Source organism: Bufo bufo, chromosome 1 (assembly GCF_905171765.1).
Source record: "Bufo bufo chromosome 1, aBufBuf1.1, whole genome shotgun sequence".
NCBI lineage: Eukaryota > Metazoa > Chordata > Amphibia > Anura > Bufonidae > Bufo > Bufo bufo.
The window spans coordinates 677,746,904-677,868,799 of record NC_053389.1 but is presented as its reverse complement, the minus strand read 5'-3'; the positions used below and the strand labels follow the sequence as shown (position 1 = coordinate 677,868,799).

Here is a 121,896-nt window from a genome sequence, read left to right as displayed (position 1 = left end):
GGACCGCACACGGCCGCCCTGTGATAGAAATGCCTGTTCTTGTCCGTGGGTGCGGACAATAATAGGACATGCTCTATCTATTTTTGCTGGGCCGCAGAAGGGAACTACGGATGCGGACAGCACACGGTGTGCTGTCCGCATCTTTTGTGTCCCGATTGAAATGAATTGGTCCACACCGGTTCCGCAAAATTGTGGAACGGATGCAGACCCTGAATTACGGACATCTGAATGGACCCTTAGGGTAAGGCCACACTTTCAGCTTTCTTGATGCAGTTTTGAAAGCCAAAATCAGAAGTAGATCATAAAAGGAGAGAACGTATAAAGGGCAGATATGACTTCTCCTCTTTTCTAAATTTACTTTTGGGCTTCCAAAACTGCCTTAAGAAACCTGAGCATGTGGCTGCGCAGTAGTTGAGATGCGAATGCCTTGCAGCTGAGGACTGCACAGCCATACAGGCTGCATCGTTATCAAATTAATTAATTAGGTTTTCTTGTTTATTCAGTCTTCACTTTTAACCACTTAAGGACCACAGGTTTATACCCCCCTAAAGACCAGGCCCTTTTTTACAAATCGGCACTCCACAACTTTAGCGGTTTATTGCTCGGTCATGCAACTTACCACCCAAATGAATTTTACCTCCTTTTCTTCTCACTAATAGAGCTTTCATTTGGTGGTATTTCATTGCTGCTGACATTTTTACTTTTTTTGTTATTAATCAAAATTTAACGATTTTTTTGCAAAAAAATGACATTTTTCACTTTCAGTTGTAAAATTTTGCAAAAAAAACGACATCCATATATAAATTTTGCTCTAAATTTATTGTTCTACATGTCTTTGATAAAAAAAATGTTTGGGTAAAAAAAAAAATGGTTTGGGTAAAAGTTATAGCGTTTACAAACTATGGTACAAAAATGTGAATTTCCGCTTTTTGAAGCAGCTCTGACTTTCTGAGCACCTGTCATGTTTCCTGAGGTTCTACAATGCCCAGACAGTACAAACACCCCACAAATGACCCCATTTCGGAAAGTAGACACCCTAAGGTATTCACTGATGGGCATAGTGAGTTCATAGAACTTTTTATTTTTTGTCACAAGTTAGCAGAAAATGATGATTATTTTTTTTTATTTTTTTTTCTTACAAAGTCTCATATTCCACTAACTTGTGACAAAAAATAAAAGCTTCCATGAACTCACTATGCACATCAGCGAATACCTTGGGATGTCTTCTTTCCAAAATGGGGTCACTTGTGGGGTAGTTATACTGCCCTGGCATTCTAGGGGCCCAAATGTGTGGTAAGGAGTTTGAAATCAAATTCTGTAAAAAATGACCAGTGAAATCCGAAAGGTGCTCTTTGGAATATGGGCCCCTTTGCCCACCTAGGCTGCAAAAAAGTGTCACACATGTGGTATCTCCGTATTCAGGAGAAGTTGGGGAATGTGTTTTGGGGTGTCATTCTACATATACCCATGCTGGGTGAGAGAAATATCTGGACAAAAGACAACTTTGTATAAAAAAAATGGTAAAAGTTGTCTTTTGCCAAGATATTTCTCTCACCCAGCATGGGAATATGTAAAATGACACTCCAAAACACATTCCCCAACTTCTCCTGAACACGGAGATACCACATGTGTGACACTTTTTTGCAGCCTAGGTGGGCAAAGGGGCCCATATTCCAAAGAGCACCTTTCGGATTTCACTGGTCATTTTTTACAGAATTTGATTTCAAACTCCTTACCACACATTTGGGCCCCTAGAATGCCAGGGCAGTATAACTACCCCACAAGTGACCCCATTTTGGAAAGAAGACACCCCAAGGTATTCGCTGATGGGCATAGTGAGTTCATGGAAGTTTTTATTTTTTGTCACAAGTTAGTGGAATATGATACTTTGTAAGAAAAAAAAATAAATCATCATTTTCCACTAACTTGTGACAAAAAATAAAAACTTCCATGAACTCACTATGCCCATCAGCGAATACCTTGGGATGTCTTCTTTCCAAAATGGGGTCACTTGTGGGGTAGTTATACTGCCCTGGCATTCTAGGGGCCCAAATGTGTGGTAAGGAGTTTGAAATCAAATTCTGTAAAAAATGGCCAGTGAAATCCGAAAGGTGCTCTTTGGAATATGGGCCCCTTTGCCCACCTAGGCTGCAAAAAAGTGTCACACATCTGGTATCTCCGTACTCAGGAGAAGTTGGGGAATGTGTTTTGGGGTGTCATTTTACATATACCCATGCTGGGTGAGAGAAATATCTTGGTCAAATGCCAACTTTGTATAAAAAAATGGGAAAAGTTGTCTTTTGCCAAGATATTTCTCTCACCCAGCATGGGTATATGCAAAATGACACCCCAAAACACATTCCCCAACTTCTCCTGAATACGGAGATACCACATGTGTGACACTTTTTTGCAGCCTAGGTGGGCAAAGGGGCCCATATTCCAAAGAGCACCTTTCGGATTTCACTGGTCATTTTTTACAGAATTTGATTTCAAACTCCTTACCACACATTTGGGCCCCTAGAATGCCAGGGCAGTATAACTACCCCACAAGTGACCCCATTTTGGAAAGAAGACACCCCAAGGTATTCGCTGATGGGCATAGTGAGTTCATGGAAGTTTTTATTTTTTGTCACAAGTTAGTGGAATATAAGACTTTGTAAGAAAAAAAAATAAAATAAAATCATCATTTTCCACTAACTTGTGACAAAAAATATAAAATTCTAGGAACTCGCCATGCCCCTCATGGAATACCTTGGGGTGTCTCCTTTCCAAAATGGGGTCACTTGTGGGGTAGTTATACTCCCCTGGCATTTTCCAGGGGCCCTAATGTGTGGTAAGTAGGTAAATGACCTGTGAAATCCGAAAGGTGCTCTTTGGAATATGGGCCCCTTTGCCCACCTAGGCTGCAAAAAAGTGTCACACATGTGGTATCGCCGTATTCAGGAGAAGTTGGGGAATGTGTTTTGGGGTGTCATTTTACATATACCCATGCTGGGTGAGAGAAATATCTTGGCAAAAGACAACTTTTCCCATTTTTTTATACAAAGTTGGCATTTGACCAAGATATTTCTCTCACCCAGCATGGGTATATGTAAAATGACACCCCAAAACACATTCCCCAACTTCTCCTGAGTACAGCGATACCAGATGTGTGACACTTTTTTTGCAGCCTAGATGCGCAAAGGTGCCCAAATTCCTTTTAGGAGGGCATTTTTAGACATTTGGATACCAGACTTCTTCTCACGCTTTGGGGCCCCTAGAATGCCAGGGCAGTATAAATACCCCACATGTGACCCCATTTTGGAAAGAAGACACCCCAAGGTATTCAATGAGGGGCATGGCGAGTTCATAGAATTTTTTTTTTTTGGCACAAGTTAGCGGAAATTGATATTTTTTATTTTTTTCTCACAAAGTCTCCCTTTCCGCTAACTTGGGACAAAAATTTCAATCTTTCATGGACTCAATATGCCCCTCACGGAATACCTGGGGGTGCCTTCTTTCCGAAATGGGGTCACATGTGGGGTATTTATACTGCCCTGGCATTCTAGGGGCCCTAAAGCGTGAGAAGAAGTCTAAAAAATTTTACGCATTTGGATTCCGTGAGGGGTATGGTGAGTTCATGTGAGATTTAATTTTTTGACACAAGTTAGTGGAATATGAGACTTTGTAAGAAAAAAATAATAATTTCCGCTAACTTGGGCCAAAAAAATGTCTGAATGGAGCCTTACAGAGGGGTGATCAATGACAGGGGGGTGATCAATGACAGGGGGGTGATCAATGACAGGGGGGTGATCAGGGAGTCTATATGGGGTGATCACCCCCCTGTCATTGATCCCCCCCTATAAGGCTCCATTCAGATGTCCGTATGTGTTTTGCGGATCCGATCCATGTATCCGTGGATCCGTAAAAATCATACGGACATCTGAATGCAGTCTGACAGGGGGGGGGTGATCAATGACAGGGGCGGTGATCAATGACAGGGGGGTGATCAGAGAGTCTATATGGGGTGATCACCCCCCCTGGAAGGCTCCAGGGAGACGCCTGTATGTGTTTTGCGGATCCGATCCATCTATCAGTGGATCCGTAAAAATCATGCGGACGTCTGAATGGAGCTTTACAGGGGTGTGATCAATGACAGGGGGGTGATGAGGGAGTCTATATGGGGTGATCACCACAGTCATTGATCACGCCCCTGTAAGGCTCCATTCAGACGTCCGTATGCGTTTTGCGGATCCGATCCATCTATCAGTGGATCCGTAAAAATCATGCGGACGTCTGAATGGAGCTTTACAGGGGGGTGATCAATGACAGGGGGGTGATCAATGACAGGGGGGTAATCAATGACAGGGGGGTGATCAGGGAGTCTATATGGGGTGATCACCACAGTCATTGATCACGCCCCTGTAAGGCTCCATTCAGACGTCCGTGTGCGTTTTGCGGATCCGATCCATCTATCAGTGGATCCGTAAAAATCATGCGGACGTCTGAATGGAGCTTTACAGGGGTGTGATCAATGACAGGGGGGTGATGAGGGAGTCTATATGGGGTGATCAACACAGTCATTGATCACGCCCCTGTAAGGCTCCATTCAGACGTCCGTGTGCGTTTTGCGGATCCGATCCATCTATCAGTGGATCCGTAAAAATCATGCGGACGTCTGAATGGAGCTTTACAGGGGTGTGATCAATGACAGGGGGGTGATGAGGGAGTCTATATGGGGTGATCAACACAGTCATTGATCACGCCCCTGTAAGGCTCCATTCAGACGTCCGTGTGCGTTTTGCGGATCCGATCCATCTATCAGTGGATCCGTAAAAATCATGCGGACATCTGAATGGAGCTTTACAGGGGTGTGATCAATGACAGGGGGGTGATGAGGGAGTCTATATGGGGTGATCAACACAGTCATTGATCACGCCCCTGTAAGGCTCCATTCAGACGTCCGTGTGCGTTTTGCGGATCCGATCCATCTATCAGTGGATCCGTAAAAATCATGCGGACATCTGAATGGAGCTTTACAGGGGTGTGATCAATGACAGGGGGGTAATCAATGACAGGGGGGTGATCAGGGAGTCTATATGGGGTGATCAGGGGTGATCAGGGGCTAATAAGGGGTTAATAAGTGACGGGGGGGGGGTGTAGTGTAGTGTAGTGGTGCTTGGTGCTACTTTACTGAGCTACCTGTGTCCTCTGGTGGTCGATCCAAACAAAGGGGACCACCAGAGGACCAGGTAGCAGGTATATTAGACGCTGTTATCATAACAGCGTCTAATATACCTGTTAGGGGTTAAAAAAATCACATCTCCAGCCTGCCAGCGAACGATCGCCGCTGGCAGGCTGGAGATCAACTCTCTTACCTTCCGTTCCTGTGAGCGCGCGTTCACAGGAAATCTCGGCCATCGCGAGATGACGCCAATCGGCGTTAGTGTGACCTGGGAGCGCCGCAGAAATGACGCCTTTCGGCGTTAGTGTGACGGTAAGTGGTTAATGGCTTCTCAGTATTTTGGATACTGTGTGGCCATGATCAAAGAAGACCGAATAAGAAATGCAGTCCCATTTAGGCAATTTGATCATGCTGTGGCTCGTACCACCTTGCAGTACTCGGTTACAAGGCTGCTGCATCCTGGGGCTGTACGTTAATACATACAGTTATTATTGTACAAAACCAATTAATTTTCTGCACAAAAAGCTGGCCCCTAACTTATAAAGAAGCAGCAAAACGTGTGTTCAGTTTTTTTTTTTTTATAAATGCGTTGTAAACATACTTCATACATACAGCTTCTTTCATACTTACACTCACTCACCTTATATAAATAGGTATTCTTGCACACAGGTGCATGACTCTTGTAATGGTTCATTTTCCAAAGCATGTGAAAATAAATTATGCATATGGCATATGCATCTCTGTGTTCTCATTCTATAAATATATGGCTGAATATACATTTTAATACAATCCGGTAAAAAAAAAAGATAGGACGTCTAGAACTGGGATCTGGTTTCTAAACCTTAATAGACGTAAAGAAATGTGAATATTTGGCAAGTTCTGTGGTGAATATAGCGTCCATGGCCATGTACAGCAGAATACTAGATTACAAATTTGTACACACATCTGTGTAGCTGCATATTCTGCGTTGTAACATACCATAAATACACACACGGTATATATAAAAGCGCTTCTTGTATAATTATTAGTGTGAATTGCTCTTTCATATTTCATTCTGAGATGTTTCCCCGTTTCGGACCTCCACTTTTAGGCAGACTAGCAACGCATTCCTACAATTCCTACATACCATGTTATACCGCCTGGCACCAGGTATGAAATATTACCTAAGGTCCCAGATAGTGATCCGTCCAGCAATACTTTAAATAGTCTATACTATTACACAGTGAATTCTTTACAGTATTTTTGCAGGAGGGTTATTGGTTGAGTTTTGGCTGTGTTTGGTACCCATACTTGGCACATTCTTGATCAAGATCTCGAAGCATTTTGTCCTCCTTTGGTTTGTATGCACGCACAAAACTGTCCGTTTCAAGCAATATCCTGTTGAGAGTCTTCTCATAGTTAACATGCCTCCTGGCCATCAGAATGTATTCCCGTTTCTCTAGTAAGCTGGGGCAATCACAGGTGTTTGGGACCCACATGTATTCACGCCTCAGGATGGGGAAATTGTTCTTGTAGGTAATTACCACCTGAACATCATAACAGGTTTCCTTACCCACAATCTTTTTGCTTACAATTCTTCCTCGGAAAACTGCAAAAATCCAAGTAAAAAATCATTGAAGCTTATTAAGACTGCAGCCAGACAGAATTGGCTCTTCTGTTGGTGGAGGAATAAAAGAAAATCATTGTGACTTACCAAAGTCCTTCTGACAGTATTGCTTGATTTTGTTTTGCCGCCCCTTGACTTTTCTGCACTTTCCACATTTATCTGTAATTAGAAAATTAATCTGCTGATTTCTCTGAAGAGGCAAAAAGTAGTCTTATCAGATTCTCTTTAAATTTTTCCGATCCGCTATTTAAGAGATTTATGTTGCTCTAAGATTTTGATGTTACACAACAGGCAGCCCTCGTGTATCTCCAGCAGTATGTGTGACCCAGTGATGCAGCCACCTCTCCCAAGATAATTATCAGACAGGAGCTCTTCTATACCCAGCCAACCTCTCCCACTGCTAGAATGCAGCAGAGGCTCAGTGATTGTCACTTATGAGAGCAATGTCAAAAAAAATCTGCAAAAATACAACAGATCTTGACAACACAGAAATAAGGGATTTCTTTATTCATCTGCTGAGATTCAATAAAAAAGATATATAAAGGCAACACAAACGACAATTATCAAGTAAAAATGTGCCCCATATGTGTCTATGCCAATCCATGATTCTAGTCTTAGCTAAATGTAAAGAGCTACATTTGAGGTCACTGTTTCATAAATCAGTGACACCCAAGCAGCAGTCCTAGGGCATTAAAGGGGTATGTCACATGGATACAGAGATCTCCCCATTCATTGTTTTAATTGCTTTGTAAGATTTACAGTATGTCACAAAAGTTAGTACACCCCTCCCATTTTTGTAAATATTTTATATCTTTTCATGGGACAACACTGAAGATATGACACCTTGATACAATGTAAAGTAGTCAGTGCACAGCTTGTATAACAGTTTTGGTGTGCCCTTTCCCTCCCCAGTGTCATGTGACGTGTTAGTGTTACAAGGTCATGGGTGTGAATGGGGAGCAGGTCTGTTAAATTTGGTGTTACCGCTCTCACACTCTCTCATACTGGTCACTGGAAGTTCACCATGGCACCCCATGGCGAAGAACTCTCTGAGGATCTGAAAAAATAATTGTTGCTCTACATAAAGAAGGCCTTGACTACAAGAAGATTGCCAACACCCTGAAACTGATCTGCAGCACGGTGGCCAAGACCAGACAGCAGTTTAATAAGACAGGTTCCACTCAGAACAGGCCTCGCCATGGTCGACCAAAGAAGTTAAGTACACGTGCTCAGCGTCATATCCAGAGGTTGTCTTTTCAAAATAGACGTCTGAGTGCTGCCAGCATTGCTGCAGAGGTTACAGGGGTGGGGGGGACCGCCTGTCAGTGCTCAGACTGTACACCGCACACTGCATCAAATTGGTCTGTATGGCTGTTGTCCCAGAAGGAAGCCTCTTCTAAAGATAATGCACAAGAAAGCCTGCAAACAGTTTGCGGAAAACAAGCAGACTAAGGACATTGATTACTGGAACCATGTCCTGTGTTCTGATAAGACCAAGATAAACTTATTTGGTTAAGATGGTGTCAAACATGTGTGGCGGCAACCAGGTGAGGAGTACAAAGACAAGTGTGTCTTGCCTACAATCAAACATGGTGGTGAGAATGTCATGGTTTGGGGCTGCATGAGTGCTGACGGCTGTGGGGAGCTACAGTTCATTGAGGGAACCATGAATGCAAACATATACTGTGACACTGAAGCAGATCATGATCTCCTCCCCTCGGGAAACTGCGCCGCAGGGCAGTATTCCGACATGATAACGACCCCAAACACACCTCCAAGACGACCACTGCCTTGATAAAGAAACTGAGTGTAAAGGTGCTGGATTGGCCAAGCATGTCTCCAGGCCTAAAATTTATTGAGCAACTGTGGGGCATCCTCAAACGGAAGGTGGAGGAGCGCAAGGTCTCTAAAATCCACCAGCTCTGTGATGTCCTCATGAAGGAGTGGAAGAGGATTCCAGGGGCCATTTGCACTTTTGTTGCCAGCGGTTTAGACATTAATGGCTGTGTGTTGAGTTATTTTGAGGGCACGCCAAATTTATACTGTTATCCAAGCTGTACACTGACTACTTTACATTGTATCAAAGCGTCATATCTTCAGTGTTGTCCCATGAAAGGATATAATAAAAAATTAACAAAAATGTGAGGGGTGTACTCACTTTTGTGAGATACTTGTATTTCAAGCTGGTGCCTCCGAGAAGGGACGCACCCTCTGAACTGTGCCCTATCTGCTGCAGCTGGAGGCAGTTGAAGGATGGAACTGAGTATGTGCATCCACCTTAGTGAGTGGTCTGAGAAATTAAACGAGCAAGTAGCAGGTGGTGCCATACACATCGATTTTTTTTAATTGAACTCAGTGGCTATACTAAATTTTTAATTGCATGTATTCAGATCTAGGTGCTGGTGTGAAAACTGTACAATATTTTTGTGGGACAACCCCTTTAAAGGAGTTTTTTGACATTACTATGGTTTTAACAGATAGGCCATGGTTGCTTACCTCATTTACATCTTCACCATGCTTTTTTCAAATTGGCCACCATGCAAACAAATCACTCTGGTGTGTTACATCCTGTATATAGCACTGCCTGTTGCTGTATTAAACCAAACCCATGACGAACTTCTTCTTTCTCTGTCACAGTTAGTTTATAGCTCCTCCAACCCCGCTAGTTACATAGACACTCTCCTATCACTGCCCACTTGTTTGCATTTAGAGATTTCAAACCTTGTACATAGCTGGTCCTGCAGTTGATACAATTGTATCAGTCTAAGGGCTCATTCACACGACCTTGGTTTGGTTCCGCATCCGAGCCGCATTTTTTGCAGCACGGGTGCGGACCCATTCACTTCAATGGGGCCGCAAAAGATGCAGACAGAACTCTGTGTGCTGTCCGCATCCGTTGCTCCATTCCGTGGCCCCACAAAAATTATAAGTCATGTCCTATTCTTGTCCGTTTTGCAGACAAGAATAAGCATTTCTATAAAGGGCCGTTTGTTCCGTTCCGCAAATTGCGGAAGGCACACGGGCAGCATCCGCAATTTATGGACCGCAAAACACTGTACGTTTGTGTGAACAAGCCATAGGCCAGTGTTCTTCAACCTGTGGCTCTCCAGCTATTACAACTCCTATCATGTCCTGACAGGCTGTGGCTATCAGGGTATGATTAGAGTTGTAGTTTTGAAACAGCTGGAGAGCCATGGATTGGAGATCACTCTGTGAGCTAAATACATCAGCAGAAGTTGCAGAAATCTCACTGATAGTTTTTTACAATGTATCAGTCTGGAGTCCAGGCAGTTTAGCATAGTCTAGACCAGGGATGCCCAACCTGCCGCCCTCCAGCTGCAACTCCCACCACGCCCTGCTGTAGGCTGATAGCTATAGGCTGCCCAGGCATGCTGGGAGTTGTAGTTTTGCAACAGCTGGAGGCAGGGGCGTAACTAGAAGTGCCTGGGCCCCACAGCAAATTTTTGTATAGGCCCCCCCAGCTCCCCGCCCAATTTTTTATATACTATTTTTACCCCCACCTGTCCTTTTTATTTTTGATAAATATCCAAATTACCTTCTTAACGTGCTGTCCCTCCGGCCGTTTGGGCTGTCCCTCCGGAACAGGGCTGTCCCTCCGGCCGTTTGTGCCCAGCGCCGTCCCGCTACTAATTATTCACTGCTGTCCTCGTCTTTTTTTTTTTTCTAAGTGTGCCGTAGTCTCGCACATCCGCCGATGTTACTCTTGTGCGGGCCCGCGCGGTGTCCTGGCAGCAGCCTCAAGTAATGTAATCGTGCATGCGCCAGAAAGCGGAGAAAGATTACACTACTTGAGGCTGCTGCCAGGACACCGCATGGGCCCGGACGTGAGTAACATCAGCGCATGTGCAAGACTACAGTGCACTTAGAAAAAAAAAAAAGACGAGGACAGCAGTGAATAATTAACAGTAGGGTGGTGGTGGGCTTGGCGATAATGGGCGTGGCTGGGCACAAACGGCCGGAGGGACAACCTCTTGGGCACGTTAGGAAGGTAATTTGCATCTAAATAAAAAAAGATTAAACTTGACTGACACGCTGTCGGGCGCCGGGCCCCTTGTCAGCCCGGGCCCCGAAGCAGCTGCTTCCCCTGTAGTTACGCCACTGGCTGGAGGGCCGCAGGTTGGGCATCCCTGGCCTAGATTATTGTGTCTGCTGCTCAGCTGGCAGGAGAACTAGGAGGTTTTCTGTTTCTGAAGGTAAACATGAGTTCTCATTTACTGACAGCAAATATCTTGAAAATGGAGAGGAACTGAAACAAAGTACATTAGAAAGTTGTGGAACTTTATATGGTAATGAAGCTTTAGTTCTATAAAAGCAGGGAACCTTATTAAAAGGGTTTTCCGAGATATTAATACTGATGACCTATCCCGATTCAGTTCAATGGGGATGAGCGCGATACCAAGCACAGCCGCTATACAATGTACAGTGCTCTGCTTGGTAAGCTGCGAGAAGGTCATAGGTCATCACTATTAAAATCTCGGAAGACCCCTTTATTATAAGTCACACACATGTAAGCTTGATGATGTAGACTCGCCATGCCGTTGAGAGCTGGTTCTCTTGATTATGGAGCCTTCAAGCATCTAGTTATTCAGGAGGTCAGGAAAAGTGGCTGTGATTTCTGAGCAAGAACAAATAATCCTTTCTTGTTCCTATCAAATCCTTTCTTAATGAAACACTCCAGTTAAATAAATGACAGGATTAGTGTTGAGCGAACTTGTGTTTTAAGTTCGGCATCTAAAGTTTGGGTTTGGGTTATCGAAGAATCGTGTTATGGATTCTTAATTCCGTTATGGTCCGTGGTAGCGGAATCCATAACGCGATTCTTCGATAACCCGAACTTTAGACGCGGAACTTAAAACACAAGTTCGCTCAACACTAGACAGGATCCTTCTAACCTTCCCCTAGAAGGATCACCTGCAGGGTCCATCTCTCTGTTCTTGAGTATGAAAACATTTTCCAGTAAAGTATACAGGAGAGTACAAACTGACCAAACCTAACGCTGTATATTGCGGCAGCCTGAAAAGGAGACAGTGATCTGCCCCAGCTATTTCCAGATGTCTACCATTTATCATTCTGTTATACTATCATCTGAAAAAACAACAAGGTCCTGAACACACACCCCATTCCTTTCTCCACTGTTGGGAGTTCACCATACAACTGAGTTTGGGAAATGAGCACCTGGCATGGTGCCAGCGTGTTTTTGCCAAATTGCTGACATCCTGACATTATTTTTCCAGATAATTTTCTGCATCTTCGCATTGCCACTCCTGAAATGATATCCTGCTAACAGATCAAAGGTAACATTTACAGGCAGCCAAGCAGAAAGTATGAGGGAAAGCGGACTCCAAAGCTAACTCAGGAGTATAAAAAAGCAACAGAAGTATGTTTATATAGATGCATCTCCCTTAGTGCAGTGACTATTTATGGGCTTCACAAAGCATTGAAGAGGACTGGTCTACAAGTCTTCCCCTATAAACCCTGCACAAATCTTCTGAACAATTCAAGGGGTTACCACTTTTTGCGTATTGTCACATGTGGTGTATACAAGGTGGATTTCCGTGTGGAAATTCTGCACATAATTTGACCTGGATTTTAAATCTGCAACATGTCAATTTATGTTGCAAATTCCAGCTACTTCAACCTTGTAATGCCAAGAATGAAATCTCTGGCACATCTGCTGTATTTACACTATGAATGTGGCACCAAAATCTGCACCATTTCAGTACCCTTACAGTATATCTACGTTGGATATTGGATTTGCAAATCCAAAGTGTATTGCAATACCAGTGAAGTGTATGAGATTTTAACAAATAACATCCCCATGATCCTGAAAAAATACCTGGCTGCCCTGTTGAATGGGCACTTGGCAGCTGAAGACATCTGTGTTGGTTCCATGTTCATATGTGCCTGCATTGCTGAGAAAAATGAAGTTTTAATATATGCAGATGAGCCTCTCAGAGCAATGGGCGAGTTGCCATTACACCTAGAGGCTCTGCTCTCGTTGCAACTGGCACGTCTTCTGCATTTTCATTGACAGGGCCAGGCAAAGAAAAGCCATCACACCTGGCCCTGTCAATCAAGGAGCAGAGGGTGCAACAGTTGCACAGAAAGCAGAGCCTCTAGGAGTAATGGCAACACCCCCGTTGCTCCTGAAGGCTCATTTGCATATATTAAAATGTTTTTTTCAGCAATGCAGACACATATGAACATGGGACTAACACTGATGTCTTCAGCTGCCAAGCGCACATGTAACATGTCAGCCAGTGTCATAGGTACAGATTTAAACTTACTGTTCAATCAAAATAATGTTTATTCTTTTTACAATGAAAAGTTATGCAGTTTTCCAAAACATTTTTGCATCCATTCCTTCAAGATCTCTGCAGTCTCTAAAAGTATCTACCATCGTTTTGTGATAAAAAAAGCTGTGGTTATGTGTTATAGTACAGTTAATACAGCGCTGTATTAGGCTGGGCTTATATGCCGTGGATGCTCCATGTGGCCAAAGCATCGTTCACGTGGCCTAGGCCTTCAAGTGACTGAGTGCGATACCAAGCATAGCTGCAATGCTCACAGGAGCACCGCTGCCTTCTCAAAATAGCTGATCGGCGGGGGTCCTGGGCATCAGACCCCCAGCGATCAGATACTGATGACCTATTCAGAGTATAGGTCATCATTAAAAAAAAAATCTCAGAAAATCCTTTTAAACATTACTATGCGTGTCATACACCCCCTTCAACTGGTGAAAGGTTAACAAACTTAACACAGGACCAAAATACAATGACTAATATGTTTTCTATATTCACCTCATGAAAACCTGTCATATAAACTGTTTCCATGAGAGAGAAACTTTCTTTCCTTTACGAGATCATAGCTTGCTGTGACTATAATGCTATGATAAGCAAACTTTTACATACCGTATATGCATTGGCCTAGAGCCATAACCCTGGGTCGATGCCACATACATGGGACATTGCCATCAGTGGCTTTTGCCAAATTTCACTTGAAGCCGGGAAGTTCATTGTCCTTCGTAATTAGCTTAGCAGACTAAAAGATTTAGAGGTTGCAAACCCAACATATTTGTGATGGAAAGAAGTTAGGCAAGCGTTGCAGCTCAATGTCACATTCCCAGAGCTCGATCAAGGAAGCAAGAACACCCTTTAAGCAGGGCATAGTGTTGTACTGGCAGAAGGAAAATTCTCAAAAACATATCAATTTTGTATGAGCAAATGTGTATACTACTACTGATGGCCACATCTCACCAAATGCCCCATCATTTCTGCTGTCTACCTAATAACCACTTCAAGAGGAGACATCACTTTGAAGGTAAATGTAAAGGAGGAGAAAACAGAGTACTATATGGAAGGTGACCTTCTAGTATCATCTTATAAACTGTAACCAAGAACATAAAACTTTACTGTGAGTTCACATGTCATGGTGTAAGTGGTCCTGTCCACTTTTCTTTTAGTAACAGCAGGACACCTCTATCCACCTCTGGCACAAAACAACTGACAACTGACAATCCCACTTTTGGGTGGGATTGGAGAGCAGTTTCATCTCAGCTGGGTGAAACTACAAGAACAGCCTTCAAGGCATCTACACCCAGAGTAATATGAACAGGTTCAGCTACCAGGTGACAAAGCCAATCCCATAATGGAGAGGCAATCTGAGGACTGAGTTCATATAAGGAGAACAGAGCAGAACTTTACTCCTGTTCAGCACAGAACCATGAAATGAGTTGTAAATTAAGGAAAAAAAAGTTTTCATGCTTTGTAAAAAGGTAGGGTAATTTTTTTTTTGTAAATACTTGCATTCCCCATTAAATAAAAATTCTTAGAACACTGCGTTGTGCCATTCCTCTTCTATTATTCCTGGAAATGTATGAACTGACAGCTGAATGTTACCATTCCGCTTATAAAAGGGAAGCGCAACTACACAGCCTAACAATGTCCAATCGGTGGTGACAGGGTCCGACTTTGCAGAGGCACAACCTGTTGACAAAGAAAATGGTAGCCCCCAGCTGTCAAATTATTCATCCATTTTCATGAGGAATAACAGGGGAAAGGCACAATGCAGATTTCTAAGAAAAATGCTCCAGTATTGTTGTTTCATATGAGTACACGCAAATTGACATTTCATGGTTAACTACCGTAATTGATTCTGACTACAAACTCTGTAGTCAGGATCAGTAGAAGCTTCCCCTAGAATGGCCCAGCTTCCTCAGATGTCGCCAAGCAGACTGCATGGGCTGAGAAGAAGCATCACAGGAGCAGCAGGGGAAGAAATTAAGGATTGAGGAGACATGACAAATTTTTGAGTGTCCTCTGTGCTCCACAGGTACCTGTTCTGAAGGCATGAGGAATTTCTTTCATCATATAGTGTGGACATATTGGAGAAGATGTAAAAAATTGTATAAAGGAAAAGCGACATCACCATGATGTGGTGAAGAATGTGTATGTAAATACTGTACTAACGTGTGCACCCACATCACAACAGGTAATACACGGAGAATAACGCTTTAAACATTGATTAGGCTCCTATGGTACGATAAATGCAAATGTGCACAGAGCAAATAAAGGCTGCGCCGTGCTAATGAAGTCAGATATTGAATTAATAACACTACTAAAGAAAAACAAGTGTCCCACCATCTCTTTTAGATTCACTTATCCTGTTCAGCTCTATATTGTCTCTTTCATGCCGGCCCTGGGGTGGCCGCGCCTTCTGTGTTGTCTGCCGCAGTACTGAAATTATGGAAAAAAACAGAAAATGTAAGGTAGTTATTTTTCTATCATCCGTCCTTGACAATACAATATTTTTAAAAACTGCCAGCATAACCTGTAACTAAACCTAGTTATGAAGATTCTGAGCAAAAGCTTTCTTGGCTGTTTTCATAAGAGGTCAGCTATTCACTGACATGTGTTGCATGACATTTCATGTAATGTTTGTCAATGGTGTCGCATCGCGACAGTCACCAAAAATCATGACGGATTTTGTGCTGCTTGTTGCAGGTCGCCCTTGACTTTTGCTCTGTTGTTTTTAATGTAAGTCGTGCGGGACTTGGCTTAGCGGTTCTCTTTTCACAGCAAAATCACAGTTCTAAAATAGTCGCGTGGCAGCAAATTGTTGTGTAGCTGTACCCTTAGTCCCACAGGAATAAACTGAGAGAGCCATCGCTCCCACCATTTATCCCTCATCTTGCTGTGGCACGACTGTGTTCTGAAGACAGGAGCAGGTCCAGACATTTATAGCATATCCCGTAAATATGTCAAATATGTGTATGATGGGAATAACCCTTTAAAGTGGTTTTCTGGGACCCCAAAACATTTTGCTAAAAGTCAGAATGATATAAAATCAAAAAAAGGTCTTACTCCATTCCCCACTGTTCCAGCACCTCTACTCTAAGGATCCCAGCAGTCTCCCAGCACTGGCCTCAGCGGTCACCAGAGATAGTCAGACATGTCATCACTGCTGCACTGGTCTCACTACAGTGATGACATACCTGCCTACCTCACATGACTGAGTTAGGCCTCAGGCAAGTCATCGCTATAGGGCTGGAAACATGGACCACTAGGAGCAGTAACGTTCCTGGTCATCAGCAAACATTTATGGGGTCCTAGAAAATCCCCTTTAAAGGGTTAAAGAAGTGGTCACTCTCAGTTTCCAGAGCCAGAGTTTGAGAAGCTGAAAAAGACATTTGAGGGAAGCACTGGAGAACAGCCCTGCTAGGAAATTGCTCATATAGGTGCAAATGTAGCACTCAGACTTTATACTGCAAAGGCCTTCAAAATGTGGTCCTTGAGAAATTTACTTCGGCCCCACAGCTGAGGTTGTTAAGCAGACTTTTAAAATGGGAAGCTGGCACGGGCAACAGCAACAATGTGTTATGGAGCTCCTGCCCTGCTCTCGCTCTGCTTATAGCCTGTACCAATGTAATGCTTGCTCTTTCTACAGGGGTATGTGGGGGTCTTAATCAGGTGATTGACAGCCTCCCTTGTATGGCAGTGTACACATAGATAGTTGTAGGACTGTTCACTGGACTCCTATAGAAAGGGCGGGGATTTAAAAGTTTACAGAATCTTTTTCCACAAAAGTATATATGAATCTGCTCAGCTCCTCCCGCTCTATAACATGCTGCCCGCTGATTGCACTGCATTTTCATGGAGACAGGTTCTCTTTAAAGACGTGTACAGTCAGATAAGTTGTGTATCAGCAACCTATTTCAATTGTGTTTAATGACAGATGTTTGGGAATGTTGTAAAAATAAGCTGATAGATAAACCCCTTGCGCCAAAAGGCCGTATCAAGATACATCCTATGAGCTTTCATATGTAAGTGAACAGTTACATGAAGCTTGTAGTGTGTATATAGCAGGCAGCATGTGTAGCTGTGATTTCCAGAAAATCCACATCTAATGGTTTTGTGCCTTATCGAAAGTTCAGAAGAAGTAGCACAGTCCAGCAAAATTTTTACAGCTGCTTCCACCTCATTACAGTTATCATCAGACTCCACATGGTGCTCTCTGGGGCATGGACCATTAATCTCCATCATTAACTGTTATTTCAAGCAGCAGTGTCAACGGCATGAAGGGTACACTGGATGTTTATACTGAACACTTTCAGCAGAGGACAAGGTTTACAGTGAAGCCATAATGAAAGCAGCATTAGACTATTCCGGCAGAAGAGTGCCCACTAACGTCCTAATAGGCTGACTGACTCCAGCAGGAGACATAGGAAGACTTGTATGCTCTATGCTACCAAAAATATGCAAATAGCAAATATGAGAGAAGGAAGTGTCATTTCAGAGTCAGTTTCCTTCTTTTTCCAGAGAACTATTTTCTGCAGTACCACTGTGCTTACCGCTGTGAGCTGTCGTTGTTGGACTTGGAGTAGAAGGAGGCAGAGTAGGTGATAGGGCGGTTTCCACAGTTTCTTGTAGAGAGCTGCGGTCTTTCTGGTGGTTAATATAGTAATTTTTAGGAAGCCAATATTCATATTCTATGCCTGTATTCAGCTCTGTGAAGAGGACCTAGAGGTAAAAACACTTTATACACTTAAAAAACAATTACAATGAATGTACATTAATTCCACCCAATGAACATGCATGAATGTAAAATAGATATTTATATATCAGATAGATCTGGTAGCTGTAGCCATCAGAAATTCTCTATTTCTGAAGCTTGGCCGGCTGATTAGAGAGAAAGTATTGATGTAGAATTAGATACATTTGCCAATTGAATCTGGAAATGATTGTTGGCAACTACTTTAGTATATGAGCCGTCTATACACTGAATACAGTTTGACAAAACAAGACATATCCAAGTGTGTATTACTTCTTGAGTCTTCCAGCCAGGCGATCTCCAGGGTTGCTAACCGTCCAGAAATTCCTGGACATTCCATAAAAATAATTTTTTATTTCACAGTTTCCAGTTAATACTAGTAATTATTTTGTATCAGTATATTGATCTATAGACCTGGACTACTTATAATCTTTATTATTCACTATGGTTTTCCAATTTGTGCGTAAAAAATGTTGTCTGTCCATCTTTTTTGATAATGTGACCAGTTGGCAACCCTGGACCTATCCTTAGGCTAGGTCATCAATATCAGATTGGAAGTGGTCCAGCACCCGACACCCCCCCATGATCTAATATGGATGACCTATGACCTACCCTGAGGACATCAATATCACCAGGCTTGGAAAACCGTTTAATACAGTAACATTGTTTCAGATGCTAACCATGCAGTAACTCGTGTAGGTGTGATATATAGACCACCTGGTCAAGTTAAAGAACTAGATGATCTACTAGTTGAAGAAATAGCTAAAATGACAATGAAAGGAGAAGTTATCATTATGGGAGATTTCAATCTTCCAGATATAAACTGGAAAACCAAAATAGCAAGTTCTACCAGGAGTACAGATATTCTAAATTCCCTACTGGGGTTATCTCTACAACAAGTGGTTGAGGAGCCAACCCGGAGGGAGGCCATTTTGGATTTGGTATTCACAAACGGGGATTCGGTATATGATGTCATTGTAGGCGAAACCTTGGGATCTAGTGATCACCAGTCAGTGTGGTTTAATATAAGAACTGTGAAAGAGTCCCACCACACAAAAACAAAAGTTTTAGATTTTAGAAAAACAGACTTTTCAAAAATGAAATTAGTCATAAATGAGTCCTTATCAGACTGGAACAAATTACAAGGAGTCCAGGAGAAATGGGACTACTTAAAAGGTGCATTATTGAAGGCAACAGAAAATTGCATTAGACTCGTCAGTAAAAGCAAAAAAAGGAGGAGACCAATGTGGTACTCAGCAGAAGTGGCCCAAATCATTAAAAATAAAAAGCTAGCATTTTGTAATTATAAAAAAACCCAGAGCAATGAAGATAAGGAAATCTACAAGATTAGGCAGAGAGAGGCCAAGCAAGTTATAAGAACTTCTAAAGCGCAGGCAGAAGAAAAACTAGCTCAGGCCTCTTTCACACTTGCGTTGTCCGGATCCGGCGTGTACTCCACTTGCCGGAATTACACGCCGGATCCGGAAAAACGCAAGTGTACTGAAAGCATTTGAAGACGGAACCGTCTTCCAAATGCGTTCAGTGTTACTATGGCACCCAGGACGCTATTAAAGTCCTGGCTGCCATAGTAGGAGCGGGGAGCGGGGGAGCGGTATACTTACAGTCCGTGCGGCTCCCCGGGCGCTCCAGAATGACGTCAGAGCGCCCCATGCGCATGGATGACGTGATCCATGTGATCACATGATCCATGCGCTTGGGGCGCCCTGACGTCACTCTGGAGCGCCCGGGGAGCCGCACGGACGGTAAGTACACTGCTCCCCCGCTCCCCGCTACACTTTACCATGGCTGTCAGGACTTTAGCGTCCCGGCAGCCATGGTAACCACTCTGAAAAAGCTAAATGTCGGCTCCGGCAATGCGCCGAAACGACGTTTAGCTTAAGGCCGGATCCGGGTCAATGCCTTTCAATGGGCATTAATTCCGGATCCGGCCTTGCGGCAAGTGTTCCGGATTTTTGGCCGGAGCAAAAAGCGCAGCATGCTGCGGTATTTTCTCCGGCCAAAAAACGTTCCGTTCCGGAACTGAAGACATCCTGATGCATCCTGAACGGATTTCTCTCCATTCAGAATGCATTAGGATAATCCTGATCAGGATTCTTCCGGCATAGAGCCCCGACGACGGAACTCTATGCCGGAAGACAAGAACGCAGGTGTGAAAGAGCCCTTAGTCTATGAAAAAAGGGGATAAGACATTCTTCAGATATATAAATGAAAAAAGGAAATTAAAACAAGGAATAACTAAATTAAAAACAAAGGACGGAAGGTATGTAGAAGAGAATAAAGGGCTAGCCGACTGCCTTAATGAATACTTCTGTTCAGTTTTTACAAAAGAAAAAGGAGAAGGACCTCCACTAGAAAGAATGACTATTAAATCGTTTGATGCATGTATCTTTACAGAGGAAGATGTTCTAAGTTTGCTGTCTAAGGTGAAGACAGATAAGTCACAGGGGCCTGATGAGATACACCCAAAATTATTAAAAGAGCTTAGTGGTGAGCTGGCAAAACCGTTAACAGATTTATTTAACCAATCATTAGTAACAGGAGTCGTCCCGGAAGATTGGAAATTGGCAAATGTCGTGCCCATTCACAAGAAAGGTAGTAGGGAGGAATCGAGCAACTATAGACCAGTGAGTCTGACATCAATAGTAGGCAAATTAATGGAAACCCTATTAAAGGATAGGATTGTGGAACATCTAAAATCCCATGGATTGCAAGATGAAAAACAACATGGGTTTACTTCAGGGAGATCATGTCAAACAAATCTTATAGATTTTTTTGACTGGGTGAATAAAATAATAGACGGTGGAGGTGCAGTAGACATCGCATATCTAGATTTTAGTAAGGCTTTTGACACTGTCCCACATAGAAGACTTATCAATAAACTGCAGTCATTGAGCATGGACTCCCATATTGTTGAGTGGATTAGGCAGTGGCTGAGTGACAGACAACAGAGGGTTGTAGTCAATGGAGAACATTCAAAACAAGGTAATGTTACCAGTGGGGTTCCACAGGGATCTGTACTGGGACCGATTTTGTTTAATATCTTCATAAGTGATATTGCAAAAGGCCTCGCTGGTAAGGTTTGTCTTTTTGCTGATGACACAAAGATATGTAACAGGGTTGATGTTCCTGGAGGGAAACGCCAAATGGAAAAGGATTTAGGAAAACTAGAAGAATGGTCAGAACTCTGGAAACTGAAATTTAATGTGGATAAGTGCAAGATAATGCACCTGGGGCGTAAAAACCCAAGGGCAGAATATAGAATATTTGACACAGTCCTGACCTCAGTATCTGAGGAAAGGGATTTAGGAGTAATTATTTCAGAAGACTTAAAGGTGGGAAGACAATGTAATAGAGCAGCACGAAATGCCAGCAGAATGCTTGGATGTATAGGGAGAGGTATAAGCAGTAGAAAGAGTGAAGTGCTTATGCCGCTGTACAGAACACTGGTGAGACCTCACTTGGAGTATTGTGCGCAGTACTGGAGGCCATATCTCCAGAAGGATATAGATACTCTAGAGAGAGTTCAGAGAAGAGCTACTAAACTAGTACATGGATTGCAGGATAAAACTTACCAGGAAAGGTTAAAGGACCTTAATATGTATAGCTTGGAAGAAAGAAGAGACAGAGGGGATATGATAGAAACTTTTAAATACATAAAGGGAATCAACTCGGTAAAGGAAGAGAGCATATTTAAAAGAAGAAAAACTACCACAAGAGGACACAGTTTTAAATTAGAGGGGCAAAGGTTTAAAAGTAATATCAGGAAGTATTACTTTACTGAGAGAGTAGTGGATGCATGGAATAGCCTTCCTGCAGAAGTGGTAGCTGCAAATACAGTGAAGGGGTTTAAGCATGCATGGGATAGGCATAAGGCCATCCTTCATATAAGATAGGGCCGGGGGCTATCCATAGTATTCAGTATATTGGGCAGACTAGATGGGCCAAATGGTTCTTATCTGCCGACACATTCTATGTTTCTATGTTTCTATGTTTCTATATATGTAAACTCTTCATCATGCTTCATGGAAAAAATATTAAATATGGAGATACACTCAGGTAGGCTGTGATCAATAATTATTAAACAGGTGCAGGTCACATCCGAAAACATACGTTTAGCTGGTACAGATATGAAATTGATAATGATTACATGCTGTCACTTTTCTGCATACCATAAGGCTAGAAAAACGCATTTTATGACGTTTGTGGTGCAGTTTTTGGAGCCCTTTTTTTGAGCCACAGCCAGAAGTGTATCCAACAGGAAGGGGAAGTATAAATCCTTCCTTTACACTGTATTTCCCATTCCTTTTGAACCCATGAATTTGGCTCAAAAAGGTACATAAAAAACAGCATCAATACAGCATGTGTGATTCCAGTCTAAACATATCAATGATCAATTCCCAAGACAGTTTCTGTCACAATACAACCAAGCTTAGATAATGATGCAATGCTGCTGAAAAGTAACAATCTTTCTATATGGGGTGCTTTTTTTTGTGCTGCGATTTTCTCCAGTTAATCAGGGCTGGCCTTACATTTGATGGTGCACTGTGTGGTATACTCTGTTGGCCCCCCTCCCCATATGGTTTACTGTCATGAAGGGAACAAATAAACATACAATATAGTACCTAATTATCAGCTTCATATCGATCCATAGATGGTTTAAATAATACTGCATACTATTAGTATTGCTTGGTGGTCACAATCATTGGGCGCCAGACCATAGCTAGTGGTTGTTTTAGCAAGGAAGGCTGATTAAACTTTGTGTGCCCCAAAAGTCCCAAAAAAGTCCTGCAGTCACTAAGTCAACCTCCTTTCCAGGCTCTTCATAAGCCATGATAGAGAAGGGCCCTTCAAGCATGTCACTAGAGGGACGGAGACTTGCTTTTGGGAACCAAACCGGAAGTGTGGCAGGACCAGTGCTTGTAGCAAGACACCAGGATACCTTTACTACACAATGTATATTAGCATATGCACTCAATGTTAATTTACTGGGAATTAAGAGAACTTTTTATCTGCCCAGACAACCCCTTTAAGGCAGTGCAATTTGCCAGTCCAGATCTAACTTTATATAATGGTGCAAGATACACTTTATAATAAAATATTAAATTAGCCGCTACTTTACCCTTTTTTGAGTTATTCCAGTTGTGATTTGAGATTTGACGGCAGATGTCTGGAGGGGATTATCAAATACCGGTGTTATATTTATGAGTCACTTGCCTAGAAACATTGTTGTATATAATGGATTATTATGGGAAGGGAAGTTCTGGTTAGATTGAGGTTTCTGTCTGCTGCGACTATTAGCTGACAATTGATTTAAAAACACATGACTATTTTAGACCATGCACTTTAGTTTATGCCAAAATTGCAGGAGGGGGATGGATTAGAAAAGAGTTGCAGACTTACAACTTTTTTTTAGTTCACTGCAACTATTTTCATCACTAAATTAGATGGTTGTCAGATGGGATATTTTTGAGTATTGAGCTCCCGAAATGTTAAAATTACAGCCTAAGTTAGAAGTTATTGTATTTGCATCTCAGCATTAAAACCACTGACAGGTGAAGAAATAATATTATCAATTCACAATGGCACCTATCATGGAGTGAGATACATTAAGAATCAAGTGAACAGTCAGGTCTTGATGTTAATGTGTTGGAAGCAGGAAAAATAGGTAACAGTAAGGCCTCATGCACACGACCGTAGTTTTGATCTGTGTACAACCCTAATTTTTTTCGGATCGCACACGGACCCATTCATTCCTATGTCATAACTATGTGTGCTGTCAGCATCTGTGGGACCTTTCCAGATTGACAGAACATGTTCTATTCTTGTCTGTTTTGCGAACAGAAATAGGCATTTCTACTGCTGATTGTGAGAAAACTGAGGAATGCTCACGGCCGGTATCCATATTTTCAGACCACAAAATGGATATAGTCATGTGCATGAGGCCTAAGCATCTGAGTGACTTTGATAAGGAGCACATTGTGATTGCTAAATGACTGGGTAAGAGCTTCTCCAAATGGCAGGCCTTGTGGGATGTTCCTGTTACGCGTTAGTTAGGAACTACCAAAGTGGTCCAAGGAAGGACTATTAGTAAACCAGCAACAGGGTCATGGACATCCAAGTCTCTGATAAACTTGGGAAGTGAAGGCTAGTTAGTCTGTTCCTGTCCCAAAGAAGATCTACTGTACAGCAGATCAATGCTTGCTGCATATCAGTGTGGATGCAGACTGGCTAGAGTGCCCATACTTTCTGCCCACCACTAAAAGCACCTACAATTGACACATAAGCATCAGGACTGGACCACGGAGCAATGGAAGAAGACAGCCTAGTCTTTTCTTTCACATCACAAAGATGGCTGGCTGAGTGTGTGCTGCTTACCTGGGGAAGAGATGACACCAGGATATCCTACGGGAAGAAGACAAACCAGCAGAAGCAGTGTGATGCTCTCTCTGGACAATGTTGAGCTTGGTCTTGGCATTTATGCGGATTTTACATTGCGCAGACCAAGTGTACTACTTAATGACAATGGCATTCCCTAGCGGCAGTGGCTGATGTCAGCAGGATTATGCACTTTGCCACAGTGCAAAAATGTAAGGAGTGGTTTGAGGAACATTACAAAAAGTTCTAGGTTTTGACTTGGCCTCCTAATTCCTCAGATCTCAATCTAATCAATCTTCTGTGGGATGTGCTGAAATAACAATTGAAGCCCCACCTTGTAACTTACATGACATTAATGTGCTTGGCTAATTGAGAAGTCCCATAGCAGTGAATGAAGAAAGCTGCACATGCGCACCATCCTCCCCTTTCACGGGAGCCTCGTTCTTTAGGTTCCTAAAGGTGGAACCTATCAGACATTTATAGCATATCCTGTCGATATGCCATAAATGTCCAGATGGGGCAACTTTTTTAAAGGATCTGCTGCTAACGTCTTGGTGATGTCAGCCTATGCCTTTACAGGTCAGAGCTAATTTTGTGGCATGGAGGAGGGGAGGTGACCAAAACAATGTTACACAGGTGCTTTTAACGTTATGGCTAATCAATGTGTGTATATAATATATGTAAAAATTTAGAGCTATATGGAGGTACCGTTGAGGTCTCATGGATTTCTGTAAGTGCTCTAGTATGGTTCTGTACAAAATGAAACTAAAATATTTCTATGTCTTAAATATTGCATGTTTAGGAAACAACCTCCATTATGTAGACGAAGGAAACCGTAACCATACAAAATAAAACACAAACTAACCATGACATGCAAATCCTCATCAGTTGGTCCTGTGGCCTCAAAGGTTTCCTGATTGTCAGCAGAGCGCTTGTATTGGACCTTGGTTCCCGCCACATTGAAGATTCCAGGGTAATTAATAGCCCAGTTCCCATTGATGACATAATGGTAATTTTGATTTCTTAAGGCTGTAAAAAAAAAAGTTTTGTAATGTGAGAATACAACTTAACAGAGGTATATTGCAAAACGCACATTCCACCGCTCACTTAATAACCCGACATAAGAGTATGTCTGGCTCCACAAAGTGCTGAGCAGAGCAGCGTTACCTCATTTTACTAGTCACTGTAATTTATAGGTGCTAATGCTAAAATATAAACCCGGTATCATATTTTATTACCAATGATTAAGTAATACATTAAGACATCATTAAACCAGACAAATAAAAAGCTGATTTTATGGTCTGAATACATCTGCAGAATCTGTTACTTTTGTTTCCTAGTAGTGGATGATGGACATTCACGATTAACCCAGATCTCTGGAGAACACTAACCAACAACCATGTGAAATATTGATTTATTTTTATCTTTCCGCTGCCAAGGAACTGTCACACAGAAACCTTTGCTCTGAGGATATTTAGTCTCTTGTTTATTAACAAAGAATAATAATAGGAACACTTTTTATGTGTATATGTGGCATTTACAGGCTGTGCCAGCTGTACTTCAAAAAGAAAAACTAGTAAACTTCTCTGCTTCCTTCCCCTAGACATAAAGCGGCAAGTTTGTGTTTTTCATTATATTTTTTGGGAATAGAGACAATTGCAAATCCCTAAAGATGTTATTAAAGTCCTACAAATCACGAACATTAAATATTTGAAATTGTAGGATCCCACAAAAAAATTTGACAGAAACTTTCTACTGAGGTTTTGTAATGTTTTTCTTCTCTTGCATCCTGCTTTATGCATTTGGCAAGCTTCCAAATCTCCTAATAAAAAGCCAAATAAACTAAATTTATATAAAGACAAACATGCTATAATTACCAAGCTGCGAATAGTCCGAACAGGCTATATGATCACAATAATGGGCCTTTTGCATGGACGAATCATTGGGCCAGTTATCTGGGATGATCGTTTGTAGAAACGCTCGTTCATCAGGTGATCATGTCTTTCAACCAGCACCAAAGATCATTATTTCTGGGAGCAGATCGTCCTGTATAAAGAGGGATCTGCTGCCCAAAAACAATGATTCTCTATGGAGACGTAAGATTGCAGTAACAATTGCTTGTCTCATACAGCAGAAATGACTGCTGTATGTAAACGCAGCTTCATTTCCGCTGATGATCAGGCAATTATTGGGAATGTTTAGTTCATTCCTGATAATTGCCTGAGACAACGCTGTGTGTTAAAGGACCTTAGCACATTGTCAAACTGAAGCTAGTAATTGACCACTACAGGTCCAACTTTGCAACAATGGGGGACGGATCTGTTTTCTATTGTGTTAGAGAAAACTGATCTGTCCCCATTGACTTACATTGTGTGTCAGGACAGATCCGTCTTGCTCCGCACCACATCGCGGACAGAAAAACGCTGCAAGCGTTTGGTGCATTCCGTTTCGTTCAGTTTTGTCCCCATCGACAATGAATGGGGACAAAACTGAAGCGTTTTCTTCCGCTATTGAGATCCTATGACGGATCTCAACAGCGGAATTGAAAACACAGATGTGAAAGTAGCCTAAGATTCTATAAGATTTCGCGACATACTTGTTCAGATGAAGTTTAGAACCTTAAAGTTTATAACCTGAAGGTTATACCTCTCCACCACCTACAGGATGTATCTGTGTTATGGCTAAGCATATATGGTGCAATTACCCAGAAATTAGAGGCGTAGTTATAGGGGAAGCAGGGGAAGCGGCTGCTTTGGGGCCCTGACCCAGAAGGGGCCCATCCAGGAGCAGGAGGACTAAAAGATTGTGTCAGGGACCCCTCAACAGTATTCCACAATTATATACAGTGACAGTATAGACAGTGTAGAAAATGGATGGAACAGCTGCCAGGCTGAGAGTGATCTTTACTAGCCACAGGAATGGGGGCGGCATGAAAGAAAGGTGTAGGGAAAAAATTACTGGGGGAGGGGGGCCCCATTCACAAATTTGCTGTGGGGCCCAGTCATTTCTAGCTACGTCATGCCAGTAATGGATTATGCTAATCTAGGGAATATAATATTGGACATAATAGGTGTGGTCCTCTGTATAGTTTCAGCTTAGTAAACAATAATAAAAGCTCAGAATGACTACTATATACTATACAGGGCCAGACCTAGAGGGCAGATTTCTGGTGGTTGTCAGGGTGCAACTGATTACACAGGAACTGCACTGATAATGCAAGTTCTGCAGTATCAGTCAAGTTCTGAGGATAGACGGGTTGAAGGACAAGGCTGTGATGACTTCATCCCCTGAAACTGCAGGAGAAGCACTCTCCCTCCACCTCCAGTGTTACTGCTACTACCAGTCAGCGAGAGAGATAAGAAACTGAAATGTGGACAGTTACTGCCATTGGGGTAGTTACTGTCAGTGGTGGAGGGGTGGTCAAGGGATAATGCTGCTGACAGGTATTTTGTGCTGCACTATGTCATTTAATTGACCATGTTGGGTTGGTACAGTATTTTGTGCTGCATAGTGGTATTTATTTGGTGCTGCTGGGATGATATTTTATGCTACATGGTGGTATTTATCTGGCGCTGTTGAGGAGGTATATTGTGCTGCACTGTAGTATCTGATGCTGCTGGAGAGGTACTTTGAGCTTTATCATAGTATTTGGTGCTGCTGGGGAGGAACCATATGGTCCTGACCATGTGATTAGACATTTCTGTGTTCCACTTGTATTTCCATTCTCGTGTTGATGTTTTACATAGGGCGACGGCAAAGCAAAACTCTCTGCAGCATTCATTGCACATAACTATTATTTATGCGATATCATATGCGGGCTGGTGGGGATTCATTACGGCTATGAAATTATAACATTCACTCTATAAAAAAATCGACATGACTCTCGCTTACTAACAGGTATCAAATCAATAATTTCCCTACTGCATGAATATTTTACACTCCAAGGAAATCATATATTCTGCAATGGTAAACCAATACAAAATGGCCATCTAATTAGCTGACTTATGTTTCAAAATACCCACTTGGAAAGAATTGGTGGATGGAAAAAATTCCAGTGCAACTTGGTGCCAGTGATATGGCAATGACTGAGATGGACATGTGATGATTGACAATTTGTCTCATACATAACTAGGGCACTCCTTTCCATACATAGCATTCAACACATATGAAGGCATAAACAGATCTTATTCCCAAGAGGTAAGAAATAGCATGAGAACATAGTATGAGGCTGAATAAATCAGGTCTGCCTCTCTTAGGCTGATTCTTGGGCAAGATGTTACCTGTCTGTCTAACAGTTCCAATGAACAGATAAGAATATGTTTAAGTAAAGGCCAGAGGGCTCTGAAATGCTTCCTAATGAGATAGTTCAGCTCAGATTAAGCACAAGCCTCCCTTGATTATTTTGGGAAAGTATGTAATGCTTTTTCCATGACATATATCTTAGATTAAAAAAAAGAATGTGTTCAGCTCTATGATTCTAGATTGGGATAAAATAATGAGGCCCCTTAGATGCGTAGATGAAAGAGCTAGTCGTGGAGAGCTTAAAGAGGCATGTTGTGACAATATCATTCTTTAGAATTTACAGTAGTGTCAAGCTCTCCCCTTCCACTGACATACCATTACACCCATCGTCACGCTAAAATTTAATTATTGTGCTGTCAGTGGGAGAATGAAGTAGTTAAAATACCCCAGGGCAAATATTAAAGTCGTACGCCCCATTACAACAATACTTGAGCGGTGAAACAAATACTAAAGAGAACATTTACCAATCAAGTCTATTAGACTTATTGGGGGTCATTTCCGAATATTTTCATGCAGCTTTTTGAGTGGTCATGTGACAATATTAAGTCGCCTGGCCAATGTCGAAAGGTTTTCGTCAGTTAGGCGGGATGGGGTTGGAGCGTGGGCGAAGTTTACCAAAACGTACGTCTAGAAACAGGCATACATGCTGGTGAAAAACTACACCACCTTGGAGCTGGCGTAGATTTTTCCGCCATACGTAGGGCTGCCTTAGTTTAGCCAAATTTATGACAAAGCACATCATAAATTAGGCTAATCCTCCAGCAGCGCAAGTGACAACAAAGACTGGGGTGAAAAATGCCAGACTTTGTAAATGTGTCCCTTTTCTGTGTGTCTCATTATATCTATTGTAAACACATCGCTAATGAGTTTGAATATTAAAGAAATTTACCAATTTCATGGAAATTAATCTTAATGATAATATGCTGAACGCTTATAAAACTTTTCAAGACCTCTGCATGCTGCCTGTGAATAGGAATGATCTTGCTTATGTTACAGTGGGTAAAAACCCACTCTGATCATGGCCTACCAGCACATGTGCGGAGCTTCTTACAACAGAGATGTGAATGATCACAATCTCGGTACAGCCCTGTGGAATATGCTGGCGCAATAAAGAACAGAAAGAAAGCAAGAAATAAGCCTCACACTTATGTCAATTGGAAGAGAGGACGGGTTTCCAGACAGCAAGGAGAGATCTTGTAAATGGTCAGGGATGAATACAAAAGGTTACACCAAGAAAGCTGCAGAACTATTCGTTATATACTCTGCTGTACTGATACAAGGTAGGAAATTGATTGGGGGTCAGTTATTAAGACCATTATTTTTAATTATCTTTTTTGTACATTTTACTTTGCGGTTGCTGACAGAAGATGGGCCTGCTTTATGTAGTGCTCCTCATCACAAATTAGGCACATCTTTGGTAGTCTATGCACCTGCCAGAAAAGACTTTGGCAACCTTTACACCTTTTTCCTGGCGTAAAATTTTTTTATTTGCCGGGGCCTCTGCCACTTCCTCTACACTCCTTTGTGTTGAACGCAGTGTACAAATATTGCATTTTGTCATACGGCCGTTTAAAAAGTTGTAAAAATATGGGTTGTGCGACACTTTTACACCAAAAAGAGTCGTAAAAATGTCCATAAATGATCCCCGTTATCTGCCTCCTGTTACATTCTATTTGAAACATAAAGAAACAGCTCTGTTCACCTAATGCGGACTGCTTATGCCAAACCTATTAGGGCAAATTGAATCAGAAAAGGTGATGGCCTCTGACCCAGACTCATATTTATTAGCTAGAATCTAATGTGGTTCTATGGGCGTGAGGGCAGGTGACACCTGTAAAAACAATGGATGCCAACTGGTTTCAATGGGAGCTATGTAATCCGTCACTTTTTACAGAGAGCATCGGATGGTTCCAGGGGGTCATGCAATCTGAAATGGTGGTTGTCCAAAAATGAATGCCGAAGCTAATATTCTTTACTAGGTAAGTATGGACATTTTTATTTTGTAGATGTTGAACTATTGGGGAGATTAACATTGTTGTAAAGTTGAACTGGTTTAGTTGTCCATAGCAACCAATCTTTCCTTTTCCAAAGGAGCTCTGAAAAATGAAAGGTAGAATGTCATTAGTTGCTATGGGCAGCTAAGCCAGTTTCCCTTTACACTAGTTTTGATAAATCTCCCCTCTCTTTGTTCGGTCCCTGCTAGTGCCCTGGAAGCCGAGCTTCACTGTTAACTGCTCAGCGTAGAGGGAAGGTGTTATGAAGCAGCTAAATGCAAAGAGCACTTCACAGTGAAGCACACCTCCAGGGCACTTGCAAGAGCAGAACCCTTTAAAATAAAATGTCATATTAAAACTACACCTGATAATAAAAGATCCCCAAACAGGTATTTGTACTGCTCACCCCAGCCCTTACCTAAGGCTGTCAGCAGTTTTGCCTGTTTAACATTGCTTGCAGACTCCCTCTAACTTGGACACAATTAAGCTCCCCTTCACACATTTAGGCCTCATGCACACGACCGTTGTTTGCTTCCGCGTCCATTCCGCCGATTTTAGCGTTGCGGATCTATTAATTTCTATGGAGCAGTTGAAAATGCGGATAGTGCACCGTTTGCCCTCTGCGTCCGTGATCCGTGGTTCTAGTCCGTCAAAAAAATATAACCTGTCCTATTTTTTCCGCGGAAAACGGTTCGCGGACCCATTCAAGTCAATGGGACTGCTAAAAAACGCGGAGGCACACAAGATTGTCATCCGAGTCCGCGTCCGTTTTTTTCCTATCATTTGCATGGCAAACCTGTCTTAAACATTTTTTTTACCTTCCTTTATGTCTGGTGGTCCTCCAAAAATAAAGGAAGACACGCGGAAACAAAAACGGAAACGGATCACGGAACAACGGAACCCCATTTTGCGGAACGGAACACAACAACAGTCGTGTGCATTAGGCCTTACCCTGTATCAGTGGAGCATCAGGGCATTTCTAGCTCCGATGCTCCCCTTGCCCTGTGCTGCATAGATTTACCATTAGTGCCGGTGATATCACCATGATCACTGCTAAGCAGAAGCCTCCACCTAGCATACTGAAAAAAAGCTGGGTACGTCACCGGCAGTAAACAAACAGTCCTGGCAAGGGCGAGCATCGAAGCTAGAAATGCTCCGATGCTCCACTGTTACAGGCTAAATGTATGAAGGGCAGCTTATGTCTGGGTTCAGCTCTGAAACCGGACAATCCCTTTAAAGGGGTTTTACCGGGATTTTCATTTTGATGACCTAACCTCAGGATAGGTCATCAATATCAGATCGGCGACGGTCCAACACCCAGCACTCCCGCTGATCAGCCGCTTCTCTTCACTGTTTACCTACTCGCCGTCGACATTACAGCGGTGAGTAGGTGTAATAACAAGTAAGTCATCCCATTCACTTCTATGGGATGGCTCCTTCCTATTCAAGTTTATAGGAACAAGCCATTCCACTGAAATGAATGGGTCGGCTTAGGTGTAATTACACCTGCTCACCGCTGCAATGTCGATGGCGAGCAGATAAACAATGAAGGGAAGGCTATGCTGGCAGGACGTGCGGCCTTCTCTTCATACAGCTGATCGATGGGGGTGCTGAGTGTTGGACCCCCGCCGATCTGATATTGATTACCTACCCTGAGGATAAGTCATCAATATTAAAATCCCAGAAAACCCCTATAACATGACTTGATGGAGAAAACTAAATGTTAGCAGACAAGTGACCGACAGAACGGGTCTGGAACATTTCCGTTGTGCTTTATTATGAGAATGAATGTGCTTTATGATTTATGAAGTGTTTACACAAACAAATATTGTAAAAGTAAAACCATTCCAAGCAGTAAAGATGTCACTTTTACACATTAGACAGTTCATGGTCCACATTGTAAAATAGTTGACATGTGTGTAAGCACGTGACAAATAAGTAGTAATAAAGTTGAGCAGTAGATGTGCCTGCCTTAGTCACTGGACATCCACATAGCTGGAGAATTCTCTTGTAGCCTGTACTGTACTTACCCAGATAATTATTGCTCTTGTCAGTCACCCTAATGTTAGTGGCACCTGCAGGGATCATGGTCACTTCATTGTATCCAAAGAGCCCTAAAAAAGACAATAATGAGGAAAGGTGAGTCCTACCAAATCGTTAGAACCATATTAACGAGAAAATGCTATCCTCTCCCCCCAGGCCTGGAGATACTGGGAGGACTTCTACGGGCAGGCACCACCAAGGTACAGGGGTTAATGAAACACAGAGCTGATGCATACACAGTGACTGTGTATATTGGAACATGAATGTGAAGAATTCCATTTACTAACAGCGGGGAGGAACCGGATTGTTCTCAGCTGTTTCCAGTCTACCATGGCCGGCCAACTTTCTTTACAGGTATACCTGTATGTTTATTTTGGATCTCATGCGTTTCACAATGAAATTTATTGCTAAATAACAATTTGCAATAAGTGACACATGGTAAATGAAATGAATTGTAGGATTATGCGGATTAAGATATTAAATAATGCGATCATTAATCAGTTAAACACATTATTTTATAATGACAGCCGGTCAGACATTTCCCCTGGAAAAACTGCAACTGAACAGGAAATATGTTTTTACATGGCGACCGCTCAAATCATTGGCATTCATATAATACATAATAAAAGGCAAGGGGAGCTGCCGATACTTTCTGCTGTCTGCCCTGGCTCATACAGTAGGGTCCCAAGCTAGGAACTTCCCCCATGACATCTACCGTACATGCTCCTTTTGGTCATTTGGCATTAGAAATATGGATTGTCTATGGGCTGTTTTTAGTATTGCAGTTCAGTTCCATTCACTTTAATAGGGATGAGCTGCAATAATACACAGCACATGGACTGGCCCTTTAAGGGTAGGGCTACACATGATTTTTTGCAATGATGGCCAATAGTGTCGCACTGCGACATGCTGTGACTGCAACACGTCAGTCGCACAAAAATACAACTTAGATGGATTTTTTTCGACTGTCATGTCGCAGTGCAACACCATTGACTATCATTATAAAAATTGTTGTGCGACTTTTGTGCGACAACTGTCGCCCTTATAGCCCTAGCTTAACTGGAAAAAAAGAACAGAGAACTTCTCTTATAACTTTAACAACCTCTGATGTGTGGTGCCTGCAATGTCAGCAGGTGCATTGGTGCCCACACTGATGTTCTTCTGCTTATACACTGTAAAGCATAAATGCTTCAGGGAGCTACAAGAGGAGAGAAGGAATGGAGAATAATAGCAGGAATATCAATGCATGACCTTATGCACACAGCTCTGTCCAATTTTTAGTCCGCTACGGGGTGAATCGCATTTTTTTTGCACACTTTCTTCAATAGAAATGGTTATTCTCATTTTTAAAACTGGAGAAAAATATTCAATAGAAAGGGCTATTCTCATTTTTAAAACCGGTAAAGATTAGGACCTGTGCAGAGATTCTCACACTGGGCACACGTCCATGAAAAAAAAAGTTGTGTGAAATGTCCCAGTGACTTGTACAAGTCAGTGTACTATCCACTTTAAAAACGAATAGCACACTGTTACAAATATTGTCAGTGGATTAATATATGGATTTTATGTTAGGCTTATTGTGAAAGTGTTACACATAATAATAACATACCTAAAGACGGTAATATACATGCCATCTCTTAAAGCTTAGTTTTGTCTTCTATGAACTAAGATCATTATAAAATTACATAATGCATACCTCCCAACTGCCCCGGATCTGGCGGGACAGTCCTGGATTTCAGTGGCTGTCCTGGTATGGGGGAGGTATGTCCCGCTTTCTGGCAGCTGTCTCTGCTTCCATAGGAAGCAGAGACAGTTGCCTATATTATGATGAAGCAGAGAGCTGGCATCGGCTCCCTGCTTCATCATTCCCCCCCCCTGCCGGCTCTCCACACCTCTTGTCTGTGTGGGGGCGGGTCCGGCTGGAAGTCAGCTTCGGCTACACCTCCTCCACAGACCAGATCAGCCGATGTCCTGCTGCTGCTAGGAACAAGGTAAGTATGTGGTGTTTATTAATTTTTTTACTTTTTTTTACTACCTGTGACATACTACTGGGGGCACATAACTGGACATACTACTGGGGGCAAATAACTGGACATACTACTGGGGGCAAATAACTGGACATACTACTGGGGCACATAACTGGACATACTACTGGGGGCAAATAACTGGACATACTACTGGGGGAACATAACTGGACATACTACTGGGGGAACATAACTGGACATACTCTTGGTAGCACATAACTGGGCATATTACTGGGGGCACAACTGGGCATATTACTGGGGGCACAGCTGAGCATATTACTGGGGGCACAGCTGGGCATATTACTGGGGGCACAGCTGGGCATATTACTGGGGGCACAGCTGGGCATATTACTGGGGGCACAGCTGGGCATATTACTGGGGGCACAGCTGGGCATATTACTGGGGGCACAGCTGGGCATATTACTGGGGGCACAACTGGGCATATTACTGGGGGCACAGCTGGGCATATTACTGGGGGCACAGCTGGGCATATTACTGGGGGCACAGCTGGGCATATTACTGGGGGCACAGCTGGGCATATTACTGGGGGTACATCTGGGCATATTAATGGGCGCACATAACAGGGCATATTACTGTGGTAACAGCTGGGAATAATTTTGTGAGGGGGCACATAACTGGGCATATTACCGGGGGCACAGCTGGGCATACTTCTGTGACAGGGCACAATATGGGCATAAATACTGTTCGGTGGCATGAAGGGGGAATAATTACTATGTGGGGGCATTAAGAGGACTGGTTGGGATTAGGTACATAGTTATGTTTTGGGCCGAGTTAGAGACATGGTCTAGTGCGGAAAAAATGTGTCCCTCTTTACTCATTTAGAAAGTTGGGAGGTATGCATAATGGTATACAAAGTTATTTTTAGATAGAAGTGACTGGAACACGCATGCCATAATCCATAGTGCAGCAATATGTTGTAACAATTAGCATCACTATTAACAAATTCCCATATGTTTTTCTTAAAAGGGTTGTCCAGTTTTAGGAGGAAACTGGACAACACTTTGGATTCGCCTGCAATAAAATTGCACACAATTCTTACCTGGAAGATCCTGCTCCACTACTCCGGTTCTCCTGGCCGGGATCTGTTTACTTGGCTGACAACACAGGACTGCTGCAGCCAATCAATGGCCTATTTGATGCACTGTGGAGTCCAGCGATTGGCTGCAGCAGTCACGTGTTGTCGACATGACGTCAACCCTGCAGCCGGGTAAACAGATTCTGGTCGGGAGAACCAGAGTGGCAGTGCAGGGTCTGCCAGGTAAGTAATGATCACTTAATTATTGCAGGTAGATATCCTATGTTGTCTGGTACGCCTCTGAAGTTAGGAAACCCATTTATATAATCTTTACCTGAAAATGTATTAGATCCAACTGTAAACTGTAATATCTAATTCCCAGCTTCACAGACAGAGAGTGTTTCTGACAATGACTGGTATGTAAATTAAGCCATACTCAAGAATCAAACATGCACTACACCCCTGAAACTACCTGGCTTAGTGAATTAGACCACACTCACATGATCGTATTTTTGGTCTGCGTCCGATTCCTATTTTTTGCGGATCACATGTAGACCTATTCGTTTCTATGGGTCCCCATCCGTGTGGCTGTCCCAAAAATTATAGAACTTTTCCCATTCTTGTCCATTTTGTGGTCAAGAATAGGCATTTCTACAGTGGGCCCGCGAAAATTTCAGGATGTACACGGACCACATCCGTATTTTGTAGATTCGCAATTTCCGGACTGCAAAATGAATATGGTCATGTGAATGTAGCCTTAGACTGTGACCTTTTTAATGTGTATAGACAATAAGATAAATCAGCTCCTGTGAGCGGCATATCTGTGTTCTGTCCCTGATGTCTGGGTCGGTGTGACCTGTCCTCTCATTGATCTAAGTGCTGGATGACAATTACCAGAAGCCGGGTACTTTGTAGTGTAGACATTGTGATGGTGTTGGCAGGATACATTTTGTCCTCCACAAACCCCACAGATATCGGTCTTCTCATCAGACCCAAGTATGAAATCACAACCGACTTTCTGGGAAGACAAGAATATAACAAAATTTCATTCTTAAAATAACCTCAGTAGAAGATCAGCGTAAATGTCACAACACAAAGAGTCACTTTTAAATGTGGAAAAATGATTGTGGTTCCACCATAAAGACTGAGCATTTTGTGTCAGCGTTCATTTCCATGTATTTCCTAAATCACTACAAACTGAATGAAGCTATGTTATCAGCAGATGTGATATATAGATGTTATTATAGCACAAATAATATGTTTTCAAAATGATTTAGTAAACATTTAACATAGTCTTACCAGGCACTGGCCATTGATACAGATGCCATTATATTCTGTGTGGCATGACGTTCCATCCAAAACTCTGCCAAAGTTGTAATAAAATTTTTGCCCTTGTGCCAAGCAACTTAGCTCACAGTCTCCTTGTCCTTATTAGGAAAGAGAAAACCACTGAAAAGTTATTCTGACTTGGAGATAGATCAAGTTAAATGCCTGAAATAAAATTTTAAAAAAACTTGATTGTTTGATGACCCTACTAATCCAGGATCCGTGTTGACTTAAGTTGGGTAGACCATGGTAATCCACCATTACAACGCTAGTACATAATACTGCAGACTTCCTCCCACCTTGGCCCTCCACTTTCTGCAGTTACTGCCTCCACCTCTCTCCATCTCTCTCCTCCTCATCCCCCCTCAGTCGACTGCCTTATCTCTCCATACCCCAGTGCACAGTCTGCCTGTAGCCGACATGGCCTCCGTTATCTTCAAACCCCATCGCGTGGAGCTGCTGACTGCCTGTCACGATGTCATCCATGACCAAACCCCCATAGACTGTGACTCTGTGACCAAGGTCCAAGTGACATGTTTTTGAGCCAATGCTAATCTGATCTTATCATTCATTATGGTTTTCCAATTTGTCTGTAAAAAATGTCGGCTGTCCGTGATTTTGGGATAAATTGTCTAGAAAAAAGAAAAATTCTGGTTGGCAACCCTGATGCAGGGGCATTGCTAGGTTAAACCATTTGGGGCCTGGGCCCCAGACGTTTTGTCCCAGGCCCCGAATGTACTGCCTGCCAGCTAGATACAACTGTATTGCTGTCCTCAGGACCACAATACAATTGCATCTAATGCACTGGAAAAGCTGAAGGACCAGTGATGACATCACAAGTCATGTGACCAGTAAAGCAGGCAGTGGTTGAGGAACTGCGATGATGTCACCATCATGTGACCAGTGCAGAAGAGGACAGCAGTGAAGAGGACAAGTTATGAGGAAGAAGCTGTGGTGAGGTCTGCCACATCAGGAGAGGTAAGTGAAGGGAGAGGCAGAGGAATGCTGGGAGTTGTGGTTATTTAACTGGGACTGTATGTTATGGCTGAAGGGAGGGATGTTATTTACATGGGACTGAATGTTGAGGGGTTGATGTTATTTACATGAAGCTGCATGTTGAAGGTGGCTGGAGAAGGGTGATGTCATTTACATGGGACTGTGTGTTGGAGGTGGCTGGGGAGGGGGTGATGTTATTTACATAGGACTGTATGTTAAAGGCGGCTGTGGGAGGGGGTAAAGTTATTTAGATGGGACTGAATGTTGAGGGGGCGATGTTATTTACACGGGGATCCATGCTGAAGATTGCCGGGGGAGGGAGTGATGTAATTTACATGGGACTAAATATTGAGGGGGTAATGTTGTTTACATGGGATTGCATGTCAGAGGAAGCTGATGAGGGGGGATATTATTTACATGGGACCGCATGGTGAAGTCGGCTGGGGAGGGTAGTGATGTTATTTACATGGGACTGTATATTGGAGGGTAGTGATGTTATTTACATGGGACTGTACATTGGAGGGGGCTGGAGAGATGGTGTGATGTTATTTACATGGGACTCTATGGCGCAAGGAAATAGTGTTATTTACATGGGACTGTATATTGGAGGGGCTGAAGAAAGGGGAGTGATGTTCTTTACATAGGACTGTATTACAGAGGGGGCAGGAGAGATGGTGTAATGTAATTTACATGGGACTGTATGGTGGACGGAGGAATATAACTACAGGGAGCATTATAAATACTGGGGGCACTTCAGGGCAAGCATTATAACAGTAGGGGGCTGTATAAATACTGGGGGCACTGTAAGGACATTTTAAATCCAGGGGACATTAGGCGTTCTTATTACTACTGGGGGCTCTATAGGAGTGACGTATAGATCTGCCTTATTTGTATGGGGGGCCTTATTACTACTGAGGGGTCTGTAGAGAGCTTTATTACATCTGGGGGAACAATAGGGGGCCTTATTTCTACTGGGGGCTCTGTGAGGGCATAATTAATACTGGAAGGCTCTTCTACTAATGGAGGCACTCTTGGGGAGCATTATCACTGTTGGGGGCACTGTAGGGGGCAGTATTACTAATAAGGGCATTCTAGAAAGGAATTACTATTGGTGGAGCACTATTATTTCTTCAGGATAGTATTTGGGGATATTGGGGAGCACAGCGAGCAGCAGGATAACACTGTGAGGACTCCACGTTGGGGGATGATGATAGAAATGTGAGGAAGCTAAGATGTCTGTGTGTTAAACTCTGCAGAGACCAGGCAAGGCTGAAAGAAGTTGTCCAGGCCGAATGGAGAAGATGATGACAGAGAAGATGTACATCAGAGGAGACGTCACCTGGAGGCCCTGGATGTGAGAGGTATGTGCAGCTGTATAGCAAGTACAGGAAAATGCAGTGTGCGAGGTGAGGGTCAACTTGGAAAATTGGGCCCTGGATCTTTTGAGACCCTAGCAAAGCCCCCGCTCATATGTAATGGTAGGTGTGTGGAAGAGAGCCATGCCATTACTGTACCAGAAAAATTATTGTACATCCTAGAACAACTGGTGGGTTTCATACTCCATTTTTTTCTTTCCCCACTGAAGTTAATGAAGATAAAAAAGAGGAATAGGACACACTGTCGTTTTCAAGCATGCGAATGTGATTTTTTAAACAAATCCAATCTAGTTAATGTAATGCAGTATAGTACAGTATTAAAGGGCTTGTCTGCTTTCTACTATTGATGGGGGTCTGACTCCCATCGTTTAGCTGTTTGTAAGACAAGACTGTGCTCCTGCAATTGCAGTTGTGAACAGTGTAATTACAAGTATGGCATTCCCATTCACTTCTATGGGATGGCTCTGTCTGTCCAAGTGAATACTACAGTGCTGTCCGACAGAAGTGAATGGGGGCGCAATACTTGTAATTACATCTGAAACTGATGACCCATCCTGAGGATTGGTCAAGAGTAAAAAGCAGACAACCCCTTTAACCTTCCATTGATTTTGGTGCAATAAGTCATTTTATAACGGTTTTCTGATCATTGATATCAGATTGGTGGGATATGACATCCTGTACGACCTAGGTTCCGTAGCAGAGAGGATGGAGGAGGCAGGCCGGAAGGACGGGCGGGCGGTGCGTCACTCACTACGTCACGCGCCCGTGCCGCCTGCTTCATTCATAAAGTCGGCGGCGCAGGCATGTGACGTAGTGAGTGACGTGCTGCCCGCCCGTCCTCCCGGCCTGCCTCCTCCCTCCTCTCTGCTACGGAACTTAATGTTGTAATGTAAGTAATACAGATGGATTATTATATCTTAACAATGCAGATTGGATCATAAGATTATACTACAGTGAGCGGGGCCAGTGCATTAGAATACAGGGACTGCACCGGTCCCCGCTGTCATGGATTCGTCGGATTCGAATTTAGTAAATGAGGTCGGGATTAGAGTCCACGAATCCCTCGAATCCAACAAGATTTGAGGGATTCGTGGATTCCATGGATTCGTCGTCCCACCTCTAGTCTTCATCATTGGCAACTGCCCAAACAGCTGATCTGTGGGTGTGCTGGGTATTACTCCCAACAATCTGATACTGATGACCTATCCTGGGGGTATTTTATCAATATCTTCTGGTCCCGAAAAAACACTTTAAAATCATGATTACATACTTTTTTTTAATCTTATCACATTATTTTAAAAAACACATACCTACACAAATAAAAAAAGCACTCTTACCAGATTGGAAAGGCACCCATCTGTAATAATTTCCCATCAAAGCCTTATTATTGTAAGCAGAACACTGGAAATGTCTGAAATCGGTCACTCCAGATGGACAGTCCTGTTTAGGAAGAGAATTATTACATAGAGCAATATCCTGCTATAATTTGTACACTGAATGAAATGAGCTGGAATGTAATTTTTCATGGACAAACCTTCATGTTACACGCTTGATACTGTCTAGTGTCTCCGGGGCAGTCTGGACCTGCAGAATCTCTGTTATGAAACAGCAATGGAGAAAGACAAGAATGGAAAGCACATTATTATTTCATTTAGTAGACAGACAGATTCTTCTGCAGGCAATGTAGGAGGAGAGAACATTAATAAAAAAGTCATAACAGATATCTGAACTAAATAATACTTTCAATATTAGAAACAGCATACATTTTGGATTTATAAGATGGATGATTTTAAATAGGACATAAAGCAAAATCGACATGTATGGACACGTAGTATTTAAATAAATGATAGGAATCAAGTAGAATTTGCTTTACTGAAACAATCAGAATATGAACATATAAATGAACCACAGGAAGGACTTCTCAACCCTTTTCGACAGGGTCTTGCCAGGCAGAACATGGTGATGCCTGGACCTAGATGCCTTGTGACTGAAGTCCATACCAAAACTACAGAAATTTTTGAGTTTACAGTTTTTTGGGTTTCTTGAACCCAGCACAATATTAAAATGATGCCAGTACAGCAGGGGAGGGAAATTGTTGGGTTGAGATGCATTCATTTCACAGTTTGAAAAGCATTTCTTTAGGGTTATGCTCAAGCTTTGAATACATAAAGTAAGCAAATATAGCATTTTCTAATGTTTTTATGATTATTTTGAAGTTTGCGCTAATTTCTCAGTTTGTTCAACGTTCACAAAACTGTCAACAAGCTGGCGCTCACAGATCTCATTAGCTTTATATTATGGCATGTGTGAATGAACAGGGTAGTGCAGCTCTTTAAAATATGAATGACCAAATACTGTATATAAAATATTAATATTGAATACTAGTAAATGGAAACACATAAGAATATCAGATCCATCAACAGCAGCTTCTTTAAGGCTACCAGGTGACAGGGATTTTTTTTTCTGCACTACTCAGATATTACAAAAGTACTTAAAGGAAGAATTCAACAAAAAGGTTAAAATGGTTTTCCAAGATTTTAATACTGATGACCTATCCAGTATCTGATCAGTGGGGTTCCGACACCCAGAAGCTCCACTGATCAGCTGTTTGAGAATGCACGATGCTTCCGTGAGCGCCGTGGCCTTCTCCATGCTTACCAAACACAACTACATACATTGTTTAGCAACTATGCTTGGTATCGCAGCTCAGCCCCATTTACTTCAATAGGGCTGAGCTGCGTCTAGACATGTCGTCACTGGCCTAGAGAAAGCAGCAAGGACGCGGCACCACTGCGAGCGCCACTGCCTTCTCAAACAGCACTTCGGTGGGGGACCCGAGTGTCGGACCCCCACCGATCAAATACTATCCAGAGGATAGGTCATCAGTATTAAAATCTCGGAAAACTTCTTTAATGAACATATGTTATAGGTCATTTCTATAAAGTAAATGTTAATAATGTGGTGGTATGATTGCAAGTATTACATTTTCAGATTTAGATTTTTGTTTGTCATTAGCACGGTATATTTGTGGTCTTGGAGGGGCTCCATACAAAATTATTCTGTTAATCAGCTGCTTCTTTATTTTTATTTTTTTATCAAATCTTTATTTAAGATTTTCTTTTGAAAATAGAACATTGTACAAATGTTAGCAAAGCAATAAAGTGTAAAACAATAAGGATACAACCTTGATCTAATACAGAGCATACATATTACATGTATGTATTCACATAATAATAATTATTATTCATGGCAATTTGTTAAAGAAAAGTTGTCAGTTATCGCTTATCACTTCCACCTACACCTTATTAGCAGGATTTGGACATAAATTAGCAAGTCACAGTTCCCCTTGGCAATCCCGCTATTCCCATACATAAATATGACACAATCCTATCACAACGCCATCTTGTAATGAATGAAGCAGTACATTTTTATGCAGCATTTGTTAAATACTTCAATTATATAACTAACCACTCCATTATACCCTGACTATTCTACTTATCATTCAGACCCAAAATCAGCTGCTTCTTGATCGAACTGCATGTAGAAAACTTAACTGAATACCATACAATCTGAATTTCAACAGAGACAATCTGTACTTTATTGCATAATTCCCAACATTCTCTATGTAAATATGGATGGATACCTTTTAATACATTGTCTTGTACGCACTGCAGCTCCCCCTCCGCACGTCCGAGAACATGGAGACCAACTCTGCCAAGAACTCCACTCATTGCTGGTCCTCAGAGGTAGACTATGCTCAGGGCCAAACCACTTGAGAAATCCTCTCTCTATTGGCGTCCTCTGAACCTAAGAAAATATTGAGCAAATCTACATTTGGTCCAGCAAATAAAATCTCTTAAAAACAGTAAATATATAAGATAAAAAGCTAATTTATTACTGGAGGCCATCAGAAGTCTTTAAAGGGAATATGTCACCAGGAAACAGGGACAATGCCTTGTAGGGCTAGCTCAGATGAATGTTACCTTTCACTTAGTGACCCTTTTCTTTCCTTCTGGAGAAAAGGAACATTTAATGCATATGCAAATGAGTAGTTAAGTGCACTGAGGCTGCACCTTTGCTCCCCCTGCTTCCTCTGCCAGCCTCTCCCACTCTTTTTTGATTGACAGGGCCAGTCTCCTGCATAGTTATGACTTGGCCCTGCCAATTAAGGAGAGGGAGGGGCTGGCAGAGGAAGTAGGAGGAGCAAGGGTGCACATAGTGGCCTAGGTCTGTGCTCGGTGCACTTAAATGCTCATTTGCAGTTGGATCAAACATCCTTTTTCTCCTGAATGAAGCAATCGATTGATAAGTAAAAAGTATAATTACATTCAGCCAAGCTAGCCCTAAAAGGCACTGTGCCTGCCTATAGTAGCTTCCTTTAAATTTCCAATGGTGTTATGGGGTATTCAGCCCTGCGGGCATATAACATTGCTGCTATCAGTCACATCATGTTTACACTGACTATGTTGTGAAATTAAGCTTGGGCTGTCTGACCCATAACATAATCTTAAAACACAGTTCTCCAGAAAGACAGGACCCGGATTTATCACAAGTGAAAAAACATGCTTCCTTTATTTCCAAAGATTGTAAAACATGGATTTGCTGACTGAAAGACAAATAATACAAGCGTGCCATAACACAGTGAGACTTCCAGAATCTGTATGAGTAGTGTAAGAAAAACAGCCAAATACTCCAGTGACAGGAGCGTCAGCATCTCAAATCTGTAACGAAAGCTCTGAACCAGAAAATCTAAAACGCAAACACAGAATGTGACGGCTCCAAACAGTCAACTTTCCATCATGATCCCATATCTCCAGCTGTAATGTCATCCAGGTTGTGACGCCACAAAGTCATTTTACTATTCCGCTATGTTACTACTACTTTTCCAGTTTTAAATAGCAAAGTTTGGCTTCTCATCTTCTAAGATAAGGCTACTTTCACACTTGCGCTTGGTGCGGATCCGTCATGGATCTGCACCGATAATACAACCGCATGCATCCGTTTGTATTATCTTTAACATTGCTAAAACTGATCTGTCTTGAACGCCATTGAAAGTCAATGGGGGACGGATCAGTTTTCTATTGTACCATATTATGTCATTGAAAACGGATCCGTCCCAGTCGACTTACATTGTGTGTCAGGACGGATCCGTTTGGCTCTGCATCGTCAGGCGGACACCAAAACCAAGCGTTTTGGTGTTCGCCTCCAGAGCGGAATGTAGGTGGAACGGAGGCAAACTGGTGCATTCTGAGCGGATCCTTATCCATTCAGAATGCATTAGGGCAAAACTAATCAATTTTGGACCGCTCATCTCCGCTCAAAAATCATGTTCTGAATGGACACCGAATGGACCCCATTATAGTCTATGGGGTCTTTAGGCTCCATTACGCTCAGTTAGGTCTCAGTTATCTGCAGAATCCGTCCTTTCCGTTCTCCTGCTCCTCAACGGAGCCGGAGAATGGAAAGGAGAAACGGCGATGTAAACGAGGCCTAAGGCTACTTTCACACCTGCGTTCAGGTGTCCGCTCGTGAGCTCCGTTTGAAGGGGCTCACGAGCGGTCCTGAACGCAGCCGTTCAGCTCTAATGCATTCTCAGTGGAGGCGGATCCACTGAGAATGCATCCGCCTGCCAGCGCTCAGCCTCCAATCCGCTCAGTGAGCGGACACCTGAACGCTGCTTGCAGCGGATCTGTCCAGACTTATAATGGAAGTCAATGGGGACGGATCCGCTTGAAGATGACACCATATGGCTCAATCTTCAAGCGGATCCGTTCCCCATTGACTTTCAATGTAAAGTCTGAACGGATCCGCTCAGGCTACTTTCAGACTTAGAAAATTTTCGAAGTTATAATGCAGACGGATCCGTTCTGAACGGATACAAACGTCTGCATTATAGGAGCGGATCCGTCTGATGAAACATCAGACGGATCCGCTCCGAACGCTAGTGTGAAAGTAGCCTTAGATGTATAGATAGAGAAATTTCTAGCTCAAATGAAAAAAATCATTAGCAGCTATCAGTCACTGAGTTCTCCTGTCAAATTCTTAAATACTCCATTCATCCCTTTCAGTTAAAATTTTGCTTCTATAATCTAAGCTTTACAGGAGACAAAAAAAACCCCACAAGACTGGGATAACACCTTCTGCTGCTAGACTAACACTGGTCCAAACAGTAGACATTATGGTGTCTGAGGTGCCCAATTATAAAGTCTAACATACAATGAAGATGAAAGCTCTCATTTTTGCATTATATGCACATAGATGAAAGCTTTCTTGTATCTATAAAGGCAATTTTCATTTCCAAATGGGAGGTTACACCCAAATTACCTATAAAGCTGCAGCTTGAAGAAAAAAAATAAGTGTTAAAAGCAAGTTGTTTTTTGTTTTTGTTTTTTTCACAAGTAAAAATGCTTCACCCGCCCCCAGGTCACAGGTTATTAGTCACTTGGATAAAGCAGAAAATGGTGGACTTTGACAGGATTTCACTCTAAGTCTACACTTTGTACTCACCTGTAAAGTCTAAGAGCTTTGAGAGGATGATGACGCGCTCACACCTCCGGCAGCTTTTAGAAGTTTAATAAATTCAGCAATAAACTGTGCCTTTCAAGGTCACCTGACAGGTCACCATTACTATACAATGCAGATGCTGTAAACCGCTGGGAAATAGCAGATGTAAGGATATTTCTGGACTTCTCACAAATGAATGATACTTGGAAAAGTCTTATTAGAGACAGCACTGAAGGGGCTCTTACATACATGGACTGAGCAGGTAAATATTAGGAAGATTGTTCTCGATAATTGGCGTTAGCTCTTTCCTAGGGACCGATTATGGGGAACGAGCGTTTGTATGAATGTATGTTCCTGATAACCGGCCCGTGTAAATCCACCATTAAGCTGGGTTCACACCCGCGTTATCACTTCCCACTCTACTGCTCCAGAAGTGATGGCTTTAGCACATAACTGAAAAAACAGAGCAGAAAAGACCCCATTGACTACAATGGAGTCCGCTCAGTTTTCATTCTGGATGCTGCTTTTTTACCGGGCTTTTTTTGCCCAGTCTTTTTGACAGAATCTGCAAATGGATCCTCCAATGCAGAAGTGAACAACCCCTTAGAAGGACTGTCTCATAAAGGCAACCGCTGTCTGTATGCCCTATTATAGCACGTCACAGGGATGTATCCCATTTAAGACACCTCTCTATAAGCCAGAACAGAAAACAAATCTGTAAGAGCATACACGCTCTGGCGGACTCAGGCCCGTCCATGAAGTATACGGCTGTGCCAGCTTCTATCTAATTAGGAAGATGTCTACATCAGACAACCCATTCAAATTGGTACTCCAGAAAAAGTTTTTTGCACAACATCCCCAGTTACAGGGGGAATCTACCTAACTACAGTGACAGCATCCAAGAGCTGAAATCCCAGCACAACCACCAGGAAAAATAGAGATAGTGGTCTCACTGCTGTCTCTATTCTATATATATTGAAACGGATTCCTTCTTCTCTACAGGGTCTCCCGCTGTCAGAGACTGAGGCAGAGTCAAAGATCACTCATGCTGTAGATTTACAATGTACAGATTTTAAGGGCCTGGCCCACCTGCCATATATATGTATAGCAGGTACTTCATGGAGTTACGTCTTTTTTCAACCATATTAACTATGTAACAGGCTACTTTCACACTAGTGTTTTTATTTTCCGGTATTGAGATCCGTCATAGGGTCTCAATACTGGAGAAAAACGCTTCCGTTCTGTCCTGAACAGAACGCTCCAAAATGCATTCCGTTCTGTTCTCATACCGGAGAGCAAACCGCAACACGTTGCGGTTTTATTTCCCTCATGGGATGCGGAGCAAGACGGAGCCGTCATGACCCACAATGCAAGTCAATGGGGACGGATCCGTTTAACTCCGACACAATAGAAAATGGATCCGTCCCCATTGACTTTCAATGGAGTTCATGACGGATCGGTCTTGGCAATGTTAAAGATAATACAACCGGATCTGTTCATAACGGATGCAAATGGTTGTATTATCAGTAATGGTGGCATTTTTGCTGAGTCTTGCCGGATTAAGCAAAAACACTAGTGTGCAAGTAGCCTTAACTGGTTAAACATTAAACCCATATACAATGGTTTAAAATGAACATTTCATATAGACACTGGATTTTATGCTCATAGCTTTTTTTCTTCATCATGAATCCTTCATTCGTCTGACCTATTTGCCTTAGGAGCCGTTCACATCCCTAGTGAACATTTTGTTTCCAGATTCAACAGATCACCTCCGGGTCCCTATTAATTATAATGGGATCTGGCGGTGATCCGACCACTTTCCGGCATAAATGCAGGGTTTCGGCCAGAGAAATACTGCTGCTTTTAGCAGTTTTTGTCCTGACAACAGCCGGCATTTGTGCCAGATCATCTCTAACGGAGCTGTGAATGCAGCCTAAGTAATCAAAACGCAAAGGGTATGTTCACATGGAGTTTCTTTGGCACGTATTTTAGTGTGGAGTCTGACCAAAAAATTGGTGTTAATCTTTCCCCCTGATTTCAATGGGGAATCTGCATGTGAATTCACACTGTGCGTTTTTATTCTTCTTGTGGTTTTAAAAACCACAAAGCGTAAAAAAGAAGTAACTTGTCCATTCTTGAAGTGGATTCGGCATGAAATCTGCTTCCAGGATTCCCATTGAAATGGACAGAAATGAAAATCTATATCAAAACTACTGTAAAAAACACACGGAGGCAAAAAAAAAAGCTTTAAAAAAAAACTGATGCGGATTCTGCATCTGTGTTTTTTTTTCAGCACAGAAAATACTCTATGTGGACATACCCTTACGGAGGTTATCCCACCATTAGAAGTTAATCTGTGTATTAGACTCTGCTTCTCTTTAGCAGTCCATGGAGCTGAATAGAGTACCAATATGCATGCATGATAATGGTGACTCCTGGACCCTGTTCTCGTGATCGTGAGGGTCCCAGCGGTCAGACCTCCACTGATCAGATACTTGTCACCTATCCTGTTGAAAGGTGATAAGTACTTATAGTGGGACAACTTGAAGGGGTCCATGATTAAAAAAAACATGGCTGCTTTCTTCCTAAAACAGCACCACCCCTTCCCCTAGGTTGTGTCTAGAATTGCAGCTTGTCTCTATTGGAGTCAATGGGACAGAGCTGCAATACCACATACAACCTGTGGACAGGGGTGCTGTTTTTGGAAGAATGCAGCCACATTTTTCTAATCCTAGACAACCCAACTAGTAGGCAAATGAAATGATACCTTTGTTAGCTAATAGTAAAGAATAGATAAAATTTACTCAAAAAGGATTTTCTCACTGGATCTAGCCATATACGTTTTATTAACAGGTGATGAGAACATCTTCTACCTCCAGTATTTTTGCTATTGATGGGGGTCACCCTTCATAAATATCCTTCATATTTGTAAACTTTTGACCTGGGAAGTATAGTGTATCAAACTCTCTCTATGAAATATGCCTCCTGCCATTCTGGATCACATTATATAACTCGACTTGACATCTGAATAGAATGTAACCTGCTCAGTGTTGATGGCTATTTTACTTCTAAATGCTTGGTTGGTCAAAAACAAAAGGAATGAAGACAGACACGCAAGATTTTAATACCATAACCTCGGTTTTAATGAATAGTAGCGAAAATGGGCATCAGTCTATGCCAGCTTAATAGAGCGGATTCAGCTGTACTGTACCTGGCTGAAGACTGGAATAATATGAAGAACCAAAAGCGCACACAGAGCAGCCAAACAATGATGTGCCAACCTGCAAGGGATAAAAGACCCAGTAAGTAAATGAAGACAGACGACTGATAATAAAATTATTGCATCATTTTTTACAAAAATAGGAGGTGAATCAGAGAAATGTAGGAAGATTATTTTGTAATTTTGACAGGTAAAATACCTGCAGTGGGCACCATACAAGATTATTGCAGAACGTACCTAAGTGATCTATTCTCCTTAAATGGGGCTGTCCAGTAGAAATACCTAATTAAGTTTGTGTAAGAAATGTAAATGATTAATATACTTTATTAATCAAAGGTTCACCCATCTCCCACTGCCAGCCCTAAAGCTCATGAAACACTGCTGTCGCTCCCTGAATCTTTGTACTTGTAAAGGTGTTACATGTTGGCCAATGGGAAATTATTAAATGCCCTACAAATACTATGTTTTTTGTAGTAGTGTTTTAAGTTTCCTATAGTTTTTTGTGCCATGTGCATTCTCTGGTGTGGATTTTTTTCAGGCATTTTCCCATAAAAATGCTCTATAAGAAAAACAAATATTAGAAATAAAACCTTAAAGGGGTCGGCCACTTTCTGGTTGCTGTTAACCAATGTGTTTGTAACAGGATTATGTGGCAATTATTAATATAGTCTTTGTTGAAATTCTGTGTCATTTTCTATATTTCATAAGGTACTCATAAGGTATGAGTATGTAAGGCTGGCGGGCGCATGCGCTGTAGCGAGACTGAAGCCGGCTGAGTGTACGAGCCGGAGCCGGGATTGCGCTACAGCAGCCGTTTACTGCGCATGCAGGCTGAGAGCGCGGTCCCGGCACTGAGATGCGGCGTGTCAATCAAGGCGGCGGGAGGCGGGGAGAGCAGGATTGGAGACGCCTAGGCCGCCGCCCCCCTTGACTCCAAGCCTGACTCGGAGACAGCGCCAACCAACATTAAAACATAGTTTTTAACAAGTATGAAGAAACACAAAGAGGCAAGAAAAACATGATTAGCAACACACTGGGGGATACTGTAAGGTACTGTGGTCAGTTTAATATGCGTTTTTCAGGTGACAGGTTCCCTTTAAGCAGATGGGTATTTCGCAGACAATGTACATACCTATTTAATACTTTGACATAAACTATAGGTCTATATCATGTACACACTTGCTGCTTGATTAACCTATTGGATGGGTCTATTAGATGATACATATGGAGTATCTAAATATATTTTCCTTGTTCTGCATATTGTTATACTTGAGAAACACTGCATATTTTATTATGCTGGCTTAGAAACATTTATTGGAAGTATAAAATACTATTTCTGGTATATCGTATTTGACACCACAACAAAGTCTGCAGATAAATGAGCATGGAAGCATCTGGGAATGTAAAATCCTGGTCACTTCCCTGCTCTACTCATTCCTGCTTCTAAACTTATATTAGAGGTATGCTGGTCATGCTGTATAAGAGAAGCTCTGGAATTCAATTGTACGTATGTGTATTTTACCAGAAAATGTATTATTAGCAGTTATCTTAGCATATGTAGCTCAAAACATGATGGTAGAGTGAAGCCCTTATTAACCCTGTCAGCCCAGAGATGTTTAAAGATATCACTTGACCTCAGTTCCTGTAATTCCCCGCCATAACAGCCTATTAGATTGACTACACATGAAAGAAATCTTCCTGATTGGAGAGATTAGGCGCTAAAGCAAGTACATGAAAAGACGTGTACTTTGTGGTTGCATGAAAGACTGACAAGTTGATGCTATGGTGTCATGAAGGCCCTCTGGACAGGAACCATTTAAAACCTTTAATTCCACTAAAAAAGCATTAAATGCTCAGAGAATGATGCTGAAAAGTTTTATGTTACATGGTATGACAGACATTTCCACGTCCTACTTCAATTCTCCCATAATATCACTCAACTTAATTTTCCCAGTTCCCATTACAATAAAGCTTTGATGTCCATCACACATGTATCGATTTCCAACCAATACACTTTACGCTTCTGCAATTACTGGGATAAGAACGTGGTTCACACAATGATACCTCAATAATCCTATACACCAGGTCATCACTTATGAGAAGATACCAGATATGTTTATGATGAAAGCTAAAGTGACATGTCCTCCTTGACCTGTCCTAGAGTTCAGCTTTGAAATCTTATCAGAACCAGATGTGACTTTTCAATTCTCTCCCTCTCTGAAATCATACTACCCCAACCTAATTTCCTAAGAAACATCAACACCTCTCTTTAATTGTCATTAGTCTGTGAGTAAAGACTTAGCTGGGATGTGAACCCTTTGGAATGATATGGATTTCTGCACAAATTAGTCATACAATGTGATCTGATCTTCATCTAAGTCACAACAATAGACAATCACAGTCTGCTTAGACTAATAACACAAAGAATTAAATGTTACCATGTTTTTATTGAACACGCCATGTACCGTAAACATTCACAGTGCAGGTGGAAAAAGTATGTGAACCCTTGGATTTAATAACTGGTTGAACCTCCTTTGGCAGCAATAACTTCAACCAAACGTTTCCTGTAGTTGCAGATCCAACGTGCACAACGGTCAGGAGTAATTCTTGACCATTCCTCTTTATATAACTGTTTCAGTTCAGCAATATTATTGGGATGTCTGGTGTGAATCGCTTTCTTGAGGTCATGCCACAGCATCTCAATCGGGTTGAGGTCAGGACTCTGACTGGGCCACTCTAGAAGGCGTTTATTCTGTTTAAGCCATTCTGTTGTTGATTTACTTCTATGCTTTGGGTCGTTGTCCTGTTGCAACACCCATCTTCTGTTGAGCTTCAGCTGGTGGACAGATGGCCTTAAGTTCTCCTGCAAAATGTCTTGATAAACTTGGGAATTCATTTTTCCTTCGATGATAGCAATCCGTCCAGGCCCTGACGCAGCAAAGCAGCCCCAAACCATGATGCCCCACCACCATACTTCACAGTTGGGATGAGGTTTTGATGTTGGTGTGCTGTGCCTCTTTTGTTTCTTCCAAACAACTCAACTTTGGTTTCATCTGTCCACAGAATATTTTGCCAGTACTGCTGTGGAACATCCAGGTGCTCTTGTGCAAACTGTAAACGTGCAGCAATGTTTTTTTTGGACAGCAGTGGCTTCCTCTGTGGTATCCTCACATGAAATACATTCTTGCTTAGATTTTTACATATCGTAGATTCGCTAACAGGGATGTTAGCATATGCCAGAGACTTTTGTAAGTCTTTAGCTGACACTCTAGGATTCTTCTTCACCTCATTGAGCAGTCTGTGCTGTGCTCTTGCAGTCATCTTTACAGGACGGCCACTCCTAGGGAGAGTAGCAGCAGTGCTGAACTTTCTCCATTTATAGACAATTTGTCTTACCGTGAACAGCAAGGCTTTTGGAGATACTTTTATAACCCTTTCCAGCTTTATGCAAGTCAACAATTCTTAATTGTAGGTCTTCTGAGAGCTCTTTTGTGCAAGGTATCATTCACATCAGGCAATGCTTCTTGTGAAAAGCAAACCCAGAACTGGTGTGTGTTTTTTTATAGGGCAGGGCAGCTGTAACCAACACCTCCAATCTCATCTCATTGATTGGACTCCAGTTGGCTGACACCTCACTCCAATTAGCTCTTGGAGATGTCATTAGTCTAGGGGTTCACATACTTTTTCCACCTGCACTGTGAATGTTTACATGGTGTGTTCAATAAAAACATGGTAACATTTAATTCTTTGTGTGTTATTAGTTTAAGCAGACTGTGATTGTCTATTGTTGTGACTTAGATAAAGATCAGATTACATTTTATGACCAATTTGTGCAGAAATCAATATCATTCCAAAGGGTTCACATACTTTTTCTTGCAACTGTATGTACATATCATATTAACACCATGGCCAGCAAATAATCAATCAATCTTGTGCCACTGATGTGGTCCCTGAAATCAGCATTCATAAACTGAAATGTAACCATCAGTATATTAGAGCTAGAAAGTGTTCCTTTAGGTTTGCTAGTTACAATTCCCCAGGTAAAATGCCAAGAGAGACTCCAAGGCACAAGGACATACGAGCTTGAAAATGGTCCTGTATAAAAGTTGCCTTTTGGTAAAAAAATAGAATAGAAGGAGAAACTTAGTAAGTCTTTATGGGTTTGAGTCTCATACTTTGGCCCCTAACAGAACCAGACACAGTGGCAGCATAACAGAGCTAGGCACAGTACTCATAATACAGTCAAGCATTGTGCCACCATAGTAAGGCCAGGTGCAATCAGGGGCGGACTGGAAACTTAAAGTGGCTCTGGAAAAAATACTAAAAGTTGCCCCATTTTGTAGTTGGGTCCAAATTGATGGAACAAAGGGCCAGCTATACTATATTGTGGAACATTATAAAATCCAAACAGAGCCAAATACCACAATCCATCGCAAAATACTGCCATCAGCAGCACAAAATACATCCCCAAAAACTTCCACTGGCCGGTTGTGAGGAGGGCTTAGGCGGCCCCCTGGGCATCTCCCCACCGGGAAATTTCACTATAATGTCTATGGCCAATAAGCCCCTAGGTTCAATGACACAATTACATGTGACTGGCACATAAGGAAGAAGATGTCTACATGGAGATTAGTACATCTAGAGAAACTATAATGTATTACTTCACATACTTAAAAGTTCTAGATACCTTTGTGGATGTTTTCTTTATTATTGCATTCTATTTTTTGGGTAGTGCTGATAAAAAAAAATAGTCAACAATTTTTTCTGTACAGCCTTCAGTTTTTACTGATTCTGACGTCACCGGCCTAGGAAGAAGCTGTGACTGTCACCAGAGTGCTGCGACCTCTTCAAACAGCTGATCAGCAAGGGTGCCGGGAGTTGGACCTCCACCGATCAGATACTGATGACCTATCCTGAGGATAGGCCATCGGTATAAAACACTTGGACACCCCTATATTCATGCACAGTGTTTCAAAGAGTTAAAGGGCAAATTGAAGTGTGTTGGTCAATTGACGACCTCCTGCTGGTTTATGGCTTTTGTTTGAAGAGACTGAGGATGATCCTTTGTTAAAGGGGTTATCCATCCGCGATGCTAGGGAGGCTTGTTTCAGTCGCATGCCTGCTATAGGCCCCCCCTCCTCCCCTCTCGACGCTGGATGTTTTCATCTGCACGACGGGAGATGCAGTGGCGGCAGTGCAGGCTTCAGAAGCAAAGCAGGTGTCGGGGAGCTGGGTAAGAACAACCTCTGTGCGGGGCCCAGATGGATGGGGAGGCATTTTAGGGGTTGGATAACCCATTTAACCATCTTACTGGGTAAAAGAAATATAGAGTGTATGTGTTTTCCCAGAGAAGGTTTTTTTTAAAAAAACACCTGGATATGAGTGGGGGAGAGTCTGTGAGACTGGGGCCATACTATAACATGAGAAGTTAAATCACAGCTCCCTGGATAAAGGACATAAACTGAATGCCAAGCTCAGCTGGCAGAAATACCTGAACCCCATCTTTTAGCAACAAGCGTTTCATTTTTATGTAATTCCCTTTGTATTGTTACTTTCTGTAACATTAACTTGTATGCACTGCTGTTAAATCATAATAAACCGTTACTTTGATAGCTGCTGTGTTGTCCTGTTAATGGAACCTGGTTATATTTAGTATTGCAATGTGTAAAGCAGTATATTGGCTCAGCTGCAGAATACCAGGGAGTGGTGCCCTCTGTAGTTGCTGCTGCATGGGTGAGAATATTCCTAGCAGCAGGTAAGGGTGGGGTCCCATAGAATAAAGTAATGTATCCAGCTTTTTATAGCCTTGAGTAGTGTGGGGGAAGCCCTTGGTATTGACCGACAGGCAAGCGAGCATAGGCCAAGCAAAGAAGTGAAAGGTGGTGTCTGGTATAGTGTGTCTTGCCCTTTAAATTAGTTTTTATGAACTCTCAAGGGACCAGGGGTCCACTCAGATTTCAATGAGAAGGAGAAGGAACAGTCTGCAGACTCTACAATGAAAAAAAAATCACCCAAATGTGTCCCCAGTCTTTAACCTCTTTAGGACACAGGGCGTACAGGTACGCCCTGATGTCCTGGTACTTAAGGACACAGGGTGTACCTGTACGCCCTGTGTATTTCCGATCACCGCCGCGTGGCGGGCGGTGATCGGAACCTGGTGCCTGCTGAAATCATTGAGCAGGCACCTGGGGCCAATGCACGTGTAGGCGATCGCAGCAAACCGCAGGTCAATTCAGACCTGCGGTTTGCTGCGTTTCCAGGTTATTCGGGTCTCTGAGGACCCGATAACCCGGAACAAGATGGTGATCGGTGGTGTGATATTACACCACCAATCACCATCCTGCAATCCTGAGAGGTGATGTGACATCACCTCTCACGATAGCCTCTGATTGGTAGGGTGGGCGGGCGGCGGGAGGTTCAAATCATAGCAGCGCTCCTCTCCTCCTCCTTTTGTGTCCGGGGAGCAGAGGAGAGAGGAGCACTGCCGCTGCACGTCGTCGAATCTCTTCACCCCCATCTGTCCATGCATCACCCCATCTGTGCCCAGCACCCGATCTGTGCCCCAGCACCCCATCTGTTCAATCAGGTACTTAGGGAAAGGCTAGGGAAAGGTTGGGTTTGGCAGGGATATAAAGGGAAAGTTAGTGGAAGTAAAAAAAAAAAAGTTTGTGATTGCATCAACCTAAATCGGGTGTCTGGGGTCCACAGCACAGCTGTGTGATCCTAGACCCCCCAGGGGTGCTGCAGCTTGCCCCCCTCCCACCCACAACATTTTTGGGGCGCAGGCAGTTTTTTTTAGTTTTCTTTGTGCGTATGCTGACTGTGGCTGGCACTCTTAGCGTCCGGCCACTGTTAGTGCATCGCACACCCCACCGCTGATCAACTTCCGACGGTTGATCAGCGGTTTTGATTTTTTTTATTTTATTATTTTTTAACATTTTTTGCCCTTTTTTTAGTTAGTCTTTTTTTTTTTGTCTGTTAGGTTTAGGGTGAGTTCGCGAACACCCGTGCCCCCACACACATGCACACTCAATAAAGATTTACACGCACGCGCACACACACACGCAGACACACACTCCCCTATGGCCCGCCGGATGTTCTCGGCCGAGGAGGCATACGCCCAGCTTGCCTCCGAGTCCGAGAGTCCTAGTGAGGACGAGGATGACCCCACTTTCCTGTTGTCATCTGCGTCCTCCTCATCATCATTGTGTTCAAGTGGAGACTCATTTTTCGCCAGTATGTTCCCTCAAAGCGGGCGAGGTATGGCGTGAAGCTGTACAAACTTTGTGAGAGTACCTTAGGGTACACTTACAAGTTTTGTGTGTACGAGGGGCGAGATTCCCGTATTCAACCCCCAGAATGTCCCCCCCACTCTGGGTGTTAGCGGGAAACTTGTGTGGGACCTTATGCACCCACTGCTAGATAAGGGTTACCACCTGTAAGTGGATAACTTTTATACTAGTATCCCCTTGTTCCAGTCCCTCGCCGCCAGATCCACATCCACTTGTGGGACCGTGCGGAAAAATCAACGCGGCCTCCCTGCCCACCCTCTCCAGGTACCTATCCCCAGGGGTGAGACCCGTGCCCTTACCAGTGAAAAACCTGTTGCTGGTCAGATATAAGGACAAGAGGTATGTCCTTGTACTGTCCACAATTCATGGTAACGGCATCACCCCTGTCCCTGTGCGAGGTACCGCGGCAACGGTCCTCAAGCCCGATTGTATCGTCGACTACAATCGGTATATGGGAGGAGTTGATCTCTCTGATCAAGTCCTCAAGCCATATAACGCCATGCGCAAAACCCGGGCATGGTACAAAAAAGTTACGGTCTACTTGGTGAGGGTTGCCTTGTACAACTCTTTTGTGCTGTCTCGGAGCGCTGGCAACACAGGGACATTCCTTCAGTTCTATGAGGCAGTCCTCAAGGCCCTGATCTTTTATGACCGGGAAAGAGCAGGCAGGAGTACCTCGGGAACTGGAGGCGCCCGGATCGTCCCTGGCCAACACTTTCCAGGTGTGGTCCCCCATACTGGAAAGAAGGGACGGTCCCAAAAAAAAGTGCAGAGTGTGCTGCAGGAAGGGGATATGGAAGAACACCACTACTCAGTGTGACACGTGCCCCGATCATCCGGGCCTCTGCATTGACGGTTGCTTCAGGGAGTACCACACTTCCATGGAGTTCTGACAATCGGATAAAAAACTGGTTCTCAGAGTTGAGACACTAAAACAAAAACATTTTTTTTTCAAAAATATTATTTAGTAAAACTAAAATAAATAAAAAAAGTAGACATATTAGGTATTGCCGCGTCCATAATAATCTGCTCTATAAAAATACCCCCCCAACCCCTCAGATGAACACGGTCAAAAAAATAAAATAAAAACGGTGCAAAAAAAAAGGTTTTTTTTGTCACCTTACATCACAAAAATTGTAATAGCAAGCGATCAAAAAGTCATATGCCCCCCAAAATAGTGCCAATAAAACCGTCCTCTCATCCCGCAAAAAATGAGCCCCTACCTAAGATAATCGGCTAAAAACAAAAACAAAAATGACTCTTAGACTATGGAAATACAAAAATATTTTTTTTTGTTTATAAAAAGATTAAATAGTGTAAAACATAAATAAATAAAAAGTTGACATATTAGGCATCGCTGTGTCCGTAAGAATCTGCTCTATACAAATACCCCCCTAACCCCTCAGATGAACACGGTAAAAAAAAAAAAAAAAAAAAAACGGTGCCAAAAAAGCTATTTTTTTGCAAATTTTCCATTTTAATCCGTTTTTTTCCAATAACAAAGTATGGGTTAACAGCCAAACAAAACTTAATATTTATTACCCTCATACCGCAGTTTACAGAAACACCCCATATGTGGTCGTAAACTGCTGTATGACCCATTTGAAGCCCCCCTGATGCACTCCTAGAGTAAAAACTCCATAAAAGCGACCCCATCTAAGAAACTACACCCCTCAAGGTATCCAGAACTGATTTTACAAACGTCGTTAACCCTTTAGGTGTTCCACAAGAGTTATTGGCAAATGGAGATGAAATTTCAGAATTTCTATTTCTGGTAACCTTGCCTCACAAAAATGTAATATAGATAAACCAAAAATCATATGTACCCTAAAAATAGTCCCAACAAAACTGCCACCTTATCCCGTAGTTTCCAAAATAGGGTCACTTTTATGGAGTTTCTACTCTAGGGGGTGCTTCAGGGGGGCTTCAAATGGGACATGGTGTAAATAAACCAGTCCAGAAAAATCTGCCTTCCAAAAACCATACGGCGCACCTTTCCCTCTACGCCGTACTGTGTGCCCATACAGTATTTTACGGCCACATATGGGGTGTTTCTGCAAACTACAGAATCGGGGCAATAAATATAGCATTTTGTTTGGCTGTTAACCCTTGCTTTGTTACTGGAAAAAATTGAATAAAATTGAAAATTTGCCCAAAAATTTAAATTTTCAAATTTAATTCCTATTTGCCAATAACTCTTGTGCAACACCTATAGGTTTAACGACGTTTGTAAAATCAGTTTAGAATACCTTGAGGGGTGTAGTTTCTAGAATGGGGTCATTTTTGGGTGGTTTCTATTAGAAGATTTGCTTCTAAACTTCTAAGCCTTGTAACATCCACAAAAAATAAAATATCATTCCCAAAATGATCCAAACATGAAGTAGACATATGGGTAATGTAAAGTAATAACTAATTACTATGTATTATAGAAGTAGAGAAATTGAAACTTAGAAATGAGCAATTTTTTTTACAAATTTTTTGTAAATTTTGTATTTTTTTATAAATAAAAATGAATTTTTTGGACTTCATTTTACCAGTGTCATGACGTACAATATGTGACGAACAAACAGTCTCAGAATGGCCTGGATAAGTCAAAGCGTTTTAAAGTTATCACCACTTAAAGTGACACTGGTCAGATTTGCAAAAAATGGCTTGGTCCTTAAGGTGAAATAAGGCTGTGTCCTTAAAGTATAACTGTCATATTATTTTATTTTTTTTGTATTGGATTGTGGTGATTAATATCACCTTGGTGGCCCTATTTAAACTTTTCACTGTGTATTCAATTACCCCTTAATTCCACATTTTTGTTCTCTGTACTGCCTACTTTTACCTGTGCTTAAAATAGGGTTGCTAGGCATGGTCCAACAGAGGACGCAGAAGCAGGCTGCGTGCAAGGTCACATTACTGACAGCCAGGGACTGTAAGTAAATGATTAAAGCCAGGTCCTCCCCAGCAGCTGATAACAGTGCCTGGGCTGTGTGCACTTCTCCCTGTCCCTGCACTTGGCAGACGCTCCCTCGCTCAGCAGAGCTGGAGGATGCAGAGCTGGAGGATGCAGAGTTGAAGCAGCAGTGTATAAATGAAAGCAACATGTGGTAAGAGGACCCCTTTGTGCTGCAGGAGATTAACCCTTTAGGGGGGAGGGCTCTGGTTACTGACACCTTTGGGGGGCTATTGTTACTGGCTAGTGAGGGCAGGCGGGATTAGCCTCAGGGTGAGGGCAGTGGCGGCCATCTTAACTGAATAGTGAAATTGCAGTTTTATCCAGACTGGTTGCTAATGGCCGAATGTCATTAAATATGGGTAAGTCAGTATATTAGTAAGATTCTGGAATATCATGTTATTAGTAACTACATATATGAAAGTTTAAATTTGGGTCTAAATGTGACAGTTATCCTTTAAGGAGTTAAACTGAAAAATTTAATGTTACCATCCTAATGATTACACTGCCAACAACATGAGGTAGAAGCCACTAAAGACTTCATCCAATGTCATCTTTCCTGTTTTTTACAATTATATCTCCAAGGCAGCTAATGTGCACGTAGCCCCAGTGTGGTTACATAGAGGTGACTACATGACTTGCGTTTACAATGGATAATAATAGAAAGTTCCCTTTGCTTATACAACTAATGAGTCAACATCAACGTTACTATTTTAAATCTGATTTGCGAGATTTTGTGTTTGCACCGTGTCACAAGTGACAAGGTGTGTATTTCTGTAGACAGATCAATCATCTTTCTCACCCCTATAGGAGTATGTGTTCCCCTGCCAAGATAATGCAAACAAGACCAAAGAGCCGAGTATTCTGCAATGTCTACATTCCTGTGAAGTGATAACCAGGCAGATAGCAAACATGTGGCTTCAAATCCCTGAAATAATGGTGATAAAAACAGTCAGGATCTGTTGTTGTCGTCTATCCTGTTGTGACCTTGAGATCGTGGAGATCTGGTTTCTTGAATATATTGTCCTACAATTAAGTAAGTAGTCTACTACAGGGTTCCTCAACTCCGGTCCTCAGGGCCCACCTGTCAGCCATGTTTTACGGTTTTCCTTAGTATTGGGCAGGTGATATAATTAGTGTCAGTGCATCAGCACTTGCCACAGGTATTCGTTCTGTGAAATATTCTCAAATCATGACCTGTAGGTGGGCCCTGAGGACCGGAGTTGAGTAACACTGGTCTACTACACTGAAACTTCCCCAAGAGACCACCCCCACCCTTCCAGACCCATTTTTCAGTTATCAATTTTCATACCAATTATACACTATGGACATTTACCTCTACAGGCAGACCATCCAACCAAAGACCATATTTTTTAGCTTTTTTTTATTTATTTTTATGGAAATCCCTTTGAAGAGCCCACACATTGGATTTACATATGTAAGTCACCAGACTGGAGTGAGCAGGAGCTGGCAGAAGTTGGCAGTGAGGTGGGCAAATGAAGACAGAGCCAGGCTGGTGATCAAGAATGAGAGGGGGGTCATGCTGGCAACCGGGAATGAGAGGGGATCCACACTGTAGACTAGAAATAAAAGGAAAGCTATGCTGAGGACTAGGAAAAAGAGGAGTGATGCTGGGGACCATGAATGAGTGGGGATAGGTATGAGTGGTAGTGCCAAGGTGGGGACTAAGAACGAGAGGGGAGCCACCCTCAAGACCAATATTTAGATGACTGCTATGCTGGTTACAAGAAATTAAAGGGGTGCCATGCAGGGAACCAAGAATGATGAGGCCATCTTGAACTGGGAAAGGAAGGGGTCACCATGGTTATGTCTGGGGGCAGGATCGACTTGTGACTAGCACCACAGCTATTTTATTAGTTTATTAGTCTGTGTTATATGTTGATGTCATGTCAAGTATAAACAACATGATTTTGACTCCATAGACACTTAAACCTTTATTCTTTATACCAACCAAATATATGACCATTTTACTGTTCAATTCTGGGAGGTGCTCAAAAAGGCTTCACTAGTTTCACCTTGTGTATTTGCATGCATATATTATTTGGGAGAGAATATGTTGGTCCAAGGCACAAGAGACCATAGATTTCATATGTATAAGTTACAGCCATACTTTAAGATATACCTTGTCATATACTTATAAAATAAAAATGATCGTTCTCTGTTGTATTTGACCAGATTCTAGGGATTACTTATAATCAGTGCACCTGCAGCAAAAATGGTAATTCTGTTAAAATTGACCTTATTTTCAAAGTTAGAGAAAATTCACGTGGCAAAACTGTAGCACAAATTTTTCAATTGTCTCATTCATGAGAATGGGTCTTGCAGAAATCTATGTGTTTCCTTCCCAAACAACCCCATGAAACAAATGTATAACATAATATATCCTAGTACACAAGTTGTAGTAAACTGAAAATTGCATGTGTTTTACTACACCACAACTGTCCATAGACAAATGTGATGCAATGTAAGGGTGGAGCTCCATCTTGGAGTCCCTTCCAATGCATATTAGAAAATTATAGGACTAAGCAATTCCCTGGAACATATCTGTCACCAAAATTGCTTCCTTAACAAAGAGAAAACATTTAATTAACAGAGTAGTATTCAAAGTCCCCATGAAAGCCTTTAGAGCACCATCACCAACACAATGTGCCACTGTGCTCTTTCATATGGGCAACCATATGTGTCGGTGCCATAAAGTAGTCTCAACATACCATTAATACCAAAAGATCAGCAATATAAAACAAAATAAGGTATAAAAATAAGGGCCCAACTTTGGCAATGTAATATGAACAGGGCATAATAGTAACAAGAAGTGTGATTGACTAAGGAAAGGTTGCTGCTCCTCCTTGCACGTTCTGACTTTATCATTTTGAACTCTACATACAACCATTTTGTACCAGGTCAGCTGAGATCGCAACAATTACAGTATGTGACATCAAGATGAGCAACAGTGACATTTACATGTTAAACTTCATATCTTTGTCAGTCATTCTGTACTTCTGTTCATAGGAAGAGAAATACAGGTGCAAGCCAACAATGTGATGGACACCAGCAATGCTTGATGAACCCCATTGGGGTCCATTGGGTTTCTATCATAGTGCCAATCATTTTACCAAAGTAGCCAGCATGCTGCTCAACAAACAAAAGGGCCAGCACTTTTGACAGAATCTACAACAAAGGCTCCTAAGTCTCCAACACATATGTGAATGAAGCCCGGCATGAGATTTTCAAGCAACTGCTGCCATAGGAGGAAATTTATTACGACTGGCGTTTCTGATGCTAGTTGTAGTAAGAAAAGTCACTGGTGTGCAATGCACCAGAATTATTAAGAGGCATGACTATAATTTTGGCGCATCCACGGGAGGGCTGTGCAGCAGAAAATAAAATCTACACTAGCAAACATTAGAAAAGTGTCAGAAAATAATACCAGGTAAAACCTGGATTGCTTAGAAGAAAAGCACTGTATACGGTAATTAACAGTTGTGTTCCATGTTGAGGAGTGTACTACTTCTAGAGACTGGCATCACTTGAACAGTACAACAATTTTAATACATGCCCCCATAAATCAACACACAGAAAGTAAAAGGGTACAATCCTTTTACCATCTGAAACAGACAATGAGGGATGTATAAAATCCATAGAATTACAAACTTGATGCCAGTAGACACTGCCCGAGGCTAAATGGAAGATGTATATCGGCATGTTTGGGTTAGAAGTTACATGTTTCCTATTAGGAAAATATGCAAGTGTTTTAGAACAATATTTCCTGGCTTCATGTTGCATTAACCCCCCCCCCCCCCCCCCCCCCTTCTTTCAGCCGTGCAAAATAATCAACCAATACAGTTTCATTGATGAAGACTTTCCAGTTCCTAAGACATGGTTCCACCTTTTTCCTTCAGACAACGAAAAAATAATAATATGGCAAGGTGCTATTAGAAGGATGTTGTAGGTACAATGTAACTGATATACCATTTGCATTATTTATTTATTATTGGAAAATTTAGGGATTCCTTGACTAAGAAATCTCGTAAGCAATATCTTCAAAGGAGTACAGACTAGCTCTTTGATTTGTGATGGAGTTGAAAAAAGCCCAAAGAGTTTATTATCTTTACAACATGTCACTGCTGCATAGGGGTAGGTTTAGCATGCGGTGGCCAGGTATCTTATCTAGTCCCAAGTCTATATGCCCAGAAAAGTCTATGCATGTACCTGTATCTTACAAGAATGTCTACAACCTTATTAGATTGCAAGGGATGAAAAACAAATGAACAGCTATGCAGTGTGACCCTCCTAATAATTACTAATTAACTTGTATTTTTCATGTTCTGCATCATTTGCCCAGATGTAACCCCTCACACATCTCACTGACATTAGTCATCATTAGTCCCCTGAACTATTGTGTCTTCACAATAGAAGGGAATAAAGGACCAAATTATCCCCGGGAGCTAAGACCTTACAACAAGGCCAATTAAGACCTGGCCACTGAAAGCAGTATTTTGTGTCAGTAAAATTACTCAAATTTAAAGCAGAATGTTTGCACAACATAAATAGCTCATTTCTTTCGTAGAAGACACATGTTGCTTAGCAGACAATGAGAGCACCTGGAGGTACAAGATATAGCATGCATCTATTGACCCGAGATGTGAATGGATCCATCATCATGAAGATGATGGTAAGAACTTATTCTTAAAGCTTCCTCTTGACATCCAATGATGACTTGAGGTTGTGCAGAGTTGAGAGCAGGTAATGCAGGTAAAAAGGTCTTTTTAACTGCCCAGTCGATCACTTGGGGTGGGAACAGTGGATACTTTTAACCCTTCATTGCTCTGCTGATACAGTCCTGCTTGGTCCACTAGCCCACATGCATACACAGACTATTATTTAGCTAATTCTAACTTAAAGTCAATATCTAAGTCCATACTTGGTATTAACGTATGGTATAAGGATGTGCAGTACCCCAGTCCCAGGGGGTATCTGCAAATGTTTGGTTTGTAAAGTTTTTTTATGTTTGCATTGTACATGAGCAGGTGAATTATGGTTGTCATCGGGAATGGGACTACCCACCTCATTCCTCCTCTCTTTGTAGGAGTGGGCTGGTCCTACTTCTTGCCAGGAGAGGGGAGTGAGGAAACATGTCCTATTGCTCCTGCTCCAAGGGCCTTAGGGACACCAGAACTAACTAATCTGTGAGACCAGTACTCCAGAGAGACTAAAGGTTCAAAAAACTACAGACATTTACAAAACTACAGTGTTTACAGTCAGCAGTGACCAGCAACCATAGCTATCCAGACCCTGTTGCAGATGAGGGACTATGGCTCTGACACCAATCACCTAGATCCAGACCAGGCCTTCTCATAAAAGCTGGTGTACTTGACACCTACAGCCACAAGTACCAGCATACAGCTGTTAGCCAGTTCAGGAGAGAGACATCAGCAAGACAGCATACCAAAGTTGCCATTATCAATTACTTTGCCAGCCACCATACCTCATCTGGGGAGAGAAATTGCACTGCATACAAATACTGCTGGATGTACTACAAGTCCTATTTTGCACTTAAGAGAGACTTTTATTCTTCTACTTCTGGCCGGATTCCTTATACCTCCTTTTCACTGCACCAATCCCCAGGGATTCATGTCCTAAGGGAGCACAGCGTGACACATCATCTCATTATCTCTACTACTAAACAAAAAGACAATTGTGCATCCTAAAGGGGTATTCCCATCTGTACCATTTATAGCATATCGATAGGATATGCCAGAACTATCCGACCGCCTTAGTCCCACCTCTGGAACCTCGTGATGAATGGAAAGCACACAGCACATGCATGGCTTTCTCTATTCACTGCTAGAGGACTTCCAAAAATAGCCAAGACCACTTGCATGGCTATTTCAGAAGTCCCATAGAAGTGAATGGAGAAGACGTCACCTTGCATGCCCATCTCCTCATTCACAGCAGGCCCCCGTTGATGAGACGGCACACCCAAGCCCATCCGACATTTTTTTTATGTGTGTTGAGCCCAGATCACATTTTGGATATTGATGCAGTTTTGGCATTCAGTTTTTTTTTTATCTGCCCCCAAATAATCATTGCCCATTTTTTTATTTAATTATAATGACGAATATAAGGAAAGGTCAGTTTCCTTACATTCTTTTCAAAACTTTCTACACAGATTACTGCCAATTTAAAGATAATGTGTCATCAGAAAAAGACCTATTGCTTAAATCTCGTTTTTATGTTAAGCCTTTTTTTATATAATTTTTGGTGATTTTTTGTTTTAATTTTCAGGTCACTGTCTATATAAAAAATAAATAAATCCTAAATCGTGCAATTTTCCCTAATAATATGTTAAGACTTCCTGTTCTATATAGGTAATTTTTCAGCAGCCATCGCATTATCATCACAGACAGAATTACAATGACAGGTATCACCTTTAGGTAGATAACACAGGATCCACCATTCACAATATCACAGCTTCTCTATTCCCTCCTGACCTCTGCACAGGTCAAAGAGCATGCCTAGAAAACTCTCCCATAGAAGTCAATGAGGTCCCCTCCTGTCCATGGTGTCTATGGCTCATGTGGCTGCTCTCAAAGAACAGAAAGTCTTGAGATATTTTAGGCCTAGTGGCCGGTGTGAAAACTGCATCACTTTTGTGATTTCTTTTTAAAATATAGATAGGGAAATTGAAAATTAAGAAAAAACGATCACAAAAAAAAAAATGTTTAACTTAAAAACTTCATTTAAATAATAGGTCACTTTAAGAGTACACATTCCCTTTAAAGCATATGAACTGCACTCTGCCACTCCCTCCTGGGGATCTTCGAAGCACTGCAACTTAGTAAGGACATGCTTAAAGGGGTTATCCGGTAAATGATAACCTATCCTCAGGATTAGGGATGAGGTGTTTTCAAGTTCGGCAAACAAGGTTCTGGTTATCTAAGAATACCTTTATGGATTCCACTACCACGGCCAATAATGTATGGTCCGTGGTAGCGGAATCCATAATGGAATTCTTAGATAACCCAAACCTTGTACGCCAAACTTGTTTGTGCCACTCAACACTACTCAGGATAGGTAATCAATATCAGATCGGCAGGGGTCCGAGTCCCAGCACTGCCACCGATCAACTGTTTCAGGAAGAAGCCGGACTCCCGATAGCTCTGGGGAGCGCAGCCGGCTCTCAGTCAGCAGCTTTCCAAGCACAGCGCCGTACATCATATAGTGGCAGTGCTTGGTATTGCAGCTCAGCCCCATTCACTTCTATGAGGATGAGCTGCAACTAGGCCATGTTACCGATGTACGGCGACGGCACATGGCCTAGGAAGAGGCCACAGTGCTCACTGAGCACCCGAAACCTTCTAACAGCTGAATGGCGGAGGTCCCGGGTGATGGACCCCCGCTGATCTGATATTGATAACGTATCCTGAGGATAGGTCATTGATATCTATTCCCAGATAACCCCTTTAACAGCAAAGTTTCACATAGAACACTAGCCACAAAAGCTAAAAAAAAATTATATCATGCTCCCAAGCTCATTCTAACCACACAAGTCATCAGACCACATGGATGCTGTTAGGCATTGTGTGTACACTTGGAGTTGTGTCACTTCAGCAAATAGCATTTATCATGTAGATGCAGTTAATACAAGGCACTTACTAATGTATTGTGATTGTCTATATTACCTCATTTGCTGACTGGATTAATATTTCCATCACATTATATACTGCTTATTTCCAGGGGTTACTACCACCCTGCAATCCAGCAGAGGTGGCCACGCTTGCACTAGCCTATGTGTGCTCCCATGGTCTTGGCCACCAGAGAGGCCGGCACTTTTTCAAATAGTGTGCAAGCACGACCACCACTTCTGGATTACTGGGTGGTCATAACCATGGAAATGAGCAGTGTATAGTGTGAAAAATAAATCAAGCCAGCAAAAGAAACAATATGGACAATCACAATACATTAGTAAGAGCCTTGTATTAACTTTCTCTACATGATAAATGCCACTTGCTGAAGTGAGACAATCCCTTTAACCGTGTGCTGCCGTGCCGCCGCCGGAACTCTGCCCTCGCCTAGTCAATGGGGATGGAGCGGCAGTCCGGGGGCACACATGAACTAGCGGCAGGACGGATCCGACAGGCTGTTCACCCGCCGGAACAGCCTGCCGGAGTCCCCTGCCGCTAGTGTGAAACTAGCCTAATCCAGCTTTATTGCCCAGTCCAAAAGCAACTGGCTACCTAAGAGAATAGCCCTACCATGCACATATGCCTGTGGTAGGTTAGGTAGGCATGTCTCCTGGTGCAGTAACCAAAATTGTGCACAGGAAAAGGAACTTTGATGACGTCACTGCGCTCATCACATGGTCCGTCACATGATCCATCACCATGGTAAAAGATCATGTGATGGACCATGTGATGAGCGCAGTGACGTCATCAAAGGTCCTATTCCTCAAAGAAGAAGACAGAAGAGAAGCCAGGCTGCGCGATCAAGTGGATTAAGGTGAGTTAAATTATTTTATTTTATTTTTTAACCCCTTCAGCCCTATTGTACTATGCATTCTGCATTAAGAATGCAATTATTTTCTCTTATAACCATGTTATAAGGGAAAATAATAAAATCTACACAACACCTAACCCAAACCCGAACTTCTGTGAAGAAGTCCGGGTTCGGGTCTGGGTACCAAACATGCCGATTTTTCTCACGCGCGTGCAAAACGCATTACAATGTTTTGCACCCACGCGGAAAAAACGCAAACATGGAACGCAATCGCAGTGAAAACTGACTTGTTTTAGTGTCAAAATCGCAACATTTTCCCTGAACGCATCCGGCCCCAATCCGCAACGCCCGTGTAAAAGGGGCCTAAAAATTTGAATATCGTGCAAAAGTCAATTTATTTCAGTAATGCAAATGAAAAGGAATTGCATTAATGCAGCTTAAAATTAGAATTTTGTGAAAAGGTTCAATATTCTAGGCTCAAAGTGTCACACTCTAGTAGGCTAATTAATCCATACCAAAGGGGACCTGAGATTGGGACTTTGGGGTTTCATAAGCTGTAAGCCATAATCATCCAAATTATACCAAATAAAGGCTTGAAATATCTCACTTTACATGTAATGAGTCTCTCATGTGTTAGTTTCACCTTTTAAGTTGCATTACTGAAATAAATTAACTTTGCACGATATTCTAAGTTTTCGAGTTTCACCTGTATCTCACTTGGTGGATTCTCTACGAGTATACATCTGAACAATAGTTTACATTGAAATGACAGGACATTGGACTGAATTATTAAAATATTTCTCTAATGTAAAAACATGTCAGAAAGGTGCAGAAGGTAAAGTAATTAAACCCACGCCGGCTCTTTAGACTCATCATGACTTGCCAACACTCTAAATGTATGTCTTTCCATTTTACAAGATTTTACAGTTGTAAGTTATGTGACAGCTCCTGAATAACGATATGCGAGCGTGCTCAGCCTCCATTATGACCTACTGGCCTGGTTCCTCCCGCTTGTTGATGTGCGTCAGAATAAGTGATGGTCATGGTGACTTATAGCTCCTAGATGTTGGCAGGGCTGCCTACTAGAAATGACACCCTATACCCAGGTAATCTCTGTAAATCCCTGAAAAATGCACACGGCATGAAGTCTGCAGAGAAGTGCAGCTGTCACTTCATTCATTCCTGGTGTTCCTTGTGCAATCTTGGCAAATAAGGGTATGACCACAAAACATATGCCTGATCATTGACAAGAACCCAGCCGTTTATTAACCTTTTCATTACTAATCATTTCCAAAGGGTGGTAAAATAGCTTATCCGCGTGCAAGCTCAATGGAAATAGCATGAAAGATACCCACACCACTAACAGGACACGTCATATGACTATTTCTATCACTACTTTGTCCATATAAATACATGAAAAGGCTACTTTTAGGATATTTTCATGCAGCTGTTGAACGACAAATATATCAAGGTGAACAAAAGTCTCATGTCACACATGGCGTCATAGGCGTATACAATAAATGTATTCATAGGTCTCCATTCCCCCAATGGATGCAAAAAGAGAGTTCTTTTAGTCTCCGTGGGGCCCCCGCCGACAGGTGAAGCCCCAGTTTGTATGAGTGACGGTAGACCACGCTCATGGAGGAGAGAAAATGTCATAAGTCTGTAAAAGGAAATGCTTCGCAGCCAAGTGGCAGACGCACGCATCTTGCATTGTGGTTAGTGTTAAGCAAACTTTTGTTTTAAGTTCGGCGTCTAAAGTTCAGGTTCGGGTTATGGATTCTAAATTCCGTTATGGTCCGTGGTAGCGGAATCCATAACGCGATTCTTCGATAACCCGAACCCGAACTTTAGACGCCGAACTTAAAACAAAAGTTCGCTCAACACTAATTGTGGTCTATGGTGGCAAAGTTGTGTGGAACCTGCCACCAGAAACCCTATAGTGTCGCAGCTGCAGCTTGTCATATTGCAACCCCACTGACAATCATTAGATGCAATGTGACATGGCGATCACCATGCCGCGTGACACACCGTATAGCTCCAACCTGAGGCCTCATGCACACGGCTGTAGTTTTGGTCTGCATCCGATCCGTGTTTTTTGCGAATGAGATGTGGACCCATTCATCTCAAGTCTGTTCTGCGGCCACACAAAAAAACTGAACTTTTCCTATTCTTGTCCGTTTTTCAGACAAGGATAGGACACTTCTGCAGAAATAAAGATAAATGGTGGCATGCGCTCAACTAGGATCCGTGTTTTGGAGATCTGTGATTTGAGGACTGCAAAACACTTATGGCTGTGTGCATGAGGTACACCTTAGGCTAGTTTCACATTAGCGGCAGGGAGTCCGGCAGGCTGTTCCGGCGGGTGAACAGCCTGTCGGATCCGTCCTGCCGCTAGTTCACGTGTGCCCCCGGACTGCCGCTTCGTCCCCATTGACTATAATGGGAGCGGAGTTCCGGCGGCAGCACGGCAGCGCACAGCGAAAGGCAGCCGGACTAAAAGTACTGCATGTCGTAGTTTTAGTCCGGCTGCCTCTCGCCGTGCTGCCGCCGGAACTCCGCCCCCACCCTTATTATAGTCAATGGGGACGGAGCGGCAGTCCGGGGGCACACGTGAACTAGCGGCAGGACGGATCCGACAGGCTGTTTACCCGCTGGAACAGCATGCCGGACTCCCCTGCCGCTAATGTGAAACTAGCCTAAGGCGCAGGTTTTTTGGCCACTATTTGGAGACATAACCTCCACTGGATTCTGTGTCAGGACATATTCTGAGGACTATATACAGAGAGTAACATTGAAGCCCCCATAACCATAGTATAATCCCTATAGAGTACTATAAAAATGGTGGTGATGATATACCTGTGTGGATAGATAGATAGATAGATAGATAGATAGATAGATAGATAGATAGATAGATAGATAGATATTAGATCGATAAATATATTTTAGATACATATCGATCAGATGATAAATATTAGATAGATATGATATAGATAGATAGATGATAGACAGACAGATATGAGATAGATAGATAGATAGATAGATAGATAGATAGATAGGACAGACATGACTGATAGATATTAAATGGATAAATATATTTTAGAAAGATACATATCAGATACATTTATCCATCGATAGATAGATAGATAGATAGATAGATAGATAGATGATAGATAGATATGGATAGATGGATAGATGGATAGATAGATAGATAGATAGATAGATAGATAGATAGATAGATAGATAGATAGATAGATAGATGATAGATAGATAGATAGATATTGATTTGTACATCATTTCTAAGATCTGGTGGAAGGAGAATGCTTCCCCCAATGCCCACTCCCCTCGCAGGCATACTGTGAGCTCCTTCAGTCCATGCAGACGCTATTTCCCAGGTGCATGGCTCTGGGGTATGAATACATTCATTTAGGAACATGTATCGGCTGCACAATTATTTAGCCTGACGTTACATAGACATGACATACTGATACATTGTTGTACTCCTTGACAATGAGAAGTAGGTGGTGGGACATGGACTTACCTGCAGCTAGGAAGCATCCTCCTGCCTGTCGGTGGTGCAGGGGTTAAATCACATGAAATCAGCAAGGAAGCGATGCAAGGAATACTACGGAAGGTGAATGGTCCCAGGACAGAGCTATGACTGCAAGGTGACCAGGGCGGTGTGGGGGTGCCCTCCACTACACCGGGGGACTGGCACAGCCATGGTCAGGCAGGTGGGCTCCCTCCTCTAGCCCATGGCTCCACAGGTCCCAGTGCAGAGGCTCCGTGCAGTGTCAGAGCAGTCAGTGAGAGCAATGCCTGCGCCGTGCACTGGAGGCTGAGGAGGCTGTGCCCTCCCGCCCTGTGTCTCACAGCCTCTCCCTGTCACACTGTGCACACGTGCTGCTTCCTGCTGCCCACTTACCTGTCAGGGCCCCCACACAACCAGGGGGACACAGGGGGGCTTTCTGTGACACTTGTATTTTACCTGAAGTTTGGCTTTCTGAACAGTGACTGTAATAATTATATACAGGAGTACTTGGAGAACTGGGGCAGATATATCCAGGGGTGATTTACTAGGACTCAGTGGCAGTTGGCTTGGACCATGGTAGCAAAAATTGCAGTGTGGCTTTTTGGCAAATTTTGTGTTATTTGTTACAGTAAAGTGGCTTGTTAGGTTCAGGTTCTCTCAGGGGCGGACTGGCCCTAGACCCTACAGGGAAATTTCCCAGGGGCCAGACCTGAGCCCTCCTCATGGCCGCCAGCTGGGTACATAATGATTTCATGTTCTCAGCATTAATTAAGGAGCCTCAAGTAATTATGTACAGGGCCGCCAACCGTCCAGATGTTGCTGGACAGTCCGTAAAAATAAACACTTTTTTCCTGTGTCCGTGAAAAAAAAATAGATTTTTTTGGAGGCTGGTGTTACTTGACTAGATTATTTTAGTGGTAATTATCATCATTTTACAGCTCATTGTATTCTGTCATCAGAAATTACTCCTATAACCTAAACATATGGCGATGTCCCTAGTAATTCAGTGAATCCTAAAGTGACTTTATCAAATGATCCTGTGGTTCTATAATCATAAAAAAGACGTTTATATCACCTGTCACTCACGTCACAAATGTGTCCAAGGGGACGTCTCATGCTGAAAGGTGCCCAGCTGCAGCCATCTCGTTTAGGTGCCCAGCGCCGCCTTCTGAGCTGAAATCGCCGCCCTCCCTTTTATTATATCCGCCTACTTCAGTTCGTGGCCGCCTCTGTAACCTCCGCTCGCTTCAGCCAGATCCCGCGCGTGCGCACTAGGTATAACCTGATGCGCCCGTGCGGACTACTGGCATCGGCCTCGTTTAGCGAAGTGCGCATGCGCCGGCCGGCGCACTTCGCTCGAACCTCCACAGACTGGCAGGGATGGGCTGTAATAGGGCGGTCTGTGGAGGTTTGAGCGAAGTGCGCCGGCCGGTGCATGCGCACTTCGCTAAACGAGGCCGATGCCAGTAGTCCGCACGGACGCATCAGGTTATACCTAGTGCGCACGCGCGGGATCTGGCTGAAGCGAGCCGAGGTTACAGAGGCGGCCACAAACTGAAGTAGGCGGATATAATAAAAGGGAGGGCGGCGATTTCACTTGAGGAGGCGGCGCTGGGCACATGAACGAGATGGCTGCAGCTGGGCACCTTTCAGCATGAGACGTCCCCTTGGACACATTTGTGACGTGAGTGACAGGTGATATAAACGTCTTTTTTATGATTATAGAGCCACAGGATCATTTGATAAAGTCACTTTAGGATTCACTGAATTACTAGGGACATCGCCATATGTTTAGGTTATAGGAGTAATTTCTGATGACAGAATCCCTTTAACGATATATTGAGCTATAGACATGTGTTACTTAGAATCTTTATCATTCATGGCTTCCCAGTTTGTCCATAAAAATGTTGGCAGTCCATGATTTTGGCATAAGTTGCCCCACCCACAAAAAAGAAAAATTTTGGTTGGCAACCCTGATTATGTACCTTGCCAGCCGCCACAGGAGCCCTCCTGAGTCCTGAAATCAACTATATTGCCATCCTCAGGTGATAGAGTTGAATGCTACAGCGGGAGTGTTTTCTGCAGCACAGCAGTATTTGGGCGGTATTTTGTTGGCCCTGACTACTTGTGTTACCCTGCCTTCTGTCACTATAAAACCGCCCCATTTTTTTTTCTAGGGCCACTTTAAGGGTACTTTCACACTTGCGGCAGAGTGATCCGGCAAGCAGTTCCGTCACCGGAACTGCCTGCCAGATCCGTCAAAACGTATGCCAACTGTTGGCATTTGTAAGACTGATCAGGATCCTGATCCGTCTTACAAATGCATTGAAATGCCGGATCCGTCTCATCCGGAAAAACGGATCTGGCATTTATTTTTTTCACATTTTTTCGGTCTGCGCAGAAGGACAGATCCGGAATTCCGGTATTTTGAATGCCGGATCCGGCAATAATACATTCCGATGTAAAAAAATGCCAGATCTGGCATTCAGGCAAGCGTTCAGTTTTTTTGGCCGGAGATAAAACCGTAGCATGCTGCAGTATTATCTCCGTCCTGATCAGTCAAAAAGACTGAACTGAAGACATCCTGATGCATCCTGAACGGATTGCTTTCCATTCATAATGCATTAGGATTAAACTGATCAGTTCTTTTCTGGTATTGAGCCCCTAGGACAGAACTCTATGCCGGAAAAGAAAAACGCTAGTGTGAAAGTACCCTAAAAAGATTTTAAAAAGAAATTAATGGGTCAGGATTCAGTGCGGGTGCTATGGGTTCACTTTACACATCGCACCCGTGCTGATAACTCGCTCGTGTGAAAGGGGCCTTAGGGTACCTGTACACAAAACGGATTCCGCACTGTTTTTCCGTATGACTTTACCTGCAGAAAAACCGCAGCGTAATGCAATACCAGCAAAATGTATCAGATTAGACAAATATCATGTACACTTTGCTTTCTTCGGTGTGGATTTAGAAATCTGCTGCATGTCAATTGTTTGTATGATTTTTGGTTCAGATTTCACCCTTTTCAATGGAAGGATGAGATCTGCAGCAAAACCGCATCAAATCCACACCAAAAACTGCAAGTAACACATGTGGTTTATGCCGTGGATCTGGTGCAGATTTCTTTCTGTTTTAAAATCTGCGCTCGTGACGGTACCCTTATAGTAATTCAGGTTTGTAGACATTTATAACAAGTGTGTATCACATTATAGTTCCAGTGGAAAACCAGGGACTTTCTGTTGGTATCTCTGTAGACACTCTAGCTGCCCTCATTAGTATTATTGAAAGTTTGTAATATACATACTACAAAGAAAATCCCCAGACAGCATGCAACATTAAGGCAGCTTTCAGGTCTCGCCATAAGGGCAAATTACAGTCCCCAATGCTCGGGCACCATCCATGTGGCCAGCGCTGAGGGATGCAGACCCATTCAACTTGAATTGGTCCGTGATCTGTCCACATCACAAAAAAATAGAGCATGTTCTATATTTTTGCGGAGCGGAGGCAGGGACCAAAATGCCACAGAAGCTCTCTGTAGTGCTTCAGGGGGCTTCTGCTCCGTGAATCCACTCCGTATGTTCCGGATTGCAGACCCATTCAAGTGCACAAATGGCCGGTGCCCATATATTGCCGACACACTGTTTGCGGGCCGCAATACGGGCAACACTGGCCAACAACATGTGCATGAGGCCTAAGGATGTTCCTCTATGGACAGATATATGGTCTCTTTTTGGGGAGGGTTTCCCAGATCTCAGCTTGAGGTTTTATTGGCAGTAAGTACCATATGGCCTGGTATGGTTGCCTCCCTGTATTGTACACATCAGTGATGGACAGTTCGCAGTGTTCGCCAACGAACACATGCGGGCTGCCATCTTTAGTAAGGTTAGACTCACCCGTCCGGCGATGCACAGGTAAGCCCTTACCTGTGCATGTGCCGCGAGCCGGTCTGAAATCCAATGCAGTCACTGGGAGCAGGCAGTTCCGAGAACAGCCCGATGAAGGACCCCAGCGGCTGTTCTCTGGAAACTGCCTGCTCCTGGTGACCGCATTTGATTTCAGACCGGCTTGCGGCACAGGCACAGGTAAGGGCTTATCTGTGCATCGCTGGACGGGTGAGTCTAACCTTACTAAAGATAGCAGCCGGCATATGTTCGTTGGCGAACACTGCTAACTGGCCATCCAGGGCCGTCTTTAACATGCGGCAAAAGGGGCAGCTGCCCCGGGCCCAGTTGCTCCTGGGGGGCCCAAGGCAGCTGCCTCTTGAGCCCTGCTAGCCACTGCCCCGGGTGTCAGGCTGTCAGCTACACAGGGGGTGCTGCCATGCCATGCCTGCCGGCACTCCAGGCAGCGTACTGTGAGAGCTGTGATTCTCTAGGACCTTAGATGACATCATCACCATGTGACCAGTAACCTAGCAATATTACTGGTCACATGGCTATGAAATCATCAAGGTCCTACCAGGAGTGTTGCTGTAGAAGTTTGCCTTAACTGTGGAACTTTTTTGTGTGAAGATTACATCGGAAAAAGGTGACAGGGGCTGTTATGCTAATATACTGTAAACTACTGTATAGTGGGGTGCTGTATAGTGTGAGGGCCTGTATACTGTGGGGGTCTGTATACTGTGGGGGCCTGTATACTGTGGGGGATGTATAGTGTGGGGGGCTGTATACTGTGGGGGATGTATAGTGTGGGGGGCTGTATACTGTGGGTGCTGTATAGTGTGGGGGGCTGAATACTGTGGGTGCTGTATATTGTGGAGTGCTATACTGCTGTACTGTATACTGTGGGGGGCTGTATACTGTGGGTGCTGTATATTGTGGAGTGCTGTACTGTATACTGTGGGGGGCTGTATACTGTGGGTGTTGTATATTGTGGAGTGCTATACTGCTGTACTGTATAGTGTGGGGGGCTGTATAGTTTGGGGTGCTGTATACGGTGAGGTGCTATACTGCTCTACTGCATACTGTGGGCTGCTATACTTCTCTACTATATAGAGTACTGTGGAGTACTGTATAGTGTGGGGTGCTATACTGCACTCACTAGGGTGCTATACTGCACTCACTAGGGTGAGCCGAGCCCTGGTCTCCTTCCTGCAGAGCGGTGCCCACTTCCAGCCTGAGCCCAGCTGCCCAGAGCACTGATCCTGAGCCGCTGGAGTCTTCAGAACTGGAAGTATTTACAGTCATTCACTGTACTCTACCAGATGTGTGGATTTTTTGTGTGTGTGTTGTGGTGGAGGGCGTGATTGCCTGCTAAGGTGTAGGAAGGCCAATCAATATTAAAGACGGCCTTATGGCCATCACTGGTACACATACCTTTTTGCTTCCAAAAATATCCTGCAATCCAGAGAAATCCATATTTTAATCCATATGCAAATTAAAGGGGTTGTCTGATCATAGACAATGGGGGCATATCGCAAGGTGGTGCCGGGAGGACTCCGGTCCAGCCACCGCCAAGCTGGCTCCCCATAGAAGTGAATAGGAGCGCACCGCGCATGACCGGCCACCACTCTCGTTCACTTATATGGACTCGACGGAAATAGCCGAGCCAGCACTCGGCTATTTTCGCTGGCCCCATAGAAAATCCTAGCGATATGCCCCCATTGTCTTTCATGAAACAACCTTTTTATATATTCAGTGTACTAGACCAGGCCCAAGCTGCCCCGCGCACCATAGTTTTGGTATCAAAGCCTCCTTGATTGACAGGGCCAGGCTTTTCCATAGTCTTCGCACCTGGACCTTAAATGCCATGCTTTGGACGTTGCTTCAAAGCTCCGCGCATGCACAGTACTATCCATTGAGGCTGGGCCGGGACATAGTCATGTACTGTATATGCACCAAGGTTTGAAGCCACTGTGCAGGCATGGGATTACAGGGCCAGGTACAGTGATAAAGGGAAAGCCTGGCCCTGTCCATCAAGAAATAGAGAGAGGCGATGAAGCTATGGTGCATCAGGCAGCTCTGGCCCTCCCTCTGTGTGCCAAATACCTAATTTGCATAGGGATTACAGGGATCTCAAGTCTCCCGGACATCAGGGAGTCTCCCGCTATTAGATAGCGGCTCCCTGACACCCTCATGTGAAACAATATATCCCGGAAAGGTTTACTGATAGCAGAGCAGAGAGATAAGAGAAGTGACAGGACAGAGAGTTTAGATTACAGGTTGAATTAACCCTTTAGGGTCATATTGGCTTCTCAAGGAGATATATGTGTTAAAGGCATCCCTTCTTCTGTCTCATTCAGTAGCTATATGACTATTGAGAGAGATGTATTTTTTTTAAATACATTTACACATTTACCCCAGTGTTAAATTCACACCCCCTGGATGCTTGTTTTTTTCCTACAGTGGGGTAGATAATTACACACAGGGTTTTAAAGAATAAACTTCCTGACTCAGACCAAGAGCCAACTCAGCGAGTCAGCAAGTGAATCGAAGCATCCGCGCATGCGCATTGCACAACCTAAGCTTCGGTTCACTTGTTTCTTGTCAGCTCAGCGAGTGAACCGTAGATTCGATTCATGAATCGGTTCATGTGAAAGATCTGAACTTCCCATCTCTAGTTTACTCGCAGTAAACCTTTCCGGCAACCTGTAGCAGTGTCCCCTTCTCGATGCGTGCGCACAGTGCAAGAAGAAGCCGATGCCAGCAGTCCGCAACTGCGCATCAGGCTGAGCCTGTGCGCACGCGCGGGATCTCAAAGCGGGAGGAGGGGGAGGGAGGGAGAGGCGGCACTGAGGAGTAGAAGGCGGCGCTGGGCACGAACGGCGATGCGTGCGGCCGGGCACCATGCATCCACAGACCTCCCCTGCTTGCGCACCTTAATTCAATGATTGACAGGTTAGTAAAACCTGTTTTTCCGCAGAATAAAGCTACAAATAGCTTTTATAAGGCCACCTTAAAAATCTGAATGCTGCCCTGGACATGAGCAGATGTTTAGCTCACAGGGCTTATAGGTGGTGACAGAATCCCACATGCATAAATATGATAATTTGGGGCAGGGTAATGAGCCCAGTCCTCCACACCATAGAGCAGTGTGCAGATACTGCATATGTTTGGAAAATGTAATAAAAAGTTAGTGAAAGAAAAAATAAATAAAACCTCCCTGAAATGAGAAGTGCACCTCCCTGAAATGAGTTTTTGCAGGTTGGGATGTCTGGGATTAAAAGATGAATTTCTCTGTATTGCAGCAAAAGGTATGTGTACAATACAAGGACCTACCTCTACCAGGCATTGTGGTTCGTTTAATGGCGATTTTGCAGCTGACAGGCTCTCTTTAAGTCTCCATCATTTTCTCATTTAGTGCTGGTTGCAATGTAGCAAAGGAAACTGCAGATTAAGTTGTCAAAGTACTAAGGTTGTAACTATGACCTTAGGGACCAGGAAGCCCAATTAGTAACCTATTGCAACACATGCAATCACTCTATTTCCCAGATTCCCATTACCATTTGTGATGGTATAACTGTGCTATTCTTCCTGAAACCTGCAGGTGATGATAAGGTCAATGCATCGGGACCCTGAGGCAATATCTGTTAGCAAAGCAATAGCTCTTAAAGCAATTTTATCGCCACTCATTTTCTCGCTTGCAGAACTGCATCAGACATTCCTGCTTGTCAACTCCTTCTAAGCCGAGTCCTAACCTTAGTCTTTGACCCTTTTAGGCACCTTTTAAGATGTTTACTGATTTGCACCTCCTTCCCTTCATTCGTTACCCGTATCATGCGTGTCTTACATGACTCATCTTTAGTTTTCTTTTTCACATCATCCCTCTTCCCAGACTCTATACGAGTTATCTGACTGTACAACATTTTTCTGTCTTGGCACCAAAGGCACTTGGCTCGGTTCTGTCTTTTTCTGCTCGCAGTGTCACTCCTCACACAGATTTCGTATAACTGTTAGTGTGACAATGAGGTTTTGTTGGCTAAATTACTACTATGTAGTGAACCGTAAAATATGTTTATATATTCTACAGTAGAGTATTAGTCTGTTCTCTATCACTTGAAGAGTTAAAGAGGTATTCCAGTAGTGACAAATTATTCCCTATCTGCAGGATAAGTGATAACTATTAGATGAGTGGGGTCCTAGTCCTACCATTGGCAACGGGACTGAATGGAACAGCAGGTTGGGCATGCACACTGCCGCTCCATTTTTCTCTATGGGAGTTCTGGAAATAGCAGAGCACTGTACTCTTCTGTCTCTGGAATGCCTGAAGAGATAAATGGAGCCGCAGTGCCCTTGACGACCTGCTGCTCTGTTTATTTCAAGGGTCCCCGAGGGATATAAGGTCCCTATTCTCGCTATCAGTGGGGGTCCCAATCTAATAGGGGATAATTTAATCCTTTAATACTGTGTGGTTATAGTTGGTAAGTTTTACCAAACTTAATATTTTGGACAATAAATATCTGGTACTTTTACATAATGATGGTCTAGTATGGCCCTTCATAAGCTCTTGTGTAATCTGATAAATACTAACCAATAATGTGGCAATTGTGCAAAAACAGCAGAATTTTACCATGCCTTTGTCAGATGAATTTTTTCTGCACAAAAGTGAGCCAACGGGTAAATGACCACCCTTCAGTGACAACTGAGGCACTAAGCCAATGTGTACCAAATTACCAATGTTAGTGCTACTAGGAGAAAGAGGCACCAAGAGGGTGAACACTTAATCACTGGCACAGTGATACATATAGATGTCACGAACCAGCGGGTGTGAACCTATTGTGCCACGTGACCAACCTCCTCTAAGGGCGTTGTCTATGTGAACCCCTCATTCATCACAGTACCTTAGATTGTGGGGATAGATTTTCCCGAGGGGAGCACCAAGTTGCTACCTCTTGAGGAGGATTGGCACATGAGGCAGCTGGTCCAGGCAGACCAGGGGGTACTAGTGCAAGGTACCAGAGGTACAGATGTAGTCAGCAGGCCAAATCGTAACCAGCAGCGACAGTACAGGACCGAAGGATGAGACAGAGCCGTAGTCAAACAAGTAATAGGTCATAGCGCAGCACAGGTACAGGTCAGGCAATCCGGGTCGACGCAGGAGAGTCAAGGCAAGCAGGCAGGGATGAAACAGGTAGCAGAGTCCAGGAACACAAGCACAGATAACAGCAGTCTCTGCAGCTCACAAGGACCTTTGATGCTCAGGCACCTGGGAAGTAGGCTGGACCACTTATATAGATGCGGGAGGACTAGGATTGGTCAGCATGGTCACATGTGCTAGACCCATAAATCACAGGAGGTAGCGCTCTCTGGCCCTTAAGGAAGTGCTACAGAGAACAAGCTGAAAGCATGCTGTGCCCAGGGCTGGAAGAAAACCATTGAGCGGATTCCAGGAAGGATGATGCCTGCAAGGACAGAGCCCAGGACTGCGGCGGTGAATAGTGAAACACTAGCAGCTGATCACCGCCGAACGCGGAGCCCGGGGCTGCAGGAGTAACAAAAGAGGGAGCCCGTAATATTATCAAACTAAAACACACTTTTATCTTCTCTAGTGTTTGTTACCCCTTTTACGCACTTTTGATGACCCTGGTTCTAAATACCCATCCATTATTTGGTTACAGAGCAGAGGGCAGACCCACTCCAATTGTCAGCAGCCAACAGAGAAGGAGATGGGACCCCTAGGCTGGGCCTGTTCTTTCCAGGGGTCTATAGGAGACTGTATGGTACTTATACCCTTGCACTGGAGATTGGGATACTAAATCCCTGTTTATTAGATGCTAAGGCACTGTTAGACATTACCTTAAAATGAGTAATGTAAAAAATGAAAATCAGACAGCATATAGTACATGATTATCTCTTTTTAACAAATAAAATGCCCGATATCTTAAATGGATCCAGAGCTCCCAACATTCATTGCTCAGCTAGATTTATTTCAAGCTGTCAGCTCAGTGTGTGTGCCCTTTCTGCTGCAGCGCTCTGCCTGTAACTGTCACAGCTTCTAACTGTAGATAGGACAGATGATAGTTGAAAGATGGAACTGAGCATGTGCGTCCACCTTAGCGAGGAGGACAGAGAATTTAGAAAAAGATCAACAGGCGACACTATACAGATACATTTTTTTTTTATTAACACTAGGTATACAAAATGTTTAAGTATGTGCAGTTACAAAATTATTCACATCTGGGTGTTTGTTTGAAAAATGTAAAATAGTTTTCGGGGGACAATCCCTTTAAAGGAGTTATGAACAGTATAGGTGTAGATGTATGATCATTGGGGTCCCACCGCTGGAAACTCCACTGTCCACTATAAGGGGATGGGAGGATAAAGTCTGTTTTGTAAGATTTTGAAATGAGCAGTGGTAGATGATAAATGTTTTTTTTTTTGTGTACTATCCCTTTAAATAGGTTGTCAGGTCAAGACAAATACTTTGCAGATTGTGATTTTACCCATTTTTTCTTGTCACATATTTATTTGCATAAGACTTTTTTATTATGAACCTTATGACTTTACTGTACATAAATTCTTTTGAGACTCACAAAGTCACGTAAAGTAACAGGTTTACATTCTGTTTATATCCACGTGACTTCTACCTCTGAAAATTGTGCTGTTGTCACGTTCATATTCCATGTACCTCCTTTCTGTACCATCATAACGCAGACATATTTGTCTGGGCTGTTTTCATTGTGCATCCTTTCGTCTCTGTAGAAACAGCATCAATTATCTAATGAATCAGGATTGCCAAGTTAAAAATGTAATAGTAATAACTTTATTTGTCCAGTGCCTTTCTACTGAGTGCCTTGCGGTGATACTTAAGAGGCATTCATGCATGAGGTGCTGGCAGTACATTTTGGCACAGTGCTGTGTGTAACTATCTTTAAGCTGGGAACTGCAGATAGCAAAGAAGTTGTTATACTAAAGTCACAGGCTGGCAGCAACTTGAAGAAACACTCAAAATATAAATGTAACATGAAGCAGATACCTGTAATAGTGTTATACTTTACTTAAAACCAATGCCATATGGTGAATATGAAGACATGTCCACTCGCAACTGTTGTGCCTGTAGGAATGCATTGCGTCTATAATTTTTTTAAGTTGCTGCTGACTGTCATCTGCCATTATAACGATATAGGGAAAATGGCACGCATTCGACAATTGTGCACTTTCTTCATTCACTTCTCTTCACTGTGCAGCTCAAGAGGGTTGCCTAGTCTGTATCATGGTTGGTATCAAGCAAGTTACCATGTATTTATAGTCCCTTGTCAGTTAAAATACCTCATCAGTAATACTTTGAGTTTGTTACCAAGACTGCATTTGCCATTTGTTATCATTGAGATCCATGGGTCTGTTTAAGAACTGTAGAAGCAAAATGATAGGAGGGGTTCAAAAAAACATAGGGGGCACAAAAAATGTTATTCTCTGACCTGCTAGAAAGGTGCATGATTTAAAATATAGTAAAGCTAATTTTCTTATCAGTAATAATGGAAGTTGACAGACACACTTGCACCTAGACATCAATTTTCTTACCAGTGATTGTATTTGTGAGTAATCACCTCCCTTCTGATCCTCAGCTGTGTCATGTGACCAACACTCTGACTCTTATGTGTGGACAGGAAGTCAGTTTCTCACTATGGGAGCATCAATGTCAGTCTCATAGGAATAAACAAAGAAGTAACTGACTTCCTGTCCTGTGTCAGTTAGAGATCAAAGTTTTGGTCACATGACACAGCTGAGGATCAGAGGGAGGTTATAACTCCTGGTCACTGGTGAGAAAATTGCCTTCACTACAATTTGCATCATGTAAAAGGTCACAGAATAAATTGTGGGTGCTTTTTAAAAATAATTATATAATTTTTTGGCATAACGAATGGAGAATAGAATTGATACCGATATAAAGCAAAGGAAAATATTATACGGGAAAGCAAAATAATGTTGAGGACTCATGTTGGCAAAGGACAAAAAAATTAAATGAATGGCTTTCAATTGTAAATATTAATCACAATAATACTACACTTCTGTACAGGGATAGACATTCTATATGTGGAACCTGTGTGACTGTACAAAGGTATAGTAAGTGTGTGTGTGTGTGTGGGGGGGGTGTCCTCTTAATAAAAGCTGTCTATTAAACTGCATTTAAGAGACTCAACTAACAAATTTCACAGCTCACGATTACTGGTGGTCTTAAAACAAATAAGGGGATACCCTGTGATGAGCTTTTCGAGCACATGGGTCCCATATACTGTTCTTTCACAAAGACCAAATTTATCTGTGTCCATCCCTGCTTCTTTTAAACTCTTCCAGAAATCCCCTATACATTTTACATAGGATGTTGTGTATTTAAAAATGGCATCCACACAGCAGACACGCGTTGGCAGAGCCCATGATCAGAGACAACTCTGATCATGGAGTTTTAACCCTTTTGATGGTCATTAGTGACCAAGGCAGCATATCAGTTATTTACTGGGCACTCCCAGTGACCAAATGGCCCCCTCAAAATCATATGGTGGGAGCTGTTCAATTGCTATAGCAGCCTGGGGCCTTCTGAAGGTTCTGAAGCCTGGCCTAGTAAAGTTCTATCAAGCCCTGCTGGTGCCAGGGCTTAATATGACTGCAATGGTTTTTCCCATAGACTGCAATGGTAAATTAGTGCAGTCTATGGTATAAGCAATCTAGCGATCACATGTTGAAGTCCCCTAGGGGGACTAAAAATAAAAGGTCAAAAAAGTTTGTACTCGTTGCTCCCTAGTCTTCCTCTGGGCACCACACTGCACATGGCCTGAATGAGTACAGCATCAGGACAAAATGTGCGCACTATGACCTGACACTGAACACAGGCTGGAGTGCAGCGTGGGTCCGGATAAGACCAGGGAGCGGTGAGTGCAGGAGAGACCTGGATCTGAGTTCTGATGGGGCTCTGATCTGATCTCTGGTCTGGGTGTGATGTGATCTCTGGTCTGGGTGTGATGTTATCTCTGGTCAGGGTCTGATCTGAGCTCTGGCCGGGGTCTGATCTGAGGTTTCATATGGGGGTCTGATATGAAGAATGGGGGTCTTATTTGGGGTCTAATGAAAAAATATTTTTCCCTCCTCTGATACCTAGGTGCATATTTATCAGGTGCTTCTTATAAAACGACAAATACAGTATTCACCCCGTATGATGAACTGCATAATGAAAAAGAAAATAGCTGAACTAGTGTTTTTTTTTTGCCACTTAGCCTTAAAAAATTTAATAAAAAGTGATCAAAAACTCGTAAATAACCCAAAATTGTATAAATGATAAATGAAGATTGCCTCACAAAAAATGAATTGCTCCCTAGACATAAATATAATAAAGTAACAGTTGTCAGAACAAAGTTTTTATTTATTTTTTAAGTATTAAATCATAAGAGAAACTATGTGGTATTCCTATAATTGTACTGATCGCAGAATTAAGTTAACATGTCATTTTTACCACATAGTAAATGCCATAAAAAATAAAACCCAGAAAATAATGGTGGAATTGCGATTTGTTGATTTTTTTTATTTTTTTTTCAGCTTCCCATTGCATAGTACAGAGTATTACTGGTGCCATTAGAAAGTACAACATTTCCTTAAAAAAAAAAAAAAAAAAAAATCCTGATTTGGCTATAGAAAAATAATGGAAAAATAAAAATGTTACTGCTCCTGGCAGGTGGGTTGGGGTCGGAAGCTGGGTTTGTCAGGAAGGGGTTAATTGCACCTTGTGTTTCCTACTATGACTTGCTATGTGAGATAACATTATTTACATTCTATATGTGAAATCTGGAGGCTGCTTACCTTGTAACCTCTTTTGCGGTGCATTAGTACAGGGTGTCATTTCTTGTTTGTCATAGCCTGCATTCACCTGTTTATCATTCTTTTCATTTAGCTGGTACTTGGCAGTGTATTGCACTTATTTGAAAGTACGCAGAGGCTTTTGAAAAGCTTAGTGCATCACGACTAAATGTCAGTGTTCAGATTCAGTGAGTCATTGGTGAAGCATGTATACATAAAGCCATGAGGCTGTGCCACACACCACTGAAGCCATCTTCAGTTTATTATACCTAACATATTTATATTGGGATTTAAGGATAATCCAACTATTAAAACTGTAAAAAAAAAAGTAATATTGCAATATATCACACAACTGTTAGGTCCAGAAGCCTAACTTGGAGCTCTTGGATGCCAATGCAAAATCTGTAACCAGACCACCAGTTACCATGTGCCCTTTATTACCTAGTGTCTTCCTGTATAGCAGGGAGACTTTTGCGACCCCCTCAGGCACCAGGGGATGGGTTTGACTGGTACGTCTGCATCCCCTATAGCTAACAACCCCTGTTTGGGCCCCGTGGCAAACTGTGGAATAGGGTCCCACTCTGCCATGACCTTTCTCAGCAACAAGCATGGGTGCCAGGTAACATAACTTTCTGCCCAAAGTGTTATGACTGGACAATGTATGAGGGTCTATAGCTTCCTTGCCCATATCAGCCATTCCCATAGTGCAGGACAGCAGGAATACTGTGATATGTTATTACAGTCAGTTCTGAGTCTCAGGGCTGTAAATAGGAGCCAAGTGTATTCATTTTTTTTTTTCATTCTTTCAACTCCTGAACTACTGAATATTATGCTTTATAGATCATTTTGCTCAAGTAGTTAGCATGCAAACTGAATTTTCCGTTCCAGCTGAGATACACTTACTGAAATCCAGTGGGCTTGAGATAATTCAATAATTTCAACTCCCTTCAATGGACAGGGCTGTTATTATTTCCAAAATTTGGAATTAATAGAGAAGTAGTTAGTGCAAACGTGCCAAGTCTGGGAGATAGCCAGTATGTTGGTATTGGCATCAACAGGGATTTGCTGAAATCCAAACATTGTCTGAAATGATAAGAGACACTTGCCTGCAAACATACCTTTCAACCAACTTCACCCATTTACAGCTGTGAAGTATAGCAGACTTCCTAGAAGAAGAGGGTTCTTCAGCCATATTAGATACAGTATAGCAAATGGATGAGGCCTCTTGCACACAAACGTATTTTATTTCCATTTCCGTTTTTGTGGATTCCATTTGCAGTCCATATGCGGAACCATTCATTTCAATGGTTCCGCAAAAAAAACGGAATGTACTCTGTGTGCATTCCATTTCCGTATTACCATATATCCATTCCGCTTAAGCAGCCACCCCTCCCTGTCAGTGTGGAAGAGAATGAGGGAGCAGCTGCAGAGCTGACAGGTGACTATTAGGAGGCTATAAAACAAATGCTTTCTTACTGATTTCATGTAATGCAGGGCTTTTTTCTCTCTGGTTAGCTATATGTGAGAGGATACACGCTGCTCTGGGGTAGTGGGGAAGTTATCTGTATTCTTATTGGTCTGGTCTGTCTCTGTTTAGCTGGATGTGAGAGGATACACACTGCTCTGGGGTTGTGGTGGAAGTTGTCTGCATTCTGATTGGTCCTGCTATGTGAGGAGAGCAAGGGCTTATGGGAAGTGAGGGAAATACAGGATGGCCTCGAGGACAGGGCAAAGGTCATCACAGGAAGTGCAGCAGAGCCCATTTTAGGAAGATGCTGAAATCGAGGCACAGAGAAATAGGGTTGCTAAGGGCTGAATACAGACATCACAAAAGGTAAAAGTAACTGAAAAATAACGCTTCATGAATATCTTCCCTTCAGCATCACATATGTTTGGAATTTTATTTTTGGTAGTGAAATGGCAGTTACACTTTAATTATTGGCCGTCATGGTAATTTGCCGCAAGTCTCTGCTGTTTGAAACAGCAGAGTCCCGCCAGCCATGACGCCTGCTGCACGTGCGAGCAGGCGCCACGTTTACACATCGCTCCAGCGAAAGGGTTAAAAGTGGAAATTTTGGGGGAGATTTATCATCTCCCTACACCATTTTTATGGCATAAAAAAGTGTTTGCGACTTTTAAAATGCCACTGCTACCTGTCAGAAGTGGCATTTCTATGGTACTATGGTTGCCACTTACTGAAGAGGTGTGTGGAAAGGTGGGGCCAGTGGTCTTGGCACATTTAAATTCATCTACACCAGTTTTCTGGCATAAATGAAGACAGAAAGATGGCAGCTCTGAGCAGTTTAGGCACACAGACTGATGGAAGATTCTCCAAGTTTACCATGAGGCCTGCGCCTCGCTATTTATCTGGCAGCATAAGGGGTATCGAACCCTGCACAGCACACCGGTCTTGATAAATATCCAACTTTGTGTCTCTAAGTACGACAAGTAGGTCAGGAATAGATGTACCAGGTTTTCAAATTTTAGCTGATAACCATAACTTCTATTATCTGTGTCTAAAATGCTCAACTTAATCACAGTCATGACTCACAATGAGTGAACAGACCCTCCTTCCTGGCACTGACTACATATCGGGTGTCAGCATGTAGTGTAAGGCTATTTTAAAGAGTTGTTGACTCAAACTTTGTCATAGAGGTGAGTCAAAGTTTGTTTAAAGGATAATTCTACTCAATACCTTAAATTGAGTTGTGACTATAATATCCTATTATCTACCCCCACACATATTTACCTAGGATCTGGTAACATGGGTGTCCCTATGGTTTTCCCAGAAGTGTGGTCACTGGTCATGTATCAACTTGTAGTAGGCAGATGAGTGCAGGACAGATAAAACTGTGGAATAGGTAGAATAGACAAAGATGATGCCAGCTACAACTAAAGATTCAGTATTTTGTACATACACATACCGTATGTACAGTACTAAGCCTTATGTCAGTACATATGTTTATTAGGTAACAATAGTGCATTTGGCTATGAATCCTCCTAAAGCCCACCATACTTATTAGTGTATTGTTGGCCCAACTCACTGAGAATGGCAGGTTCAGTCGACAGTCTAATGTGTCGGGGAGCATTTGACTATCCCCTGACAGATGATGTCGGGGGGAGAAGGATCGGGGGACTCAATCCTTTTGTTCTCCTGGGAGATAGGCCGCCAGAAGTGTCTTGCAGCAGCTTTAACCCCATTGACAACACATACACGTTCGGCTTGCCGAACAACTATGTGTATGGGGCAGCTGGGAGCAAGTCAAGAGAGAGCTGTTCGGCCAATAGCTATTGAATGTGTATGGCTGCCCTAAGACCTTGAAGGATTTCATACACATCAATTTGATAAGCTACAAATGTCTGATCTGTAAGAGTCCAGCCAACTGAAAGTGGTGATGCCCAGCCCCCTTGTTCCAGGTTCTACATGCACAGTCAGTTTCAGTTGTCTGGAAACATGGAAAGAACAGTATATCCTTGTTCCACTATCTCTCCTATACCATGGTCACTGTACGTGACCCAACTTTACATGAGAAATAGGGGACCAGGCACCCTGTCATCAGGATTTGTATTTTCTTTCACAAGGTTCCACAAGGTTGAACTTCATGGAGCTGTGTCTCTTTTCATCCTGTGTAACTATGTAACATGCATGTAAAAAGACTGACATTTCTTCTCTACTTTGTATCCACTCCTGTGTTCTACTATAAAAAAGGGTATCTAAAACTTTGTGTCTGATTTCAGCCTACAAGCTATAACTTATTTTGTCGCCAAGCTCACCAACAACACCAATGTGCTCACTAGGTATTTGCTGAGCTTTGTAAACATGTCTTCACGTTCTGTTTGTGAATACTAGTAAATTACCTTTTTCTCCCCTGCATGATAATGCACACTACGTCACGGCTAGTGAGGATTACAAGAAATATCTATTGCTATAGTCCAGTATCTACAACAGCCCCCCATGTGCCGGGCCCCTCCGTGGGAATATACTTACCCTGCTCCCTGCGGTGCTCCTGGTCCCCGCACCGCTGCTGCTGCTTCTCGGCTCCCCAGGATATAGTGAAGTAACGAACGAGGAAAGCGACCCCAACACCAGCTTTTGCCAAAACAGAATTTTACTTAAATGTGGAAATGAACAAAACCACAAATGCTGGGAACATACAATACATTTACATACACCCAGCCCGAAGGCTGAGACCCTTGTGCTGCACAGCACGGCGCACTCCAATGGATGCAGGAGGAAAGTGCGGTAATTTACTGGCGGACACAACTAAACTGCCACACCTTACCTGTTATTACCCTAAAAAAACAAGAACAATTGTTTGGGTGTGTGGTGCGGGCTAGCCTGCGGTGCAGCACAACAGCTTACAATCGTACAGTGCTCTACAGGATTCCCCCTTTCATAATTGGTCTTGTAGCATGTGCCTGAGTATTCCTACTGAGCAAAAAGCCAGCCTGGCTTGAGTTTGTTGGAAGTTTATCAGCTCTCATATATGAAATGTCAGTCACTTTAAGTTATGGAGTCCTTGCAATGAAAAGTAGCAACACTTCTGGCCTGACACAGAGACCCTAACTAACTACAGGCTTGGTCTCAGTCTCTAGGCACCAACACTGTAATGAGGTGCGTGCACGATCTTACTGACCCAGGTCTGCTCTGCATCCGCTGGTGACTCTGAACAGAACAAATGCCTCTCCAACAAGCATGCGGTCCTGCAGTGTATGTAGCTTTGCTCCACAGCTCTCATCAGCGTTCCTGGAAGCAATCCTTGTTCCTCTGGACAGGATCAGGGTCTTAGACACGATAAGCTTCACTTAGGTGCAGCTCTGGTAACTGAGGGATGCTCCCACACCTGGATGCCGTCGGATCCTCTGCTCACACAGTTCCTCAGTCTCAGCTTCCTTTAACCACCTCCGGACCGCCTAACGCAGGATCGCGTTCCGGAGGTGGCAGCCCTGCGCAGAGTCACGCATATATGCGTCATCTCGCGATGGGCGAGATTTCCTGTGAACGCGCGCACACAGGCGCGCGCGCTCACAGGAACGGAAGGTAAGAGAGTTGATCTCCAGCCTGCCAGCGGCGATCGTTCGCTGGCAGGCTGGAGATGTGTTTTTTTTAACCCCTAACAGGTATATTAGACGCTGTTTTGATAACAACGTCTAATATACCTGCTACCTGGTCCTCTGGTGGTCCCCTTTGTTTGGATCGACCACCAGAGGACACAGGTAGCTCAGTAAAGTCCCACCAAGCACCACTACACTACACTACACCCCCCCCCCCCGTCACTTATTAACCCCTTATTAGCCCCTGATCACCCCATATAGACTCCCTGATCACCCCCCTGTCATTGATCACCCCCCTGTCATTGATTACCCCCCTGTAAAGCTCCATTCAGATGTCCGCATGATTTTTACGGATCCACTGATAGATGGATCGGATCCGCAAAACGCATCCGGACGTCTGAATGAAGCCTTACAGGGGCGTGATCAATGACTGTGGTTATCACCCCATATAGACTCCCTGATCACCCCCCCTGTCATTGATTACACCCCTGTCATTGATCAACCCCCTGTAAAGCTCCATTCAGATGTCCGCATGATTTTTACGGATGCACTGATAGATGGATCCGATCCGCAAAACGCATCCGGACGTCTGAATGAAGCCTTACAGGGGCGTGATCAATGACTGTGGTGATCACCCCATATAGACTCCCTGATCACCCCCCTGTAAAGCTCCATTCAGATGTCCGCATGATTTTTACGGATGCACTGATAGATGGATCCGATCCGCAAAACGCATCCGGACGTCTGAATGAAGCCTTACAGGGGCGTGATCAATGACTGTGGTGATCACCCCATATAGACTCCCTGATCACCCCCCTGTCATTGATCACCCCCCTGTAAAGCTCCATTCAGATGTCCGCATGATTTTTACGGATGCACTGATAGATGGATCCGATCCGCAAAACGCATCCGGACGTCTGAATGAAGCCTTACAGGGGCATGATCAATGACTGTGGTGATCACCCCATATAGACTCCCTGATCACCCCCCTGTCATTGATCACCCCCCTGTAAAGCTCCATTCAGATGTCCGCATGATTTTTACGGATCCACTGATAGATGGATCGGATCCGCAAAACGCATCCGGACGTCTGAATGAAGCCTTACAGGGGAGTGATCAATGACTGTGGTGATCACCCCATATAGACTCCCTGATCACCCCCCTGTCATTGATTACCCCCCTGTAAAGCTCCATTCAGATGTCCGCATGATTTTTACGGATGCACTGATAGATGGATCGGATCCGCAAAACGCATCCGGACGTCTGAATGAAGCCTTACAGGGGCGTGATCAATGACTGTGGTGATCACCCCATATAGACTCCCTGATCACCCCCCTGTCATTGATCAACCCCCCTGTCATTGATCACCCCCCCTGTCATTGATCACCCCCCTGTCATTGATCACCCCTCTGTAAGGCTCCATTCAGATATTTTTTTGGCCCAAGTTAGCAGAATTTATTTTTTTTTTCTTACAAAGTCTCATATTCCACTAACTTGTGTCAAAAAATAAAATCTCACATGAACTCACCATACCCCTCACGGAATCCAAATGCGTAAAATTTTTTAGACATTTATATTCCAGACTTCTTCTCACGCTTTAGGGCCCCTAGAATGCCAGGGCAGTATAAATACCCCACATGTGACCCCATTTCGGAAAGAAGACACCCCCAGGTATTCCGTGAGGGGCATATTGAGTCCATGAAAGATTGAAATTTTTGTCCCAAGTTAGCGGAACGGGAGACTTTGTGAGAAAAAAATTAAAAATATCAATTTCCGCTAACTTGTGCCAAAAAAAAAAAATTTCTATGAACTCGCCATGCCCCTCATTGAATACCTTGGGGTGTCTTCTTTCCAAAATGGGGTCACATGTGGGGTATTTATACTGCTCTGGCATTCTAGGGGCCCCAAAGCGTGAGAAGAAGTCTGGTATCCAAATGTCTAAAAATGCCCTCCTAAAAGGAATTTGGGCACCTTTGCGCATCTAGGCTGCAAAAAAGTGTCACACATCTGGTATCGCCGTACTCAGGAGAAGTTGGGGAATGTGTTTTGGGGTGTCATTTTACATATACCCATGCTGGGTGAGAGAAATATCTTGGTCAAATGCCAACTTTGTATAAAAAAATGGGAAAAGTTGTCTTTTGCCAAGATATTTCTCTCACCCAGCATGGGTATATGTAAAATGACACCCCAAAACACATTCCCCAACTTCTCCTGAATACGGCGATACCACATGTGTGACACTTTTTTGCAGCCTAGGTGGGCAAAGGGGCCCATATTCCAAAGAGCACCTTTAGGATTTCACAGGTCATTTACCTACTTACCACACATTAGGGCCCCTGGAAAATGCCAGGGCAGTATAACTACCCCACAAGTGACCCCATTTTGGAAAGAAGACACCCCAAGGTATTCCGTGAGGGGCATGGCGAGTTCCTAGAATTTTTTATTTTTTGTCACAAGTTAGTGGAAAATGATGATTTTTTTTTTTTTTTTTTTTTCATACAAAGTCTCATATTCCACTAACTTGTGACAAAAAATAAAAAGTTCCATGAACTCACTATGCCCATCAGCGAATACCTTGGGGTCTCTTCTTTCCAAAATGGGGTCACTTGTGGGGTAGTTATACTGCCCTGGCATTCTAGGGGCCCAAATGTGTGGTAAGGAGTTTGAAATCAAATTCTGTAAAAAATGACCTGTGAAATCCGAAAGGTGCTCTTTTGAATATGGGCCCCTTTGCCCACCTAGGCTGCAAAAAAGTGTCACACATCTGGTATCTCCGTAATCGGGAGAAGTTGGGGAATGTGTTTTGGGGTGTCATTTTACATATACCCATGCTGGGTGAGAGAAATATCTTGGCAAAAGACAACTTTTCCCATTTTTTTATACAAAGTTGGCATTTGACCAAGATATTTATCTCACCCAGCATGGGTATATGTAAAAAGACACCCCAAAACACATTCCTCAACTTCTCCTGAATACAGAGATACCAGATGTGTGACACTTTTTTGCAGCCTAGGTGGGCAAAGGGGCCCACATTCCAAAGAGCACCTTTCGGATTTCACAGGTCATTTACCTACTTACCACACATTTGGGCCCCTAGAATGCCAGGGCAGTATAACTACCCCACAAGTGACCCCATTTTGGAAAGAAGAGACCCCAAGGTATTCGCTGATGGGCATAGTGAGTTCATGGAAGTTTTTATTTTTTGTCACAAGTTTGTGGAATATGAGACTTTGTATGAAAAAAAAAAATCAAAAAAAAAATCATCATTTTCCACTAACTTGTGACAAAAAATAAAAAATTCTAGGAACTCGCCATGCCCCTCACGGAATACCTTGGGGTGTCTTCTTTCCAAAATGGGGTCACTTGTGGGGTAGTTATACTGCCCTGGTATTCTAGGGGCCCAAATGTGTGGTAAGGAGTTTGAAATCAAATTCAGGAAAAAATGAGGAGTGAAATCCGAAAGGTGCTCTTTGGAATATGGGCCCCTTTGCCCACCTAGGCTGCAAAAAAGTGTCACACATCTGGTATCCCCGTACTCAGGAGAAGTTGAGGAATGTGTTTTGGGGTGTCTTTTTACATATACCCATGCTGGGTGAGATAAATATCTTGGTCAAATGACAACTTTGTATAAAAAAATGGGAAAAGTTGTCTTTTGCCAAGATATTTCTCTCACCCAGCATGGGTATATATAAAATGACACCCCAAAACACATTCCCCACCTTTTCCTGAGTACGGAGATACCAGATGTGTGACACTTTTTTGCAGCCTAGGTGGGCAAAGGGGCCCATATTCCAAAGAGCACCTTTCGGATTTCACTGGTCATTTTTTACAGAATTTGATTTCAAACTCCTTACCACACATTTGGGCCCCTAGAATGCCAGGGCAGTATAACTTCCCCACAAGTGACCCCATTTTGGAAAGAAGAGACCCCAAGGTATTCGCTGATGGGCATAGTGAGTTCATAGAACTTTTTATTTTTTGTCACAAGTTAGTGGAATATGAGACTTTGTAAGAAAAAAAAAAAAAAAAAAAAAAATCATAATTTTCCGCTAACTTGTGACAAAAAATAAAAAGTTCTATGAACTCACTATGCCCATCAGTGAATACCTTAGTGTGTGTACTTTCAGAAATGGGGTCATTTGTGGGGTGTTTGTACTGTCTGGGCATTATAGAACCTCAGGAAACATGACAGGTGCTCAGAAAGTCAGAGCTGCTTCAAAAAGCGGAAATTCACATTTTTGTACCATAGTTTGTAAACGCTATAACTTTTACCCAAACCATTTTTTTTTTACCCAAACATTTTTTTTTTATCAAAGACATGTAGAACTATAAATTTAGAGCAAAATTTCTATATGGATGTCGTTTTTTTTGCAAAATTTTACAACTGAAAGTGAAAAATGTCATTTTTTTGCAAAAAAATCGTTAAATTTCGATTAATAACAAAAAAAGTAAAAATGTCAGCAGCAATGAAATACCACCAAATGAAAGCTCTATTAGTGAGAAGAAAAGGAGGTAAAATTCATTTGGGTGGTAAGTTGCATGACCGAGCAATAAATGGTGAAAGTAGTGTAGGTCAGAAGTGTAAAAAGTGGCCTGGTCTTTCAGGGTGTTTAAGCACTGGGGGCTGAGGTGGTTAAGATGGCTGCTCCCTTTCTTTTCCAGGCTCTGTAACTTCACCTCATGAATATGGAAATATATGCAGTCTATTAGCTGTGTTTAGGAACCACGGCATATTGTGGCCAAACAGCAGAACGTCAGTCCAGATCATTTATTTAATCTATACAAATGGTGTTCAGACAATGAGACTCATCCTGGGCATAGCGCTGTGGGGGCACACCAGCATTGGGCCTGGTTGACCTTCGCAGGGTGATAGGCACATCTAACGGGGGGAAGAGCTGCTGACTGCTCAACACTTTCCCTGGGTGGCAAACTTACCACGGCCAGAGCCTCTGCGGGTACCGGGGCAGGGACAACCCACCATTCCTCCTACTCTAAGGGGATTTCCTCTGTACTCTGAGCAGGATGAGGCATCTCCTCCACGCACACGGGCTCATCAAAATTACAACGCCTCGACATGTTACGGTGCAAGTTTTGTGAGGGCCCCCCAGTCCCTATTGGCTCTACCTCATAGACCGGGATGGCAGGGTCTACCCTCCTCTTCATCGTGTATAGGACCGCCTCCCACCACCCATCCAACTTCCCAGATGGCCGCTTGGCTTTGACCATCACTCGATCACACGGAGCATACCCATTCCTCTGCACTGGTCTTTGGTTAGGGTGTACCACTTGTCCCAGGCATTCCCCCCACAGCCTTGTGGATTGCTCTCAGCCAGCAGCGGTGCTCTTGCACGCTTGCAGTGGTATTTCTCGGTGGTGGCTCCATCGGATCGGGCATGTGGAGATCTTCAATCTCCCGTCCGGCTCTCCCAAACATGAGCATATGTGGGGAGTATCATTGGTACTGTGTACCCTGTTGTTATAGGCCCACATCAGTTCAGGTAGGTACTCGGGCCAGAGTCCGCAGCATCTGAAGCAAGGCGCGGTTGAACCGCTCGCACGCCCCGTTTCCCTGGGGGTGATACGGGGTGGTGCAGGAATGTTCTAGCCCATACAGTTGGTACAGCTCATTCATTAGAATACCCTGAAAACATACCCCTTGGTCCGAATGTATCCTCCGTGGACACCCGAACACTCTGCCGTCTGGTCTCTGGGGGGTACATCTACTGTATACTTTGTGAAATAATCTGTCATGACTAGACAGTACGAGTATCCAGAGGTAGAGTACCCAATCTGTACATAATCCATCATAAGGAGCTCTAGGCGCGCTGAGGTCCGGATTGCCTGGACAGGAGCCCGCTGTTCAGTACTCATACTCGGCCCGCAATGCCGACGCTTAAGACATGCCTCGGCCACCATGTCTGCAAAATCTGCACAGTGTACCAGCCGTTGGAACCACTTGAACGTTTTATCGCTCCCAAAATGGGCACCCCTCTCATGGGCTTCGCGGGCAGCCTGCGGTCCCAATGACATAGGGATGACAATCTGTTTCTGGTACTGCAGCTCTGATTGCAAGTATATAGTCCAACACAGGAGGCCCTGGGTAACAGTCAGCTTATCCCACTGCCTCAACAACTTTTGGCCCTCTGGAGCCAGACTGGCCCCACTCTTCTGGCCGAGGCTAGATCTTGGTTCGGACCCATTCTTTCACTTTTCACAGATCCGGGCAGCCATTGTGGACCCTCTCTCAATCAGCCAACATCTTTCCCAGCACCATTGGCATCCCGGACGTCACCCCACTTGAATGTGCCACGTTTTGGAACATGGGTTATTGACCAAGGTCAAGAGTTTGTGTCCTCTAGCTCCTTATCAGCACTCGACAACCTTACAGGGACTTTGGAGAGTGCGTTGGCGTTGCCTTTCTCCCTACCAGATGTGGTATTGGTACTTAGAAAGGCGAGCCAACCACCTCTGCTCAAGCACACCGGGTTGTTGTCCGTCATCACAGTCACCTCTGCACCTGTCAGGTAGTCCGCGAACCTTTTGGTCATGGCCCACACCAGTGCCAGTAGTTCCAATTTAAAGGAGCTATAGTTGTCAGGATTGTGCTCTGACTCCTTTACAGACCGGCTGCCATAGGAAATTACTCTCTCACGTTCATCCTGGACTTGGGATAACATGGCCCTCAGACCATGTAGACTTTCGTCAGTGTACAGCAGGATAGGGTGTCGAACCACACATAAGCCAGACGGGGCACTGGTCAGTGCCTCCTTCACTGCTTTGAAGGCCTCTTGTTGCCGGGGTCCCCACTCGATGGGACAATTCTTCAGGCCCCCCGCAGTGCCCCTTGATAACTTGTTTAACGGGCCCACTAAATGAGCAAATTTGGGTATAAACCTCCGGTAGTAGCCGCCCAGTCCACGAATGCCAGCACCTCTCGTAGTGTATGCGGCTGGGGACACTTTTGGACGGCCTCCACCTTGCTGGGGGCCGGCTTTACCCCCTCCTGGGCGACCAAATGTCCCAAATACTCTATCTGCTGTAGAAACAGTTGGCACTTCTTGGGCTTGATCTTGAGCCCATGGTCTCGCAGCCGTCCTAGGACCTATTGCAGCTTCTGGAGGTGATCCTCAAAGGAGGCCCCAAACACTACTATGTCGTCCAAGTATATAAATTCCGTCTCGAAGTTGAGATCACCCAGACAGTGCTTTATCAACCGCTGGAATGTTCCCAGAGCATTTGACAGGCCGAACAGCATCCGGTTGAACTCGTGGAGTCCAATAGGTAGGATGAAGGCTGTCTTTTCTTTGTCCTTCTTGGCCACCAGCACCTGCCAATACCCACTGGCCAGGTCAAGAGTCGAGAAGAACTTTGCATGACTCAGGGCGGACAGCGACTCCTCAATCCGCGGAAGGGGGTAGGCATCCCGGACGGTTTGGGCATTCAGCTTCCGATAATCCATGCAGAACTGGAGACTCCCATCTTTCTTCCGCACCAAGACTATTGGAGCAGCCCAAGGATTTTGACTCTTTTGGATCACCCGGTTTTCCAACATGCTGGCCACCATATCCTTTACCTCCTGGTACATTTTATGCAGGATTTGCTGGTAACTGTCCCTGATCAGTGCAGCATCGCAGGTGGGGATTTCGTGCACGATGGCGGAAGCACACACAAAGTCCTCATCATGTCTCGGGAACGCCTCCTGAAATTCCCAAAGGGTGTCTTCCAGCAACTTCTGTTGTCCTGGAGTCAGGGTTTTGCAATCCACCCCCATCCAGGCCATGATAACTCAACCATTCTATTCCTCTGTTGGGGTCTCACTTTGATGGACCTCTACAGCAAGTCCAGGCTGATCTCCTATCTGGCTGTAGCGTGAAGCCCCTTCGTCGAGGGATGTCCCCTTCGTACATATAAACTTTGGCCAGCAAGGTATTCCCAGGAACAGTTAACTCGCAGTCTTCAACGGTGAGGCAGCGTATAGGCACACATCCATCCTTCACAATAGCGAGGGCCGGGCTACCAGTGGGCGAGTCTGCGTTTCTTCTTGGTAAGCGGGCTCGATCAGGACCTCCAGTCCATTCAGCTGTTGTCCATCCCCTACCGGCAGGATCAATATTTGTTCTTGTCAAGGTGGGATCTTTACCGGGGTCCGCCGTGGCACCTTCACATGTAGAATGGTCCGAACGGACATGTTGCTCTTTCACAGACTACAGCTCATCACCACCTGCTGTAAAACCTTCTGGGTTGGCCAGTGTGGTGGCCCGTAGCCAATACTCCGGCCCTTATTTTGGCATAGAGTTGATGGTCTAGGTCTCTCAGCACATTCATTCCTAATGTCACGTCCCTTCCTCTCTGGGATGAATGGTCCACCAGCACAACCCCCTTCTTGCTGATGTCTTGCCCAAACAGTCGGACCCGCATCCAGACTATCCCTCGGACGTCCATCTCTCTGTTATTGGAAGCCGTCAGCCTGATGACGCTCCCATCTTCCGGCTCCATCAAACGTCCAAAGTGTCTTTCGAAGAAATCCAGAGGCATAAGGGTGCACTCTGACCCTGTATCAACTAGGCAGCGTAAATTCTGGCCTTCCAACTTGGCTTCCATAATGAGGCTGCTGGCATACAGGTTGTGTTCCTCACGCATAGGGCTTAGCTTCTGGTGTACCGCCGCAGTATGCCCAGTTGCTGCGGTGGTCGGAAGTTTATCGTTGTCTCAGACTTCATCTGTTCTGGGAACTCTCTTCCATATGGCCGCACTGGCCCCAGCCCCCGCACCTGAGTTATCCTGGGTGGAGTGGTGCGTGGTGCTGGGGTCATTTCCAGAGGCCAGGGTGATCCTGCCTTCATCTGGGACACTTATAGCCGAAGTTCTCTCAATTCTGTCCGCAGGGCCTGGACCACATCCTTTAACCACCTCAGCTCCCCTAGCTTAAACACCTTTAATGACTAGACCACTTTTTACAATTCTGCACTACACTACTTTCACGGTTTATTGCTCGGTCATGCAACTTACCACCCAAATTAATTTTACCTCCTTTTCTTCTCACTAATAGAGCTTTCATTTGGTGGTATTTCATTGCTGCTGACATTTTTACTTTTTTTGTTATTAATCAAAATTTACCGATTTTTTTTGAAAAAAAATGTCATTGTTCACTTTCAGTTGTAAAATTTTTCAAATAAAACTACATTTTTTATTTAAATTTTTCTCTAAATTTATTGTTCTACATGTCTTTGATAAAAAAAAAGTTTGGGTAAAGAAAAAATGGTTTGGGTAAAAGTTATAGCGTTTACAAACTATGGTACAAAAATGTGAATTTCCGCTTTTTGAAGCAGCTCTGACTTTCTGAGCACCTGTCATGTTTCCTGAGGTTCTACAATGCCCAAACAGTAGAAAACCCCCACAAATGACCCTATTTCGGAAAGTAGACACCCTAAGGATTCGCTGATGGGCATAGTGAGTTCATAGAACTTTTTATTTTTTGTCACAAGTTAGCGGAAAATTATGTTTTTTTTTGTTTTGTTTTTTCTTACAAAGTCTCATATTCCACTAACTTGTGACAAAAAACAAAAACTTCCATGAACTCACTATGCCCATCACGAAATACCTTGGGGTGTCTTCTTTCCAAAATGGGGTCACTTGTGGGATAGTTATACTGCCCTGGCATTTTAGGTGCCCTAATACGTGAGAAGTATTTTGTGATGGGCATAGTGAGTTCATGGAAGTTTTTATTTTTTGTCACAAGTTAGTGGAATATGAGACTTTGTAAGAAAAAAAAATATTTATAATATTTTATAATTTTAACCCCTGATCACCCCATATAGACTCCTTGATCACCCCCCTGTCATTGATCACCCCCCTGTAAGGCTCCATTCAGACGTCCGTATGTGTTTTGCGGATCCGATCCATGGATCCGTTAAACACATACGGACATCTGAATGGAGCCTTACAGGGGGGTGATCAATGACAGGGGGGTGATCAATGACAGGGGGGTGATCAGGGAGTCTATATGGGGTGATCACCCCCCTGTCATTGATCACCCCCCTGTAAGGCTCAATTCAGACGTCCGTATGTGTTTTGCGCATCCGATCCATGGATCCGTGGATCTGTAAAACACATACGGACGTCTGAATGGAGCCTTACAGGCGGGTGATCAATGACAGGGGGGTGATCAGGGAGTCTATATGGGGTGATCACCCCCCTGTAAGGCTCCATTCAGACGTCCGTATGTGTTTTGCGGATCCGATCCATGGATCCGTAAAACAAATACGGACGTCTGAATGGAGCCTTACAGGGGGGTGATCAATGACAGGGGGATGATCAGGGAGTCTATATAGGGTGATCAGGGGTTAATAAGGGGTTAATAAGTGACAGGGGGGGGTGTAGTGTGGTGCTACTTATTACAGAGCTGCCTGTGTCCTCTGGTGGTCGATCCAAGCAAAAGGGACCACCAGAGGAGCAGGTAGCAGGTATATTAGACGCTGTTATCAAAACAGCATCTAATATACCTGTTAGGGTTTAAAAAATCGCATCTACAGCCTGCCAGCGAACGATCGCCGCTGGCAGGCTGTAAATCCACTCGCTTACCTGCAGTTCCTGTGAACGCGCGCGCCTGTGTGTGCGCGTTCACAGGAAATCTCGCGTCTCGCGAGATGACGCGTATATGCGTCTAGGAGGAAGGAATCGACCGCCGCTGGAACGCAATCCTGCGTTAGGTGGTCGGGAAGCAGTTAAGGACTCTGAGTCTTCAGACCCTGACCTGCCTTCTGTAGTATGGGTGCTACTCACTACTCTCGGCGTCACAGGCATGTGCTCTTCCTCTCTCTCCACGGCGGCTAGGTAGACACTGTAGAATGTCATGTCGGCTGTCGTCCGGGTCATCTCTTGCAATTTGTCTTGAAAGAACTTGTTGGAGAGCCCTACTATGAACTGGTCTCGTAGTAGCCGGTCCACCTCCTGGAAGGCTCCCATGGCCTCTGGGTCTCACTGGTGTATTTCATTTAGCGTCTCCTGTAGGGCATTGGAGTGCTTCATAAGGGTCTCACCATCTCGCTGTGGTCGGTTAAAGAAGTGGCTCCGCAACTGCACTAGTTTAGCACTCCTCCCCTGGGCTCTTTTTCAGCAGGGAGAATATTTTCTCTAGGGTCTCTCAGATTCTGGCCTTACCATCACTGTCCATCTGACATCACCCTCTAGAGCAGTGTTTCCCAACCTTTTTTGTGCAAAGGCACACTTTTTCATGAAAAAAATCACGAGGCACACCACCACTTTTTTGACTTAGCTATAAGTTCAGCAACGTGATAGCTAGCTTTAAGAGCTCTTTCATTTACCTTTGTGGTTTTTCTCATGAAAGTTGCCTGTTTCTCCGTGTTTTCACGCAGGCGAACAAAATAGTCCGCATTCTTGTTTTGAAGCGAAGGGTGTTTCGTTTGGAGATGGCGTTTAAGTTTACTTGGGACCATAGCACTGTTAGATAGCTTTTCACCACACACCAAGCACAGTGGAGTTGGTTTCTTTGCATCTCCGGTGAAAGTAAATCCAAATGAAATATAGCTTTCACTATATTGCCTTGTGCCAGAGAATTTGCTTGAGCTAACCATCTTTGCTTTCTTTTGATCCCCACTCATACTTGGGCTCTCATCTGGCTCCGAATTTTGTTCAGGGTCCAGTTCTTTCCTTTTCAAAAACTTGTCCATCACTGTATCTGCTCCTGTCTCACTGTCACTCAGTACTTACTGTGCTTGTCTCCTCCAGATAGCCGCTGTCCGTCACACCTAAGGCGCTCTTCTCCATCCAGATCCATCAATCAGCGCTCTTCTGCTCATGTCTCCTCCAGATCCATCACTCAGCGCTCCTCTGCGCTGCGATGCGATAATCAGATCCATCGGCGCTCTTCTGCGCATCGGTGATCTACTGCGATGTCTCCTCCTGTCAGACTGTAACAGGACAGTGACACCAGAGCTATATAGTCCGTAACATGCGGCTTCAGCTCACAAATAGACCAAATTGGAATTTTTCCCCACGGCACACCAGACAATATCTCACGGCACACTAGTGTGCCGCGGCACAGTGGTTGAAAAACACTGCTCTAGAGCCCCCAACGCAACCTCTGCCCGCAGCTCAGGGGTCAGGTTACACATTCTAACCGCACTTCCCACCCTTTCAGTCCAGTCCAGTTTATACCGTCAAATTCCGGGGGAAGGTCTCCTGCTCCTTTCCCGTCCATAACGGTCGCTGTATCGTGCTGGCTATGCCAAGATGTAAGCTGTGTACTAGGGTGGGCTCCCTAGGTTACAGTGAAGTCAGTTTATATGTTTCATGCCCCCTTCCTTTTACACAGTATGGTCTGTCTGTAACAAACTGTCCTACATTCATGAACTTTTTATCTCTCCAAAACTTTCCTTTCTGGGTCTCACAGAAACATGGCTGACACCCTCTGACACCTCCTCCCCTGCTGCACTCTCATATAGTGTATTTCAATTCACTCACACCCCCGCCCTGGCTGCAAACATGGTGGAGGAGTTGGTCCTCTCCTATCAGACAAATACTCCTACAGCCCAACTCCACTGCCACGCTCCATTACGCTCACCTCATTTGAAGTACACTCTGTTCGCATCTACTTTCCTTCCAACCTTCAAGTAGCTGTCATTTACCGCCCCCAGGCCCAGCCACCATCTTTCTTGACCACTTTAACACCTGGCTACTAGACTTTCTTTCTTCCGACATCCCCACTATCATCATGGGTGACTTCAACATCCCTATTGACACCTGCCACTCGGCCGCCTCTAAACTCCTATCACTCTCTTCCTCCTTCGGCCTATCACAGTGGTCTTCAGCTCCCACCCACAGAGATGGTCACACTCTGGATCTTATCTTTACCCGCCTCAGCTCCCTATCCGAACACAACCTATTTACCTTCTCTTCATTGGTCTCTTCTGCTGCTCCCTGGTCCACACACTAGCACACCCCCGTAGGAACCTTAAACATCTCGACTTTCGCTTGCTTTCTGACTCTCTTCTCCCACTCTCTGCCATCTGTTCCCTCCATAACACCACAATAAGTACAGCTCTGGACACTGTTGCCCCCTCACACACAACATAACCCGAAAAATTAACAGACAACCCTGGCACACCAACCTGACCAAAAAACTCAGACAAGCTTTCAGGGCTACTGAGCGACGATGGAAGAAATCCCATTCTAAAGATCAATTCACCACATACAAGCAATCCCTACTCATATTCAAATCCCCACTCGCTGATGCAAAACAGGCCTATTTCTCATCTCTCATATCTTCCCTGGCCCACAGCCTTAAACAACTTTTTAACACTTTTAACTCCCTTCTTCGTCTCCCAGCTCCCCCACCCTCTCCTCTCATCTCAGCTGAGGACTTTGCCAAATACTTCAAACAAAAGATAGTCAATATCAGAGAAAGCTTCAGTACACAGTCCCTACCTACTACCCTCCACACAACTGCTCGGTCCTCTTCTCCCAAAACCCGCTTCTCCACCATTACAGAAGAAAAACTCTCCACTCTACTCTCTAGATCACATCTCACCACCTGTGCACTTGACCCAATCCCATCCCACCTCATGCCTAACCTCACCACAGTGTTTATCCCAGCCCTAACTCATCTCTTCAACCTATCACTAACCTCTGGTGTCTTCCTCTCTGCTTTTAAACATGCTACTATTACACCCATCCTCCAAAAGCCTTCACTTGACCCATCTTCTTTGTCCAGTTATTGCCCCATATCGCTTCTTCCGTATGCCTCAAAGCTACTTGAACACCATGTCCATTCGGAACTGTCCTCTCACCTCTCCTCTTGCTCCCTCTTTGACCGGCTACAATCTGGCTCCCGACTCCACCAGTCGACTGAGACTGCCCTTACCAAAGTCACCAATGACCTCCTAACAGCCAAAACAAAAAAACATTACTCTGTCCTCCTTCTCCTTGACCTTTCCTCTGCCGTCGACACTGTTTACCACTCCCTTCTGTTGCAAACTCTCTTATCTCTTGACATCAGTGACCTGGCCCTCTCCTGGATCACATCATACCTCACAGACCAGACGTTTAGCGTCTCCCACTCTCGCACCACCTCCTCGTCTCATTCCCTGTCTGTTGGTGTCCCACAAGGCTCTGTCCTAGGACCCCTGCTCTTCTCTATCTACACTTTTGGCCTGGGACATCTTATAGAGTCCCATGGCTTTCAGTATCGCTCGTATGCTGAAGACACACAAATCTACCTCTCTGGTCCAGACATCACCACCTTACTATCCAGAATCCCACAATGTCTATCTTCTATATCATTCTTCTTCTCCTTTCGCTTTCTAAAACTTAACATGGATAAAACAGAATTCATCATCTTTCCCCCATCTTGCTCAACCCCCCCAACAGACCTATCTATCACGATCAATGGCTGCACACTCTCCCCGGTCAACCAAGTCCGCTGCCTTGGAGTGACCTTGGATTCTGCCCTCTCCTTCCGACTGCACATCCAAGCCCTTTCCACCACCTGTCGCCTCCAACTCAAAAACATCTCCCGCATCCGCTCTTTTCTTAACTTTGAATCTGCGAATATGCTTGTTCATGCCCTCATCATCTCCTGCATAGACTACTTCAACATTCTCCTCTGTGGCCTTCCATCTAGCACTCTCGCACCCCTCCAATCTATCCTCAACTCTGCTGCCAGACTAATCCACCTCTCACCCTGTTACTCCTCTGCCTCTCTCCTCTGCCAATCCTTTCACTGGCCCCCCATTGCCCAGCGAATTCACTTCAAAGTACTAACAAATACATACAAGGCCATCCACAACCTGTCCCCTCCCTACATCTCTGAGCTACTTTCCCGATACATCCCCACACGCACTCTCCGATCCTCACAAGGCCTCCTTCTCTCCTTTCCTTTTATCACCTCTTACCACAATCGCCTCCAAGATTTCTCCCGTGCATCCCCCACACTCTGGAACTCGCTACCCCAACACATCAGACTCTCACCGACAGTGGCATCCTTCAAAAGAAACCTACAAACCCACCTCTTCAGACAAGCCTACAACCAGTGACCCTGCTGCCTCTATACTGCCATGACCAGCTTTACCCTCACCTACTGTGTCCTTCTTCCATACCATGTAGATTGTAAGCCCTCACGGGCAGGGCCCTCTCTCCTTTTGTACCAGTTTGTAACTCGTCTTGTTTATGCTTAGTGCAATTGTCTGTATTATGTATGTATACCCCTTTTCATATGTACAGCGCTATGGAATGAATGGCGCTTTAATAATAGATAATAATAATATGGTGTATCTGACGTGCAAATATATGTATGACTGACTGATTTAACTGGGTAATAGCTCACAGGGTTTTTTATGATGTCATTACCCATCGTTGCTGAGGAGCTTTATTGTGATGCATGCAGTGCAGTTTTCCATCTATGCAAAGGCCCAATGAGACAATGTCAGTCAGTCTCTAGTTTGATTTGGACCAGACTACTTGCCCTCGTTGCCTTAAGTTCCCAGTTGCATCCCACAATAGGGAGACAACAAGGACATTAAAGGGGTTGTCTCACAAATGGAATTTATCATGTGGAGAACGTTAATACAAAGCGCTTACTAATGTATTGTGATTTTCCATATTGCTGGCTTGATTAATTTTTCCATCAGATTATACACTGCTCCTATCTATGGCTATGACCACCCTACAATACATCAGTGGTGGTCATGCTCTGCTGTGTGTGTACATGTCGCTTTAAAAGTCTGGGAGGGTAGGGACTGTTCATCAACTAAGGCCAAAGTCTTAGAGCGGCAGCTCTTAAATAATGAGCTTTGAAGTGCCCCTCAATACCCAGAACATGAAGGTGGTGTGAGGGAGGAGGACTCAGAAAATGGGAATAACCAAAAGCAAGTGTACATGCTCTGACCTTCCTTCTGCATGGTGTATCTGACATTTTCAGAAGTATACATGACTGACCAATTTAAGGGTATAATGGCCCGTTCTTTATGAGGTCACCTTGGCTGCTAACGAGCTTGATTGTGACACACACATACACACACACACACAGTGTTCCTTCTATGGAAAGGCCCAATGAACCTTACAGTTTCAGTCTCCATTTTTATTAGACCAGGCCACTTGCCCTCATCAACAGCTAGCAATTTTAGCCTAAAAGGCAGAGACAACAACTAACAAAATGGAAATTAATCACCAACAAGATTTGCTGACCTCTTCCATGGTAAGCTATGCGTCGAGATGTGCATGCATCATCCATGCTGGTTTCTTGTGGTCTAGGTTTTTGAAAGATGGCTACATGTTGATGGGAGGTAATAAACACCAAAAATAAATGACTCACAAAAGTGAGTACCCGTGCAGAGCCAGCACGTATGGTAGAACGCCAAAAAAAGAGAGATAGGGCTCGCACTCAATAATATAATGAATATATAAATTTTTATTAGTGTCTCCATATGAGACAAATCGCAATAAAAACACATACAAAACAGTAGATGGTGAAAAATGAACACACAGAATGACACGGAGCACAGCTAATATCTAAAATGGCAAATGGAAACATCCACAGTGGGTATATAGAATATAGCACTGATGTGCATATGGGCCAAAAATAGAGTATCAGAAATACATATAATCAGGCAAGGCTATGGAAACTGAATAAAGGTATCACATGAAATGACAAGAATGTGCATATAAAGTGCATAGTGCAAATATCAAAGTACATGGATAGCGAAAGCTGGATAAATCATAATACAGCCATAGACAAAAATACCTGTGTAGTGCTCCTAGCAACCCCGACGTACGTTTCACGCAAGGCTTCCTCCCCCTGAAGAAGCCTTGCGTGAAACGTACGTCGGGGTTGCTAGGAGCACTACACAGGTATTTTTGTCTATGGCTGTATTATGATTTATCCAGCTTTCGCTATCCATGTACTTTGATATTTGCACTATGCACTTTATATGCACATTCTTGTCATTTCATGTGATACCTTTATTCAGTTTCCATAGCCTTGCCTGATTATATGTATTTCTGATACTCTATTTTTGGCCCATATGCACATCAGTGCTATATTCTATATACCCACTGTGGATGTTTCCATTTGCCATTTTAGATATTAGCTGTGCTCCGTGTCATTCTGTGTGTTCATTTTTCACCATCTACTGTTTTGTATGTGTTTTTATTGCGATTTGTCTCATATGGAGACACTAATAAAAATTTATATATTCATTATATTATTGAGTGCGAGCCCTATCTCTCTTTTTTTGGCGTTCTACCATGTTGATGGGAGGGTAGGGACTGTCCTTGAATTCAGGCCATTGTTTCAGAGCTTACTCCTGCTGCATATGCTGTTCATATCTAGCATTACTTCTGAACGTAGGTACATAATTTAGAGATCTGCTAAGGTGCCATTCATTACCTACAACAGGGAGGTGGCCTGGGAAAGGAAGAGTTGCATGAACCTGAGACAGGATTGGCACTCCTACAAAAATTCACATTGAAAAAAAAAGTTATATTTCTTCTCTTATCACCCTCAAAACATTATACATTCAAATCATTTTCCATATTGAGGATGATGCACATCTTCATCTGACCTCAAGGGCACAAGTCCTTCCTTTCCTTCTACATGGAGCCTGGAGAATTAGGAGCCTGGAGAAGGAACCCAACAATGGAATACTACACAAATTACAAATCACTCACCAAAAAATACCACAAATACATCTTCACAGCAAAAAAAGAATATTTTTCCAACACCATTTCAAAATTTCTAAACCGTCCCCGCGAACTCTTCAAACTAGTCGCTCAGACTATGAACCCTAACTGTTTAGAGCCTCCAGCACACGAAACACAAGAATTCTGTAATAAGCTATCTGACTTTTTTATTAACAAAATCACAAACATTCGAGAAATAGTCCAACAGAACATAGCAAGCAACCCTATTCGGCCATGGCAAGAAGACAAAAACCACACATATACTTCACAATCACCGAGATTTACTCTGGTCCCAATCACCACTGACAACACTAAAACCATCATCAGAAGCCTTCGAGACAGCACATCCCCAAATGACATTATTCCCACAAAACTTTTGAAAGAATGCACCGACATTCTGGCACCCACCATAACACACCTCATAAACCAGTCAAAGAAGGAATAGTCCCGATCGTCTTCAAGCAAGGCATAATCAAACCCCTCCTAAAGAAGCCCAATCACGACCCCAAAGACCCAAATTACCACAGATCGATTACAAGCCTCAACACCTTCTCCAAGATTATCGAGAAAGCAGTAGTACAACAGCTACAACCCCATTTGGACACCCACAAACTCTTGGATCCACTTCAATCTGGATTCCGCCCTGGCCACGGTACAGAAACGGCGCTCCTCAAAATCTGGGATGATGACCTCGAAGCAGCAGATGAAGGAGAATCATGCCTCCTGGTGCTGCTGGACCTCAGTGCAGCTTTCGACACAGTAAATCATCAAACCCTGCTCATTCGTCTCACAGAAGTAGCCGGAGTCGCAGACTCGGATCTACCCTGGTTCGCATCCTTCTTGGAGAACCGATCCCAGAAAGTGAAACTAGGAGCCTTCACCTCAGAAGCACGTAAAATCACATGCGGAGTCCCTCTAGGATCACCCCTGTCGCCTGTGCTCTTCAACATCTACCTCCGACCACTCCTCAAAATCATCAGCAAACAGGATATGCTCTATCATTCCTACGCTGATGACACCCAACTTTACTTACGCATTACCACGCCCTGGAAATCTGCCTCTTATTGATCGATGAGTAGATGACTGAGAGCTCTCTCAAACTCAATGGTTCCAAAACAGAACTCCTCATCCTTCATGCAAACCGAAACAAAAACTCTAGCATGACATGCACACCATCCACCATCCTCGGACAAACCATTACTCCCAGCACCAAAGTCAAAAACCTTGGAGTCATCTTTGACTCAGACATGACAATGGATGCGCAAATAGGATCAGTAGTCCTCCCAGTTGAGCCGAAAATCTGAAGATACCAGAGCCTATACCGGGAGAACGGAGCGGCGCCCAGGGATAATAGTAAGTGCAGGGAGATCCCTTGGCGCCGCTCTCCATGTCTGTATGCTTAGTTTAGATTTTTTATTGTAGTGAAAGGTCCCCTTTAAAGCGGCTTTTAGATTGTTGCCGGTTAACCCAGTTGGTTTTAATTCTTTAGGTTTTTGTTTTGAGAATAAATTCTATTTTGATAAATGCTTGCCCATGGGTTTTTCTAAGTCTTGTTCATATTTTGAGTCGTTTGCACGTTTTCTTCATTGGGTTCTGTAGGTTTCAGTTCCAGAAGGCGGAGTGTTACATTATTTGGATGATTTTTTTTTTTTATAGGTCATGCTGGTTCGGGTTTGTGTTTTGAATAGTTTTCATGAATAGGTCATCTGTTTTTGGTATTCCTATTGCAGTAGAAAAAAACTTTTTTTCCGTGTTCATCTTTAGAGTTCTTAGGTATTGTTATAGATAGTGTTAGAATGGAATTTCATCTATCAGAGGCTAAGCTAGAATCATTAAGATTTAGTTTAGTGTCCTTATTAGCTAAAGTTAAATGTACACTAAGGGTACATGCACACGTTCAGGATTCATGTGCGGAGAATCCGCACTGAAATCCGCAGGTGTTCGCAGGCAAATCTGTGCGGTCAATCCGCATTAATTGGTGCGGATTTGCATACGGATTTGCGTGCGGATTTGGTGCGGATTCGGTGCGGATTTTCCGCATGCGGATTTCACTAAGTGAATGAAGAAAATCCGGTCAGGAAAAAAAAAATTAATTGACATGTCGCGGATTTTAAAATCCGCACCGCAGGTCAAAGTCCGCGCGGAAAAAATCCGCATCGTGTGCATTGAGAATTTCAAATTCTCATAGAATACAATGGACATGACCTACGGTGCGGATTTTCCGCACGCAAATCCGCGCGGAAAATCCGCACGCAATCCTGATCGTGTGCAGGGGGTTGCAATCAGTTTTGGGATCATTAAATTTTGCATGCAGAATCATTCCAATGGGTCGAGTATTCTTTAAGAGGTTGTATTTTGCGACAAGATGTCTGAAATCTCCTAGAGCACACATTTGGTTGACAAGGCCTCTTAAAGATGATTTAGTAATGTGATTAGAATTTTTGTCAAGGTTTAATGGGAGAAGTTGCTGGCAAGAGGAATTTCAAAGCTCAGATGCGCTCAGGTTGTACATGGATGCTGCAGGTAGTTGTGGATTTGGTGCGTTTTGGAACAACAAATGGTGCGCTGAGAAATGGCCGTCATTCTGGTTTGAAGGTGGTTTTACAGCGAATATTGTATTATTGGAGTTGTTTCCCGTTTTGGTTGCTATAGTTGTTCTGGGTCATTTTTTCAAGAACAAGAGAATTCTTCTTTTTTCTGATAATACGGGGGTTGTATTTGCAATTAATAAGTTGTCTTCAAAATGTAAGAGGACGGTTTGTTTATTAAGACATTTGGTTTTGTGTTGTATATCATTTAATATTTGGTTAAAAGCCAAGTACATAGAAGGTAAATCTAACGTTATAGCCGACTCTCTGTCTCGATTTCAGTGGCTCAGGTTTCGGGAGTTGGCCCCTGCAGCAGAAGTAGTGGGTGTCCCCTGCCCCTCGCATTTGTGGTACCTGGTTCTGGATTAATTGTAGACAGTTTACGGAATTATTTGGCTCCCAGAACATGGGCTGCTTATGCATCCGCATGGGATAGCTGGCTATGTTTCATTAGTTCTATAGATCATAGTGTGGAGTTTAATATAGATAGTATTGGACTTATGTTTGTTTCTTCCCTTTTAGTTAAAAACGTTTCTGCAGAAAAAATATTTGTAAACTGGGATTATTTAAAACGTAACCTTTACTAGGTCATTTAAAATATTAAGTCACACTAGGTGAGAGACGACAAAGACAACAATAAATTCCTCCGCTGCATCAATTCATATTCATATTCCGTTAAGAACTAATAAAATGAAAAGATGGGTGGATCTCACCTCGTCTGGGCGGGGTCCAACTGGGAAGGATGGTCCTGGCGATGGTTTAGCCGCGGACCAATGTGACCAGGTGCTGTTGTGGTATTGGCACAGTATATATCCTGGAAGGCCCTATTGTGGCTTTCCTGCCTGCCTAGGGGGATAGGGACTCAAGCCTGCCTACCACAATGGAGCACCCGCCCCGACAGGGTCGACCCCACACCGAGCCTTTCCCTCAGTATGGGTCTGTATACCTAATAAGCCCTAATTATAACGCCCGGAGCGATCAAAGGAACCATAACTGATTTAATGAGCCATTCGCAGTTTCACTGTACCGGCCGTGCGTACTTACACGTGCATGGCTTAATCTTTGAGACAAGCATATGCTACTGGCAGGATCAACCAAACGTTTCTGCGTCTCATATCTCAAAAATTTTAGCAGGGGTTTCCTTCTTCCAGAAACTGTGTGGTCAGTCTCCATTGTCTGCAAGTTTTGCCATTAAACAGATGTTGAAGGGTTACCACAAATGTAGGTTTAGTAGTGACATACGGCGACCTATTTCTTTGGAGATTCTTGAGAGGTTAATAAATGTACTGCCGGTGGTAACTAAGGATCAGTTTGAGTTAACTTTGTTTAGGACTGCTTTCATTTTAGCTTTCTTTGGTGCTTTTAGGATAGGAGAGTTAGTGTCTGTCAGTAAAACTGAGGGCACGGGTCTTTTGTTCTCAGACGTATGTTTTCTTGATGACAGGTTATCAATTAAAATTAGACGTTCAAAGACTGACCAGTTAGGTAGAGGTCAGGTTATTTATTTGAACAGTTGGGCTAACTCAAACTTATGTCCGGTCAGAGCTGTCAAAGCATGGTTTCAAATTAGGCCAGTGGTGCAAGGTTCCTTATTAATACATGCTGATCTGGAACCTTTAACTAGATATCAGTTTAATTCGGTGCTTAAAAAATCCTTGTGTGCACTGGAGATGGGGCACTTGAAGATATCCTCCCATTCCTTTCGTATAGGGGCAGCTACAGAAGCAGCCGGTCTGGGATTGGAGGATATTATCATAAAAAGATTGTAACTGGAATTCTAACCGTTTTAAAGTTTATATAAGGCCACATTTATTGTAGTTTGTTCTTTCATTATATTTTGCAGGTGTCCAATACATAGTTTGGGTAATGGGGCATTCCTATATGTATTGGGCCCAGAAGAGAGCCAGTAAGGGAAATTATTCTGAGAATCTATCATTTGATTGTAATGAATATAACATTTTCTGGTATGGGGTCAGAGGTTCACATTGGGATGATTTATTATCCTTGCTTCAAAAATGAATGTCGAAATGGCCACTGCCTCATTTTCTCATCATCCACTTGGGTGGGAATGACATAGGCAAAGTCAGAACACATGAATTACTGTGGAAAATGAAGCAGGATTTGACTTTATTGAAAAGTTTTTTACCCGACACAGATTTTCTCTGAAATCGTTCAAAGATTTTTATGGTCGTCCTTAGAAGGTCGTCCTTTTGAAAGAATAAGAAAAAGAATCAACGGAGCGATGTTTAAATTTTTGCCCATTTTAGGGGGGCTTAGTGACAGGCACAGTGATCTAGAGGGTTTTGTTCCAGGTTTATACAGAACAGACAATGTACATCTGTCTGAAGTAGGTCTGGATATTTTTAATTTAGGTCTGCACAATGCATTGGAGAGAGGCCTGTGTTGCTTTTTTTGGGGGGGGCCTCGGCTTGTTGAGCCTCGGCCTTGTGGGAAATGGTTGCCCAGCTAATGCTGGGTGGACTTGGTGGTCAATAGTTTCATTATCCGTTTAATATTTATTAGTGGTTGAGTTATGGTTATTTATTAAATATTTATTTGGTTCTTTAAACTTGGTAACCCCATAATAAACCAACACGGCCTAATTCTGTAAGAATGGAAATGATGAGGAGACATGAAGTACAGAGAGGGGGGTGGGGGTAATGAGAAGCAGCACTTGTATGCAGTCTCCATTGCCACAGCTCCATATCGCCATGGTGCCATGTCGCATGTTAAAAAATTCCTGAGGTCCCTAGAAATTAAAAACCCCAAGAAGTGACCCCATTTTAGACCCCCACCCCCCATACGAACATTTTAAGTGGTGGAAAGGGTACTTTTCAGCAAACAGGTGTCTCACAGAAGGCAGAAACACTTGTTGAAGGATTTCAAAGCAGACATTTGTGAAACTAAAAAATTATTAGCAGACCCCAATTTTTCACTTTCACAAGGGGTTAATGGAGAAAATGCACCCCAGTATGTGTTCCTCATTTTCTCCCCATTCAGGAAACACCCCATATGTGCTTGTAGCCTGATGTATGGGTGTGCAATAGCCAGGATATGGGTTGTTAAAGTTCTGTATTTTTCGTGACGCCAATTGCAGCGTGCGCAGGGTGCTACCCCAGGGCCCTTCCAAGGTGTTATAACGCACGTCCCAGATTAGGAATGCCAGAGTGGTGTAATGGCCTATAATGTCTCTGTAGGGTGGTGATAATTGTGTCAATGGTGTCTCCTACCTGGGTACGGCTGGACTCCTGACTCCTGGCTCACTTGCAATAAATTTGAGTGTAGTGATAGTAGGAGTAATAGAGGAATTTTGCAGCAGAAAGGATGTCCAGACCTTTAGATGAAGTTCAAACGTTTCTTTACTGAAGATAACTTGTATCCAAGCAGTATACAGCTTTAGCAGGAATAAAAACTTCTGCACTTTAACCTCTTCAGGACACATGACGTACCGGTACGTCATGTATGGTTCCGATCACCACCGCCCGGCAGGCGGTGATCGGAACCCGGTGCCTGCTCAAATCATTGAGCAGGCACCTTGGCTAGATGCGCCAGGGGGTCCTGTGATCCCCCCATGTTGGCGATCGCAGCAAACCGCAGGTTAATTCAGACCTGCGGTTTCGGAAGTTTCTGATCCCCGCAGTCTGTGACCGCGGGGATCAGAAACTTCAAATAAGCTTAATTTTAATGTTTAACCCCCCCCCTGCTGCCCTCTTTGTTATCTGCCGGCGGGCGCAGCGGGGAGGGTGCGGGGAGTGTGGCAGGGAGGGCGGGCGGTGCTTGGGGGGGCGGGCAGGCATGCGATCATCTGCCCGCCCCCTATTTCAGGATGGCCGAGCGGTTTGCAGAGTGTCAGCACATTGCTGACACTCTGCTTGAAAAGCATGACATCTGTGCTGGCACAGATGCCATGCGTTTAACCCCTTCCATGCCACGGTCCGTAGGGACCGCTGTATGGAAAAGGTTAAGAGGGAGGGAGCTCCCTCCCTCTCCCATCGGGGGCTGCTGTGCCTTTTCAGCCCCCGATGGGAGAGGGAGGGGGACCCCCTCCCTCCCCATCACCCACTGCTCTGCTGTGGCAGCGAGTGATGGGTACCATGGCAACCGGATGCCTTCACAGGCGTCCGGCTGTCCATGGTACTGATCAGAGGCTGCCCATGGTGCTGATTAGACTTCTGCTAAAGGCAGAAATCTAATCGCACTTTGTAAAGTGAAAATACAGTACAGTACACTATATAGTGTACTGTACTGTATTATACAGACATCAGACCCACTGGATCTTTAAGAACCAAGTGGGTCTGGGTCCAAAAAAGTGAAAAAAAAGTGAAAAAAAAGTTAAAATCAAAAAACACATTTATCACTGATTAAAAATGAAAAAAATTAAATTCCTTACACATGTTTGATATCACCGCGTCCGTAATGACCTGATCTAAAACGGTTTTGTTACTTTACCTGAACGGTGAACGCCATAAAAATAAAAAATAAAAAACTATGATGAAATTGAAATTTTGCCCACCTTACTTCCCAAAAAAGGTAATAAAAGTGATCAAAAAAGTCGTATGTACGCCAAAATAGTACCAATCAAACCGTCACCTCATCCCGCAAAAAATTATTATGGCTCTCAGAATATGGAGACACTAAAACATGATTTTTTTGTTTTTGTTTCAAAATTTAAATCATTGTGTAAAACTTACATAAATAAATAAAAAGTATACATATTAGGTATCGCCGCATCCGTGACAACCTGCTCTATAAAAATATTACATGATCTAACCCCTCAGATGAATACAGTAAAAATAAACAAAAAAAAACTGTGTAAAAAAAGCAATTTTTTTGTCACCTTACATCACAAAAAGTGTAATAGCAAGCGATCAAAAAGTCATACTCACCCCAAAATAGTGGCATAACTTACATAAATAAAAAAAATAGTATACATATTAGGTATCGGCGCATCCGTGACAGCCTGGTCTATAAAAATATCACATGATCTAACCTGTCAGATGAATGTTGTAAATAACAAAAAATAAAAACGGTGCCAAAACAGCTATTTCTTGTTACCTTGCCTCACAAAAAGTGTAATATAGAGCAACCAAAAATCATATGTACCCTAAACTAGTACCAACAATACTGCCACCCTATCCCGTCATTTCTAAAATGGGGTCACTTTTTTGGAGTTTCTACTCTAGGGGTGCATCAGGGGGGCTTCAAATGGGACATGGTGTCAAAAAAAAACAGTCCAGCAAAATCTGCCTTCCAAAAACCATACGGCGCACCTTTCCCTCTACGCCCTACTGTGTGCCCGTGCAGTAGTTTATGGCCACATATGGGTATTACTATGTATTATAGAAGTAGAGAAATTGAAACTTGGAAATTTGCAATTTTTAAAAAAGTTTTGGTAAATTTGGTATTTTTTTATAAATAAAAATGATTTTTTTTTACTTCATTTTACCAGTGTCATGAAGTACAATATGTCACGAAAAAACAATCTCAGAATGGCCTGGATAAGTCAAAGCGTTTTAAAGTTATCACCACTTAAAGTGACACTGGTCAGATTTGCAAAAAATGGCCTGGTCCTTAAGGTGAAATAAGGCTGTGTCCCTAAGGGGTTAAATGTGAGCTTGCAGGATAATTCGTCTGCTTGTTAGCTCTGTAATCGTGGCAGGAACTAATCTTCTGCGCTTTTCTATAATGGCTTCTGGAATGACTTCTCCTAGGTCTCTGGACTTATCTCTCAGATGATTTCTCAGGGGATGCTTTCTTCCTGGAACTCTGGAGGTTGTCTGTGGTTCTCTCCTTCTTCCTCCAGCTAAGGCTGAAGGAGCTCAGACTGGGAATATGACTAGGTCTCAGACCGAGACTTGGTCCTTGCTGTCTCCCCCATGCAGGGGGTAACTAAATCTGGTTCTAACTGGTTTTTCCCTCCCTTGCTGCAGGAAGACGGAATCCTCAACTTCTTTTCAGTAGTGATGAGCGGCAGGGGCAATATTCGAATTCGCAATATTTCGCGAATATTTGTGCGAATATTCGCCATATATTCGCGAATTCATTATCTCCAGGCATTATTTTCTTGATTGCGAAAATCCGCCTAAAATATGCGCATAAAAATTTGCATGAACTGGTATTTTAAAAAAAATCTAATATTCGCAATTACGAATATATTTAGCGATATTCTAAATATTCGCGAATTCTCGAAGTGCCGATATTCGCGATTAAAATTCGCAATTCGAATATTCGTGATCAACACTACTCTTCAGCAGGGGGGCAGAATAGAACAGGATTGTTCCACTCTGAACTGCCATAACATTAAAACTGATTACGATATAACAGGCTGGGTAAAACTGTAAAAAAACAGATGTGCGCACCATAGGATAATTCTGTGAGTACAAAAGTATAAAGGAAATAACTTGCAAGGCTCACCTTACGTGGTTGTGCAAATGTAGGCACAACACTAATGAGAGTTTGTATGGTAAGTCTGGACAGCTGAATGTGTGGTCTGCAGCCACGGGATCACAGAGAAACTTCTAAGTGGAGATGCCTGGAGTCCCCAAGAAGATGATTGGCACAGGAAAAGACAAATACGTCCCACGGCGCGAATTACCATCAACCAGTCGCCAGGATCAGAGTAAGAATCTTTTATTGCTGCAATAAAAGATTCTTACTCTGATCCTGGCTACTGGTTGATGGTAATTCGCGCCGTGGGACGTATTTGTCTTTTCCTGTGCCAATCATCTTCTTGGGGACTCCAGGCATCTCCACTTAGAAGTTTCTCTGTGATCCCGTGGCTGCAGACCACACATTCAGCTGTCCAGACTTACCATACATCCTATGGTGCAGCAATAAAAGATTCTTACTCTGATCCTGGCGACTGGTTGATGGTAATTCGCGCCGTGGGACGTATTTGTCTTTTCCTATAACATTAAAACTATCTCTACCAATGATGCTGCCACCTGCTGGTATACCAGGAAAATGACTTGAAATGATTTGTGGATCACATAAGAAAAATCACATCAGATGACAGTGTGAAAGCTCTTACAAGATTGTAGCGGGGTAGAGGCGTGTAGTAACACAACTCTGGGGTGTTACAGGTGCACAGCAGGCAAACAGCAAAATATGGATTTTGCTGGCAGGCCTGAATTGGCAGACATGGATTTTAGGTGCCATGTCGCATTAAAAAAATTCCTGAGGTCCCCAGAAGTTAAAAACCCCAAGAAGTGACCCCATTTTGGAAAGAGCACCTCCGTACGAACTTATTTTAAGTGGTGGAAAGGGTTCCTTTGACCTAACAGGTGTTTCACAGAAATGAATATGTAGTGGTTGGTGAAAAGTGGATTTGTAAGCTACGTGGACTAAATCAGAGCTATAAGGTGGTAAAACTACAGGGTTCATCATGGATGAAATTAAATTGATACTCCATGGATGAGTGGTAGATTTTAAAATACTCCTGCATGCACAGGCCAGGTTTTTCAGAGCAGGTTTCGCAGTGGTAAATGGTGTCTTTCCTTATCCCCCTTTTGTAACACACTCTGCATCTTTTTTGGGTCCTTCCCTTCCTTGCTGTCTGGGGGACTTGACCTGGAAAATGTTGCCCTGGTACAACAGGGACACCATGACTTCCAGAAGTACTGGGACCCTCTCTGGCCTGGCTTAGAAAAATTAGGGCCTTGATAATCACCTCTTGGAACTGAAGAAAAGTTCCTATGTGGCCTACAGATTGAAATAGCATATACGCATTGCACGTTGCCATCTGTACAATGTGTACGGACAGCTTTTTGTACCACACTTTCGTTTTTCATGTGGCACTGTAGGGCTTCAGAAGTTGATCTAAAAGATCCACCCGTCCCATGTGCCTGTTGAAGTCCAGAATACAAACTGGTTTGGGGGTAGGGGTTGTGGTACCTTGTACAGGAGCAGGGGAGCTGGTGTTAGTGTGAATGGTGGTCAGTACAAGGACGTCCCTCTTGTCCTTGTACTTAACCACCAGCATGTTCTCATGGAGGAGAGCCCTACTTTCACCAATTCTCAGTGGTTGCCCTACCAGGGATCTAGGGAGGCCTCTCTGATTTTTGCGCACTGTGCCGCAAGCCGCAGTACGTCTGGCAGTTAGGGACATGAATAGGGGTATGCTGGTATAATAGTTATCCACAGAGGTGATAACCCTTATCCAGCAGTGGGTGCAGTAAGTCCCACACAATCTCCCCACTAACTCCTAGGATGGGGGGGGAGGCATTCTGGGGGTTCTATCCGGGAATCTTTCCCTTCGTAAATGCGGAACTTGTGGGTGTACCCGGAGCTACTCTCACAAAGTTTGTATAGCTTTATGCCATACCTTGTCGGTTTGCTAGGCAGGTACTGGCGGAATCTAATCCTCCCTTTGAAAAGTAAATAGAGACTCTTCTACACAGACATTTTTATCTGGGTTGTACACCTCAGCAAACCTGGTGTTAAAGTGGTCAATGACAGGCCTAACCTTGGACAGACGATCAAATGTAGGGTCGTTTTGGAGTTGGCACTGTGCATTGTTGGTGTAGTGTAGGAATTTCCGAATTGACTCAAATCGTTTCCGGGTCATGGTCTTACTGTAAATTGGAGTCTGGTAGAAAATGTCCAAACTCCAATATTGTCTAACATTTGGCTTCTTTACAACGCCCATATGCAGCACGAGTCCCCAAAACTGCACGACGGGGGTATTGGTCATATTTTGCTCGCCCCTACTACAACTACCTGTTCTCACCTGTTCAGCCCACACCATATACCAATACACCCAACCATCCCAAAAAGACTCAGACACCTGTTGGAATATATTGGCCACAGCAGCTATTTATTAATATAAATACAAACATAACATAAACCATGAAAAATTCCCAACAATGACTCCTCCTAACGGGGGAGGTCCTTGGAGCCCCACAAACCCCACAGCTGCTGATCCGGGGTGAGCCATTTTGCCTCCAGCCGTGATCCCCAGCTCGGAAGCACCACAGAATGGCCCCCCCCTCAACAGCTGGGCCACCATGGGAGTCCAGCCCCAACCGTGGGGGCCCTCCCAATGTCCTCCAGCTCCACCGTAACCAACTCCAAGGACCCCCCACTGCCAACGCCACTGTGACAAGACCGATCCCTTCTCCACATGCACACATCGCATCGCCCCCCCCCCATCCAAACTTAAAAGGGAGGGTGGGAGGGAGCTTTCTCAGGTAACCAAAATGGCTACCGTCCACTTTCCCCCTACTCTATTTAACCCCTACGCCCCTCCCCTCCTGCTCAAACCCACCAATACGACCCTCCTGCATCCACCCCACCCCCTGCTACCCCAATCCTAATCTCCCTGGGGCTCCCTAACCAAACCCCCCGTCATGTGGGCCTACCCTTAGGGGCCCCCCTTTCTCCCCCCTTCCAGTCCGGCCATTTCCTGACGGGGGTATTGGTCATATTTTGCTCGCCCCTACTACAACTACCTGTTCTCACCTGTTCAGCCCACACCATATACCAATACACCCAACCATCCCAAAAAGACTCAGACACCTGTTGGAATATATTGGCCACAGCAGTCGTTTATTAATATAAATACAAACATAACATAAACCATGAAAAATTCCCAACAATGACTCCTCCTAATGGGGGAGGTCCTTGGAGCCCCACAAACCCCTCAGCTGCTGATCCGGGGTGAGCCATTTTGCCTCCAGCCGTGACCCCCAGCTCGGAAGCACCACAGAATGGCCCCCCCCTCAACAGCTGGGCCTCCATGGGAGTCCAGCCCCAACCGTGGGGGCCCTCCCAATGTCCTCCAGCTTCACCGTAACCAACTCCAAGGACCCCCCACCGCCACCAACGCACAGATTAGACTCCTCAACTCTGTGCGTTCCTCCACATCCTCAGGGCCACCTCAATACCCTCCTGTAGCGCCAGGCTCCACATATCCACCCCTACTGCATTCAGGTGCACCCCGTCCGCTCTCCAAAAGGAACCAACCCCGCTCTCCAAGTCCCTATGCCTGACCACCACTGCCCCATTCCGTGCCATAAACCGCCCAATCGCCCGATTAACTTTAACCCGAGCCTTATTTACCGCCTCCAACGACCTCGCCTCCCTCCAGACTCGCCTCGGTACTATGTCCGACCACACGGTCACCAACCCAGGGAACAATGACCACAACCTCAACAGGTCCCATTTGATATCCTTTACCAGCTCCCTGATAGGTCTCGCAGCCAAATCATTTCCACCCGCGTGGATCACCAACACATCAGGTGCCCTATCCATCCGAGCAAAACGATGCACCTCAGGCAGCACCCCTCTCCAAATCATGCCCCTGCGCCCTATCCATCTTACCACCACCGACGCCCTGTCGAAAGCTAGTTGCTGACCGTCCGGCCGAACTGCTGCCAGAACGGCCCCCCAGAAAACATAGGAGTGTCCCAAAATCCACACCAGGGCGGTGCTGCACCTGAAACGAGAAAAATAATGCAAGAACAACACTGCCAAAGTAAAGCAAAATATCATCCACCCCTCTTTTTTTTTATTTTTTATAAACGATTCAGACGAACATATGACCTAAAACGCGTAGATTCCCATCGTCCTATGCGTTTTATGACCTCATCCCCCAAACCCAGCCTTGCTGCTTCAGTGGCTGCACCAATCCTAAACGAATGACTGGAGTACCCCTCCCGATCCAGCCCCAACCCCTGCAAACATTTAGCAAACACTGCCGAAAATTGAAAACGGGACAAATAGGACCCATCCGCGTGAACTAACAGTGGACCTAGCCCCACCTCTACCCGTGAACCATACTCCCGAAGACAGCTGACCGGACACATATCACAATCCGCAACCGCAAACAACACCACCCTACGACCCCGACCCTCCACATCGGTCTTTGATCTACGGATAACGAACTCCACCCAATCCGGAAACAAATCCACATCATCCCTCATCAACCCCCCCGGTCTATACACCAACGGACAAACTAGTTCACCCAAACGAAGCGCCCCAAAAAACGCCAGCGAAAAAGCCAATCTAAAAAAACGGACCTCCCACTCTGAATTACACACACCCCTCAACTGCCCCCCCAACTCTAACAATAACGCAAACGATACCGGCCTCCTGGTATCCACCCCTGATCGCAGCCTACGCCATCCTTTTAACGCCTGCACCACCAGAAACGACTTAGTAAAATCAAACATCCGTCTTATTTTAAAACCGAAAGCCAGCCCAGCCATACAACCATTAATTTTACTAACTGACCATCCCTCTTCCTTACAATGACCCAAAAACATCAACAACGCTACCTCCGAATCCTCCATCTTTGCACCCAGATCCACACACCAAGCCTCCCAATGATCCCAAGCTCTGACATACATAGCCCACGTACCGGGCGCCAACGACGCTTGAATGAGCCCATTCACGGTTCTTCCAGCAGATCCCACAGGCAAGCCGGACAAGGTAGGCCCGTAGCTTCCACGTCCGGAGCCAACTGACGAAAACGATCCCACTGTGAACGAGAGAGG

General features: G+C 43.6%; 1 protein-coding gene across 1 annotated transcript; it reads right to left on the bottom strand.

Moving 5' to 3' along the window:
• Positions 1 to 5,731: 5,731 nt before the first annotated feature.
• LOC120985895 (ADAMTS-like protein 5) lies at positions 5,732 to 71,684 on the bottom strand. The gene is made up of 13 exons (XM_040414107.1): positions 71,349 to 71,684; positions 49,049 to 49,118; positions 42,977 to 43,140; positions 40,868 to 40,928; positions 40,671 to 40,773; positions 36,935 to 37,062; positions 36,530 to 36,653; positions 32,563 to 32,646; positions 25,102 to 25,265; positions 17,641 to 17,809; positions 15,431 to 15,526; positions 6,858 to 6,929; positions 5,732 to 6,752 (listed from the first exon to the last, which is right to left on the bottom strand). Exons 1-13 carry the CDS (start codon positions 71,363 to 71,365, stop codon positions 6,418 to 6,420), a joined length of 1,587 nt encoding a protein of 528 aa, XP_040270041.1. The 5' UTR covers positions 71,366 to 71,684; the 3' UTR covers positions 5,732 to 6,417.
• Between the last annotated feature and the right edge of the window lie 50,212 nt (positions 71,685 to 121,896).

What these genes read in the sequence shown, in the direction of transcription:
- LOC120985895 (XM_040414107.1), bottom strand. An exon ending in ATCAAGCGTGTAACATGAAG is followed by an intron (nt 40,774 to 40,867) that starts GTTTGTCCATGA and finishes CTTCCTAAACAG; the next exon opens with GACTGTCCATCTGGAGTGAC. An exon ending in TACAAAGTACCCGGCTTCTG is followed by an intron (nt 32,647 to 36,529) that starts GTAATTGTCATC and finishes TGTCTTTTTTAG; the next exon opens with GGCTCTTTGGATACAATGAA.